We start from the raw sequence: 132942 nt of genomic DNA, 5'->3' as shown, positions 1-132942 counted from the left end.
GGCTCAGCCCCGAGGTTTACATGAAGCGCCCGGCCCAGTCGGATGAATGGAGGCTGGACCTCATCCTGAAGCACAAAGCGGTGGGTGAGCCAGCAGGGGGAGAGGGGGAGGGAGGGGAACTGGGCGGTGGGGAAGGCCGGCCGGCTGGCCGGCATCCCTTCCAGCTGCTGATACTGGCCCATCCAACCCCCTCTCTTCTCCCACCCACCCCCACCCCACTGGCCTTTTCCCAGGAGGAGGGGGTCCACATCTGCGTCCTGCTCTTCAAGGAGGTTGAGCTGGCCCTCGGCATCAACAGCGACTACAGCAAGCGGGCCCTCATGCTGCTGCACCCCAACATCAAGGTAGGAAGCCCCCTCCCACGGCTCAGAGCCAGCCAGCAGCTGGACGTTCGGGCTGTTTCTCCCCCCCCCTCCAATCCCCCAGCCCTGCAACCCTCTTGCCTGCTCCGTCTCGGATCACAGGGTTCCCCACACGCATGCACAACCCCAGCCCACCCCCGGCCTCGGTTTCCCTTTGGACCTCCTCCTCCTTCCCGCCTTGGGCGCCTCTACCTGCCAGTCACACCTTGGCTTCCCAATCAAGGCCATCTCTGAGTATGAACCCTAAAGAGAATTGGGGGAGACGGATTTTCAGATTCCAGCAAAGGAGGTTTGGAGTAAACCTTAGCAAGAGGCGCTCGCTCTTTAATGGCAAAGGGCAGCTCTGGAGAGGGACCGGCGGCTGCCTCGGAGGGAGGAGGGCTCTCCCCCGGCAGGGCTTTTGGAAGAGATGCCATGCACCCATTGGAGCAGCGGGTTTCCTGCTCCAGCCAACCGAAGGTTGGGCTCCGTGGCGGTCAGGATCCCTTCGGGCTCTGCCGTTCTTTGATCCCATGAGGCTGAACGGCAGCCTTTCCGTCCTGCGAGGAGCCCAGGCCAAGGTGACCCAGTTAGGTGGCGTTCCAGTTTTGGAAAAGCACTCCCTTCCCCACCTCCTCCTCCTCCTCTTCCTGGCAGGCAGGCAGGCAAGGCAAAGGGCACCCCAAAAGCTTCCCTCTGCTCTCTTACCTTCAATGCGCCACAGGACCCTTTTCGGGAGGGGCGAGCCTGTCCCCTCGCTGAAAGCGCCCAGAGGGCGGGCTGTAGGAGGCTGTCCTGCGGGGGGGGGGAGCCCCAAGGGTTTTGCGGCCCCTGAAAGGCTCAGCAGCTTGATCTGGCTTCCACCTCCATGCAAGGAGGCCTACTGGGCTTCGGGGGGGGGGAAGAGAACTGGGGAGGGGGGTGGTCGTGAAAGAGAAGAACGATCCACCGGGCAGCCTTGTGGGAGCCAGTTTCGAGGCAGCCTTCTGTGCCGACGTGGCTCCGCTTTTGTGTCACTGCCCAAAGCCCCTCCCTTTCTTCTCCCTTCAGGTCATGCGCCATCCTGACCACGTCTCCTCTATCGTCTTCCTCTGGGCCCACCACGAGAAGCTGGTGGTGGTGGACCAGTCGGTGGCCTTCCTGGGAGGGCTGGACCTGGCCTATGGGCGCTGGGACACCCACGCGTACCGCCTCACGGACCTGGATGGGGACGACTCCCCGGGCTTGAAGGTCAGGAACGGCCCCCCCTCCCCCTCAGCCCCCCTTCCTAGAAAAGGGGGCAAAGTGCAATTCTTTCACACACACACACACACGGTGTTTCCACCTGTGCCCCCCGCCCCCCCCACTCGCTCCTTCCTCCCTGTCCGGGGTCTCCCTTCTTTGGCAGCCTCTTATGCGGCACTTCCTGGGCTTCTGATTAGTGACCCCTTCCCTGAGGTCACCGCCGTGCTCAGCCCATAACTGGAAAGGGTGGTCGCTCGCAGGATGGAGCCCACCCTGCCCTCTGCCGGCCCCTTGTCCTCAGCGCCCGGTCCTGTCGTTTTCTCTCTTTCTCTCTCGCTCTGTCTCTCTCGCTCTTTCTGACGTTCCCTCTCTTTCTTTCTTCCTTTTCTTTCCTTCTTTGGCTTCAGCGCCCAGTGCCCTCGCTCTCCGTGCAGGGTTGCCCCTGACCATCTCTCTCTCTCAGGGAGGGGCTGCCCCTTCGGGGGTGGACGAGGCCCCTGTCGACTTGGCCACAAACCAGCGCCTCTGGCTGGGCAAGGACTACAGCAACCTCATTGCCAAGGACTGGGTGCAACTGGACAGGCCCTTTGAAGGTGAGGCCGGGCCCTTCACTGTGGGACGCACACACGCACACTCGCGAGCGGTGGCGGCTTTTCCTTTTCTCCTGGGCTGGGCCCCTTCCCAGTGGGACACGGCTGTGGTGTCAGTCCAGGCTTTAGTGCCCGGTTGGAAGGGGAACACGCCATGACGTGCACACTCACACACTCGCACAATCTCTCCCTGATGTTCTGCAACACCTTCCCCGGCGGAGGGATCTTGTGGCACACGTGTAGGCCTTGTACTCTTCCCCACCCCTGCCTTCCACACTTTTTCTTTCTTGACCTAATAAAGGTATTGATAGAAATAACGGTATCGGGGGAGCCCGGGTGGGCAGAGGGATGGATGAGGTTCCCGGAGACCTGGGCTCAATTCCTCACCTGGCCATAGAAACACCTGGGGAGGGGGTGGCCGTGGCAGAACCAGGCCTCGAATCTCTCCCCGCGGGGATTGCCATAAGTCAGATGCGGTGTGACAGGCAGACAATGACACAACGGCACTGCCGTCTCTGGCGTTGTGCCCCCCAAAAGGAGCTTCTTTTCTGAGCAGGGCTGTGCTGGGCCAGGTCCCTGCAGCTGCCTCAGCCTCCTTCTGGGCCCCCCTGAAAAAATGCCCCCCCAGCATTGTCACGACACCGCAGGAGCGGCCAGGGTGCGTTTTGTCCTCTCGGAAAGGCCCGCCACCCTCCTCCCACCCTGATCTTCCTTCTGTCCGTCCTTCTTCCTTCCTGCCCGGCTCGGCCAGATTTCCTTGACCGGCGCGAAACCCCTCGGATGCCCTGGCGGGACGTGGGGGTGGCCGTTCACGGCGCTGCCGCACGGGACGTGGCCAGACATTTCATCCAGCGATGGAACTTCACTAAGGTGAGCCCAGGGAGGGGCAAGAAAGGCGGGCTGGCTGGCCGGCAGGCGGCCCAGCAGATGGAGTCCTCCCCCCCCAAGGCTTGGGGGTTGCCCCTCCCGCCTGAAATTCACGGGCAGAAAACGGGAGCCTGTTTGCCAGAGTGCCTGGCCCACCCCTGGAGCTCCAGACCCTCAAGTTGGGAGGCAGAGAAGTTGGTGGGGTTGGGAAAAGCTCTTCCCCCCCCCCACACACACACACACCCGGAGCCCTTTGGGAGGAGAGGCGTTGGCGAGCTAGGAACAGGATCGTAAAAACAGTCCGCTGTTCTGTTCATAAGCTCTCGGTCTCCACTGCGTTTGTGGGTGTTGAGGAGGGAGGGGTGGGGGGGTGGAGAGTGGCCCGTCGCTCTCTCCTGGCCCCATGGATCGAGACCTGCCCAGTGGCGAGGAAAGGGGGTCTGGGAGGGCCCTCGAGAGCCAGCGTGGGTCCTCTCCCCCTCCTCCAGGGGCCTTTTGGGGGCCTCACCCCTCCCTCTTTCTCCTCTGCAGACGATGAAGCCTAAATACAAGGGGCCCGAGTACCCCTACCTGCTCCCCAAATCCCCCCGAGTGCCCCCCTCCCTCCCTTTCATGGTGCCTGGGGCACAGACCGCCAGTGTCCAGGTAAGGAGCCGAGATGGGGAAATGGGGCCGGGAGGCAGCCAGGAGACATGGGGGTTCCCCATGGAGGATCTGGGGTTTGGCTTGCCCAGTCGGGCTGGTGGGTGCGTGGGGTGGGAGGGAAGATGCAGCCAGCCAAAGGGGAGGGGCAGCTGACCAGCCACTGTGGGGGCAAGGAGAGCCACACACCCCCATTACACACTCAGCCGGACACCTCCACGAGCCAGGAGGGTGAGGGTCGCTCCAGACGGGCAAAGGGGAAGGGCTCTGAAATGGAGGGCTTGCTTCCACCCGACCCTTTCTGCTTGGGGTTTTTCGAAAGACGTTGAAACTTAGGGGAAACACAGATGGAGTGGGGAGCTTACATGATGAGGGGGTGTCTCCCCTCTCCTCTCCCCTCCAGTGAGCCCTGGAGGGCTGTTAGTGGGGGGGGGTCTCAGCTTCGCCCCCACGTCCACCCCTACTCTCCTGTTCCAAAGAGAAGCCCTGGCTTTACGAGGGGTCTCTCTTCTGCCCTCTCCCTCCTCCCCCCCCACCAGGTGCTGCGTTCGGTGGATCGCTGGTCGGCTGGCCTCCACGAGTGCTCCATCTACAAGGCCTACCTGAGTGTCATCAAGGACAGCCAACACTACCTGTACATCGAGGTAGGCCCCGGCTGGTTATGGGGGGGGAGGAGGGGGGCCAGAAGAGGGACCCGTCTGGGTTCAGCAGGGAAAGTCCCCTATGGGAGGGAGGGAGGGAGGGATCTGGTGATCTGCTCGGCACACACAGTGTCCTGCCTTGGAGAGGGAGGGCTGTTTGTCTAGGTGACCCCGAGAGCCTCTTCCTGTCACTACCATTCCGGGGTGTGAGGATGAGAGAGGCCTCTCTGGTCCCCCCCTGAAGATCTTGCCACAGAGCCTCCTCCCTGTAGTCCCAAGCCAAACGGATGCACCAAACATCAAGCTGGGGGGGGGGGTTGGCTGGGAGGCGGGTCGGCTCTTCCGGGAGGTTTGGCCGGGGGTGGGGGGGCGGTTGGTCAGGGGCTTGGCTCTGCTTCCGCCCTCGGCCAGTGCGGCTTCACAGGCAAGACATCTTTCCCTGCCAGAACCAGTTCTTCATCAGCTGCGCCGACGGGCGCTCGGTGCTCAACACCGTGGGAGACGCCATTGTGGACCGAGTGCTGCTTGCGCACAGGTGGGTGTGGGCGAGATCCTTAGGGTGCCCCATTCCCCTTGGCCTCCCATCTTTTCTCCAGGGCCCCCAAGGCAGCCTCCTCTGCTCCTCCCCCCTCCCCTTCGTCTTCACGACGATCTCAAGAGGTAGATCAGCTGGAGGGACAGCTCCTGCTCTGATCCGAAGTCACTCCAGATTAGCGGCAACTCTTCCGCGATGGCGCATGGGAGCCATTCCATGCAGGCTGGGGAACACTGCGTTATCTGCACACCTGAATCAGGTGCTCCGATCCCCCTGGCTCCCTCCCCGTTTTATGGGGGCACTTGGAAGATGCCCACAAAAGCAGACCCAGAGAAGGCCTTTGGCAACCCAGGCTCAATGGGCTGGATCTGTGCCGGTAGGACGTGGTGGCCATGCCTGCCAGTGTCTCACGAGGGCAGGTTTGCTAAGGAACATGGTCCTTCCTGGGTTGTGCCTCAGGCCAGAGACTCACCTCGCAGGCCTTTCGGGGGGGGGCACCCACTCTCCTTCCCGGATGTTTGCAGAGCTGTTCCTGTGCCAGAGGCCCTGGCAGCGAATGCGAGTTCCCAACCAGCCTGCTAGCGAACAATGGGTCCCATAAAGCCCTAGGTCAGAAGGTGGAATTGCTTTGCCCATGGTCAGAGGCACTCCCAACTGTCCAAGCATGCCCCAGAAGGTGTGCAGAGAATGGGAGGGCCCAGGGGAAGGGTTGGGGGAGTGTGTCAGCCCCCCCCGCCTTGGCCGTGCCCTCTAAGTCCTGGCTCCTCCTCTACAGTGAGAGGAAACCGTTCCGGGTTTACATCCTGCTCCCCCTCCTGCCTGGCTTTGAGGGCGACATCGCTCAGGGGGGCGGCAACTCCATCCAAGCCATTCTGCACTTTACCTACCGGTGAGTTTGGAAGGTGGAGCTGGGAGGGGGAAGGCGGAGGGGAGAGGGAAAATGTGTGTGAGTGTGCCATGATGCAGGGGGCTGAGAAGAAGACAGCTCGAGGAGGAGAGCAGGAACCACCCACCGACATTTGGGGTGGGAATTACTGTCCACTTGGTTGCATCGGACTGGAGTCATTTGGTGTTGTGTCCCCGGGGGAGTGTGGGTGATCACGGAGCCAAGGAAGGCTCATTGCCTTAGAGAAAGAAGAAAGGAGTCAACCACGGACGTCCGAGCCAGCGGAGCCAACTGGCAACGCCCTGAGAGCTCTTTTATTGATGTAGCATGATTTGCACCGTATGTTTTGAGAGAGACAGATAGGATGCTGGTTACCTAATCGTAACCAGAATTGGCTGAGATCACCCTTTGATCTTATGCTCCACCTCTAAGCGAAAGGGCAGAAGGAGGGGTTACCCCGCCCGCTGGCAGCTGCCGCTTCCTGCCAGGAGTGTCCATGCCTGTCCCTGGGACAGAACGCAGCAACATCCTTCAAGCAGAAGGTTTCCCACAGGGGACGAAAGAGGCTGAAGAAGGAAAACGTGTGTTTTTTTTTTAAAGTTCTGATGTGGTGTTGATGATTTCACTCTTCCCGCTCTCAGTAGCCCCTTCATTTAAAGCTGGAAGACAAGAAAGGGGGGTTTTCTCAGGGAGTAAAATGCGCTCAGGCTGCATCTGGCCCAGATCCCCCTCTGAGCCATTGAGACGTCTGGGGCGTTTTAGGTGCTTGGGTTGACCTGGAGAGGCGGAAAGGGCCTTTAATGAGGGAGGGAAGAAGGGGGGGCTTCATGGGGACCCACAAGCCTGCATTTCTCTCCTCCTTCTTTGCAGGACTCTGTGCCGAGGGGAGGCCTCCATCGTCAGCCGCCTCAGAGCTGTCAGTAAGTGTCAAGGAGCAGAGGGAAGCCATCCAGAAACCCCCCCCACACACACACACACACCCGTTGCATCATGAGCCCCACAGTGGCCTCTGGGAAGACAGAGAGAACTTGGGAGAAGTTTGGACATTTTTGGACAGTGACCGGAGGCTGTTTCCAAATTCTCTCTGTGATTTTTGTGGGGGTCCCTCTCCAAGGAGCAAGGGAAGAGGGAGAGATGCCAGGAGGCAGGGGGCGATTTCTGCCTCTGCCCTTAACCAAGAGTGCCCTGACCTCAATCATGTGTGTCTGCGTGTGCAGGGGGTGGGAGAGATGCATGTGTGCCCATTTCCCTGAGGGTTGAGGGGTAATCGCCCTCGCCACACATGCCCAGAGGTGCCTTTTCCATGTTGCTGTGCAAGTCCTGGCCTTTGTCTCCCGCTTTTCTGAACGAAGGGCCCTCGAGCCAATGGAGCCACGTCTTGCTAACACCCCACCCTTTCTCCCCTTCTCCCCACCCCACACCTAGTGGGGGAGGACTGGAAGAACTACATCTCTTTCTGCGGGCTGCGGACACACGGCGAGCTGCGCGGCAGGCTCCTGACAGAGCTGGTCTACATCCACAGCAAGCTGCTCATTGCCGACGACCGCCGCGTCCTCATCGGTGAGGAGGAGCCTCGTCTCCAAAGCCAGGCTGGGGGGCATCCCCCCCCCGTTTAGCTCATTGGGCCCCAGGTGGGCGTGGGGCAACCTTTAGGTCTTGGGTCCCAAACCAGCCCCCCAAGCTTCCTCAGGGGCCCCTCCGACCCCTTTCTTGTGACTCCACTGTGTGACGGTGTCGTAAAAGGTCCCCCTCCATCCTAAACACCTGAAATGCTGCTTAGTTGCAAGTTGTTGTGATGATGCCACTTCAAATCTGCCAAGTAGGTTAGCCCTGCCCCTTCGGCCTTCAACCCAACCCCTGGAATAGGGCAGGACTGGAACCCGGTCCTTGGTCCGGGAAGCCTTGCCCTCCCTTCCTGCTGCCACCTGCCCACCCCCTACATCCCTCCTCCCCCCCCCCAGGGACGCACACCCAGCCCCCTTGACTTGGTCCACCCCATCTTGCTTCAAGGTTCGGCCAACATCAACGACCGGAGCCTGCTGGGGAAGCGGGACAGCGAGGTGGCCGTGCTGGTGGAGGACACGGCACTGGTGGCCTCTGTCATGGACGGGAAGGAGTACCAGGCGGGGACGTTCGCCCTGAGCCTGCGCCTGGACTGCTTCCGGTGAGCAAAGGCACCGATTGGAGAAGGGGCAGGACTGGGGCGGGCCAGGCGGATGGAGCGCAAGCGGGAGCACCCACCTTCCCAGGCCCAGAAGCCCCCTGCCAGCAACTAGAGGGAAGGTCCCCTCCGCCCAGAGGGGAGGTCTGGTACGCAGCTCCTGCTCTGAACAGGCGGAGCAACGGCCTCCCTTTCCTCAGAGCACACAAATCTGTTCCTGTGCAGTGAATTTGCACAGATTCCCAGGGCTTTCTCCTCCCCCCCCCCCGTTCTTTGGTTTTTGCATCTCAAATGTGCTTTCCTGCAACTTTTACAGATCATCTTCCAGGCTAGGAGTGGGGATGCTGGGGGTGGGGCTGGACCTTAGTGAGGCTACACCGCCGCCGCCGCCCCCCCGAAGTGAAATTAGAAGGGATCACTTTTAATCAGATTTTGAGCTGTAAAGCGGGGCAGGGGGTAGTGAAGTGGGGATGCAGGACTGAAAGCCTTTTCCCTCCAGAGAGAATCCCTACCTCCTAGGGGCCTGGTTCTCCTCTTGAAACAGTTAAATGACCACCCCCCACGCACACACACACACACACACACTCCTTTAGAAACCATGCAGAGCCACAAAAGCAGCCAGGGAGGGGCGTGTGATTCCCACCTCATGGCTCCTTCCCACATGTGGCAAGGAGCCCACCCTCCACCCCTCCTTGGTTAAGGCTTCCAGGAAGGGAAGACTGGGCTTGGGGGGGGGGGCCTTTGCCACCCCCACTTGGGGAGACAGGTGCTCGGGAGCAGAACCCAGGCCCTTGCTCCATCCAGCCCAGCATCGCCAGCTCTGATGGTCAGGCAGGGACCGCTGGTGCTCCCGAGGGGTCTCCCACCCGAGGGGCTAAGCACAGCCCGGCTGAAGCCAGGAGAGACCGTGGATGTTGGGGACAAGCCTGCAGGGGAGACCCGGTGGGCCTGGGGCCTGAGCGGAGGGAGATTCAAGATTGGGGGGGAAAAGAAGTCTGACTTTGTCTGGTCGGCAGGCTGGCCTTGGCCAGGGAGGGAGACACCCAGCGCAGCCATGAACTGGGACGGCTTCGGAAAGGGGATGGGGTGAGATACCGGGGGGGGGGGGGCTGCGTGCGACTGCTGGGCTTGTGGAGACAGCCATCATGCCAGTGCAGTCCTAGAAGCTGCTCTCCCTCTCTCCCTCCATGGGGGTTGGGGGGGCTGCAGAAGGGCCCTCTCTTGCGAGGGGGGGGAGCACTTGCCCTGATGAGGGCCTTTGCTCTGAGCCACTTTGGCAGGATGAAGGGCAGGATGAAGCCCAGATGGGGCCGGTGTTTCCTCCAGGCCAGGGCTGCCAGGCACTCCAGGGGGGAAAAACACCCTTCCTTCTCCTCTCTGGCAGGTGCATTTTGGGGGCCGCCTCTGACTCCGACGCCCACATCCAAGACCCCGTCTGCGACCACTTCTTCCACGAGGTCTGGCAAGCCCGAGCATCCTCCAATGCCCACCTCTACGAGCAGGTGGGTGGCAACCGGTAGGGACTGGGAGAGTCAGGCTCCCCTTGACCCTCTCCGAAAACCCACTCACAGAAGGGGCTCAGAAGGAGGGCAGAGTTGGGAACACTGGCCTAATTGTGGAAGAGGGGCAATCCCAAAAGCCCCCCTTCGAACATGCAGGCTTCTGGACGTGTCTCGGGAGGATCAGTGGCTGGCTGCCGGAGTACAGCTTTTGGAGTTGCAGGATTCCTTGACCTGGCGTGTCAAGGAAGGAGTGTGTGTGTTTGTGTGTGTGTGTGTGTGTAAGAGAAATGAGGCCAGAGTTTGGATTGCATCTCTATGCCTTTCAGCACACTACTTATTGTGGTCCTCTTTCGGGGGGGAGCAGGAGGGAAGGACCATTTTCTAACCCCCTCTCCTTATCTTGAAACCAAAGGAGGTCAGTCCGTCTCCCCCCCCCCCAGCTTGCACCACCTCAGCACCCCTGGGGCCACTGAGCTTTATTTTAGGCACAAGGCCCTTGCGTGAGCACCCTCAGGTTTCAGGAGGAGCCCCCCAGGAAAGGGCATTTCTCTCCTTGAAAGGCACAACCATCACCTGACCGTGGGCTCCCCCTCTTTTCCCACCCCTCCCTCTCGAGGCAGGTCTTCCGCTGCCTCCCCACCGACGCTGTGCCGTCCCACCGGGCCCTGCGGGATTACGTCGCCGTGGAGAACCTGGCCTCGGCCAGCCCCAGCCTCGCTCGGGACCACCTGCTCCAGGTGCGGGGACACCTGGTCCAGTTCCCGCTGGACTTCTTGGCCGAGGAGTCCCTCCTGCCTCCGCTCAACAGCAAGGAAGGCATGATCCCTGTGGAGGTGTGGACTTGACGCAACGCACCGGGGAGCCCCAAGGAGCCAGGGCGGAGGGCGGAGGCCAACTCCCGCCGACGGGGTCTGCCTTCTGAGTGACCCGCGCGGCTTCTGCACCTTCTTGGGCCCTGCTTCACATAGACAGACACACACATGCTCCCCACCGCTTAAGCTACCCCGTCTTCGCTGCCCACCTTTGCTGCTTGCCCCATTTTCTACCATGAAGCCACTCCGCATTGAGCTGGCCCTGGCTAAAGGGATCCAGCCGGTGGTGCAGCTTCCCTGGACTCCCAGAGGGACCCTAATGATCCCTCTCCAAGGGCCAAACCACTTCCTGTGCCCCCTCCCGCATCTCTCCAGGGTGGGGCAAGTCTTCCAGCGTTCACACCACCAGCACTACACCTGCCTCAGCCTGCGACTCTCGTCCTCCAAACATTCCAGGTGGTTGGGGGTCGGTCCGCAGGGGAGGAAGGAGCCACCCCACCCCCTTGTTGACTGTGACTGTTTACACCTGCCAGCTCCCCACCCCAGTTCCCTCTCCCCGCTGCCCGTTACGGCCCTCGGCTTGTCCTGGGCTTCCGCTTGATAACAGAATGCCTGCCCTGCAGTGTTCCACATGAGCGGGCCACCGCTGCCACCCAAAGAATCAAGGGAGCTCCCTTTCCAAAGGGGCTCGAAGAGAGACCACTTAGCCAAGCGCCAGACAGGTCACAGAGTGCGGCAGAGAACAACATGGTGCTGCCTGGAACCACGGCGAGCAACCCTCTCCTGGGCAAAGGCGGCAGTTGGCCTGCGGTACCTTCTTGGGTGAATGAGTTGGGCCTCTGCCCTTCACCTGCCCTGATGGTGCTGAACCAGAGACCGGTGCTCAGAGGACCCCCCCCTCCTCCTCCGGCAGGGGCTCCTTGGGACAGCTGCTCTATTCTGCATGGCTTGGCTCCCACCGTTGTGCCACGTCTCATGTTCAGAGGTAAGGCTGGCATTCCCAGACCGGGCCTTGCCTCTCCTGGCTGCAGGAAACTGGGGAGGGAGGGTGGACTGTGGCCCACCTCCTCCTCCTCATGTCCAAGCACAATGTATAAGGGGGGGGGGAGCAGGACCTGCTTGTCAACTTGTTAAATAAACAGTCTTCCTCTTCCTCCATGCGCTGATGACTGATGATGGTCTCTTTGTCAGCCCTGAGAGCTGGGCCACTGATGAGCGGGCCCCTTCCCTTCCCTTGGCACCGGCCATGAGCACAAGGAGGGTTTCTTTGCCGCTGTCCAGAGGAGGGTCATCGATCTTGGCCCACTGAGGCCGGAGCAAAAGAACCTCCTGTGACAAACCCAGACCTACTGGGATATGTCACACAGTTACACTAAGCTGCCACCAACCATTCCCTATAATAAGTCACACAGACCAGGGATGGATTTTTAAACAATAAAAGAATAAGGTTTATTTTAAATACAAACAGGGTAAATAAAACAATCAGGTGAATAAAATAAAGTAACGTGGCTTATTCTCACACACACAAGCATACAGTTTGGTTCACCTAGAACCTTTAACTTAAAGCACAGACCCTGAACCCATCAGTTCTGGCTAACCCACAGACACCTGAACTTATCAGGTTGGTACTCTGACACACAGTAGTACCCTGTCAGACACCCAGACTCCCACAACAGCTTCTTCTTCCCCAGCTGCTGCTTCGTCCCAACCCAGTGTCTCACAGTCTGTCTCAGCATCTACTCTTCACCACACAGGCATCACATATTTATACAGTACAGCCCCTCCTCCTGATGTCCCGCCTTCCACTCCCCATAGGATGGAACTTTCCCTCCAAACCCATGACAGACAGGTAACATCAGTGCTGTTATGTAACACCTCCCCTCTTTAAAAGTTGTTTTGTAGGGGGAAAGCTAAAAGTGCTTTTCACCAAAAAACAACCTGTATAAAATACACAACAACAGTAATACCTACCAAATAATACTTACATCCAAAGTTAACCATAGCAAATATGCATTTAAACATTTTACCATATACAGTACATCAATTTACCTTTATTCATACAAACCAATTTAAAACCAGGTACATTTTAACTTTTTGTCTTCATTATATACATATAGTCCATGTTCTTTCGCCGTCTTCAGTCTTCAGGTCTTCTTGATAAGGCGTCAGCAACACAGTTCACTGACCCTCTGACCACCTTCACTTCAAAGTCATAGTCCTGTAAGTTCAAAGCCCACCTCATAAGTTTGCTATTGTGGGTTTTCATTGTCTTTAACCATTGCAATGGTGAATGGTCAGTACACAGAACAAAATGTCTTCCCCAGATGTAAGGCTTGGCCTTCTGGATCGCGTAGACTATGGCCAAACACTCCTTCTCCACGGTTGCCAAATGTCTCTCACCTTTTTGAAGTTTCCTACTCAGGTAGGACACTGGATGCTGGTCACCATTCTCATCCTCTTGGCACAGAACTGCTCCTACCCCGCTGTTAGACGCGTCGGTGTAGATGATAAACTCCCGGTCGAAGTCTGGAGCACGCAGGACAGGATAGTTGATTAACGCCTCCTTCAACCTCTGGAACGCCTCCTCACAGTCGCTGGTCCACGGGATGCGGTCATCAGCCGTCTTCCTCGTCAGATCGGTCAGCGGAGCCGCAATCTCGCTAAACCTCGGGATGAACTTTCTGTAGTAGCCCACCAACCCAAGAAATGATTTGACTTTTTTCTTGGTGTTGGGTCTGGGCCAATCACGAACAGCTTCTATTTTGGCCTCCAGGGGTTTTATCACTCCTCCCCCTACCTTGTGACCCAAGTATTTTCTTTCTGGGATACCCAGCTGCAGTTTGCTCTCTCTGCAGAGCCTAGGCCAAAGCACTTCCTCCCCTGGGTTAAAGCGCCTCTCCCTGCCTTCCTGGTCATCCCAAGCTTTCTTTCTGACCTTTTGAGCTGGCAGGGTCTCTGCTGCTAGCTCTAGGTTTCTCCTTAGGTCATTCATCAAGGTGTCTATGTAAGTCACAACGTCTTGTGGGTCACCCTGGGCGATCTGCCCCCAACCCTTCTCGATCAAATCAAGGGGCCCCTTCACCCCTTTCCCAAATAAAAGTTCAAATGGACTGAACCCGGTACTGGCTTGTGGCACTGATCGATAAGCAACCAAAAGGGATTGCAGCTTCTGGTCCCAATTGTTTGGATTCTCTGCCAAGAAAGCCCTAATCATGCGCATTAGAGTCCCATTGAACTTCTCAGTTACCCCATCACTTTCAGGATGATAGGCAGTGGCTTCCCTGAGCTTAATTCCACAGATTTGCCATAAGCGTTTCATGAGCTTTGACGTGAACGATGTGCCCAAATCTGTGATTATCTCTGAGGCAAATCCCATCCTGGACATGTACCCCACCAAAGCATCGGCCACTGTGTTAGTTTCGATGTTTGTCAAGGGTATGGCTTCAGGATACCTTGTGGCATGGTCCACAATTGTTAGAATGAACCTATTCCCCCTCTTTGTGGCCTTGGGCAAAGGTCCCACAATATCCACCCCTATGCATTTGAACGGAGTGTCAACCACAGGCAAAGGGCACAACTTTGCTTTGGTCCTGTCGCGGTTATTCCCCTGCCTTTGACACACATCACATTGTTTACAGAACTCCCTGATCTGCTTCCCTATGTCAGGCCAGTAGAAATTCTGTGTGATTCTCTGCTGTGTTTTGTTCACCCCTAAGTGTGCAGCAAACATGTCAGAGTGCCCCCTTTGTAAGATCATGGGGCGATACTTTTCAGGTACCACCAGCTGACTTCTGATCCCATCTCCCCCTTTTGAGATATTCCTCAGGGTTTCTCTATATAAAATCCCCTTTTTCTCCAGAAATCTCACTGGGGTTTCAGGTGTCAGCTGGGCGTCAGTCACCTGTTCAAAACACTTTTGGAGAGTGGCGTCTGCCTTTTGCTCCTGTCCAAATCTGCTGTCTGTGGTTAAGGTTTCCACCACAGCTTCTGAACTCCCCCCACCTGCTTCCGTCTCTGGCTCATCATTACCCCCCTGAACTGTCCCTGTGGTGGCTTGTGAGCGTGTAATCACTAGCACCCGTTTCACATGTTCAGCCAGGTCATTTCCCACGAGCACGGCTGCTGGCAGAGTCGATGAAATCGCTATCCGCCAATCTCCCCTCCAGCCTTGAAAGTTGACAGGTACCTCTGCTACTGGCAGAGAGATTATCTGCCCCTCAATCCCTGCCACCTTCATGCTCTCATTTGGGATTATAAACTCCCTAGGGATGATATCTGGATGGCATAGGGTTACTTGGGAACAAGTGTCCCGCAGCCCCCTATACTGACGGTCAAGTATTCCTACGTCCACCCCTGCTGTCTCAAACAACTGAGAATCTGTTTTTATCAGCAAGCAGCGCTTTACCTCCAGAAGAGGACCATTTTCCTCAGCCTGATCAGCATAGGTAGCTGTTCCAGACTGAGTAGCCATGGCAACCGGCTCCCTCAGTGACACTGAGCCTTGCTCTTTCTGGACACAGAACACAGCTTTTGGCTTGGTCCCACTAGAATTCTGAGGCACCATTCCTTTTAGCTGCTTCAATTTCTCACACTCTGAGATTAGATGACCCTTTCCCTGACAGAAATAACATTTTCTGGTGTATTTTGATTCTCTCTCATCTTGTTTTGGTTTTCCCTCCAAAATCTGAGGTCTTGGTTTCATGCCTGAGGGCTTCCCTTCACCATGGGCCCCTCCCCCTTGCTGGCTTTTCCCTGGTCCCTGAGAGTACTTGCTGTAGGTTTCTTTGGGTTTACCTACAGATTTCCCCTCACCCAAGGGCTTTCTTATTTGGGAGATAAAATCCGCGATTTCTGCGGCTGCTGCCACAGATTTCGGTTTCCTTTCCCTCACCTGGAATTTCAATTCCCCCTGCAGGACTGAATAGAACTGTTCCAGGGCTATCAAGTCTTTAAGCTGCTCATAGGTCTCTATTCCCTCCTGCGATAGCCATTTCTCAAGCAGCCTCACCAATTGGGCCCCCACTTGGGTAAAAGTCTGTTCTGGTTTCTTGGTGAGGGACCTGAATCTTTGTCTCAGCTGCTCTGCATTTATCCCATGTCTGGCAAACACCAGTTTTTTAAACTCTGCAAAATCTTTCATCAATTCCTCAGGCATCTCGGCATAAACCTCAGCCAGGCTACCACTGATTAAAGACCGCATGATGGTCATCTTCTCAGTTTCCCTTACTGAGAAGTCCACAAACGCTCTTTCCACTAAGGAAAAGAACACCTCAGGACAATCTCCCTTGTGGTACACAGGGAATTTCTTCAGGTCAGCCTTAGACAATTGGCCTCCCTCAGAATCCCTATTATTATTATTGTTCTGGTTCATCAGTTCCAGTTTTCTTAATTCAAACGCCATTTTCTCTCTCTCCAATGCCAATTCAAATTGTCTCTGTTTCTCCCTTTCCTCTCTTCTTTCTCTCTCTAATCTTTCCTCCATTTCCCTCACCCTCAGTTCATGCTGTTGGGCTAGGAGTATTTTTCTGAGTTCTGGGTCCTGCTCTCCTGTGCTGTCACCTTGCACTGAGCCAAATTCATCCTCAGAACCTTGGTCAATCTGGGGGTCTTTCACCTCACTCATGTCTGCTACTTGGCTTCGAGTCAAGGGCATACCCCCCCTCAGAACAGGCTGCTTTAAAAAGTCAAGCCTCAAAATAAAACGACCACTTTTTTCCTTTTACCTCAGAACCAGCTCTCCCTAGAGATTGCTGCTGTTCTTCAGCACTAAAGTTGCAACAGTATCGAGTCAGAGCCTACCCCCCTCTGCTGGGCCTCTCAGCTGGCAAGCTAGCTCGCTGTTGCTACGCAGTTTTTCCTCAGCTTTTCCCGCCAAAACTAGGCTGCCTCAGAGCACCTTAATCTAAGTCTCCCCAGTTGGCACGTTCTTCTACTAGCGCACCTCCCCGTGAGGTACACCTAGAAGATTACCTACGCGCCTCAGACTGTCCCTGACTAGACCCCCCTTGCTCTGGGCACACCTGCCAAGGCTTTGCTGGACCGCTGGACAACTGGACCAGTCGTATCCCACCGCTGCCACCAATCAATGTGACAAACCCAGACCTACTGGGATATGTCACACAGTTACACTAAGCTGCCACCAACCATTCCCTATAATAAGTCACACAGACCAGGGATGGATTTTTAAACAATAAAAGAATAAGGTTTATTTTAAATACAAACAGGGTAAATAAAACAATCAGGTGAATAAAATAAAGTAACGTGGCTTATTCTCACACACACAAGCATACAGTTTGGTTCACCTAGAACCTTTAACTTAAAGCACAGACCCTGAACCCATCAGTTCTGGCTAACCCACAGACACCTGAACTTATCAGGTTGGTACTCTGACACACAGTAGTACCCTGTCAGACACCCAGACTCCCACAACAGCTTCTTCTTCCCCAGCTGCTGCTTCGTCCCAACCCAGTGTCTCACAGTCTGTCTCAGCATCTACTCTTCACCACACAGGCATCACATATTTATACAGTACAGCCCCTCCTCCTGATGTCCCGCCTTCCACTCCCCATAGGATGGAACTTTCCCTCCAAACCCATGACAGACAGGTAACATCAGTGCTGTTATGTAACACCTCCTTTTCTTAATGCAAGGACAGCAGGATGTGCATGAAATCTTGGTTCCCGCTTCCTAAGGGAGCCTGGGAAGGGGTGTTGCTGTTTTGCGGGGTATCTTCATCTTTAGAGGGGGGGCGGCCTGGAGAGGGTTCCTCTGAGGACAACCCCACTTGAGTTAACTTTTTTCGGGTAAGGCTGGTCCTGCTCTCTGGGCAGAAAGAGCACAGAGAGGGATGGTGGGGACGGCAAGGAGGCCCGGGTGGAAGAGAAGCACTTTGGATGCGGGGGGGGGCTGGTCCCCTCCTCTTTGGGCAGCGGGCCCTGCTCAGGGTGTCCTTTTCCGCCCGGAGGCTGGCATTGCCCGGCGAAGGGCTTCCCGGGAGAAGTCGGCCCTGCTGCGGCGCTCGCCCATGCCGGGCAGAAGCGTTCCCCGATGGGGCGAGCGGGCATGCCGGCTGGGCCTTCTGGGTGCCCGGGTGCCCAGCGGGCCACGTCCAAGCCCTCTGCAAGGCAAAGCCCTGCGCAACTGCGCCCCCCCCCACACACCAACAACCCTCCCTCCCCCCCACACACACACACACCAGAGGGGAAAAGGGGTCCCTTGCAAGGGCGGAGAGGCATCTCCCACACCGCCAGCCAGCGGGGCACAGAAACGGCCGCCTCACCGGACGGAAGAGGCCAAAGCTCCCCCCCCCCCCGGCCGCCTCCCGAACAGGACACGGGGCCGCCAGGAAAGCAGGCTCCAGCTCGGGGGGGGGGACGGACGAGGCCTGACCGGGGGGGGGGCGGTTGGAGGGGCAGAAGCGCCTTTTCCCCGGCGTCGAGCGGGGCGGCCCCAAGAAAGAGGGGCGGGCGGGGGGAGGGGAGAGGCGCCCCCCCGGGGCAAAGAGGGTCTTATCCAGCTCTCCGAGGGCCCGCATGGGGGGGGGGGGTTTGGCGTGGCGGGGAAGGAGTCGCCTCGGCGGCCAGTTCGCGCCACGGTCTGGGGCGGGGGGGGCAAGGAGGTCGCCCTCCGCCTCTCCGTGGGGGGGGGCTCTTTTCCTTCCTCCCTCGATTCTATCCACCAATGCAAGGGAGCCCCCCCCCTTTCCTTCCTTCTCTTCTCCCAAGAAGCGCCCTCCCTGGGCCCTTTATCCGTCGAAGGGGGAGACGGAGCCCAACCCCCCCCACACACACACACACGGGGAACGACGACGCCCATCCCCCGCCTCAGCGCTCAGCAGAGCATGGCCTCTCTAGTCTGCGCGCCCATTTCCGCCACACTTCTGCGGCCCAGGCAGGGACCATTTCCGAAGAACGCGGATCTCCGCCTGGGAAGGCGTTTTTCATTCCGTTCCGCCACTCTTTGGTGACTACGCATGCTCAGGCGAAGGCAGGCCTAAATTTTTCCCACCTTCGCTACTCTTTCTACGCATGCGCCCGATTGACTGGCACTCACGTCCCGGCCTGTTGGCTCTTTCGTTCTAAGTCCCGCCTCCTTTCCCCCCCCGCCCCCGAGGCTCCGCCCCACGCGCACGCGTACTCGGTGTCGCTGGCCGCCAGGGATCGTGCGCTTGCGCGCGGAAGTCACCGCCCACACCGAGTCGGCGCCTGCGCAGTGGGACGGCGCTTCCATTCCCGGGCGCCCGTCAGTCAGTCAGTCAGTCCGTGCGGGCGAAGGAAGGAAGGAAGGAAGCCGGAGCGCCGCCACCCCCGCCCCCCCCCCCGCCCTCATGGGGCCGCAGCCCTGAAGAGCCCGCCAGCCGGTCAGCCAGGGAGGGAGGGAGGGGAGCCGCCGCCGCCGCCCCCCCACCTCTTCCTCAGCCGCCGCCGCCGCCGCCCCCCATCATGGCCGACCCGGCCCCCGCCCGCAGCCTCGACGACATCGACCTCTCCGCCCTCCGGGTGAGCGGGGGTCAAGGGTCAGGGGAGGGGGCCGCCGCCTCGGTCTCCTGGGCCGGGGGGGTAGGTTTCGGGGCGGGGGTCTCTTGCGGGGAAAGGGGCGCCCTTGCCGGGGGTGGAAGAAAGACTGCCCGACGCGCCCCCCCTCCCCGCCCAGCCCAGCCCTGCGGAGCCCCCTCCCCGCCCGCTGCAAGGCGAGCGCCGCCTCCTCTTCCCCTCCCCTCTCCCCCTCCCCTCCCCCCCTTTGCAACCTGCGGCAGAGGCTCGGCTCGGGGGGGGGCGTGCGGTGTTTGCTTTCCTTGGACTGCCCTTCCTCTTCCTTCTCCGCCTCCCCCTTCCCCTCCCCCCCCGAAAAGGCAGGCCCTCCCGGTGCTCCTCCTGCTGCTGCCAACAAACGCCCCCTCCCCAGTCGGGCCGGCATTGCCCAAAGCCCCCACCCCGTTTTTGGGCACCCCACCCCAACCGGAGAGTCGGAGAGGAAATGAAGACCCTCTCGTTGCCCACTAAGGGCAGTGGGGGGGGGAAGAGAGAGAGAGAGAGAGAGAGAGAGAGAGAGAGGACGAGCAAGCCGAGCAGGGAGGAGGGCAGAGTCTGCCTGTGTGGGATGTGACAGTAGAAGCCAGATTGCATAAGCGGTTGTGGGGGGTAGGCCTTCTTGTCCTGTCCTTCCCCACACATACACTGGGGTGGGGGTGAGGTGGGGGGGTGGGGTTCTCGGTGTGGAGGGCCCTCCTGGGATCCCCCTCCTGCAGAGAAGACGGGCACCAGGGCTTCCCTCCTTCCACCTGTGGGGAGCTCAGCAGCCTCTGCGGGATGACGGTGCAGCAGGGCTGCGCTGGCTGGCTGGCTGGCTGGCTGGCGCAGGGATTGCCCTCCAGCCCCTTTCCCCGGCCCTGCGGTGGGAACCTTCCTGCCCCAGAAGCTTTATCACCTGCACGCCCTGGATTTGCACCTGCCTGCTGCACCTGTACACGTCCTGGTGAGGCTCCATGGGCAGCCTCCTTGCCTGGTTCTCAGGAGGGCCCTGAGGCTCTCTGGTTCCATGGCTAGGCCCTCGGATGGATGCCTCTCGGTTTCCAAACCCCTTGGTGGCCGGGGGGGGGGAGGTCAGGAGAGAGTAGCCCCATTAGGCCCTCACACTTTCTGCTTCAGAAATGGCGGGGAGAGGCCCTCTCCTTTCTTCTTCCTCTTGCTTTCCAGAGCCTTAACGTTCTGAAAGAGAACCCCCCCCCCCCCGGTGGGCAGGGCCTTGTTTGTCTGTCCGACTTAGGAGTGTCTCCCCCCCCCCCCGCGCTTTCTGGTGTTATTGCTTACGAATGACAAAGTGAAGGGAGCGGCTATAGCTGAATGGCGGAGCATGTGCAAGGATGGTGGTTCCGGATTAAGTCCCCAGCAGCACCTCTTGGGTTGGACTGTGAAGGAATCGTGCAGAGCTGCTGCTGCTGCTGCTGCCACCAGCCAGGAGAAGTGCCCTTTGGGGAGAGGCGCCAAGGGGCACCTCAGACGTGGGCAGAGGACCCCATTTCAGTGTTCCTAAACCACAAGGTCAGGCTCAAGAGGGCCTGTTACTTGTAGCACTCACTTAGGGTTCCTCCTGCCCCCTTTTCTGTTTTATTAGGGCTGGGTTTATAGACTAAATAAAATTTGGTTCTGCTTTCTCCTTACCTTCTTCCTCTCTTTTTGGCTTATCTATACTCCTCTCAGGTGTGTTTGTTTCAGGTGGGGTGGGGAAGGAATGCAGGTTTAATTCTTGCCCAGGGACGGCTTGCTCTCTGCCACTGGGGGTGGGGTGAGTTATTTGGCAAGGGACTTCTTGTGAGATCAGAAGGGTCATGTGCCAGGGAGGGGCTGGGGAGCAGTAGGGATGGATGCACTGTTGCCTGTTGGGAGGGGGCAGAATTCTTGCCTGGAGATTTGCCTCCATGGGTAGCATGCTCACCTGTTGCTTTCACTAAGTTGCTTTCTTATCAGACTTGTTGTCTGTAATTACTTTCCTTCTCCCCCTTCCCTGCTCCAAAAATAGGGAAGGGCTGCCTGCAGGTTAGGGTGCTTCACTTCTGCCTCATCAAAAGGAGTGAAGGGAACCCTTTGGAATGCTTTCCACCTCTGCCTCTTGCAGAGAAGGCAGGAGCCTCTCTGGAGCAGAGATCACCTCAGGGTGGTTGCACAATGCTGTGTTCCAGGTGGAGAAGGGGCACCTCTCTCACTCCCACACCTCTGCTGATCTGTTTTCCCACTGCAGAAGCCTCCTCCACTTGAAGTTGTCTTGTGAGAACCCAGTTGAGGCTAAAGGTTGCAGTAGGTCGACCTCGGAACAAATGTCGGAAAGCTTTTCTTGAAAGCAGGTTAAAGAAATGACGTGCTAGAAGATCACGGGGCCAGGATGTGTCAGCTTTCCTGAAAAGACAAGAAGGAAGGTTTTCTTCTTGAAGAAGAAAGTCCCCAAACTCTGAAGCTTGTTGCTCCTTAAACCAATACAGTATAAGGTGGCATTGCACCAGTAGACTGGATCTGTCTTAAGTGCTTCCTGCTTCTTGAGCAGGTGCAACTTCCTTTCCAGATCAGGTCCTCACGAGCCAATCTCCTTCCCTGGAAACAGACCCATCATAAAACACTGTTCAAACAGCAGAGGAATCTGGAGCAGCAAGATAAACAGTAACATGTAATAGATTTCATTCAGCTTGGTATAAACAGATAAAATGCTTCAGCACCACTTCAAAGATTAGCAGGATAATGCACATTGTGGGGGGAAAAGCAACTCAGGCCATAAATGAACATCTCCTGTCCATTTGGTATCTTCAAGTGGCAGGGCCAAATGCATTCCAGAAACGTGGGCACCTCTGCAGCTAATGCCATCTTTCCCCCGTGCTCACCAGAGGAGACACCCATTTCCAAGAGATGTCTGCTCTGGCAGGTTGCGTGTCAGTGCCCCTTTGGCGATCTCAGTTGGGCACATAGGGGCATCTGGGACAGGAGCTCAGGGCGAAAGGAGTGGTTGAAAGGAGGCTGAGAGGCAGACGGGGGACCTCCAGTCCTACTTGGGGGAAGGTGACCTGTCTTGACCCGGCATCATGCTGGGAAGTTCACAACAGGTGCAGAGGGTCCTTTGCACAAGTTGGTTGCAAGTCTGCCTCGAGTTGGGCTCTGCACAGCTAGCACAGTAGCTTCATGATGATGAGGGACCTACCCCTTGTGGCGGCAGCTGCATTCTGCCCACATTGAATGTTTTCAAACCACCATCAAAGGCAGCCCCATGTAGAGTGAGTGTCATAGTAGCCTAGCCTGGATAGCAGCAGCACACAGGTAGCCATGGATGCTGTTGAAAGATGCAAAATGGGCTGTTGTGCTCCATAATCCGTCCTTTAAAACAGCGCTTCCTTGGGCGACAGGTAGGTTGTCTCTTTGCTTCTGACAAAAAGCTGCTCTGGCCTGGTTCCCAGCAGCAGTTGCACTAAGACTCCCTGCCCCATGTTGTGGAAAACAAGGAAGTTCCAGTAAACGCCTTCTGTTCACAGTGGAGTTTAGGGCTGGTCTGCTTGAGCTGGACGTGGCAGTTCTTGATGTCGACTCTGGCTGGGATCTTTTCATAGGTGCTCAAAACCAGGCTGTTTACTGAGAACATCCTCTCTTGGATGGAACACCCTTATGTTGCCCATTCGCCCTTGATTTGTTTTTTATTTGATTGGTGGTAGCATTTCTTTCTTTGTTGATATATAGAGAGAAGTCATACTTTGTTATGTGTTGTTTTGTTTCTATTGAATATAACCCACTCAGAGTAGAGGTTACTACTCATTAGTGCAGCATGTGACTTTAATAAACAAATAAATACTAATAAATAAAGTTTCTGCAAAGGGGGTGTGCTGGGGGTAGTTCTCTGGTTCTCCTGCAGAGCCTTCATCTGTCCTGCAGACCCAAAGTGCAAATCCTCTAGGCGAAGAACCGGATTTTGTGCTTGCCGCCAACCCTGCCCCATCCCAGGGGAAGACCGTGGAATGCTCCACCAACACACCCCAGAGCAAAAGTGGGTCGTGGAACCTGCTGCCCAGGGGTGGGGCTTGGAGCTGGGCAGGTGCCAGAGGAGGAGGCGCTGCCACAGCCTGGGCCAGGCCCTGAGCAAGCAGAATAGGGGGGAGGAGGAGGCAGCTCTTCACCGGGGAGAAGGGCAGACACTCCCCTTTGGAAGAGGGGGGGCTCCGCCTGTCTTGCCCGAGGGTGGAAGTGGGGGCACAACTTGGTGCCTTCCTCAGGGACCTGGACAGGGGGAGCCCAGACTGGCATCATGGGCTTGGAAAGAGGGGGCAGCGATGGAGTGGCTGGGGGTTCGGGAATTTCCCTCTGGCAGCCGAGGAACCTGGCTTGACCTTGAAAGCACTGGGCAGGAGTTCCAGGGAGAGGAGGAGGGGTACATTGGAGAGGAGGCTCCTGTGAGCATAACGCCCTGATGGGAGCAGGCCTTGAAGAACTGAAACCCCCCCCCATACACACGCACCCCCACACTCCTCTGCTGGAAACTGCCAGGCTCCCATCTCTTCCCTTGGTGTCAGAGGCAAGGAGATGCCTGCCTGCCAGCAACTTTCCTGCTCACTCCCTTTCCTGGGAAGCGCAGCGCGAGGGGGCCTCTCCCTGCTGAGTCCAAGGGGGCTGAAGGGGCGCTGCCTAGGCTTGACGCCGGGTCAAGACAGGTCACCTTCCCCCAAGTAGGACCGGAGGTCCCCCGTCTGCCTCTCAGCCTCCTTTCAGCCACTCCTTTCGCCCTGAGCTCCTGTCCCAGATGCCCCTTCTGGGCCGGGCTTTGATGCCAGCCCTGGATGTTGAAAAGCAGAGTCTTGTCTCCAGGATGGAGAGGGGAGCTTGGGGGGGGGAGGCTCCCTTTCCCTTAATGTCTGCATCCTGAGCGGCAGCAGACTGCTCTCCTCTTTTCTCAAGGGGGTACTTGGGGGGGTTCAGGACCCCCTGCAGGGCTCCTTGCCTGTAAATGTGCGCAGGTCAGCCTCCCCATCAAGGCAGAGACGTCCCCTGGAACGAGGCGTCTCCCTGAGGCTCTACTCCTGAGAGTACACGCAGCCCTGGCAGACTCTTCCAGGGTCGGGTCGGGTGCCCAGAGCAAGCTCTGCCTGCAGCATCCCGGAAGGCTCCTCCATCACGCTCCCAGGGGATGTTGCTCAGGGCAAGCCGGTGTCCCTGGGCGCTGAGGGCACCATGCTGAGAAGCGGCCGCTTTTTGCCTCTGGCCTTTGAGACCCATGGCCAGCTGGCTAGAGGAGCCGCAGTCCTTCCATCGCCCAGATGGTGGGGGGGGGGGCTGGCCCAAGCAAGGACACCTGCTGCTTTTCTGCCTGCTGAGCTTTTGCCTTTTCTGCTGTCCCTCTCGCTGTTTGCTGGACTCTTCCTTTTCCTCCCAGAGGTCTTGGTGGCCGGATTTTATTCCCCTTCCCGGCTGGACCGATGGCCGGCCTCCTTTGGGCTGGGAAGAGATTTCTCACCCAGTGGCCATTGCCTACAAGCGGAAGGGGCAGCTGGGGGGGGGGGGTTTCCCTGCCCTCTGCCTTGCAGCCTGCTTGGTTTCCTTGGTGAGGGAGCGCTTCTCGCCCACCATGTGTGCTCGCCTGGCTGGCCCGAGTGTGAATTCTGCAGTGTAAGCAAACATGGTGAGGTTTTGCAGGGGGGAGCAGTCTGAATTCAGAGGCTTCCAGGACCCTGGCTTTCTTCCAGCCCCAGAGATGCCAAGGCAGCTAAAATTCTAGGTCTCTGCCTGGTGGCGGGGGGTGGTGATGATGTTTTTTGTTTGGCTCCCAACATCAACCTTCCCCTGAGCCCCCCCCCTGCCCCCCCACGGTTGCCTTTCCCTTGCCAGGCATAAATTTTGTTTTTCTCTGGGGCCCTGGCAGAGCCGGGCTCCTGCATTCCCCTTCCTTGGCCTCCGTGTTTGAAAAAGGATCTCCACGCCGGGCAGCTCTGAGCTCCACCGTGCTCGCTTGTTACTAAGGAGAACTTGTTGACTGCAGAAGGTTGGCCTTAATTGAATTACGGCTCCCCTTTCATGCTGGCAGACGCCTGCTCTGCTCCCCTGGAATGCAGCGTCCGGGCCGGCTGGCAGACAAAGCGAGGCCGGGGGGGGGTCAGGCTCCCTGGGTTTTCTGTCCTGGCTGGACCTCATGGAGAGGAGAAGGGCCTCCCTCCCGGCCCGCCTTCTCTCGAACCGTGGTTTGTTCCACGGTGGACGTCTGCCCACAGGAGCTGGTGGCTTTTCAGAGCAGGCAGCCTCCCCACCTTCACCCCTGGGCTGTCTGCCTAGGTGCAGCCCTGCTTGCTTGCTCTTCCCCCTCCCCAGGGTGGTGGGGTTCTGGCGTAGAAAATGGTGGGGTCTACTTTGAGGAGTGTGGGCCCTTGACTTCTCTCCTGCCCTACAGACTGCCCCCAATACACATACATGCACAGAGTGTGTGTGTGTGTGTGTGTGCATTTGCACTTCACGGCCAGGGAGGAGAGCACATGGGGATGAGGTGTCATGCAGAGGGGCTTGGAAGCAGGATAGCGCAGGTGGCTGTGGGTACCGATGCCCACCTCCTTTCAGATTGTGGGAACTTCAGCAGGTGTTTGTCCTGTGGGGCTGCCCCAGGGCGATGGCGTGTCTTCGTTGGTCAGTCTTTGCTTTCTGAGGTGCCAGTGTGGAGGGTGCCAGGCAGCAGGTCGGGTGAGCTCGGTGCCTTCCCTCTCTCACAGGTGTGGAGGCCGAGCGGCCACTGGCCGGGCTTTCCCTCTCTTGCCCGAGAGCCTGCCGTGCGCTGCCTGCCTGCCTGCCTGCTCAGCACGAGGCAGCCGGGCTGTTCTCTTTGCGCAGGCCGGGCCTGCCCCAACCTGCTTTTCTGTCCTGGTAGTCTTGGGTGAGTAAGGATGTTGTAAGCAGGGAGGGAGGGAGAGAGGCCAAGAGAGGCGCCCGCTGCTGGCCTTCGCCCTTCCTCCCTGTGACCAAGGTGGGGTGTGGGCAGGAAAGGGGAGGTTTCCCCAGGGACTGCCTTTCCCCCATGCTTGACCTTGAAGGCCACTTGAGGGTCTGGACAGAAGCACGAGGAGAATTCCCACCCCTCTCCGCATCCTCTGAGCTCACCTCCCGAGAGAAAGAGCAAAGGAGATGTAAGGGATTTGCAGTGCTCCCCCTCCGCCACAGACCTTCCTTGGTCGCTCTTTGGGAAGCTGGACATCCTTGCCTCGGCCCCATTTTCTGTTACCCAGATGGACAGATAAGCCCTCATTTCCCCATAAATCCGGGGTGATGTTCTCCCCCAGACCCTCCTGGGACTGGCGAGCCCCCGTCTGGGGAAGGAAGAAGGAGACCCTTTCTGGTGGCCCTGCCCTTCCTTCCAAGGGACTTTGCCCTCCTGTGGCCCTGGAGTCTTGGTCCTTCTGTTTGCGGGGGCTGGGGGGCAGGGGTGTCATCCTGCCTGGTTGTGGGGACCTGGCACCAGGTCTTCTGTCTCTGGGCCGAGGGCTTGTTGGGCTGTTTGTTTCTTGGGGGGCAAGGGAGGGAAACACGAGACCTAGCAGGAGAGCTGGGGGGGGGCCGTGGTGCTGGTGTGTCCTCGAGCATTGCCCAGCGATGCCTATGTGGCGAATGACAGGGAGCCGAAGGAGAGCCCAGCCCGGGAGGGGACGGCAGCCCCTGCAAGGGAAGAACCTGGCCTGGCAGTGGGGAGGGCGAGGGAGCCTGGCACTCAGGCCCAAAGCTCGTCCCTTGTGCTAGGCATGGCCTTGCAGCGGGGTGCCAGCTATGGTGAGATGGGGGGCAAGGTCGGGGAGGGAAGCCGAGAGACTCTGCTCCGATGGCAGAACCTCTGGTTCTGGGATACCTGTGTGGAAAGTCATCTCCCCGTGGGTGCCCCTGCCTACCTGGCTGATGCAGGCTTGCCCTTTGGGGAAGGGGGGGAAAAGGAGCTCTCCCCCCCCAGGCACAGATCATCGGAAGTCAGGGCGAGCAGTGCCCACCCCACGAGGCATTTCTGGTGAATTTCCGTTGACTGCCTTTCCCCATGCAGTAAACGGAGGGGGGGTCCTCTAGCAAGAGAAGGACAGCGTCGTTGGGCTGCAGATTGGGGCAGAGGAGGGCACTTCATACATGCTCAGGGGATTTTGACTGGTGTCCGCACTGGGGGGGGGGGAGAGGCTCCCTTTCTGGCACCCTGTTGGCTGCTGCCAGTCCCCTTTGGAGCCCTTCCTTGCTGGTATGGCTAAGCGTTCTGGGAAAGCAAGCTTGTTGGGCAGAATTCGGGACCCGGCTGGGTTGGGGGAGGCGAGGCGAAAGGCTGGGAGCCCGTGGCTCCGAGACCTGTTGCTACGCTAGCGCGGGCCTTCTCGCCTGGCTTTTATCTTCCGCTCCCAACCCTCCCACCCAATCTGCCTTCTGTCTATTCTCCCCACCCCAGCTTTTTTAGCTGTCTGCCATTCTAGTCTCTGCAAAAAAAAAAATGTGCTGACTTCTGTGAGGACTAAAAATACGGCAATCTGGAGGGAAGGAGTCGAGGCCTTGGGAAATGCGGCTCGTCCCAGCAAAGGCTCCCCACCGGACAGGGGCCGGAGTGGGGGTGGGGTGTTGGTTTTGAGGGGGGCAGGGAGGAGGCTGCAAGGAGCCCCGGACAAGGTGTCTCTGGTCCCCACCCCCCAGTCCCCCCTTCCCCCAGAGCTGCTCCCCAGCATCCTCCCGCTGGCCCTCCAGAGTGGAAATGCTCCCATGGAGGCTTAAGCCCTTGGAAAAGGGGGGGGGCTCCTTGAGACAGGGGGGCTGTGCTTCCCTCCGTTCTGGAGGCAGAGGTGGGGAGGACCTCTCAGGAGACATGGGCTCCTGGCAGGACTCCTTCTCTTTGGGGGAGGGCTGGAGAGGGAATTGGGGGGGGGACATTCCAGCTGGGCCCTCCAGTCCCTGTCATCAAAACAGCTGGAAGAGGCTGCCCCCCCCCCAAGCAGCCTTGCCTTCAGGGAGGCTGCCATGGAGACTGAGGCAGCCTGAGTAGGATGCTGTGGGTGGGGGGGGGGTGAGAGAGAGACTCACTAGATGCTGGGCTGGAGTTGCGGTGGTGGGGGGGGGGAGCAGCCAGTTCTGTAGCTCGGCCAGCCAGGGTTCAGGTTTCTTTGAGGGGAAGGCCAAGGCCCCTCAACCATCATCCTTCCCGCCCTGAGTGACTTGCCCAAGAGGTTTAGCTGCCTCCGCTGGGGGTGGAGAAAAGGGATGATCTGGGAAGATCTTCTGGGGTAAAGGGGATGATGGATGCAAACATGCATAGTGGCGGTGATGGGGGGCACAGTGGCAAATTGTTCGCACTGGACAGCTATTTGAGGAGGGGAGGGCTCCTCCTCTGGGCAGCAGGAGGGTGTCCTGGAACTATACCTGCCCTTTGACCTCTGCGGCAGAAATGCCCACCTGTGCACCTGGCATCTCCCCGGGCATTTTTCTCCTTTGAGATGGGCATCCATCAAGACCTGCCCGATGCATTTGGTGGTTCTCCATGGGGACAGTCTTGGGACAGGGGACGGTTGCATTCCTTTCCCCACTGGTGGCTCCCCCCCGCCGCATGGTGAGAAAGGCCAGGGGAGCCTTCCTCCCAGGAACCTGCCAGGCGCGGAGGGCCGGCTCCTGAGTGGGAGCTGAAATCTGCTTAGGGGGGTTTTGTGTAACCCGATTACAAGCTGCCAACTGGCCAGTGACCTGTAATTAAAAAGCAGGCAAGAAGCTTTTCAGCGGAGCCTTGGGCCCCCGCCTCCCCCCAAGTCTGCCTCCCCTCCCTGCACAGGAAACAGAAGGGCCTCTTGGGAAGGGGAGAGGGGTCCACGCCAGCCGTGGGGCAGAGCAAAGGCACTCTGGCCCCGGCCTTGGCCAAATCAGGGGCCAGCCGCGTCTTGTGCACAGGACGGGTGGGCGACCTGGCTGGGAAGAGCCCCAGGGCCAGGGCCACCAGCCTCTGGGTCTCGTGCTCGGTGGGGCTTGGCCTGTACTCTGGGAAGGGGCCTTGAGGGCCTGCCCTAGAAAAACTCTGTGGGGCATCTAATGGGGTGCGGGGGCTCCTTAGCCTCCCTCGAGCTGGCCCTTGTGTGGGCAGGGCCTGCGGAGAAGAGAGCCGGGCTTGTGGGTGGATTGTGCCAGGCGTCCGTCCGCCCTTCCACTTTCTCTGCAGCCTGAGTCACAGCCGCCCCCTCGAGGAGGAGGAGGAGGAGGAGGAGGAGGAGAAGCGCTGCGGAGAGGGTCGCCTGGGCCTCCCGCTCGGGTGCTGCCCCTCTGCCTCTGCCCCCCCCCTCTTTTTGGGGGGAGCGGCTTGACGTGGGACCCTTTCTGTGCTTCTCAGAGCTAAGGCTCTCTCTCCCCACCACCACCACCCCATGCCTCAGGCTTTCCTCAGCTGGAGGGGGGGGGCGTTGCTCCTGCCCTGCTTAGCTTTTGCTTTTCTTTTTCTTTTTTCAGAAGGGGTTGAGTTCCCCTCCAGGGTGGCCTTTCCCCCGGTGAAGTAGGATTCTGGATGTCCTTGCGTCAAGGGGGGGAGGGAGCGTGTCCTTGATGGCTGTCGGGAGGCCTCAAATCCTGGCACCGCAGCTTTGCTGGCCTGACCAGCCTCCAAGGAGGGCGAAGGGAGGTGCAGCTCCCCCCCCCCAAAGGGTCCCTTGCCCTCAGCCCAGCCAGGTCATTCCAGAAGCCACAGGCAGGACGTGGGCCGTGTGGGCAGGGGGAGGTGGGAGGAAGGCAGTGGGCAGCAGGGCAGCTGAACACACCAGCAAGTCCCACAGATCTGAAGATCCCCCACCATCAGAGGCCTTCTCATGAGACAGGCGACCCGCAAGCAAGCTGGACCCTTGCATTCCAGGGCAGCGGCTGCAGCTGGGAACCCCTCTAGTAGTGCTGGGCTGGGCTGGGCAGACCTCTGCGAGTAAAGTTAAATGCCCGGCCATTCCAGGGCATCCGGGCTCCCTCGTTGCCCAGTGTCCCATTACTGCAGGGCACTCACTGCTGCAGGATTCCCCTGGGGCGGCTAGCTCCTCGCCTGTCCTTGGGGCATTCTCCCGGGGGCAGGGGAGGTCGGGGGCAGGCTTGACACTCCTGCTGAGAGAACCGGGGTCCTGTGGAACCTCTGCTGGGGGTGGGGGAGGTATGGCTGCTCTTCGACCCTTTTAGAAAGCCTGCTTTCTCACAAAAGGCGCCCAAGGCAGAGTTCCAGGCATTGGCACAGATCCCTCCCTTCTGACATGCAGGTACCCTGGGACCTGAACAGACCTGAACGGGAGGTCGCACTCCGGCAGGTGACGGTGCTCCTCCTTCTTCTTCTCCTCCTTCTCCTCCTCCTCCTCCTCCTCCACTGAGTTCTGTCCCAGCCATACTCCAGCCCTAAAATGGTAGCAGTGGCCATTCTTCCTCCACCAACACATGGACGGCCGGCTGCTATTTTGGATTTTTATTTCAAATATTTTTACCCTGCCTTTCTCCTTAAAAAGAACCCAAGGCGCTTTACATCATTAAAAGACGCTTTTTCAAGCTAAAACAATGAGTATTAGAAAGGTGGCTTGCATCAATAAAAGATAACCTTTAAAGCTAAAAACAATAAATATACAAAAATTTAAAAAATTTCTCTGGTTGTGGCTGGCAGAGGAGCCTGGCCCTTTTTTAAGAAAGAAGATCTGGGAAGCTCTCCATCTATTGGGCCCTGCATGCAGCTGCCCCAAGGCTGCTGACTTTTAGGGTTCAGTAGGCAAAAAAGTTTTGGCGAGGAAAGGAATTGATAAGAGCCCCCCAGTCACACCCCGTCAGTCCCTGGCTTTCTGAGAGCAGATTCCTCTCTCCCCCCCCCCCCGCTGTCCGTCTGCAGGAGGTAAGCTTTGCATCCTTTGAGCTGCAGAATGTGGGGGCCGGTGGGCTCGGAGGACAGCCTGTGACCCCCGTATTCTCTGGGGGGGGAGCAAGGAGAGGTGTGTTTGAAGGGGTTCACCTCGAATGGGTTGGGAGCTGTGCAGAAGCCTTGCGCTGTGATGACCTCCCCCCCCCCCCGCATGTGGGGCAGCTGCCGGCCTCGTCCTCCCCCTGTGTGCTTCCTACAGTGCTATTTTGGGATCCGCAGCTCCAGTTTTGCAGTGAATAGAAGTTTTTTTTTCTTCTTTTCCCCTTTTCCTCCCTGGCCCAGATTGTGCCGGGGAGGCCTCAGCCAGCCAGAGAACCTTTCCTGAACAGCTCCGTTGACCTTGTTATGTGGAAGGTTTTACCCTGGGGGGGGGTGTGGGTTGGGGGGTTTGGGCTTTGTGCCCTGGTGGGTAGCCAAGGCCTTCTTTCCCCTTGCCCCTTTCTGTCCTGCCAGCCCCTTCCTGCTGTTTTGATTTTCCAGGCAGGAAACTGAGGCAGCCCTGGCCATTTCTGCTGGCCTGTTCCTGCTCGGGCTCCCCTTGGCACCCATCCTTTCCTGGGGCAGAGCCGCAGGGCCACCTCTCCCCAATGATAGGCAGGCTCTCCCCCTGCCGCCCCACCCCCCCACTTTCCCAAGAACCCGGCCACCGGTGGGAGTAGTAGAGGCAGCCTCTGGCAGGGCTTCCCCTTGTATGGCCGGGGGCGGCTGGAGGGGGGGGGGAGCCCTGTCGCTTGTGGCTTTGAGCCATGAAGTCTTGCCCGGGTTGACTTTTCACGATGTTCTCTTCCGGGAAGCCCCCAGGCGACAGCCACACCCACATGCCCCTTGCACATGTACCCCCACGCCCCATAGAAAGTACTTGCAGGCAGGCATACTGTGCCTGCCTGGGGGGGGGCAGCGTACCCCTGGGGCTTCCTGCGGACTCCAGACCTTGACCGCCACCAGCTTTTCCAAGAGCTTTCGGAGGCTCCAACAGGCCCGTCTGTTTTCCTGCCACCGTCCCCCCCCCTCCTCCTTTCCACCACGGCTGGCGTTTCAAGAGGGCTACAGGGAGGTAGCCCCCTCTCTTGGGGTCTCTCTGGGGCCAAGGTCTCCCTTGAATCAGGATAGATCCCGCTGTGGCCGATGACAGAGGCTGCAGGCGCTCCTCCTGGGAGGCCCCACGCCCTTGCCGTGGCCCGAATACAGCAGCTATTAATACTGGGCTCAGGAGAGCTGTCCCGCCCGCAGAGGAGAGCGTGGAGGCGGAGCACAGTTGTGGCCGCCCCCACCACCCAGCGGCCCCCCCCCCAGGCCGGTCAAGGGGAGGCTGCCCCTCTTTGGAAGGCCTCCGCTGGAGAGAGGGAGAGAGCCAGGGTCCCAGGGCAAGGGCGACCTAGAGGGGTCGGCTTCTTGCCTTGGCCGTCAGCATCGCTCAGAGTGCCGCCCTTCCGGGGACTCCCTCCTTCCCTCCCTCCCTCCCTCCCTCCCCCCCCTTCGCTGTGTCTTGCCCCCCTGCAAACACACACACACACACACACACGTAGAGACCCGCTCCTGCTCTTCCCACGGCGGCTCCTCTCAGCCCCCAACAGCAGGTAGAAACGGGGGCCGGCCGAGGCCAGCGCCCTCAGGCCTGTCCTCAGGCTAACAGGTGTCCCAGGGACCCTTGGGATCCTGCAAACCCCCCCCCCCCCGTACCTGCGGCCCTCTCCCTGAGACCTAAACAGGAAAAGCCCAGGCAGGAGCTTCTGGGCCAGGAGCCGACCATCAGCCCCTCTCCTTGGCACATACCTTTTGGCGTGGGGGGGGGGCTTCCTTTCTTCCCGCCCCCACCCAGGCTCTCACAAGGGATCTGCTGTGCTTGCTTCAGGGGGTCAAAGGCAGGCCCGAAGGAGGTGTGGGTGAGGTGAGGGGCAAGGGGCTCTCCTCTCTCCTCGGCAAGCTGTGGGGCTCAGGGGGGGAGGGAACGGCCGTGAGTGTGTCGGAAGTCTGCTTGGAAGGGGTGCGTCTCCCAGTCCTTCCTTTCCCCCCCCCCCGCCGCCCCCCTGGTCTGCTGTGGGGCCAGGTGCCTCTGAGCGTGTGCAAGCTCTCTTCCCATACCAACATTCTGTACAGCAGGAACCCGAGAACCCTAGAAACACTCATGTTGGAAGAGGGTCCCCAAAGGCCATCCAGTCCAACCCCCTTTTCTGTCCAGGAATACAAATCCAAGGCTACCTGCCAGGGGGTGGTCTAAATTTCTCGTGAAGGGCTCCAGGACTGAAGCACTCGCCACTTCTCGAGATCATGGGTTCTGTCATCATAGCGCTCTAAGAGTTGAGAAGTTTTCCCTGAGAGTCAACCGAAATCTGGCCTCTTTTAACTTGAGCCCACGGTTGTGTGTCCTGCACCGTGGGAGGATCAAGAACAGATCCTGGCCCTCCTCTGTAGGGCAGCCTTTCAAGTACGCTCTGAGAGAGGGTTTGGATGCCCCCCTCACTGCCTTTCCAGGCTGGGAAAGTGGTGGGCACCAGCCACACCCCCTCCTCTTTCTGCCTGACTGGGGGCAGCCCACTTTGCCCACCACCAAGGCCTGAAATGCTGGATGGGGGAGCCTCTTCCGGCACAGAATTGGCCGGGCCTGGCTTGGTTGTCCTGCTTCTTCTGATGGCCCGTGCAGGGTTGTGGCGAGTCTCGTCACCCGTTCCCTTGGCCCGCTGATGCTTCTCCTGCTCTGGTCACAGGCCGAGGCAGGGCGCCTGACAAACAGCAAGGGAACGGCTGTGTGAGAGAGGACGTCTTCTCTGTCCCATCCCACCCACCCCAAGACTCTGGATGGTGACTCTCTCTAAGTCTTTGACTTAACTTGCTTCCTCCTCTCTCTCTCTCTCTCTCTCTCGTCTATCTCTGCAGGACCCAGCTGGCATATTTGAACTGGTCGAAGTGGTTGGCAATGGGACCTATGGGCAAGTTTACAAGGTGAGTAGGGGTTCTGGGCCCCAGACAGTTGGAAAACCGCCCACCCCAGGGAAAAGCTGGATTTGTCAGGTCTGGCTTTCGTTGCTTGTCTGTCCTCGTCCTGACGGCCAAAGTCATTCCTTTTATTTCCCGTGGCTTCCCACTTCTCTCCCAGGAGCCTCAAGGCAGCACGTATTCTTTCCCTGCTTCCCGGTTGTATCCTCACAAGAGCCCTATGAGGTGGGCCAGGCGGAGAGGGTGAGCACGGCATAAGGTCACGCAAGGGACTGCCACGGCTCAGTGGGATGAGCAGCTGGCTCTCGCCCTGTTCTCCCCTTCCACTGTTCCCTGGGTTGGCTTACACACGGTTAAAGTTGCAGCGGATCACAGGATGTTAAGTAGTCAGCAGAATGAAAAGCCCCACGCAGAGGATTAAAAAGCCCAGGCAGGGGCAGGACAGCACACACTTTGTCTGAGGCTGAAATGAGATCAAGAGGATACCTGCCCCCACTCCCTGGGGAGGGGAGATTCCCCCCCCGGCCACAACTGAGGTGCCCCTCTTTGTTCCCATTCCGGCCCCTTCTGGGTGACCCTGGAGTTGGCGCATCAAAGGGGGGGGGGAGAGGAACCCAGCTACAGCTTCGGCTTGTTCCCAGGCTGTGGGACTCCCTGCCAAGGGCAGCTCTTTGCCCCCCCATCATAAATAAGCCCCCTGTCCTTCCGCCCCCATCCTCTTGGCAAGGACCTGGCCACCACGGAAGGGTTTTTCGTAAGGGTGGGTTTGCCGCACTTTTCCCTTTTCGGTGCGCTCTTAAGTAGTGCTGTGGTCACTGGTTGTTTCAGTGTGCTGTGAACTGTTTGGCTGGGTTTTCACACTGCCGCACGTGGGATCCCGGTTGTGGCTGTTGCTTGGTCCTGATCCATGAACAAAGCATATGGAAAGCTGGCCAGAAGGGATCCGGTGGCTCTTTCTACTCAGGAGTCCACCCTGCTTTGAAGGATGTGGGGGGACGGAGCGGGTTGGGGGGGGGAAGTGGCCTCTAGCTCCTGCCGATGGGTGTTCAGGGGACGTTCCTAGCTGGCTGCATCTGGAAAGAAGCTCTGGAGGAGAGCCCCCTTTGCTCTGCTCCCCCTTTCGGGCTCCTCTGCTGTTTTCTTGAGTATCTCCATGACTGGCTGGCTCAGGGAAATGTTGCGTTTTTATCTGCAGTGTTTGTCAGTGTAAAGGGGAGGGCTTTCTCTTAAAAAGAGGCCTGGGGATATTTACAAATGACCAGAATTGGGTGCCTTTAATAGGAGGAAGGCATCTTAAAAATGGAACAAATACGTGAATGATAAAAGGCTTGAAAAACTAAAACTGCAATAAATTAGAGTGCTGAAATGGAATTAAATTTAGAAATATTATGAGGCCCTCGTTAAGAATAGCGTAAGGCTAGTTAAAAGCACAGCAGAAGCCATGTCGTATCATGCTTCCCCCCCCACCCCCCAAAAAAGCCCTTTCTCACAAGGACATGCAGTTTGTAAAAGGAGCCTTGGCTGGGCATCTTCTTGAGGGTTAGGGGCTCTCTGTTCAGTGGGGGGGTGGGCAGGAGAGGGCATGGGCCCCCCCAGGCTCAGTGACTGGGATGCTCTGGTCTCTGGCCTTCCTAATCCATGCCCTTTTGGCGGGGAGTGGGGCCGGGAGAGGCTGGCCTCCTCCTCCTCCTCCTCCTCCAAGCACCCTGTTCTCCCTACTTGGGACTTGTTGGTAGAGAGGGGGAACAGCCCTGGGCGGCCCATCGGGACCTCCCCTCGTCCCTAGGGAAGGCCAGGCCTCTCCCTCCTGACCCCTAAGGAGTGATTGGACGTCTCGGGACTCCCTCCCACGGCGCCACCCCCTCTCCCTGGCGCTGCCAGCGGCCTCCGGGGTCCTTTGCCCAGAGAGGGGCACCCCTTTCCTCCCGGCCCCCTTGCTCCCGGTTCAGCCTGGGGGCTTCTCCCTTGTTGTCCTTGAAGAAGAGCTGCCGACGCCCCAGGGCCTCAGCATCCAGACTTGGAGCCTGGCCGGACCTGCCCTCCTCCTGCCCTCCATGTGATCCAGGCTGGGTTGGGGCCCTCACCGTCTCCGGCCATTCGCCCTGCTAGCTGGGAGGGGGGGGGTCATGCCAGTGAAGTGAGTCTCCATAGTTTGCGCCTGCCTCTGAGTGCATCTCTGGCAGGCCGTTGTCTGTGCTCCTGCCTCCCCCCGGCCCCCCTCCGCCCAGTCAGAAGGGCCTTCCTCATGTGCAGGCGCAGAACCCCTTGGGGTGGAGATGGACCTGCTGCAGAAATCCACTCACCCTCCAGCCCCACAACCCTGAAGGGGGGGGAGGCTTGTAAGTACCTCTCAGACCTCCCTGCAAAGTGCTAGCAAGCTGGACCCATCCCGTTCCCCCACACACACACACAGCCAGTAGAGAATTTTGGACAGCAATTGGGGGGGCACCACTTTTCCTCTTGGCCCCCACAGAGCGGAGGTATGGCTGGCAGCCTTTTTCCTTGCCCCAGGTGTGAGGAGGAGGAGGAGGAAGGAGTCTTGGGTGCGATGTCCAGTGTGTAAGGCTAAGAGGGTGAAAGTGCTGTTGAGCATGTGCAGAGAGCCTCCCTGGCTACTGAGCGGGTGCATTTCTCTGAGCAAGGCCACCGGCTCTCCCAGGGGTCTCTCTGGGCATTCCTAGGGAAACCTGCCCCAGGTGGGTTTTTTCCTTCTTCCCATCTCCCCCCCCCCCCCGCCGCCACTTCCTAATTTCTGGAATCCATCCCTTTTTTCATCTACTAAACACCCCAGCCCTCCTTTCATGTCAGAATATCTTATGCTCTTCTCCCAGCCAGGCAGGAGGGAAGAAAGGAGGGCTTCCTTTCCACCCACCCCCAAAGGCAAGAAGGGCAGAGGGAGGGAGGAGATGGTGAGAAAATATGGGGGGGTGGCGGTCTCTCTCATTCCCCCCTTGTTTCCCCTCCCTGGCGCGCCTTTGCCTTTGAAGGAGGGTGACAGTCAGGGAAATATGTCACGCTCTGATCTTGGCGCTCGCTCGTCTGCCTTTGATGGCAAACCTGTTTTGGTTCAGGGAATAAAGCCCTCGCTCTCGCTCTTTCTTTGTGTGTTTGTGTGTGTGTGTGTGTGTGTGAGAGAGAGAGAGAGAGAGAGAAATCCATCAGTTTGTCTGGTAGCAAAGAGACCAGGCGGCCGATCCAAGCAGATTGCAAGGTGATTGTCTGCAAAGAGGTCTGGGGTGCTTAAAGGACCCTAAAGATGGCCAGAGATGACCCCCTCCCCTCCTAGGGGACGCCAGAGTTCCCTACCAAAAGGCTGGGCCTGCAGGTTCCTCCCCCTTAAGGTCTCCACCACTGGCGGCGGGGGGGGGGGGGAGCAGCTTCTGTTTCTCCACCTTGCAGCTGTTGATCCCAAATGGTGCAGGGGGAGGATTCGCTTGCCTGCACTTGCCCCCACACGAGGAAGGGTCTGGTTTCTGATCTACTGCCACGCGCAACCCCCCCTCGCTCCAAAAGGCACTGTGGGGGGGGGGAACAGCCCCTGCTTCCTCCAGGCTTTCATGTGAAACGTGAGGGCAGAACATAAGCTTGGTGGGGAGGAGAAGATCCCGAGGGGTGCAAGACTAAAATAACCCAGCCGTGGTCCTTGGCCACCAGGGCCACTTCTTGGCTGAGCAGATTATTTGGGGGGCAGGGTTAGTCCTTCCCTGCCCCCCCCCCGCCACCGTCACTTCTCTTCCTGCCGGCTCCCATATCCAGGAGGTGCAGAGCGAGGTGTACTAGATCGTTCTGTTCACACGGCAACGGAGGGCGGGAGGGGGACCTTTTCAGTGCGGGTAACGCTTGAAAGGGAGAGGGAGGCGGTTGCCAGGAGACGGCTGCCCACGCCAGGCTGCGTGGCATCGCAGACAATGCCAGCACATGGCTGAGGGCAAGGGTGGGTGTGGGGGGGGGCGAATGATGCAGAATTGCCTTGTGGCTCTCGCCACCCCCCATGGCGGCAACAGGCACGCACGCCCGTGGCCTGGAGGCTCCGGGGAGAAGCTAGCAGGCTGGGAAGGCTGCGGAAAAGGATGCCCAGGGCGCCAGCGGTTCTCCCGGAAGGCCAAAGATGTTGGTTCCTGCCCCCACCCCACAAACAGTAGCACCGAAGGTCCAGGCACAAAAGCAAGGACCCCCCCCCCTTCCTGAGAAGGAGAGGGTGGTGGCGTGGCAGACAGTCTGCTCCACCCAGAGCCCCCCCCCCGGTGGGGGTCTCCTCCCCCCCCAGAAAGCCAGGTGCGGCGAGAGGTTTTATTTCTTTGTTTGTTTGTTTGTTTTGTTTTGTTTTATTTTATTTATATCCCGCCTATCTGGTCAGGTCAGGACCACTCTAGGTAGCTAACAACATAGAGTAATACAATAAATACGTACCTCCCCATGGAGAGCCCCCATTCTGTGCCCTTCCTCTCCTCCGCCGCCGGCACGCTTTCCTTGGAGGTGCCCCATTAATTCCCCTGCAGCTACGTGGTTCTCTCTGCAGGGATTTTGCCCCCACCCACCCCAAAGGGAGGCGTAGACGAGGTCAGGTTCTCTTAGCCCAGGCGACCTTGCAAAAGGGGGGGGGGGCTGTGAGGGCCTTGCATCCGTAGGTGCTGGGAGGAGACCTGCCGGCCCTGATGGGAGTTCACTGAGCAGCCAGGCCTAGGAAGCCAGCCCCCCCCCCGAGCTCACTGGCCCGTTTCCCCTCCCCCCCCAGGATGGCTGGGCTGTGCCAAAGGAGGGGTCCAGCTGTACATACCAGGGGCCCCTGCTGTGTGTTTAGGGGGGGATGTTCCCAGATCATCCCCCCCCCAAAGGGGGGAAAATGGCAGGGAATCCAGTTCAATATTCCCCCTGGGAATCGACTCTTGTCAAGGGGGGTGGGGTCTGTGAACCTTGCCCATTTGGGAAGGCATATCCAGATTGCATTGCAGGTAGTGTGCTTTATTGGGGGGGGGGGGAGGTGTCCTAAAGCCTTTAAAATCATCTGCCCCCCCCCCACAGACCCCTGTCAAGGTGACTAAGGGGAGGGGTGGTTGGATCAAGAGAGAAGGATTCGGGGGGGGGGATGGAGGACGCTTGAGGAGTAGCCCCGTCCCCATGCCACCCCCTTGGCGCTCCTTGAAGGTGACCAGTAGTCTCTTGGCATCAGCCCTGGACTGACACCCGCCCCCCCCCCCGGAAGAAAAAGGGCCCAGCTGGAGAAAATAGAGCAGCTGCTGGGACGGCCCTCTAGCTCCCTCTGCTGGGGTGTCAGCTGCGGTGCAGGGGGCTCAGAGTGGGGCAGCTTCCCTCCCAAAGAAAAGGGGGTCTTCCTATTCATTCATTCCCTCCCCTCTCAGTGCAAAGCGAGAATCACAGAGTCAGAAGCAGGGAGGTTTCCGTCTCCTTATGCTTTACGCTCTAAAACAGAAAGGAAGCTGCGGGCAGAGAGAGCCGAGGGAGGTGGCCGGGGGGGGGGAGCCTTGAGAGCAAAACCAGGTTTCTGGGAATTTCAGGATTTTGCTGCCCGTTGATGAGGGAGGTGAAAGCCCAAGGCAGGAAAGGCGGCCTTTGAGGAGAGGTTGGAAGAAAGGGGAGAAAGGCAGTCGGTGGCAGGAATGGACCAAACCCAGACCTTGCGGTGGCAGGGGAGACAGAAACGAGCAGTGCACCCCTCCGTTTTGGGGGAGCATCCCATCCTCCTGAAAATCGGGACCCCCAGAAGTCATCCAGCCCACCTCCCTGAAAGAGGAAGGAAACCCCGAGAGCCCCCCGCCCGCCCACCACAAGGGAGAAGGCCAGATCCTGAGCTTACAGGGCGAGAGGGTGTCTGCCGCACATTGCCCCAGGCCAGGAGGGGCGATGCTGTTGGTCCCAAGCAACCGCTGGGGCTGTTGGGCTGGCAGGAGGTTGCAGGAGGGGAAGGGAGGGGAGTAAGGAGAAAAATGCCCCCAGGGAAGCGGTGTGTGTGTGTGTGTGTGAGACTGCGGGGTTCGAGCTGACGAAGGAGAAAAGGAGTGTCCCAAAAAGCATGATTTCCATAGGTCTTTGGCCCACCCCTTACGTAGGCCACGTTGACATCCCTTCTTCCTCCCTCTCCTCCCCCAGGGCCGGCATGTCAAGACGGGCCAGTTGGCTGCCATAAAAGTCATGGACGTCACAGAGGTAGGGGGCGTGGTGGGAGAGTGCGCGTGTGCGTGCGTCCGCGCATTTGAGTGACCCCGGTGTGCCCGTTTGGACACCCAGGAAGGTCCAGACGAGACAACACCCCAAAGGCCCGAGACCCCCCCCCCGGGGAAAGGTGGCTTGTCTGATGCAACAACCTCGGTCCCAGCAAAACCCGGGGTTCCCCCTCCCTCCCTCCCCCCTCCCTCCCCAGCTGTGGCAGTCACGGGGCAGCCACTGTGGGGCAGCAGTGCTCTCAGGGTTGGGGGCACCCACTCTTCTGAAGCCAATGGCGCCTCCTCCTCCTCATCCCCCTGGCAAGGACGAAGAGGAAGAGATCAAGCAGGAGATCAACATGCTGAAGAAGTACTCCCACCACCGCAACATCGCCACCTACTACGGGGCGTTCATTAAGAAGAGCCCCCCAGGGAACGACGACCAGCTCTGGGTGAGACGAGACAAAAGCAGGGGCTGCCGTTCTTGGGGCAGGAAGCCTGAAAGGCCGACCTCCACCCCAGGGATCCCTTTTTGCAGGAGGGAGGGAGACCTTCACGGTGCCCCTAGGCCAGCAACCTCCCTCAACCCCCTTTTCTAACACCCCCTCTCTTCCTTCCTTCCTCTCTCTGGCCTGCTCCCAGCTGGTGATGGAGTTCTGCGGCGCCGGCTCCGTGACAGATCTGGTGAAGAACACCAAGGGCAACGCTCTGAAGGAGGACTGCATCGCCTACATTTGCCGGGAGATCCTCAGGGTAATGGCGGGGCTCCGGTTGTGGGGTGGGAGGTGGGGGGGAGGGGCTTGTGGGTGGGTGGCTGCTTCTCTGTGGGGCACTGGGTATCATGTCCAGCTCATGGGTATTGTGGCAGGCCCTGCTCCCCCAAACACCCCCCGCCCCCCGAGTCCCAGTGGCCTGCTTGACGCAGCTGAGAACGGGTTCGTTCTGTGACCCTTCCTGTCTCCCCCCCTCCCTCCCCGCAGGGCCTGGCCCACCTCCATGCCCACAAGGTCATCCACCGGGACATCAAGGGCCAGAATGTGCTGCTCACTGAGAATGCAGAGGTGAAGCTAGGTAGGTAGGTGGGAGAGGGGGTGTCGCTCTCCCCTCCCTTCCCCCCCCCCCCGCCCATGGGCTGATCTCCCTCCCCCCCACACACACACTCAGAGGGACCCCCTTCCCTCTACCCATGAAAAACTCTTCTGGGACGGTCTCAAACCGAGACATCTTTGCCGGGCAGGTGGCAGCTGAGTGGCCTTCGGAGGGGAAAGATCCTTTCCCTCCTCCCACCCTTGCACATGCACTCGTCTGCCTCCGCCTGTCTCCCCCCCCCCCCGTTTCTGCCACTCCTGGCCACAGATGCCACTGGCGCCCCACAAAGCCCCACAGGGTATGGGGCCTGAAAGACACTGACTCTTCCCCTTTCCCACAGTTGATTTTGGGGTCAGCGCCCAGCTGGACCGCACAGTGGGACGCCGGAACACCTTCATCGGCACCCCGTACTGGATGGCTCCGGAGGTGATTGCCTGTGACGAGAATCCGGATGCCACCTATGACTACAGGGTAGGTCTCTCTCAATCTCTCTCTCTCTCTCTCTCTCACTCACTCACTCAGACTGGGCAGCCTCCCTGGGACCCTGAAGGCCTGCTGAGAGTGTGGAGGGCTCCGTCTGGCCGCGTTCTTCTCTTGGAGGCTTATGGGGGACGTTGGAGGAGCCCTGCAGGGCCCAGGGAGGCGTTGCCAGAGCAGGACCAGGGAGATTTAGGGAGGAAATGGGCAGGACAGGAGGGGCCGCTGGCAGACAGGTCAGTTGAAGGACGTGGCCTGGAGGGAGGGCAGGGGAGAGCGACACTGCCGGGGGGAGCTCTGCCTCAGCCCCTCACAATCCCTGGTTCCTCCCTGCAGAGCGATATCTGGTCCCTGGGCATCACCGCCATCGAGATGGCCGAGGGAGCCCCACGTGAGTGTCTGTGAGGAGGAAGGGGTGGCGACCCAAGGGAAGGCATGTGGCCCTGACTGGGAGAGGGATCGGGTCCAGAGGAGGCCTCTATGATGCCCCGGTCAGGGATTGCTGACTCTTCCGGGGGGTCGGTACGGGTGGTGGTCCGCTCTGCTGCACTTTCAGGGCAAGGGCCAGGAAACCCATTTGTCCGAACCTGCCCGGCAAAGGGCCTGCTATCTAGGAGGGGAGGGGGCGCTGGAGGATTCAGGCCATAGGACCAGGGGGGGGGTTGCAGGGGAGTTGCTTCCCGCCTCCCCAAGCTCTTCTCTTTGCAGCCCTGTGCGACATGCATCCCATGCGGGCGCTCTTCCTCATCCCTCGCAACCCACCCCCCAAGCTGAAGTCAAAGAAATGGTAGGTGTGCCCTGGGGGAACGAGGCAAGCCTGGCGTCGGCCGATCTTGGTGGCAGCGAAGTTTGTGTCGAGCCCTCTTTCTGTGTCCCTGCCTTTCCGAGAGCTCTGGGCATGGGGGCCACAATTCTGAGGGGGAGGGGACACACAGACAGAGACACCGGGGGGGGCGGCTGGCAGAGGCTCCTGAGCCTCTTGCAGCTGCGGTGTGCCTCGCGAGCCCCCCTTCTCCCTCCCTCCGCCCTGGTCCTTTTGGCCCTCTCTCCTAGCCTTTTTTTTCCCCCTTTGGGGAGTCCCAGCCTCCCATTGCCAGAATCCTCTGACTGGACCCGACAGTGGAGAGAGGAGAGGAGGGGGCGATGCCATCTGTACCTGGGTAGTTCTGGGCTTGTGGCTGGCGCTCCTGGGGAAGGGCTGGAGGCGTCCACAGGAGCCGGCCTGCTCTCCTGACTGGGGGGGGGGGGGTGTTCCAGACCTGGGTGGTGAGACCATGAACTGAGGCCTGTGCTCCTCCCTCCCTCCCCCCCCCCGCACCCTCTAGGTCCAAGAAGTTCATTGATTTCATTGACAACTGCCTGATCAAAGCCTACACCAGCCGCCCCCCAACAGAGCAGCTCCTCAAGTTCCCCTTCATCAGGGACCAGCCCACCGAGCGACAAGTCCGCATCCAGCTCAAGGACCACATCGACCGCACCCGGAAGAAGAGGGGGGAGAAAGGTCAGCCCAGCATCCTCCCATCTCTCTCTCTCTCTCTCTCTCTCTCTCTTCTTTTTGGGGGGGGGGGCGGGGGGTTCCAGGGCTGGCCCCTCCCTGATATGTCCCGCGTGTTGCCTCATTGCAGACGAGACCGAGTATGAGTACAGTGGCAGTGAGGAAGAGGATGATGGGCGTGGTGAAGAAGGGGAGCCCAGGTATGGGGAGCAGAAGCGGACCTATTGATGGTCCCTGGAGGGGATTTCCACTACCCAAGCAGAATGGGGGTAGATAGGCTGCCCCCTAGCGGCTGCCCCCCCTCCCTGTGGGAGCCACACAGGTAGCCTCTTGCGCGCCTTCCCCCTTTCTCCAAGGGTGGCCTGCAGCCTTGCCCAAGGGGGTCTCCCGTGGAATGAATTTGGCTGACGTGCCACCTTGGCCACAGTGGGGCTCTGTGGGGAGAGGGAGGTCTAGGGGTTTGGACCCCCACCAAGCAGGGTGCTGAGCCTTCCCTCCCTCCCTCGCTCCCTCCCACCAGTTCTATCATGAATGTCCCCGGCGAGTCCACGCTCCGGAGGGAGTTCCTTCGGCTGCAGCAGGAGAACAAGAGCAACTCCGAGGCCCTGAAGCAGCAACAGCAGCAACTGGCGGCTCAGCACCGCGACTCCGAGGCCCACATCAAGCACCTGCTGCATCAGCGCCAGCGGCGCATCGAGGAGCAGAAAGAGGAGAGAAGGCGCGTCGAAGAGGTGACCCCGGTGGTTGGGGCGGAGAGGAGATGCTAGAGAGCGGCCCCGGCAGCTCCCCCAGCCGCTGCTTTGCTGTCCCCCTGCCCTGCACACAAATTGGGGGGGGGGAGTGCGCCCACAGCCACAGGCCTTGGAATGGGCCAGCGCGAGGGCATGGCGAGCCCCCACGTCCAGGCAGGCACGGGCCTTGAGGTCACTCCTTCAGATTCAGGGCTGCCTGTTTACTCTTGATGAGTGCGCGCATGCATGCGTACCAGGGCCCGCCTCAATCCCGAACTCCCCCCAACCTTCTCTGTGTCTCATTCCCCCCCCCCCCGGCTCCAGCAACAGCGAAGAGAGCGAGAGCAGCGGAAGCTGCAGGAGAAGGAGCAGCAGCGGCGCCTGGAGGACATGCAGGTGATGCGCCGGGAGGAGGAGCGCCGGCAAGCCGAGAGGGAGCAGGTAGAGATGGCGCCCCCTCTGGGGAGGGGGAGGGAGGCGCAAGAGGAGGGCCTTCAGGGCTGCGCACGGGCAGGGCCTCTGCTGGGCTTGTGGGGCTAGGATGAAGAGGCGCGATGGCTCCTGGGGGGGGGGGTCCTGCCCCTTGGCTTCCTTGTCCCACTCCTGCCCCCCCCCCGGGGAAGATCCCTGGAAGTGTGAGGAGGGGTGAATTCTGCGGCTCTCCCAGGCGAGGACCTCTCTGCTCTTTGGGTGGCGGTTCTTCCTGGGTGCTGCTCTTCTCCTTCACCTGCTGGTCTCTCTCTCTCTGTCCCCCTCTCTCTCTCTCTGTCCCTCTCTCTCTCTCTCTCTTTTTCTGTCCTCCCCTCTTGTTCTTGCTCCCTCCCTTCCAGGAGTACATCAGGCACAAGTTAGAGGAGGAGCAGAGGCAGCTGGAAATTTTGCAGCAGCAGCTGCTCCAGGAACAAGCCCTCCTGTTGGTAACTAGAAAAGGGGGGCCCGTTTCCTCCAACCTGGCTCTCCCCTCCACCTGGCCAGCCTGAAACCAGTGGCCTTCTCCCTGGCCAGGCTCGCCTGGCGTTTTGGGGGCTTCCCTTGGGCCTGAAGTCATGGGTGGGGAAGAGCACAGCTGGCCAGAGGCTGCCGATGACCTCCAGGGCCCCCTCTCTCCTCCTCCAGGAGTACAAGCGGAAGCAGCTGGAGGAGCAGCGTCAGTCCGAGCGGCTCCAGCGGCAACTCCAGCAGGAACACGCCTACCTGAAGTCTCTCCAGCAGCAGCAGCAGCTTCATAAGCAGCAGCAGCAGCAGCAGCAGCAGCAGCCGGAGAAGAAGCCCCTCTACCATTACAACCGTAGCGCCAACCCCACCGAGAAGCCCACCTGGGCCCGTGAGGTGGGTGCTGAGGTGCCAAGAGCAAAGGACCGGGGAGGGGGGAAGAACAGGACTGGAGGAGAGGAGAGAGGGGCGGGATAGGTGGTTCTTTAGCAGTGAGACGCGGGGAGCGTTCAGCTAAGCGGCGCGCTTGAGGAAGGGCGCATTTCCTGCCACGGGCCTCCTTTCTCGCAGGTGGAAGAGCGGACCCGCATGAACAAGCAGAATTCCGCCTCGCCCGTGGGGAAGACCAAGCTGGGTGGCAGCGGGGCGGATTCTGCTCCACCGCCCCGTGCCGAGTCAGTGTCGCTCAACTCCTCCCCGGCCTCCCAGACCCCGCCCATGCAGCGCCCCGTGGAACCCCAGGAGGGGCCGCACAAGGTGAGTGCCCGGTCCACCCCCCCCCCACCCCCGGGACTGCTCTTCTGCTCACGGCGGACAGGACCCGCGCCCGCCTGCCAGCCCTTCCAGCCTCTCATTTCCATCTGCTGCTGCTGCCGCCTGCTTCTCCCATCGGCTACCCCTTGACTTTTTCGCCCCAGGAGGGTGGGCAGAGCTGGCTTGCAGGATCAGGGCCTCAGGACAGGCAGGGAGGCATCGGAGGGTCCGCAGGAGAGGAAGCCGCCAAGGGGTCGGGGGGCGGCATCCAGCAGACTTCAAGACAGGGCTGGCAAGGCTTCAGGGTAGAAGGGGACAGGGGGGTCGCCAGTGGGTGGGGGGCAGCCCCCAAGGACCCGGGGGGAGGGTTGGCCACCCACTCCGGCCCTTCCCATCAATCACAGGTGCAGGAGGGCAGCAGGGAGCAGCCCCCCCCCTTGCCAGTGGGAGCAGGGCCTGGCCCCTTTCTGCGCCTCACCCGGTGACCCCTCTGCCCACCCTCTCCGTCCGCAGAGCCACGTCGCCCACCGCGTCCCGCTCAAACCATACGCCGCCCCTGTCCCTCGCTCCCAGTCGCTGCAGGACCAGCCCGGCAAGAACATGGCTGCTTTCCCTGTCCATGACTCCTCCTCTTCCTCCTCCGCCCCCTCCCCGCCCCGGGCGGGCATGATCCGGCAGAACTCCGACCCCACCTCCGAGGGGCCTGCCCCGCCGCCATCCCGACCCAGCGCGGAGCAGCGGGGGCCCTGGGTCAAAATGGATCCCGAGCCCCCACCCAAGGTAACCGCAGGAGCCGGAGGGAGGGAGGGAGGAAGAAGACTGGCGGAGGGTCCGGCCACTGAGTTGCAGGTCTTTGGGCAGGAAACCCGCCCCCCCCCCGCAGGTTCTCTCCGCCAGGACACACCGCCTCCTGGGTAGGGGGCAACCGCCCTCCCCAAAGCCGAAATCCAGGTTGCAAGGGAGGGAGAACCCAGGGATGCTCTTGCCGCCGCTCCCCTCCCCTCTCTGCTCCCCCCCCCCTTCCCACTCCTTGGTCGGCACATCCTTAAGCCTAACAGGCATCCCCCGTCCGGGCTCCAGAGGGGCTTGCCAGGCGGAGACCTCTTTTTCCCAGGGCTTCTGCGAGGGCCTGTGGCCGGGGGCCCTATGAATCCCTCCCCCAGGATAAACAAGGGTGTGCCGTCTCTCCTGGGTTCTGGCCGGGTGCTGCCCCTGCCCGCCTGATCAGAGGTGTGCCCGGGCAAGCCACCCACTGGGTCCTGCAGGAGCTTTCCCCGAGTTGCCTCGGTGGCCAAGGGAGCAGCTCCTGCAAGGGACAGGCTCTGAGCAGCTTCTTTCTCTCTTTCTCTTTCCTCTTCCAGGTTCCCCAGCGGACGTCTTCCATCGCAACCGCGCTTAACACCAGCGGGGCAGCCAGCGGCAGCGGAGGCGGCATCAGACCTGCCCATGCGGTCCGTGCCAGGTAAGCGGCGCCTGCCTCCGTGGCAGGGTCCAGGTGCGGAGGACCCTCTCTTACCTTGCGGGTCGGCCTCCTTGGAAACGGGGCCGTGGCGAGAGTTCTTCCAAGTGAGAGCGGCTCAGCCTTCCTGCGGGGTTTTTCGGGAGAAAAGCTTTGTGCGCTGGACCCCGGAGTCCAGTCCTCGGTGGCTGCTGGTTGGGAGGACCCCCTCCTGGTCAGTGGCCTTGCAGGAGGGGCAGCCTGCCCCATTCAAAGGGGACACCAGCCCCATGGACAGAACGGTTCCCCTTCCCAGGTGGAGGGGTGGGGGAAGGCCCTTCCGGTGGGGACCCCTTCTTTTACACAAGGGTCCCACACGCCCTCCCCTGAACCACACCGAGGAGGCCTTCTGCGGGGGCTTTCCTTTTCCGCTCAAGCCAGTGAAACGGACAGGCTGTCGCGCTGCGGGGCCACGGTGGGTCCTCGCCCCACCTGAGTGGAAGCTTTGTGGGCCCCACAAGCTGGGAGACTCTGCCCTGGGGACCTGCCAAGGGGCTTTCTTCCCTTGCCCTTCCTGGAAGCCTCCCCCCCCCCCCCCAGACACAGTTGTGGGGTGTGTGTGTGTGGAAGGCTCCTCCTCAGCCGTTGGAGTCAAGTTTGAAAGGACCCCCAGAACATGCCAGAGAAGATCCAGGGCTGCTTACAAGGAGATCAGAGTTGCTGAGGGGCTTTCCCAGGCGCTCAGCTGGGCAGGGGACAGTGTGGCGTCTGAGTGTCAGAGGTCACACCCCATGGAGTCAAGCCGGCAGTTGGCACTTGTCCCACCACCTCAGGTGGAGTTGGGTGTAACGCGTTGGGACTACAGTCGGTCGGCAGCAGGGGGTGTGGAGCACTCCCCCCCTGCCCCACCCCCCGTTCGTCTTCGGCCATCATTAGCTCTGGGATGTCTTGCTAAAGTCAAGGAGCCGCCTCTGCCTCCCGCTGCCTTCAGGTTCCCAAAAGGTCCTGTGGCTGGCATGCCCTGGCATCCCTCTCTCAACCAGGGAGGCCTTGGGGGCAGCTTTAGGTGCCCAGGACAGAGGGCAGGAGATCAAGAGGGAAGGCAGGCCGCTCCTCTCCATGCCAGGCACAACGGAGGCGCTCGGGGTGCTTCTGGGGTTCAGCAGGAGAGCAGCAGCAGAAAGAGAGGGAGCAGAGGTGCCCAGCAGGAAGAACCCTATGGCGTGTGGGCTGGGGGGGCGACAGCATCTCGCTGGCCTCACCTCTGTACTGCATGGCGGGGCTGGGAGGCCTCCATCTTCTCCCCTTCGCCTGCTCCTCCCCCCCCCCCCCCAGTCCCTGTCCTCGACTAAGCCTGGCCTGATTCCCAGATCTGTCCCAGTTACGTTGCGGCCTGATCCACCACAGCCCCTTGCCACCCCTTGACGTGCTTCTGCTCCCTTCCACAGACCTCGTAGCAAGTCTGCGTGGCATATCCACATGCAGAGCCGGCTGGAGCAGGGGCCCAACTGGGGGGACCCCTTGCCAGCCCCTCCTCCTCCTCCCCAGCCTGCGGGCCGGACCCCGTCCCGGGACCCACCGGCCACCGTGCCAAACGCCAGTAGGTAATGGAGCCACAGCGCCACGAGGGTCCTCGTCGCTCGGAGGCTGTGGTGGCGGTGGTGTGCTGGCCAGCTGGTTGTTTTCTCGCTGCAGGGGGTTCCTCTTGCTCTCTCCGGTGATGGGTCCTGTGCTATTGCTGCTGGTGCTACCTGGGGAGGCTTCTGGGGCAGAAAGAGCCCAGGGGAGGGGGGGAGGGGCGGGGAAGAGGGCACCTGCCAGGTGAGCTGGGTGGGGAGCCCCCAAGTGAGACCAGCGGCTGGCCTTGTCCCCCCCCCTCACAGTAACCCTGACCTGCGGAGGAGCGACCCTGGCTGGGAGCGGGCCGACAGTTTGCTGCACTCCGGGGGAGGCAACGTGCCCCAGGCGGGATCGCTGGAGCGCAACCGCATCGGAGGTGATTCGCGGCCCTGGGAGCTTGCCAGAGGGAGGAGGGGGTTCCCAGTTCCTCATGCCCAACCTTCCCTGGGAGGGGGGGCAGGAGCCGGTGCCGTGGGGAGGGGGAGCTGTGCCATGAGGCAGGGGGCAGGAGCCTGGTGCTCGGGGGACCCAGGCTGATGGAGGGCACCGAGGGGGTGGCCTAGCGGGTGGGGGGCTAGTAGCCCCTGCCCTGCCCTGCCCCGCCCCGCCCCGCCCCGCCCCGCCCCGCCCCAGTTGCCCCGTCCTCTACGAATGCCTTTCATCCCCTTGGGAAGGGGATCCCTGCTTCCTCCCGGTCAGAGAGAGCCTTGGGGACGGCCTGCCCTCCAGGGGGCCAAGGCAAAGGACGGGATTGCTGCCCCTCCCCAGGGGTGCTCCCCCCACCCCCACCTCCATTCGTGGCCAGCGCTCAGTCTGGACCTCGGAGGGTTCCCCTCCGGCCCCGGGACTCAGCCCTGCCTTCTGGCCGCTGGCCTCCTCCTCCCAGGTCCCCTGAAACTGGACCGTTCTCCAATCCTGCCGCAAGGGAACAAGCCCAAAGCCGACGACCATCGCTCCCGGCCTGGCCGGCCTGCCGTGAGTACCCGGAGGGAGAGGCAGGGGGCGCCCTCCCACCTTGCACCTGGGGCCCTGGGAGGGCACGGCGGGGCTGCTGGCCTGGGGGTTTCATGGAAGAGACATTGGGGGGGGGGGGAGCTGGTCAGGAGGGGAGAAGAGGTTGGGGGGGAAGCCCCTCTGGCTGGGGGCGCCGGGCAGGCCGCTGCCTTCGCTGTGCCCGGCTCCTCCCTGGCCGGCCGGCGGTGGCCATGCAGGATGGGACTCTTTCGCTCCCAGTTCCTTTCGGGGGGGGGGGACAGAATCAATCTTGGTCTCAGCTGGCTGGGGAGGATCTGGTTGGGCTTCCTTGAAGGAGAAGGGAAAATCTCCTTCTCTCCACCCCCCCCTCTGTGGGGGCTGGGGACTCTTTATGAAAACCCCAAACTCGGGGGGGGGGGAACCTTCTCAGGTTGAGGTGGAGGGGCCGCCCGTGGTTTGGGCAGCAGGGAGAAGTCAGGGCCAAGAGACTGGGTGGCCACGACTTACCTTCTCCTCTTTCTCTTCTCCTCTTTACTTCTTTCCTTCCTTTCCTTCCTTCCCTCCTTCCTTCCGCACGGCTCAGAGCTATAAGCGGGCAATCGGAGAGGTTAGTGCTTCCCCCGCCTGCAAGGCCCCTCACTCTCCCCTCCCGACACCCACTTTCTCTTCCTGCTTTGGGCTCGGTCCCTGGGCGTCTCCTCTTTGCATCCCCCGACCAGAGTCAGTGCATCGTCTCCCCCCCTCCTTCCTGGTTGCCCAAGTCCTCTGCACTCACCCCCCTCCTTGGCTTCACCCACCTCCTTTGGATCTTATCCTTCTTGGTGGGGAGGGGAGAAACAGGGGTGGGCTCAGGTTCTAGTGCTGGGGGTGGCTGGTGTTGGAGGGGCCGGCATGGGAGGACAGCCCCGATGGCTACCCTAGCAGGGGGGGAGGGGGTCCTGCCCTGAAACAACAGGGCGTGTGAGAAAGGAAGCAGGTGCCAGCCATGCCCCTCTGAAGGCACCTTGCCCCCCTGAGCTGCCCCCCACAGCCCCCTCCAGAGAGAGACGCCCCATGCAGGAGTAGGTTTGGGTGAGTGGATTTGGGTATCATTCTTGGCACAGGCCGAGGTGAGGGGCGAAAGGTCCAGAGGCCGGCCCAGCTTCAGGAAGGTCAGAAGCTTGCTAAGGCCCAGGCCTGCCTGCCTGCCTGCCTGCCTGCCTGCCTGCCTGCGGTGTTGGGGGGCAGTTGAGGGGTGGGGGACTGGGCCAGGCCCTCCGCTCTGTGTGTGCCCCTTCCCCAGAGTGGGCCCGCTGCTCCGCGCCATCCTTGGCAGCAGGTTCTGGCCCCTGGGCTGGCTTGGTGGTGGGCTGGCCTGCTCTCTTCGCCACTCCTGGTGTTAATGTGGAGGGAGTCCCGCGACCCCCACCCACCCCACCCCACCCCTCTTGCGCTCTCCCTCCTTAGAATTTTGTGCTGCTGAAGGAGCGCCCGGAGGAGGCAGCCCCCAAGCCCCTCAAGAAGGCCCTGGACTACTCCTCTTCCAGCGAGGACCTGGACTCCAGCGAGGAGGAAGAGGAGGAGGAGGAGGAGGAGGAAGAGCGCTCTGAGCCTGGCACTGACCCTCCGGGAGCCAGGTGAGGGGTGGGCAGGGGCGTTCGGGAGCTTAGTGCCTTGGGCAGTCAGCCCGCTTTCCTTCCCCACGGATTCATTCCCCCCCCCCAGCAGCAGGAGTGGCAGCCTGAGGGACATTCTGTGTGTGTGTGTGTGTCAAGGGCCGGGCAGTCTTGGGACAGGCAAGCGTAACATGGCCAGCTTCCCTGCGGACCCTCCCTCTGCCCGTGGGGTCCGGCTCCTTCCCGTCAGCCTGGCCTGGGGGCCTGTGAGGTCTTTGTGCGGACGGCATTTGGGTCCCTTTATGGGTTACGCAGACTTGGTGATGTCGTTCCCAGCCAGGGCCAGCCAGTTTCTGAGCCGCCCTCTGGATGAGGGGAGCCCTGGTGCTGGCACCTGCTTTGGCGGGCTGCCCTGTTCCCTGTGGGGGTGGGGGTGGGGGTGGGGGGGATGGCCTTCACAGTCCCCTTCCCCAGGTGGGAGCGGGAGACCGTTTGTTCCTCGATGTCCCTTCTGGAGTGGCCAGCGGTTGCCAGCTGGGGATCTCAGCCCGAGTAGAGGTAGCCAGGCGGTCCCTTCCTGCCTTGAATGGAATCTCTACCATTGGATCTTCTTGCGACGCTTTGGCCCTCCACCCCCTCCCCCCCTCCCCACATCTGCTGGCTCGTAGTTGACAGCGGTTGCGAGGGGCGCCAAGGGCGGGAGGCCTTGCGTTCTGCGTGGAGTCTGCGGGGCAGGTGTTGTTTATGCTGGTGTAAGCCGCCTAGAGTAGTCTTAATTGATTAGATAGGCAGGATATGAAATGAAATGAAATGAAATGAAATGAAATGAAATGAAATAAATAAATAAATAAATAAATAAATAAATAAATAAATAAATACTCGGCTGCAGCCTGTCCTCGAGGTGGCTCTGTACCTGGACCCAGCACCTGGGCCTCTGTCGTGTGTGTGTGTGTGTGTGTGTGTGTGTGTGTTTGTATGGCATGCACAGCTAGGTGGTGGTGGTGCCGGGGAGAGCCACCCTGACAGTCACCTGTTCCTCCTTCCAGAGATGGCGATACTGACTCGGTGAGCACAATGGTGGTGCATGACGTGGAGGACCTGGCGGGTGGCGGCAGTGGCGGCTCGGAGAGTTCCTACGGCGAGGGCACCATGCTGGTGCAGCGGGTGAGCAAGCCTCCCTCCCTGCCGGGCCAGGGGCACCCCATCCCGGTCTCTTCCCCTGAGGGGTTGGAGGGCCCCGGGGTGTCTTCAGTCCCTCGGTGAGGGACCGGAGCAGGAGACCGAAGCCCCTTGATCCGTTGGATTAGCGGTGGCCGGCCCCCACCTGCCCTGGCGCTCTCCACTCCCAGCACTATCACTGAAAAGAGAGGAGAAAGGGGTTCAGTCCCCCAAGGGGAAAAATAATCGCTCTGCCAGAAGCCTCCAGGCCTGCCGTTCCCCAGGGTGAGGCTGCCGCCCAACACACAGCAGCCGTTCAGGCCCAGAGGGACCCTGCAGTCACACACACCCAGTTCCAAAGCAGGATTAGAGGGGCTGCCAGGCTCTCCTTAAGGGCCATGCCTCATTTTTATAAGCCTCTTCCATTGTGAATGTTACTCTGATCCACTGGAGAGGAAGAACGGGAGGTTCTGCCTTCCGAAGCTTCCAGAAGTAGGTTTTTGCCTTGGTCTCAGAGAAGGCCGGAGGGTGACTGCGTCCTTTCCAGAGCAAACTGTGCTGCTGGGGGGGGGGGGGTGTGTGGCTTGTTTGGAGCCAGGGGGCAGCCTCGGAGTTGGCCCAACTGCCTGTAGCACCTGATGGTGGATTCCCCCCCCCTTTCCTCCTCCAGACCCCCGAGGAGGAGCGAGGCCTCCTGCACAGTGACAGCAACGGCTACACCAACCTGCCAGACGTGGTCCAGCCCAGCCACTCGCCCACGGAGGCCAAAAGCAGCAACGGCTCTTCCTCACCTGCCAAAGAGGCTGCCACGGATGTAAGCCCAGAGGAAGTTCCTAAAGCCTGGGGTGGGGGGCCAGGAGGGGAGGAGCGCTGCCAGGCTCTGGCGGTGGACCCGTCTGGGGGCGGCCGAGGGTCCCCTGACACGGCCCCCGCTTTCTCTCCTCTTTCTCCCCTCCCGCTGCAGTACCAGTCGCGAGGGCTGGTCAAGGCACCCGGAAAGAGCTCCTTCACCATGTTCGTGGACCTCGGCCTCTACCAGAGCTCTCCAGGCAGTGGAGACACCATCCCCATCACGGGTGAGGGGGCCCCGCTGGGCTCTGGGGAAGCCCTTGCCGGAGAGCAGGGAGGACCCTGTGGAGTGGTGTGGAGGGGCCGGGGGGGGAGCGTGGCAGGGGCCTTCCTGCCTGCCAGAGAGGGTTTCGAGGGCCTTTCAGAAACAACAACAACAACAACAGGAATCCGGAGCGCCCACCGCCCAGCCTCCTCTCTGTGTCCAGACCAGAATCCCGCTCCCCCTTGGAGAGGCAAGGCTCCAGGGGGACCCTGGTCACCAGGCCTCCGGTCCTGGCTTCTTCTGGAAGGGCCGGCAGCCTCAGGGCTCCGCGGTGACCTCTCCCTTTTCCTCCCTCCCCAGCCTTTGACCCGGGGCGTCTGGAGCAGCTGCAGCTGGAAGCCCGGAAGGGCTCCGTGGTCAACGTCAACCCCACAAACACACGGCCCCACAGCGACACCCCCGAGATCCGCAAGTACAAGAAGCGCTTCAACTCGGAGATTCTGTGCGCCGCCCTCTGGGGTGAGAGCGGGCCACGGGCTGAGCAGGGCAGGCTGAGGCTGCTTCCCCCCTTGGGGAAGAAGAGGGCCCCTCTCTGAGTGTGTGTGGGGGGCACACACACCCCCTTGCTTGCCTCCCCCACCCCACCTCACCCCTCCATGTCTCCACTTTGGTGCCCACAGGAGTCAACCTGCTGGTGGGAACAGAGAACGGGCTGATGCTGCTGGACCGAAGCGGTCAGGGCAAGGTCTACAGCCTCATCAACCGCCGCCGCTTCCAGCAGATGGACGTCCTGGAGGGGCTCAACCTGCTGACCACCATCTCTGGTGAGCGGGTGCCTTGCCTGTGTGGCACGTGGTAGCCCAGCTGGTCCGTTTCCTGCCGAGACACTTCCAGCGGCCTCGTGGCACAGCTCCGTCCACGGAGGGCAGAGCATATTGGGGAGAGGAGCCTGGCCGGACCCATGAGCCACAGACCCCCTGAGACCCCAGGGCCCCTGAGGTGTGGGCTTCCACCGACCCACCCCCTTTCTCGCCTCTTTCTCAGGGCTCCAGATCCCTCCCTCCCACCCTCCCCAGCCGGCCACGGCCCTCCTCCTCGCTCACCCCACTTCCCTCTCCCGCAGGAAAGAGGAACAAGCTTCGGGTCTACTACCTCTCGTGGCTAAGGAACAAGATTTTGCACAACGACCCGGAAGTGGAGAAGAAACAGGGCTGGACCACGGTGGGGGACATGGAAGGCTGCGTTCACTACCGCGTAGGTAAGCAGGAGGAGGCCTGGGCTGGAGCAGGCCAGGCTCCGAAGCAGCCCCACCCACCCCACCCCGGTACCACCTCCGGAAAAATAAAGCATCCCGCTTGAAGGGGGAGGGGGGCCTTTAATTTTTATTTCCTGGCTCCCCAGCGGACTGGCTGACATTGTGGGGGGGTGGTGGCAAACATGGCCTTCTTTGCCTGGCAGCTCCCTGCGGCCCCGAGCCAGCAATGCAGCCAGCAATGCCAACAGTGTGAAACGCTGGGCATTTCCAGCTTGACCATGGCTGGAGGGCCACGTCTTGCCTGAGCTCCATCATCCCCGCTGGCTGCAGGAGGAGCAGCCCCCACGGGGCCTCTTTCATGGGGCCCGTCACTCTCTGGGGAGAGGCTGCCCTGGCCCTCACCGCCTCTCCTTTCCCGTCTTTCCTGCAGTGAAGTATGAGCGGATCAAATTTCTGGTCATTGCGCTCAAGAACTCGGTGGAGGTTTACGCCTGGGCCCCCAAGCCCTACCACAAGTTCATGGCCTTCAAGGTACAGGGTTAAGGGCAGGGGGGCTTCCCCGATGGTGGAGATGGTGGAGAGAGAGCCACGTGGGAACCCGGCCCGGCGGGGAGGGAAGCGAGCGTTGCCTCCACAGCCCATCCCACCTGCGCCTAGCGGTGGAGTTTGGCTTGGCTGAAGGAGAAGCCCTGACCTATGAAAGTCGGCTGGAGGGCTGCAGGAGTGGCAGGGGGGCAGGCAGTGGTGGACGGGGGGGGGGAGTGCCTCTCTGGCCAATCCTCGTGGTGAGACTCTTTCTGGGAGATTCCCCAGAGGCGTCTTGGCCCCCGAGGTGGCTCAAGTCTTGTGCAAGCCCTCCTCTCCACTCAGCCGGGCTCTCGAGGCCTCCGACGACAGAGCATCCCTCCTGGCTCATGCCTTCTCCCCCCCCCCCCGCCGCCCACCCACCCACCCACCCATCCCCGTCTCCTTTCAGTCTTTTGCTGACCTGCCTCACCGGCCGCTGCTGGTGGAGCTGACGGTGGAGGAGGGCCAGCGACTCAAAGTGATCTATGGCTCATGCGCTGGTTTCCATGCCATCGATGTGGACTCAGGAAACAACTACGACATCTACATCCCAGTCCATGTAAGCGGGGGGGGGGGCGCATACATGGGTGAAGAACGCCTGCTGTTGCTCATCCTGCTTCGGTTCCACAGGAGGGGGGGCGTGCGGGCCTGCCTTCTCACAGGGATGAAATCCGATTAGGTGTTGCTATTCGTTGCTACTGCTGCTTCCCCTTTTTAAGGCAGTGAGCATCGGGCTTTTTATGTGAGCCGAAAGGGCCCTCTTCTATCTTCTTTCTCCAAACTGGGACAGCCCAGGCCGTCCTGGAGGTGAAAACAGCACCCCCCCCCCCTTGCTGACACTGAAAGTATCCCTTGAGCACCTGAATGACATCCTGGGATACCCGGGGGGGGAGGGAGAGGGGAGAGAGACAAGATGCTGTTCCCAAAAACATCACCCCAAACCTGTTGTTCTCCCTGTGGGTTTAGGGGGCCGGAGCCCCTTGGGACACCCCCCCACCCCAAAATAGTCCTTTTTTTAAAAATGGCCCCAGTTGGCAGGAGGGAGCTTTTTCCGATTGTGGTGGATCTTGGTTGAGGCACGGGTGGGCGGGTGAGACGGGGCAGAGAGGACGAGGCCCTGACCACTTCCCCCCCGCCCCCTCCCTTTTGCCCCTGTTGTTGATGGCAGATCCAGTCCCAGATCACCCCCCACGCCATCATCTTCCTGCCCAACACGGAGGGGATGGAGATGCTGCTCTGCTACGAGGACGAGGGGGTCTACGTCAACACCTATGGGCGCATCATCAAGGACGTGGTGCTGCAGTGGGGGGAGATGCCCACCTCCGTCGGTGAGCCTGCGCCAGGGGCCCGATGGGTGGGTGGGTGGGTGCGTGGGGCGGCCCACCCTGGAGGTTGAGGAAGTCCCCCCCTGGGGGGCCGGGCTGGGCGTGGCAGAGGGGGCCTCCCCTCTTCCCTCACCGCCACCCTGGCCTCTCCCCGCAGCGTACATTTGCTCCAACCAGATCATGGGCTGGGGCGAGAAAGCCATTGAAATCCGCTCGGTGGAGACGGGCCACCTGGACGGCGTCTTCATGCACAAACGGGCCCAGCGGCTCAAGTTCTTGTGTGAGCGCAACGACAAGGTGAGGGCCGGGACGAGAAGGTGGCCATGGGAGTGGGGAACTGCCTGGAGAGGGTGGAAGGCACCAGGGCACCCCCCCCTCCTTTGGGCCCCAGGATCAGCCCCCCCCCCCCCCCGCAGAAGACAGAGGAGGTCCAGGGACCACCGAGGGCGACTGGGTGAGTGAGAGCGATGAGGAGTCAGGACAAGAAGCCCAGAAAGGAGACCAAGAGGGAAAGGGGTTCCCAGGGCTGGAACTGGGTCCGGGGTGGGGGGCTGGGCTGCCTCCCCCACCTCACCCCACCCCACCCCAGCCCCCCTTGACCCTTCCTGGGCTGGACAGTGCCTTGCTCATCGCTCCGTGCCGGCCGTGGAGGCAAGGCATGGCCCCAAGGCCCCCGCCCACCACGACACCCTTTCTCCCTCCCCAGGTGTTCTTTGCCTCCGTGCGTTCAGGAGGCAGCAGTCAGGTCTACTTCATGACGTTGAACAGAAACTGCATCATGAACTGGTGAGAGGGGGCCTCCTCCGAGCCCCCCCCCCGCTGACACATCCCAGGAAGAAGAACAGGAGCAGCCTCTGCGTGGGGGGGGGGGTGAGGGAGGGTTCCCTGCCTTGGGGAGGGCCGGGCAAGGGACAAGCCAGTGAAACCAGTCCCTTGGCAGTTCGCTCCCAGCCCCCGTCTCTCATCCTCCCCCCCCCCCCCGGCTGCTGTTTCTTGAGCGGGGGTGGGGGGATGGAAGTCTTCTGCTTCCTGTTTATGCTTTTGGCCCTGTTTCTTACAGGGAGACTTGGGGAGCTGCATGGGGGGGCGCTTTAGGCTAAAGGGGGGCACAGTCCAGGATGGGCTGTCCCCCTGTGGCCACCTCCAGAGTCCAGAACTGACATTCCCATGGCCTCCCGTCTGGGTGGGGCTGTCCTGCTGGAAGTGGGGGAGGAGGAACCCTACTGACGTGGCATCCCGACCCACCCACCCCCATTCCAAGGGGTTGCCCCATTTCAGAGGGGGCAGGAAGAGGAGGGTCACCCATGCCACATCATGTAAATAGGCAGAAGAGGGGGCCGGTCCCATTGCGTCTCCACCCCACCCCTGGATCAGAAGAGGAAGGGAGGAAGGATCCCCCCCCCTCCCAGCAGTCAAGGTGGGGCATGGTGTTGCAGTGGCCCCGGGTGGCCGAGAAGGGGCGGTAGGAGGAGGATCTGCCTTCTGCATTGTGCGGGGGGGGGGGGGGCTACAGAGCCCAATCCCCTTAGGGCACCCTTTGCAAGGTCCTTCCTCGCTGCAACCCCTGCCCTCGCACAGGCACACACACACCCCGCAGCGCCTGCTGGCGGTCACCCCTTGTGTGCCCTTGTGGCCGGGTGATCCCTGACCCCCAGCAGACAGTCCCCATGAATGGCTCAGCCCAGCCTTCCTCCTTCCCACCAACCCCCCCCCCCACGCACACACCCCTTGCCCCTATCAGTGTGACACATCTGGTGGCTACAAACAGGAGTGTCCCCCTCACACTTTTCCAGCGCCTCCCCTTCCTCCACCCCATGCCGCTTCCCTCAAACCATGGGACATACGTGGATGTATATCAGATTTCTCTCCCACCCACCCCCAAGGGGGGAGCTGTGTATATTTTGCTTTAATTATCATTCTTTTTGTAATGGCGTTTTAAGTAACTGACTAACGAAGCACTTTAATGGCCCAGCTCATCCCGGTGGTGGTGGGTTTGGGAGTGACCCAAGCTTAGCATTGTGTGTGTCCCCCCCCGCCTCCCCCCCCAACCTCCTGCTGGGGTTCTGCTTGGCTCAACAGGGCTGGGGGGCGGCAGGCCCTTGTTGGTGGGGTTGTATTGCGCGCCACCCAACGGTGTGGGGAAGACTTGCACTGTCATGCTGGGTGGAGGGGGGCAGTGGGACTGGGCTGGGGCCCATCCGGGGGCGACGCCACCCCCTCCCCCCCCCGGGCGACTTGGTTTCTCGTGTATTTTTCGCTTGCATTTGTCCATAACCGTCTCCCCAGCGGAAGAAGACGGGAGCGGCCCCCCCTCCAGAGGTCAGCGGTGGCCTTGGCATCTCATCTGTTAATAAAAGAACCAAACTCTGTGACTTCTTTGCCTGGGACTGGTGTCTCCATGCACGAGGGGGGAGGCCATGCACCCCTCAGCAGTGCAGCCGGTGGGGGCCCCTGAAGGCTCCGGCTCCCCTCACTGACTTTGGGGGGGGGGGTCATTGCCCCAGGGGGAAGCCACTAGCGGGACAGAATCCTAGAAAAGTGAAGTTGGAAGGGGGCTTTGCAAGACCATCCAGTCCAACCACCTGCTCGGTGCAGACGGCCAAGTCAAAGGATCTCTGCCTGGTGGTTGTCTTAAGTTTTCCTTGAAGGGATCCCGTGCTGGGGCCCTCGGCACCTTCCCTCGAGGTCACGGGTTCCCCTGTGGTCCTACTCCTCTCACAGTGAGGAAGTTTTTCCTGAGATTCCCCCGAATGGGAGAAGGGCCTCCTCCCTTTTGCAGGCCCCGCTGGGGTGTTCGGGGCTCTTGAGACGAGAGAGACTGCCCTCCTCCTGAGCCGCCACTGAGGCCCCCAGTCTTGTGGGGTGGCCCATCACCCCATCAGGCTGTGCCCTGGTTCTGCCAGCGAGGAGAGCCAAGGAAGCAAGGCTTGGAGGTGGGATGTTGCGGGGGGGGGGGCCTGAGAGAGGAGGGGGGACCCTTTGCACTGGCAGGCCCAGTGGTGGGTGCCTTCTGGCTGGAACTGTGGGCAAGCCCCCAGGCAGGGAGGGGGCTGCAGGAGGGGCTGCAGCTGAGAAGCAAGGAACTGAGAAGATGGGAGAGTGGGACGGACACACACACACACACACACATATACAGTATATATATATAGAAATAGATATCGATATAGATAGATATATATAGATATATGCGCTCTCTCTCTCTCTCTCTCTCTGCTACTGAGGGAAGGGCAAGGAGCTGTTCTGTCTTAGCGAGACGGGGGGGGGGGTTAGAGAACCCAGTGTCCCACCTTCCAGATTGGCAACCCCTTGCATGTTTAAAGATCATTCGCTGCCACGCTCCCAAGCGTGAGTAAATTAATTGAAGCCTATGGCTAGAACCCCCAACACTGACTTTATACAGTATTATTAACCAGAGTGCAAATTCCCCCCAAGGAGAACAGGCAGGTTTTTTTTTTTTTTTCCGAACAAAGGTCGGCTGGTTTTATTGAACGGGACGGGTGTTTCCATGGCAATCAAAGGAGCAAAACCACACCAGAGACCGCCGGAGAGGTGTGTGGACTTTATCCGTTGTCGGCTGAAACCTCGGTCTTTCCAGCCGCCTGAGCTGGAGGTGGCGATTCCCAGCCGAAGAGATGGGAAGGAAGGGGAGACCGCGTCGCCCACCCGCACCCCTGCACGGAGGCAGAGCAAAGCTCCCCGGAGAAACGTCCTGGCTCCCCTGGTGACACGGGGGGGGGGGGGGCATCCGACCAGCCGCGGCCCAGCAAAAAAGGGTCAGCTTCAGAGCACCGCAGCCCTGTGGGTTTTGGTCAGCTTAGGCAGGGCTGGTGGGGCACCGAAGGCGGCGGCCGCTCCCCCCACGCCGAGGCCTCCTGGGTTCCTTCCAGCTGGTCTCTTTTAAACAGAGCAAATATTGTTCTTTTTCTGTCCACGGATTTTAATCCTCGGCTTATCTCTCCCCGCCCCCCCCCCCCACTGTGCCAGCTCTATGCGTGGCGGCGGCGGCGGCGGCATGCCCCTGGTTTGGGGCTGGCAGGGGGTGTGTGGAGAAGGCAGCAGAACACCCTGGAAGGCAGGAGGGGGTGATGCCCAGCATGGACGGACGGACGGACGGGGGGGGGGGGCGGAACTGTCCCTTTCCTTTCAAAGGGAACCGGGGGCCACGCCATGCCCTGCTTCGGGGTTCAGAGCCCAGGCCCAGGAGAGACCGGGTGAGCGTCTCTCGGGGGGGGGGGGCTGCCTCCTTCCTGGAAAAGGAGAGCCACCGGCACCCCAGCCCGTGCCCACCAGAAGGCGCCTCCCGGTGCCGCGTGCGCAGGGCAAGGCAAGGCCGTCTCTCGGTGCCCCCCCCCCCCGCTGCCCTGGCTAAGGGGCGCCCCGTCCCCCGTCAAGCCCGGAACACGCTGGGAAGGGGGCAGCCTTGCTCCCTGCCTGACGCGAGTCGCTTTTCCCACGCGCTTCCGTGTTCGCAATATCTCCGCGCGCGCACACGCCAGCCCGCCCGCCCGCCCGCTTTCCAAGGCTTCTTTCCGGCTTCTCTCGTGCCCTGATGCCAGCCGTGCCCCCCCTGCCCCCCCCCCACATCTCAAGGAGTGAAGGGTCCCCCTCCCCTCCGCCCGCTGCTGCTGCTGCTGCTGCTTCTCTTGGCCGTCCTTTCTACAAGGAGGCGGCGGCGGCGGCGTATTTGACCCGCACGGCCCCCTTGGCGTCCCTCCCGCGGTCCAGGCTGTACACGGAGGGCCTCCGCGGGCCGCCTCTCCGGGGCTTCGGCTTCCCCGGGCCCGGCAGGCTGACGAGGAGCCAGCTGGTCTGGCGGAAAGGAGCCACGCGGAAGGTCTTGCAGACCCGGTAGAGGGGCGCGGCAGCCCCCGGGCGCGGCGTCTCGGCCCTCCCGAGCCACGGGGCTGCGGGCGCCGCCGCCTCTTCCTCCGGCCGCCGGGAGGTCCCTGGCAGGCCCCCGACCCCGCACAGGACCGCCAGCGTGGCCAGGAGCACCAGGGCCAGGCAGGCGGCGTAGAGCGCCAGGCGCAGCGGGCAGCAGCGCCCGGCCAGCCCGCCCGCCCAGCGCCTCGGGGCCCCGCGGTGGCGGCCTCTCGCCCTTTGGACCTGGGCGGGCAGGGCAGGGCACCGGCAACCGGCGGGCAGCTCCGGAGAGACGGGCAGCCGGGCAGGAGGGCGGGTGGAAGCCGGAGGGGAAGGGCTGGAGGGGGCGGGCTCCGTCGCGGCGGGCCGAGCGGGGGCTGTCGGGCGCGCGGGCGGGCGGGGTGTGGCCGTGGGCGCAGGGAGAGGCTGTGTGGTTTCAGGCGGGGTGCTGGGCACGGAAGGGGTGCTGGGCACCTGAGCCAAAGTTGTGGCCTGTGTATCGGATACACGTGGAGGAGGAGGAGGAGGAGGGGTGGTGGTGGTGCTGGAGGAGGTGGAGGAGGAGGAGGAGGCGGAGGAGAAGGCAGCCTCTGTGGAGCCCCGTGGGGTTGGGGTGGCCACGCTGGGGCCAAGTGTGGCAGAGGAGGTCGGGGGCGGGAGGGCAGCCGTGGAGGGAAGGCTGCCCGTCGTGCCTGGAGCCGTGGCTGCCGCCGGGCTCCGAGGGTGTGCGGGGAGGAGCGCCGTGGTCCGGAGGGCAGCGGCGGCCGGGGGCGTCGGCGTCGGGTCCGCGGGGGCGTCCTCGTCGGAGCCCTCGCTTTCCCCGTCTCCCAGGCCCCCGCAGTCCATCTGGAAGTCGATGAGGGGCTGCCCCTCGGCCGCGGCCGGAGTGCGGCACCTCACGCTCCTCGGGTTGTTCTCGGTGATCTCCTTCTCGGGGCCCGGCGTGCGGGTGTAGACGGTGTCGTAATCGAGGATCCAGTCCCGCAGATAGGCGACCCGGCAGTCGCAGCGCCAGGGGTTCTCCTCCAGGTAGACGAAGGCGAAGGGGGTCTCCTCCGGGAAGAAGCCGTCGGGCAAGCTCTGGAGCCGATTCCGCTCCAGCCGCAAGATCTCCAGCAGCCGCAGCTCGGCCAGCAGATCCCGGGGGAGCGACTCCAGGTCGTTGTCGGACAAGTCCAGGTCGCGGAGGCGGGCCAGGCCGGCGAAGGCTCCCGGCGGCAGCTGGCGGAGGCGGTTCCCCTGGAGCTCCAGGTCCCGCAGCGCTTTCAGGGCCCGGAAGCCCCCCTCGGGCAGCTCCGAGAGGGCGTTGTGCCCCAGGGCCAGGCGCCAGAGCCGGGGCAGCCCTGGGAAGGCGGGCAGGCGGGCCAGGGCGTTGCGGGAGAGCACCAGCTGCTGAAGCTCGGGCAGGGCTCCGCTGGCCGCCTCCAGGGTGGCCAGGCTGTTGTTGGAGAGGTCCAGGTCGCTCAGCAGGCTCAGGTGCTGGAAGGAGGCCAGGGAGACCCGGGCCAGGCGGTTGGACGCCAGGAGCAAGATGCCCGTGTCCTTGGGCAGCCCGGCGGGCACCCCGCTCAGCCCTTTTGCCACGCAGCTCACCTGGAGCAGGTCTTTGGTCTTGTTCATCTCCAGGTCACAGACCTCGGGCGGGTCCCCGGCGGTGGCTGCCATGGCCAGCAGGGTCAGCAGGAGGAGGAGCAGCGCCGGGGGGCAGGGGGGGCGGCATCTCTGCAGGAGAAGGCGGGCAGGGAGACTTTCAGGCAGGCGGGCCCCCTCGGGCTGCCCCCCACCCTGTTGGCGGGCTAAGCCTCGGGGCCCCGCGTTCGAGACAAGACTCCTGTCTCTGAGCACGCACAGAGTGTTCCTCCTTCTCCTCCCTCGGAGACAGCCAAGGCCCCTCCGCCCACCCCACACGGGAGGGCCAGGAGGCTGGGGCGGCCGCGCGGGCCGGACTTGGTCTGCTCAGCCCCTGACGGCACCGACATCGGAGAGGCCAGCGAACGCCCGCCCGGCCGGCCCGGGGGTTCTCGGGGGGGGGGGCGACGGACCCCAGAAGAGCCTGGAGCCGGCGGGCGGCGGGAGCGGAGGAGGAGGAGGAGGAGGAACAGAGGAAGGCGAGCGCGGAAGGGACGCGCGATAAAGTGGCGGAGGGAACCTCAGCGGGAAGCCGCGGGAGAAGAGCCGCCCACGTTCCGGAGAGGGAGGGGGCACCGGGAGAGGAGAGGGACGGGGTCCCCGGCTGAGGCTTCGGCCAGGAGGGTTGCACCCCCGGCGTCACCCGAGAGGAAAGGAACCTCGGCCCCTTCCCCGAGGGAAGAGTCCTCCTCGCTGCCACCCTCTGCCTCCGGAGGGGACTCCCCGGCTTCCTCGGAGGCAGACCGGGAGGCCCGCAGACCCCCAAGGGAGGGTCCCCAAGAGCCCGGCCCCGGCTCTCTTTTTCTGCATCTCCTGTCTGCCTGCAAAACCCGGCCTCCACGTGTACACGTGCGCGCACACGAAGCCCCCCCCCCGGTCCTCTCTCTCTCCTTCTCCCCGCTTTGCGTCTTCACATCCGAGTCCCCTCTGGACAACCGCTGGTTGTTTCCTGACCCTTTCGGACTGGGATCTCCCCTCCCTTGGGGCTTTTTCCTCCCCTTTCGGGGGCGCTGCTGATGCGCCCTCTCCCCCCCCCCCTTTTGGCTGCTGAGGGAGGACTTCCCCCCCCCTCCCAGCAGGCTGGGGTGCTTTTTTTCTCTCTCTCTCTCTGAAGGGCTTCTGATTTTTGGTGGGGGATGGGGGCAAGGGGACGGAGGGAAAGGGAAGCTTGCTCTGCGGAGCGGTCGTGTTCCCCCCTCCGGTAGCAGTCCCCGCCTGAGGTGGTGGTCCCGCTCCGCCCCGCGCCCCCGGCCTTACCGTGCCCGTCAGCCCCTGGCCTCTGCGCTCCCAGCTCCCCTGCCCTGGACGGCGCCGCCTCCAAGGGAGCCCAGCAGCAGAGTCCGCCTCTGTCTGTCTGTCTGTCGCTCTTCCTCCCTCTCTGAGCAGCGGAAGCCCCCGTGGTTTCCTGGACATCATCCTCCCTCTTGGCCTGCCCTCCAGGAGATGCTCTCCTGCCCTCCTGCCCGCCTGCCTTCCCTTCCCTTCCCTTCCCTTCCTCCGACGGAGCCACCGCAGCCCCACTCCTGTCGGGTGAAGGCAAAGGTGGAGCCCACAGCCCAGCTGCTCGCCTGGGTCATGTCACCCATGGAGGGGAACATGGGACCTCTAGTTAACATGGGTCAGGGAATTGCCCCCCCCCCAAAATTTGGCCTCTTGCTTGTCCATGTCCAGTGCCTGGCCCAACCCGGATGAGGCCCTGGCATCCCTGTGTGGGGTAGGGCCGTATCCTGTGGGCAAAGCCCTGTCCTTCCCCTTGTCCTGGCCAAGCAAAGGGCCTGGCGCCTGCTCCTTGCCCTGCCTTGTCAGCTGGAGGGAGAGCCTCCATGTGGCAGGGGGCATTGCGGGCTGTTTATTATTAGAAGCAGGAAAAGGGATCAGGTTTTATCTGGGCAGCCCAGATGGAACGGGGGGGGGGGAGAGAGAGAGAGTTGGGGGGAATAGGCGGGCAGAGGTTGAAAGAAAGGACTGCCTTTCCCTTATCTGCCCAGCCACCCCTCGGGTGTCGGGAGTCGGGTGGCCGTCGGTCCTCTTGCAGGGAGGCCAAGTCTTCTTTTCAGTGCACCACCCACCCACCCCCCAGCCATGGAAAGGGCCCTGATCCAGTCCCAGCATGACCACAGGGCCCAGGGCCTCAAGAACGGGAGAGATCAGGGACCTGGAAGTTGCCCGTCATACACAGTGAGCAGGGTCAGTAGCAGGCGCATGGGTTAGCTAGTCACAAGTTTCTCCATTGGGGTGCGAAGAATTTCAACTTGAGAGCGTCACATAGAACCATTCTGTTTTGCAGCCATAGATGGGAACCTACACATGACGTGGCATTATGCAGGGCCTGGGACTCTCCCGGCACAGCATCTGCACCAAATGAGCAGCTCACGTTTCCACCCCACGGTGCCCCCCCCAATGCGTTCAGGGTTGTCCCCTGTCCTGTCGGTCCATGACTGGGCCCATGACAGCCCTTTCCTGTGGGACCCATGACCACATTCACCCATCCAAGCCCTCTTTCTTCTGCGCCAAGAGATGGGGACATAAAGAACGAAACCCACCTGAAGCCCTCGGGCACCTCAAACGGGACGCCTGCATTTCCATGGAATGGAGAACTGAATCCCAGCCGGGACTGGGCTTGTTTGGGTGCAGGATGCCAACAAAGATGAAGTATTTTTTGGGGGGGGGGGGAACGGTGGCATGTTTCAGCAAACTCCCCTCCCCCCAAAAAAGAACAATAACCACGGGGTGCTTGAAAGTGAGTCTGACACAGTTTGTGACTTGGCCAGGGGGTGCCCCCGCCCATGCCAGCACCAGAGAGAGAGAGAGAGAGTATCCTGCATTCTGCAGGGGGGGGGGAAATCAAATGCACAAATACAGGATGGGTGACGGATGGCTTTGCTGAGCTAAATGTGAAACCAGTATCCATTGTCCTGCTTTATTGTTTGTTTGTTTGTTTGAATGTTTATAGCTTGCCCTCCAGCCTAGGATCTCAGGGTGGTTTACAAAGCTTTCTAAAACAATTTTAAAACATAACAATTTAAAATCAAGCAACATGAAATGAAAACATGTAATACATAAAAACCACTGCCCTAAAGCCTGCACAGGCCATGATTCTCGGTTCAGCAGAGCCATGGGCCGGAAAATGAGGTGTGGGAGGGATGGCCAGGCGAGCGTGGTTCTGCCTCCCGCCACTCGATGGCCCTCCACATGGAGGTTCAGCCCCCGCTCAGGCCCCAGAGCCAAGAAAGAGCGCCCACCCCCACCCCATTGCCAAAGCACCTCTGAGGGCAAGGTGGGCCCATCACTGGGTGGCCCCAAGCTTAGCGGGTAGTGCACAGGAGTGACCAGGAAGAGCCGGGAGGGGCGACTCTGGTTTGCTGCTCTGCCCGAGGTCCCCGGGGTCAGCTGCTGCCCCAACCTCACAGGGTTGTCGTGAGGATAAACGTCACGTTCAAGTCATGCGACATTTAAACTGGTGGCTATGTTCACACGCTCTTAATGGAAATCAATTTACTGTATTTCTGGTGATTTAAACCAGTTTTGGTGTCTACGCCGCTGACATTGACTTTATTTCCCTTCTGTGTTTGGAGCATGCGGTTCTTAAAAGTTTTTATTTTATTTTTTAAAGTAACTAATACATTGACAAATTGGAAGTGCCACCTGCGGTTATCCTGTCAGTTGCTAGAAACAACGGGGAGGGGAAAAACCAGAGAAGTGACACCCACCAGTTAATGTGGTTAAAAAAAATGAGAATGGGGAGGGAGGGAGGGGGCCTGCTCTGCCACCTCCTTCATCTGCTGAACGGAGAGAGCAGTCAGTGGTTGTAATGCCAAACATACTGATGAAGTGATGGAGCAAGAAACATTTTAAGAAAGAATCAGAAAAAAATACCATTAAAAGGAAAAACAGCAGTGCCCCACCACGCAAAATCCACCCAGCACAAGTGAAAACGACACCAAGTGTTCTCATCTGCAAAAGGGCCTTGAGTTCATGTTAGAAGTGAGGCATTTTTAAAAGCCCCCACCAACCCGTGGAAAGCAACCTTAATCGTTTAGTCGTGTCCGGCTCTTCGTGACCCCACAGACCAGAGCACACCAGGCCCTCCTGTCTTCCACGGCCTCCGGAGTTGGGTCAAATTCATGCTGGTCGCTTCAATGACCCTGTCCAGCCACCTCGTCCTCTGTCGTCCCCTTCTTCTCTTGCCCTCACACTTTCCCAACATCAGGGTCTTTTCCAAGGAGTCTTCTCTTCTCATGAGATGGCCAAAGGACTGGAGCCTCAGCTTCAGGATCTGTCCTTCCAATGAGCACTCGGGGTTGATTTCCTTCAAAATGGATCGGTTTGTTCTCCTTGCAGTCCAGGGGACTCTCAAGAGTCTCCTCCAGCACCACAATTCAAAAGCATCAGTTCTTCGGCGGTCTGCTTTCTTTATGGTCCAGCTCTCACTTCCATACATCACTACAGGAAAAACCATAGCTTTGACTATTCGGACTTTTGTTGGCAAGATGATGTCTCTACTTTTTAAGATGCTGTCTAGGTTTGTCATCGCTTTCCTCTTTTAATTTTGTGGCTGCTATCTCCCTCTGCAGTGAACATGGAGCCCAAGAAAGTAAAATCTGTCAGGCCTTAGGTGGCCCCTATAAATCGATTTCGCCCTCTCTTGTGTGGGGTGAACTAAGATCCAGCCTAAATGGATTTGCCTGCTGATGTGACCGCAGCCTGCCTCAAAGTGTGTCTCAAAGCCGTTTCCCAGCAGAAGGCTCTTCCCTTCTGGGTTCGGAAAATACCTTCTGGCCCCTTCCAGGATCTAGCTCCCCCCCCCCCGAAGGCTCCCCCCCCCGCTCCAGCCACTGGTGGTCTCCCCGTGGTTGCCTTCCCTGGCCTAGAGACCATTTTCATCCCTCACTGAAGGCTTTGGAGGCATCTGGATAATCTCTCAACAGGTGCAGGATGTGACTCCAGCTGAAAGCCGATCCCTCTGGCATCCACGTTCAGTTCCGGGGAGCTGTCCTGTGATTCCTCCCCCTCCCCCCAGCGAAGGACAAAAGCAACCTCAGAATCGCCTCCGTGCGCCTCCCCTTCCTCAGTCCCTCGCCTTTGCAGCCACGGCAGCCATGGGGAGCCCTTTCTGGCTGGGGCTTTTTCTCAGCTGGGGGGCCCTTGGTAAGAGAAGGGCCTGGCTGAGGCGGGTTGGGGGCCAAGGCCTCGGGGAGCTGGTGGGGAAGAAGCCTCGGCCATTCAAGTGTCAAATCTGGGGGGGACCCCGGAAGAGTCCTTCCCCTCCTGGGTGCGTCTCCCCTCCAAAAAATCTCCCCCTCCCCCCCCAAAAAACAGGGCTCCTGGAGGCCAGCGAGGAGCTCCGCCTCTTCAACATGCTTTTTGCCAACTACGACAAGAGGGTGCGGCCGGTGCGCAACACAGAGGAGACCTTGGTGGTATCCATCAAGCTGACCCTTACCAACCTCATCTCCCTGGTAAGTGGGGGCTGCGCGCGCACACGCACGCATGCACACACACACACATGCAACTCACAGGCTGCTTTTTCTCCCTTGCACGCAGTTGCTCTTGGGCAAGGCTGGCAAGCAGCAGAAGCATCTTTGGATCAGGGCCGGTTTTTCACCTTTTATTTGGGCTCTAAATCGTCACTGGTGCTGCTTTTCTCTTGAGGTCTCCATTAATGCCTTTTCCATGAATGAACGGCATTCCAGAGTGAAAAACTGACCTTATCTCTCCCCTCTTCCCACCTGGATAGGACCAACCTTTGGTGGAACACTTCTGATCCTGAACATGCTTCTCAGGGGGGCGGCTTTGAGCAGCAGACAATCAGCCTAGGTGGAGTGGAAAGATAGATAACCCCTGTAGCGGAGGGGGGGGGGGGAGACCTGTTTCGTTAAGACCGTGGATTGGATTCCACTTCCATGCTGTGTCATGTCTGGGCAGCAAGGATCCTCCCTCTCCTTCCATCTTGGGCGAGGGTTTCGGCATCCTCCCATGTCACATATCATGCCTTCAGGTCTTGTTCGCCATGTGCTTCCAGGGACGCATGGCTACCTTGGGGACCCAATGGTTCTCCATATGAAAAACAGGGCCGGCCCGTTGGAATCTTCTACGTCCAACAATGTTATGCAGTTCGCACGAGCTGCTCCTTTGGAGCCCCTCCGTGTTCGGAATGGCATCGAAATATCCAGTCTTGAAGTTTCAGTGGAGACCCCTCTGCTGGAAGAGGTCAAGCCTCTCAGGACACTCGCTGACGCCTTCCCAGTCTCACAGGCACAAACGGCTGTCGGGATTATGCCAAGAGATGGGATTGAAGAGGCGAGATTCAATGGCAACGCCTTATTTGAAAGTGGGGATGATCTGCCAGCAGAGGATGGAGTTATTTTATCCAGTAAACCTGAAGCCTTAACACCGTTCTTAATTACTTGCTTGGTGTGCTTGTTTTTCTTTTTAATAGAAGGGCTTTTTGTTTTTAAAAAGTCTTTCGCCTTAAACGGTTTGGTAAAGACAGCTGTTCTCTGTCTGCCATGGACGTCTGTTAGGCCTGTGCCCTGTTGTTAGGCAAATGGATTTGGGTATCAGGGCAATTCCAGACCAGGGCAGGAAGCCTCTGTTTCCGGGAACACCATTCAGCATCCCTAGAGTAAGAAAGACAGCCAGCCATGCTGGGCTAAACGGCTGGCCCAAAAGGAGGCAGGAAGCGACAGGCCAACCCACCCGATCCAGACCACCATCTGCCCACCGGTGCGTCAGCTCTCGGCGCTGCTGGGCTGGTCCTTCTGTGCAGCCGGGGGGGGGGGGCAAAACTTGGATCCTGCAGACACCTTTGGGTAGTGTGGGTGGGATATAAGTTAAATAAATAAATAACAAATATTCGCCAAGGCTTTCACGGCCGGGATCTAATGGTTGTTCTGGATTTTTCGGGCTCTTTGGCCGTGTTCTGAAGGCTGTTCTTCCTAACATTTTGCCAGTCTGATGGCGAAACGTTAAGAAGAACAACCTTCAGAACAAAGAGCCAAAGAGCCCGAAAAACTCAGAACAACCAATAAATAAAATAAATAAAAGCAAAAGGCTGGCCTGATGGTCCCGGTCACCCTTCCGGAAACCTTTGGCAAGGCCTGTTTTTTGTTTGGGAGGTTTGATGGAGACCCAGAAACACACCCATCATGTCCCAGCCCTGGGGGTGGAGAAGAACATTTCCCCAATGTTATGAGGAGGGTCAGGCCCAGTGTAGGCGGTCGAGGTCCACTTAGAAAAGGGGGTGGACCGGGGCCCGGCTGTTCTGCACAGCCCAAATAGCAATATGTTCCAATGTTTCAAAAACTCCACAAAAGGTCAAAACAAAATGAAACAGAATCACAAAAAAGCACCAGTTTTTAAAACAAAGGACTTATTGGTTGTGGTAGGTGTTTTGGGTTGTTTGGCCCTGTTCTGGAGGTTTTTCTTCCTAATGTTTTGCCAGTTACTACCACAGAGACAGGTGAAACAGGAAGAAAAAAAACTCAAGAAAAAGGGCCAAATAGCCCGAAAAACCTACAAGAACCATCGGATCCCAGCTGTGAAAGCCTTTGAGAATACAAAGAACTTATTGTTATATATTTACCTCTGTATAGGTGGTGCCTAGTAAGAGTACAAGATTCCCAGTGAGATGTAGTGGACAGAGTGACAGATGAGGGCTCTGAAGAGCAGGGTTCAAATCCCCTCTTGGCTGTGGAAACTCCTTTTGGGGGAGTGAAAGGGTAAAACCACTCCTTTAATATCTCACTCACCTTGAAAGCCCTATTAAGGTCATAAATCGGTTCTGACTTGATGACACAGAACACACTCTCTCTCTCTCTCTCTCTCTCTCTCTCTCTCTCTCTCTCTCTCACACACACACACACACACACACACACACACACACACACACACACACACACACACACACACACACACACACACACACACACACACACACACACACACACACAGAGAGAGTAGTGTTTACATGAGAGAGAAGTTAAGGATACAAGATGGGTGCAGCAAGCTACAGGCCCATATTTTAAGTGTGTATGGAGGAATTGCTTCTGCGTTATCTTGGGTCCACCTTCAGCCATATTTCTTTTTCCAAACCAACAAATTTCCTCCCCTTTTTCATTGGGGAATTTCTGCCTAGGGGCCCCACAGCATCTGAGGCCCCACAGCCGTAGCTTGTTTAGCCTGTGGGCAACTCCTGCGCTGCTGGTCACTGATGGGGCTGATCTGCTCGATTCCTCCTTGCTTGTTCTTGAGTTACTGCAGGGAAGAGAAAACCAAGTAACCTCCCCCCCCCCCCCCGTCTTCTCTTTGCAGAACGAGAAGGAAGAGACTCTGACCACCAATGTCTGGATTACTCAAGTGAGTGTCAGCCCTGAGGCTGCCTGGCCTTCCTCCTCCTCCTCCTCCTCCTCCTCCTCCTCCTCCTCCTCCTCCTGCACCAGCCCCGACCTTGACCCTCCACCCCATCCCACCACGTTCCTCCAGCAGGCTGCCTTTCTGCCCCTAAGCATAGGGGCTCTGAGGAGGGGCAGGAGGGCTGATCTCTCTTCCCCCCCCCCAGGTGGGTGGGCTGGTTGTTGCATCCCGTCTCTCCCCCCCCCGCTCCAATCCTGACCAGTCCTCTCCCTTCCTCCCCAACCGTCCCAGGAATGGATGGATTTCCGCCTGAACTACAGCAGTGAAGATTTTGGAGGGATCAGGGCCCTTCGAGTCTCTGCGGACTTGGTGTGGCTGCCGGACATTGTCCTGGAGAACAAGTGAGTGTGGGGTGGGTGGGGAGGGAGGGGCCGCCAGGGGCAGGCTAGGGGGCCAGGTGCCTGCCCAGAAGAGGGGGAGCACGGGGGCCCCACTTTTGTCCTCCCAGGGCTCAAAGCCCACCCCCCCCGTTTCTTCCTCACCCTCCTCTCATGCTCCCCGCAGCATCGATGGGAACTTCGAAGTGGCCTATGCCGCCAACGTCCTGATTTACCCTGGGGGGTACATGTACTGGCTGCCCCCAGCCATCTACCGCAGCACCTGCTCCATCGAGGTCACCTACTTCCCCTTCGACTGGCAGAACTGCTCCCTCGTCTTCCGGTGAGCAAGGAAAAGGACGCCGAGCGCGGCCGCCTACGAGAGGACCGAGGCGGGAACAGGCCAGCCTCTCATGTCCAGAAACACCATGGACAAAGGGTGCTAGGGAGTGGGGGAGGGGATGGTGCTTCTGATGATGGTGGTGGTGGTGATGATGATGATGATGCTCCTTGAAGGACAAAGAAGCCCCAGGAGGGCACACTGGGCTTTGGAGTCATTCTCCGGTAAAAAGAATACCTTGATAAAGGAGGCACAGGAGGGGGGGTGGCGGCGGCTGGGAAGGACCCAACTCCCCCCCCCGGCCTGGGTTCAGAAAGGGGGGGGTCTTCACCTGTTTGAGCAACAAGAAAAACCCCAACATAAACAACAGTGCTGGGGCGCTTTACACTTCCATATACTGTATCAGTGTGTGCGTGCCAGGCGACCACCTGCTTCTTCAGAGTTGGTGGGGAAGAAAATGCCAACCCAACTCACACGCAGCACCTCCAGAAATGGGCTTGGAGGTGGTCTTTGTGCATAGATCTCTCTCTCTCTCTCTCTCTCTCTCTCTCTCTCTCTCTGTATGTTTCTTTTGCCCAGGTCCCAAAACTACAATGCCAGGGAAGTGGAGCTCTTTTATGGCCCGGATGACCTCACAAGGGAGCCCACGAAAAATATCGTTATTGACCGGGCGGCTTTCACAGGTAAGGGGGGGGGGGCCTTGGCCTGCGAGGAGGGGGAGCTGCCTGGCCAGCTGACAGGCTATGGGGTCCCCCTCCCTGGACTTTCTCTCCAAACCATTTTTTTTGAGTCCGCCCAAACATCCCCAGAAGACCAGGGACCCAAAGCGGAGCCCCGGTGCATTCAGTGGGCTCCGCCACGCCCTCGCGGCCACGCCCCCCACGTGGCGCCTGAGGCCCACAGCTGTGGTCTCCCTCTCTCTCTCTCCTGACCAGAGAATGGCGAGTGGGCCATCCACCACCGCCCGGCCCGCCTGAGCCTGGCTCCCGTGGCCGGGCTGGAGGCGCCCGGCTTCTCCGAGATGCACTACTTCCTCATCATCCAGCGGAAGCCCCTGTTCTACATCATCAACATCATCGCACCCTGCGTGCTCATCTCCTCCCTGGTGGTGCTCGTCTACTTCCTCCCGGCAGAGTGTGAGCCCCCTTCCCTCCCTCTCTGGGGCAGGCAGGAAAGAGGTCCCGAGGCCGCTAGAAGGATCCCCAGTGGGGCAACCTCAGCCACGTGCGCCTCTCCGGTGGGCTTGGGCCACCTAGCCGTGCCTCGCAGGACTCGGATGCAGGAGAAAGAAACACTGGGCACACGTCCGTCCGTCCGCAGCCAGCCTGCACATGGGCCTACAAGGAGAAAGGAGGGGGGCTGTGTAGGGGGGAATGTGTCGCCTGCACAATTCACTTGCAAATTGCCCAGAGAGTGCTTTAAGCGCCATGGGGGGGGTATACTCCCCGCACACTTTGTGGTGTGCCGAGGACTCTGGGTCCAGGGGTGGTGGGCAAGCCTGGTGGAGAGAAGGGGCTGTGAGGGGGGTGGGGGTGGGGGCAACGGCTCACTCGTCCCTCCTCCGCCCTGTTTCTCTTGGGGCAGCAGGAGGACAGAAGTGCACCGTCAGCATCTCGGTCCTGCTGGCGCAGACGGTCTTCTTGTTCCTGATTGCCCAGCAGGTGCCGGAGACCTCTCTCAGCGTCCCCCTCATCGGCAAGTGAGTTCCCGTTCCTGGCTATGGGGCCTGAGCAGAACTGGGGCACCCAAGGGGGCGGGTGGGAGGGGGCGTGGGTGAGCAGCAGCAGGGGGCTTGTGTGCTCCGAGAGGGTCTGGAAGGAGTGAAACGTGGGCTGCCACCACCGCTGAGCCAAAGTGCCACGGCAGCCGTGGGGCGGCCCAGCAGGTAGGACGGAGTGCCAGCCCACACCCAGCTTCCCTGGGAGGAACCCGGGGGGGGGGGGAGGGTCGCCTGGGAGCCCCGCTCCTCTGACTTGCCCTTCCTGGCGGCAGGTACTTGCTCTTTGTGATGGTGGTGGCCACCCTGATCGTCATGAACTGCGTCATTGTCCTGAACATGTCTCTGCGCAGCCCGAGCACCCACGTCATGTCGGAGCGCCTCAAACACGTGAGAGGGAGGGGGGGTGCTAATTGGGAGCCCAGCGGTTTCCTTCCCTTCTTCAAGGAAGCAAATGAAGTGGGCTACACTGAGCACAGACAGACGTTTGCACCATTTCTGGCTGTGCGTTGTTTTTAAAGGTGGAAGGATGCTGGCGGGGCCAGCCAGAATCTTGCTCTGGCAACCCTGTTCTGTCTCTCGCTCCTCCACTCCCTCAGTTTTGCAAGAGAGCAAATGTTAGCAAAAATCCAGTCCCTAAGCAGAAGGGGAAGTTTCTGTAGCCAAAAATTGCGATAGCGGCGCCTGACATCAAATAGGATTCCGGCGGGCTACCCTGGTCAGGGCCGGTGAGAAAATGAAAGTCAGAAAAGGAGTGACCTTCTGACCTTCGGGGGGGGGGGACTAACTGTCCCCAAAGGGGAGCCCTCAATGTCTCCTGCCAGAGGAGCCACGCCATCCACAAAGGCCTTCAAACCATTTTTCCATTTGCAGTTTTTGCTCTGCAGTACAGTATCTAAATTCCAGATAATCCCTGCTTTTGGGGGGTTTTTTAAAGCTTATTTGTATCTTGACTCTGAGGGTGGCGGCTTGTTGCCTTTCAATGACCAATAGATTGGCTGTCCTCACATGAGGAACAAATAGTTTGCTGACTGGAGGAGGGTGGGAAAGGCGTGCAAAGAGACCACATGGGGCCTGCAAAGCGGCATTGGGCCTGTGGGTCCAGCTGCTAGAATCCAGCCGGGCAGGCGAGCAGAACCCAGCTTGGAGGGAGGCCCACTCGAGTCTTGCTTTTTACACTTATAAAGCTACGCAAGATGACCTCTTCCAAAGGCCAATATAACGCCACTCATTCTGCCTTGCATATTGGTGATTTATTATTAATTTATTGATTACATTAATTGAAATCTATAAAGCCTAAACAGCCAGGCAGTGTGGGTCATTTCGAAAATCACAAGAAGTGCAGATGAAGGAGAGAGACCTGGGCACCCTGGGTCTCCCAGACTCCTTGCCTGCCTCAACGGGACACTCGCTCTCCCTCACTTTTCCCACCGGCAGCTGTTCCTGGAGGTCCTTCCTCGGTACCTGGGCTCCAGTTTGGAGCCGGCAGGCGATGATGACTCCTGGGACGGACCCCGGCCTCGCCGGCGCAGCTCCTTCAAGCTGATGCTGAAGGCGGAAGAATACATCCTGAAGAAGCCTCGGAGCGAGCTGCTCTTCGAGCACCAGGGCCCCCGGCACGGACTCCGGAGGATGCCCGGCTTCTCTGCAGCTTGTAAGAATGGCCTGGGGGGGGGGTCGGGGGGTGCAGGGGGCCTGGGGGGGAAGGAGGGAGGGAGCCAGGCTTTTACTTTTTTGTTTTATTAATTAACTAGAGAAAAACAATAAGAACAATACTATAATAAAGTGTGCATACATACATGCCGTGCACCAATTTATCTTGGATAAAAATACTGCAAATGGAAAGTTGGACAAGGGAGTGGACCAGAAAAGGAGGAGAAATTAGAAGACTGTCTAAACTTAAGGAGATTATAGAGCAAAGACAAGATCAAGAGGAAGGAAGGAAATAAAAGAAAGGGCAGAGTCAGTGTGATTTATAAGATTTAAATAAATGTTGGATATGAAAAAGCTATGATGAAAAAGCCATGGCAAGAGGATATGGATGAAGAGGTTAAAAGAGAGGACTGGAACAAAATACGGTCACAAAGAATAATGAAGAATATGTCTATAAAAGGAAATTGTTATAAGGTCTCATGGAGATGGTATCTTACCCCAGTAAGATTCAATATTACAAATAAAAATGTACCATCTCAATGCTGGAGATGTGAAAAGGGAGTTATTTACATATGTGGTGGAGTTGCGAAATAAGAAAGAGAACGGGCACTGGTTTTCAAAGAAATCAGAGAAACTACTGGATATAATATTCAAATATCACCAACTATTGCTCTTTTAAATATAATTGAGGATGACCATCTTAAAAAAGAACAGAAAGTTAATCATTACAATGGTCACAGCAGCAAGATTAATATTTGCAAAAAATTGGAAAAATGACAGTCAGCCTTGAAGATTGGTATAAAGGAATGTGGAGTTTAGCGATAAATGATAAGCTAACATGGGAAATAAAAGTAAGGAGGGGGATGACAAAATATAATGATTTAAAAGAGAGGTGGAATCCATATTTGAATTATGTTTTTGTAAAAGGGAGAGGTCAAAAGCCAGCAGAAGAATCAATGGATCTTTGGAGTGGAATGGGGCGAAAAGAGATGAAAATGAAATAATTTCTTATCTGGTCCGCAGGGTGATGGTAGCATTGGGGGGGGGGGATTTTTGTATTAGTGCACAGCATGTATGTATGGACACTTTTCCTGAGGGAGGGAGAGTTCTGCTGAATGCCGGGGGTGGCAATCTGGAAGCAAAGGGGTGCTACAGGCAGACCCAACAGAGTGGATGGGGCCCCCGGGCGGGTTTCCCACAGTTTCTGGGGCGTGAACAGGTCCCTCGCTCACATACAAGGTCCTCACAAACCCTTCCCGTGGCGGGGGTCAGCCTTTCTGCCAGAGAACCGGCAACCGGCCGGCCGCTCTCCTCCTCGCCTAAGGATGGCGCGGCCAGGAGGTCCCCCCCTCCTGGTCTCTGAAGGATGTTTCCAATCTTGGAGGGCTAAGGCCGGAAGGGACACACACACCCTGCCGCCCTCCCAGGGCCATCGGGTCCAGGCCCTGCCAAAGCAGGAAGCCCCTTCCTGAAGCCTCCTAGACAGTGTGTATGTGTGGGGGGGTGAGAATTTCCTCTTATTTCTGTTTAAGCACCTCCGGCTTTGAGGGACCCCCTGCTCCGTGAGGCAGCCCCTTCCTTTGCTCTCAAGAAGGCCTTCCTAATGCTGAGGCAAAATCTCCTTTTCCCCTTGCAATCCATCTTCCCCTCTGGAGTGACCCCAAAAGAAGCTCTCCCATCGCCCTCCCTCTTCTCTTCTCCATCCTGCCTGGCAGGGCCTGGTCTCGGGACCCTTGTCCGTCTCCATCCTCCTCCTCCTCCTCCTCCTCCTCCTCTGGGCACATCACAATGTCTCAGTCTCTTTCCAAAACTGTGACGCCCGTAGCAGCGCCAAGAATCCCATATTTAAGGTCCCACCGCAGAACGCAGCAGTGCGGTGGCTCCTCTGGATTGGGACACCATCTTCTGTTGATGCAGCCAAGAAGTATCACATTAGACTATTTTGCTGCCGTTTCATGTGGTTGACTCCTGTTTCGCTTGGGGGTCTAGTAAAATCCAGAGCTCCTTTTCTTGTGTACGACGGCTCCGGGCCTGCCCCCTACCACCCTCTATTAGTGCCTCCATTCCCCCCCCCGATGAAGCATGCGGTGTTGGTTTGGCCCTGTCCCCCCCCCCCCCCGGTATGCCAGGTAGGGCCTTTCCGAACCGTCTTCCGAGGTGCGGAGAGACGCTGTCGTCAGAAGCTTTTTGGCCCACGAACAAAGGAAGGACCGTGGGGGGTGTCTGCGTGGAGGCAGAGCTGCCTCGGGACTTGGGGGGGGGTTCTGGCTTTCCTCCTGCCCATCCCTCTCCCTTCCCTCCAGATGAGCTGGACGTGGGGATGACCAACACTTTGTACAAGAACCTGGCCAGCCTGGCCCCGGAGATCAAGGCGTGTGTGGACGCCTGCAACTTCATCGCCGAGAGCACCAAGGGCCAGAACGCGGAGAGCACGGTAAGGCAGCTGCCAGCCTAAGACCGGGGGGGGGGGGGTAGGTGGGTAGGTGCCTCCTCATGAGGGTGGGCAGGAAAGCCCCCCCGTCCTCTGCGTTTTTTCCCTCCCCTTCGGCCCTTATCCGTCCCACTTCCTCCGCTTCCCACAGGAGACAGAGAACTGGGTGCTGATCGGAAAGGTGATCGACCAGCTGTGTTTCTGGGCAGCCATCCTGCTCTTCGCCCTCGGGACCCTCGCCATCTTCTCCATAGGCCACTTCAACACTGTGCCCAGCCACCCCTTTCCGGGTGAGGAAGGACAAGAGGGACCGTGAGGGTGGCCGGCCTCTTCCTGCCCTGGCTGGCTGGTCCGCCCTGGGACCCTTGCAGGAGCAGCCCCAGCACTGAGCCCGCTTCCTCGAGGGCCATGGAAGGGCCGCCAGCAGCCGACCCACCCGTGTCGTGTAAAATCCACAAAATGCTTTCTGTACGCGTCGGCTGCCCTAACGTGTCCAAATAAACAGCGTGTCCTGAAGCGGCCCTTCCCACGCCTTGAGTGTCCTAGGGCGACCCTCTGCCCCTTCCATCGCACGTTGGGAGCCGGAGGAAGAGGAGCGGGCCAGCTCCGGCGGGAAGCCTGCCTGGTGGCCCAGGCCGCCCTCTTGAACTGTGGTTGCAGGAAAGGCTTTGCTTTGGGCATAGGGTGGCCCTGTGAGGAGGCGGGGCGGGGGTGGCCTGCTCCAGGCAGCCCTGGGGGGGGCTCTTTCCTCCCTCCCTCCCTCTTGCACATTTCTCCCCTCCCCTCCACACCACACCCAACCCTCCCTCTTCAGGCTCTGGGATCCTGCCCCCTCCTCTCCTCTGGCCATTTCTTGAAGGGAATGGCTAGCTGGCCTGGACCCACCCGGCGCCTGACCCAGCGAGACCTCTTGACCTCTGCCTTCTGGACCATGGCTCCATCGCCTGCTCTGCCAGCAAAAGCAGAAGCCAAGGAAGATGGCTGGAGGTTGGGTGCCCCCCCCCGCCTCTGCCTCCTGGAGCCTCCTGGGGGGGGGGCTGGATTAGAGTCCGTGGCCCTGGAGGGGCGACTGGCCAGCCTGGGAGCTCTGGCAATTCTCCAGCTAGGCGAAAGGAAGCTTCGGGGCCTGGCGGGTGGCTGTGGGATTCCCCGGCCGGGGAGCCCTGGGGCCTGCCATGGCCAATGGGGGTTCTCCCCCAGGACTGGGTCACTCTGAACACCCCAGGCAAGGCCCGGGGAAGGTGGGCAGCTGACAGGTTAGGAAGTGGGCAGGGGCAGGAGGTAGGAAGTTTCACAAGCAGCCACACGTAGTTCATGCACGGCGAGAATGAGGGCAAAGGAGCGGGGGGGGGGGGAGAGGTTGGGGCCTGGAGTCCTGGCATTTGGTGTCCACAGACAGAAGAGGGGGCAGTTCTTCCAAGAGAGAAACCAAGCCCCATGGCTTAAGTCCCATTATTCTTTTAAGGGAGGGGGGGCTACTCCAGGCACCTCTGGTGGTTGGAGGCTGCTGGCTTTTCCCCTCGGTCCACCAGGCTCCCTTTCCTGCTTTTGCCCTGGGCAAAAGAGTTTGTGGCAGCCTCCAGAACAAGCCTCCTGATGGCAGCCTTTGACCGAGCATCCCAAAGAGTCGAAAATCGGAATTTGGGGACAATCCTCGTCCCCTAAAAGACATTGTGGGAAAACACAGACACACACAGTCCTTACTAAGTGATGTTTCACAAGGAGAAAGCCAAGGAGGAGTTCAACGAATGTTGAGCCTTTTAGCACAGCGGCTTCATTTTGTGCAGCAGGCAAGAACTCCAAGCCCACCCCCCCCCCAGCTAAACAACCCCCAAAGGTGCAAGCTGTCCTCTGGGAACTGGGGCATCTCTGATGATGTGTCCAGCCTTGTCCGGCACCTTCACCTGCTTCAAGGGATTCCCTGTTTGCAAGACGGAACCGTTTTGTTTCCATTTCTTTTCTCATGGTTCCCTGCACAGAACTTGCCTTCTTACAGCAGCCGTGCATGTGCTTGAGTTTCCCACAGAGACCCCTCTCCTGTTCCATCACTGCCAGCTCAGATCCCCCTGCATGTTGTGCGTGTGTAATGTGAGACATCTCTCTTCTTGCCCCACAATGCCTCCTGTTCGAGCCCTTGCTCGCTCTCATCTCCCGTTTCAACAGCTGCTCCATCCGGACCTGTTTGGAAAAACCCTTCCGGGGCTCCTTGCCCTCAGTTCCCCTTCTCAACACCCAACACAATGAACACCCACCCACCCCTCTGCCCACCACAACTTCAGTTCATGCATGAATACGTTTTAAAAAAACCACAGACACATGAAAACCCCACCATTTCCCAAGCTAAAGAACTGAACATCCTTTAAAACAATAAAAGCGCCTTGCATTTTGAATGGTTATGAGGAGGGGGCTGAACGCTCTAGAGCCAGAGGGCCTGGCATGAACCTGCCTTGCTGAGGGACCCTCCATTGGAGGACCTCTAGCCTTTTTAGGAGTCGTCGGGAGGCCTCCCACCTGGATCTCCATCAGCCTCAGGTTGATTGCTTTCTCATTGTGCCAGACGGGAGTAGCCCGGTGCCTGTCCATGGTGCCCACCTGCTCCTTGTGGCATCCAGGACCTTCCCAGCTTCTCCCCCCCCCCCCCGCTCCCACCCTTGGGACAATGCCTTGGAGGGGAGCCCAGGGTGAACCATCTCCTCCTTGGGCCCCGAGGGGGAAAAGTTTCCGTGCACCAGCCAAGGAAGGAAGCCACGTTTCTTTCCCACTGCTGCCCGGCTCCCGTGGGACACGGCCGAATCCACCAGGCCCAGGGCAGGGAGGTCCCCTTGCCCAGATGGACCAGCAAGAGCCCCCACAAAGGTCGAGGCTGCCAACCCAGAAAGGTCTCTGCCCTCTCCTGGGGGCCAGAGGGCTGAGCCCCTACAACTGCCCTCTCCCCATGTGGGTCTGGCGGGCCTGGGGGTTCATGCAGAGCACTGTGTGCTTAGTCTGTCAAAGCCCGGTGTGTATTCAGCCCCACCGGTTCTGAATTTAGAGCTGCCACTGAGCATAAGCTTCCACAGCCTGGCGAGGTGGCCGGCCGGCCGGCTGCAGAGTCTCCGTGAAGGCCTGTGCCAGTCTTTCAGGGGCCACAAGACTCTCTCCCAACAAGGAAAATAAAACAGAAAATAAACAGCTGCAGCCTTCCCAAAAATATATTCCAGGTGGGAAAACTGTGAGGAATTAAAACATATAAAGAAGACTTTGCTGCCCATTCCGATCTGATCCCCGGAGTCCAAGGGCAGAGGCCCACTGACTGGAGCAGGAGGGAGGGGCCCAGGAATGCATGCCAGTCTGGCTCTTCTCTCCCCCCCCCCCCCAGCACACACATGGCAGGAAAAGGAGGAGCCAGTGTGTGTCTGTGTGGGATGAACGGGAGAGCGATCATGATCAACTCTTGCCCTTCCAGAACACCAGAGGGAGAGGGCAGCCCCGGCTCCCTCCCGGCCTCCAGCCAGGACAAGCAGACGTCAGCGCTGAAAAAGGGACAGGGTCGGGGTGGAGGGGCCAGGAAAGCCTCCCTCATGGCAGGGGTTCCTCCTGCAGCCCCTCCTCCCCACGCAACAGAAGGATCTTAAGAGCAGGCGAGTGGATTAAGACCATGATTCATTTTACTCGGGTGAAAACAAAGAAGGGGGAAGGAGAGGCACCGTTGATGCCCAGTGGGGCTCCTCAGGGTGGCAGTTCAGTTCGGAAAAAGTTACAGGGCAGAATTCGCTTCGCCTCCACAATAAATAACAACCCATCTCTTGCCCTCCCCCCTGCCCTGGCTCTCAACACTCTGGGGGCAGGAAGAGCCTTCCTCATGATGAGGAAGACAGGCGGGCCCATGGGGAGAGGGAAATGAGACACCCCTCCCTCCCTCCCTCCCTCCCCCCCCCCCAGAAAGCAGTTTTGGGAAGGAGCAGCCCTTCCCTTGCGCTTTGCACACGACAGGCCTCAGGAGGGGGTGGGGTGCCCTTGGCACTTGAGAAATGGGAGGAGGGGGTGCCGGGAAGCCGGGGGGGGTGTCCCTCTTCCCCCCACTCAGGCACTGAGGAAGAACTTCCGGTAGAACTTGTTCATCTGCTCCAGGAAGATGAAAGTCAGGACCGTGTGGGGGCCGAGGCGGGCGTAGTAGGGCGTGAAGCCTTTCCACAGGCTGAAGAAACCCTCGTAACGGATCACTTTCACCAGCACATCCTGCAAATCGGGGAGCGGGTGGTGGGTGGGGAGAAATGCAAACAAATGCCAGTCGGTGCTCACCTGAAACAGTTGGCAGGAAACAAAAGCAGAACCAAAAGCCACCAGGAGAAAGGGAAGGAAGATCGCTAAGGCTTCTCTTCTGTCTCGGCTCAAGGAGGTGGGCCGTGAGTTCACGGAAAATCCAGGTGGAAGAAACTCCAGTGGAAGAATGTCAAGGAGAGCCGTGAACCAGTGGATAATATTATCCCCTTTGTTAAAGGTTTCTATGCAGAGGCTGGGGGGGGCACCCGTCGGGGCCCCTTCAGCTATGGCCCCTGCCTTGGTGGGATTAGCCTAGACGGCCTCAAAGTCGGCATCTTCCAACAGCCTCACTCTGAGCTCCTCCCAGCTCTGCATCCTCCTTCCCCCATCGCTGAACCCTGAAGCAAGGGGCTGCAACCCCCAGAAGCACATGCCAGATCAACCCTGCTCATGGTTAAGACAACATGATTTACACACACACAAACACACACACAGAGAAACTTCCAAGCCTCTGATCTCTACAAAAGTTCACCCAGCAGCTGCCTGGACTGTGGTACCCCTTTTGGTAGTGACAAAGTCCCGACCCAGCAGGGGCCAAGGGACCAAATCCAGAGAACACGGCCCTCAGCTCCAAAAGCAGGAGGCCAGGCAATAGCAAGACAGCCCATGTTTTAATGTCCTTGAATTACTTCCAAGGATACTAAAACGAACTGGCAGAAATAATTTCAGAACCATTGGCAATAATCTCTGAGAATTTTTGAAGAACAGGAGAAGTCCCCACAAACTGGAGGAGAGCAAATGTTGTCCCTGTCTTTAAAAAAAATAAAAAAATAAAAAGGGGGGGAGAGGACCCAAATAATGATCGCTCAGTCAGCCTGACATCAATTCCCTGAAAAATTCTAGAGCAGATCATTAAACAATACAGTTTGTTATTACTTAGAAAGCAAGGCTGTCATCGCTAAAAGTCAACACGGGTTTCCCAAAAACAAGTCATGCCAGACTAATCTGATCTCTTTTTTTGATAGAGTTACAGGCTTGATAGATGAAGGGAACGCTGTGAATGTAGCTTATCTTGATTTCAGGAAGGCCTTTGACCAACTTCCCCATGATATTCTTGCAAGGAAGCTAGCAAAATCTGGGCTAGACGGTGCTCCCGGAAGCAGCTTCCCCCACCAGGAGTCCTCCCTCATTGCACCGGCCTCTGCCTGCTGAGAATCTCCACGCGTCCGCACAGGCATTTGCCACTTGGAACGGTTTGTCACTTTCCCACAAAGCCAAACTGAAAGCCTCCAGCTGCTTCTCTCTTTGCACGGTCAGCCCGGAGAACTACAGAGAGCAGAGATGGGCTGGCTTCTCCACTCAAAGCCGCAGCCCCCGCCCCCCAACGAACCATGTACACTCACCAGCCCATTGCGGTACTCCGGCTTCCCATCAATCATCCGCATGTTCTGGATCCTGCAGAAACATGGGAGTGGCAACAAGCTCTCTGTTAGCGAGTGGCCAGAGCTGCTCAGAGGCTGCTTCTCCAGACCGCCTCCGGAAGATGCTCACCATCCCCCCTCCCTCTGGAGTCAGGCTCTGGCGGAGCAGAAAAGAGGGTCTGCCTTCTGTCCCCAGCCGAATGCCATGGCTCCTGCCACCTGACCCAGGAGAGGGCAACTGGTGGACTCTGGAGGTTGCCAAAACACGGCCCCTGGCACCCCACACTCCACAGAATGGCATGGAAGGCATTTCAGAAGCCCTGGGCTTCATGAGCTGTGCACAAGGACTGGGGCGGGGGAGAGCGGCTCTTTCCCACATGCCCCCTCCCACCTCCAGACTCAAGACGACTCCCTGGTTGTACAGATGTCCCTCTTGGGGAGAGAAACGAGGCCCTCACCTGGTCTTGGCAATGTCCACCGGCATGGAGGCCGCGGTCGTCACCAACCCGCTGATCATGCTGGCACAGAAGTGGCAGAGGATGTTGTCCCGGAAATACCCTGAGGAGGAGGATGCAGGAAAGGGGAGCTGAGGCAGGAGACCCCGCTGCCTCTCTGACTTGCTACCTGCCACCATGACCACGGCCACGGCGACAATCGAGCTGCTAGACCGAACAGCAGAAACCCCGCCGCCACGCCAGGGGCCTCAACGCAAGGCACAGCTAACCAAGCTCTGAAGCCAGAGAGTGGACCAAGAGTCTAGGGCAGGCAAAGGGAGGCGCTTCCTCCCAGGCCAAAATGCAACCCCCCCCCCGCGCACCATGCCCACTGCCAAAGGAGAATGAAGGGCGCCTCTCGCTTCAGCCATGGGTCAATGTTCTTGAAATCCAGAAAGCGAGAACCACATGCAGTACAAGCAGCATGAAACTGGCCGAGAAAGACAGGACGGGACTGGCCAGCCACGCAAGCGGGGAGACCCACCTCGGTGGTGCCCGAGGAGCGCAGGAACCTCCTGGTCCCTTCCGCCCCCCCCCCCGGGAACAAGCGCCACCCAGAGCAGCCACTTACCAGAGTCCAGGAGGAACTGCTTGGATTGGGAGTAAGAGGCCAGCTGGGCTGCGTTGACAACCACTGCGCGCGCCATGGTGGGGACGCAGCCCTGGGGCAGAGAACGGCAGAGGGTGTCGGTTGAGGGCGGCCAAAGGGGGCTGGCCTACAAGGCTACAAGGGGGCAGGAGGGGGCGCAGCGGCCTTGCTGCCCAGAGAACCGGTCTGGCTCCCTGCAAAAGGCGTGCGTGGACACTTGGGGGGGGGCAGCTGCTCAGCCCGGCAGGGCGGGAGAGGAAGGCAGGGGCAGGAATCATGCTGGGAAGCCCCCAGGCAGACCCTGACTCTCTGAGAGCAGGTGGAAGGTGGAGGGGGCGGAGGAACCCGGAGGAAGGCTTGGGCCCTTCACAGGCGGCCCCTCTGCCCCGTGAAGGCCTGGCTGCCGCCGAGAGGATCTCTCCGAGAGGATGGGCAGCCGGTCTCCCCCCCCTACCCCCAACTCCCAATCCCAGAGAGCAGAATTAAGGCTGCTCTCAAAGGAAGGCGAATCATCCCCCCAGGTCTAGCCCGGAGCCTCGCCTTGTGGGGCACGCAAGGCCCGGCTGACGGCCTCTAAGCCGAAAGGCTGGGGCCCTCAAGGTTTCCTTGGGGAGGGCCCCTGGCCTCCCAACCGAGGCTAGGGTCCTGAGGGTCCCTGGACACCCTGAATCCCCACCACACCCCCACAGAACATACCCTCCAGAGTGTGGGCACCCCCTCCTCGCGGGTTATCCGCACAAGCGCGTTGAACACGTTCGCATAACCTCTCCTCTGGTCAGGAGGCAACCTGGAGCCGAGACAAGAGAGAAAGGGGGAAGGTTGGAAGCGACTCGCGAGGGAGAGAGGGAAGCAAGCAACAGACCGCCTGGGATTTGAGAACCAGAACCGGACGGAATTTGCCACCCCTGCTCCTCTTGGCTTCCTCCCCCAATACGGAGGCAGTGTTTGGCCAGGATGTAAGCCCCCCCGCCCCTCCCCCTAGCGAGAGGCACCACGATCCACCTGCCATCTGCGGTCATCCGGATGAGTGCCACCTCAGCAGGGGTGCCCACGAACGCTCCGATGGCGCCTGCCGTCATCCCAATCCCTGCTTTGACAAAGAAGTTGGGGGGCCTGCCGTCCGCCCCCGTGAGCTTCTCAAAGAGAATGGTGTAGATGCCCAGGCGGGTGGTGGTGTAGGTGGCCTGGCGCAGGAGGCCAGCGGACAGCCTGCCAAGGAAGAGGCCAAACGGTCAGCCGTGCCCCACACACAGCAGCCAATCATCCCCTCCCCCCCTCTGCCACCCACACTTGCGCAGGCCTCCCCCTCCTCCCGGCCCTGACTCACCCACTGACCACCAGGGCCAGGAAAAGCCCCACAAAGCCCTTGGCCCTTTTTGCCTTGCACAATCTGGAAACCACTGGGGTGATATTAACATGTTCATGTTAAGAGGGATTTAAAAAAAATCCTGATCAGCTGATCTTTAAAATATTTAGCATCTTAGCTGATTTGTTGGCTAGCTAGGAAGTAGGGAGAAATGTGGACGGGCTGGCCTCTGAACACCAGAGTTTAAACTTGCTGCTGAGAAGAATTTAACATTAGAGTGGCTACTTAATTTTAGTAGATTATTTGCAAAGCCAGGCCTAGACCCCCCCCCCTGCTCTGGAAGCTGTGCTGCAAGTGCGGGTGGGGGGGTGCCTTGACCCAGGCGCTACTCACGAAGAAGACTTTGCCCACATGACAGTTTGCCCTGGAATACTTTGCCCTTTCTGGCTGGACAATCCTGCAACTCAGGGACATATGGGGGGGGGGAGGGAGAAGACAACTTCCTTCTCAACCCCCCCCCCTTGATGACTGGGCCTCTACACCCCCTCCAGGCCCTGCTCTCCTTCCACACACACCCACACGCCCCGGCCCCTACCAACCCAGTGTAGATGCCTCGGACCCCCTCCTTCTTGAGGATGCTGGCCACGGCGTGGAAGCTGGTCTTGTACTCTTTCGTCTTGGCGCCCTCCCCGCTCAGCTGCATCCGGTTCTTCACCAGGTCCAGGGGCTGCACAAACACTGTGGCTCCCATGCTGGGGGTGTGTGTGTGAAGAGGGGGGGTGAGAGGGAGAGGCAAGCACAAAGGGTTAGGCATGAGACACAGACACCCCCCCTCCAAGAAAGGAAATTCCTCCAAACCGCAGCCCTGTTTCTGCTGCTCCCTGGCACGGCCGGCAGGGCAGGTTGCTCTCTGGGGGGTGGGGGTGTCCCCCTTCCCCCTCCACTCCCTCCCCAACGAGAGGCAAGAGGAGCCTGGTGAACTGCAATTGGGGGGGGGGGGATTCAGAAGCCTGGCGGGGCATCACCGGTAAGGCCAGCAGTGGCTGGAGAGCCCCAGAGCTGCTGTGTTATCCCACAAGGTTAAGCGGGGGGGGGCTGGTGTGCGTGTGAAAACGACACCCTAAGCAAGCCACGGCTGGGGTGGGAGGGGGGGCACGGAACCCGCAGAAGAGCCCTCCCCCCCGGGACTCCCGCAGCCTTTGGAGCAGGGAAGGGGGGGGCTCCGAGCACAGCAGCACGCGGGCTGCCCGCCCCCCCCCCGGGCAAAGCCTCTTCTTGCTCCCGCAGCTGCGGCTCCAGCCAAGCCAAGCGATTCCCGCGGGGCCAAGGTGGGGGGGGGGAGAGAGAGGCGAGGCTGACCTCGGGCAGCAGCAAAGCCGGGGCGGCGGCAAGGGTCTCGAAGGGAGCTCCTCCCCCGCCGCCGCCGCCAGGGGGCGCTCCAGGGACGGCTGGGAAGGGCGCCCCCCTCCCCCCCTGCCAAGGCGGCCGGTGGGGGGGGTGGGGGGGAGCCCCCCGCCCCCTCCGCTCTTACCCGGCCAGGCCCCCAAAGAGGAACTTGACGGACTTGGGGGAGGTCTTGGGCTTCTCGGGCCCCGCGGCGACCCCCGCCCCCGCCTCTCCTCCTCCTCCTCCTCCGGCGGCGGCCATGGCGGCTTCGCAGGTGCCGCTCGTCCCCCGCTCGCGGGCGCCGGGACCAAGGTGACTCCCGACCGGCCGCCGGGGGCGGAGCGGGGCGGAGGAGAGCCAATGGGCGCCCGCGAAGGAGGCCGCGGAGGCGGGGTCTCCGGGCGGAAGGAGCGCGGCGTGCGAGGGGAAAGGGCACGCGCGCAGGCGGGGGGGCGGGGCCTCACGGCGGCCTCCTCCAATCGGAATCGGAAGGTGCGTGTGCGCCAGCACGTAAACTGAAGCAACGACAGGCACGGCCGGGGGTTGTTTGGAACTACATTTCCCAGAACACCCTATTCCCTGCGCGGGCTCCGGCCGGCCGACCTGGTTGTTGGGTCCCTTTCGGAGAAAGTGTTCCAGGAAAAGTAACTTTTCGGAGTTCTGAATACGGATGTGTACACACGCACACACACGCACGCACACACACATCTTCCCCCAAGGGGGGGGTCTCCTCAGGAGGGCCCCCCCCGCAAGGCGTTGGGAGCGGCCGGGGAGGGGGGCGAGGGCCGAAGGGTCAGGCCACGGGAGGGGGAATACTGCGCCCTTGCGCTCCCCTGCTCTCGCCCCTCCCTCCCCTTTGCCGGGGGGGGCCCTCGAGCGACCACCACCCCCCTCCGGCGAGGAAGGGCCGCGACGATGAATCGTTTCTCCCCCTCCCCTGAAACCCCTGGACTGGAAGGAGGGGGGGCAGAACGGAGCTGCGGGACTCCCCGCCACAAGATGGAGCGCAGGCTCCTTTCCCCTCCCCGACCTCTTTTGCGAGGGGGGGGGACGCTTTGCGCCACCGGCTTTCTCTTTTTTGGGGGGGGGGGCGGAGGCTGCGTTGGCCCGAATTGGCCGAAAGGACGCCTCGGAGCCCGGCGGGGGGGGGACACAAGGAGGTGGGGGCCTCCCCCGGTTGATGCACCACTGATTGGGGCCAGAGTTTTAGCCCCCCCTCCTCTCAAAGGGATCATTGGGCTGATTCTGGGGGGGGCGGCCGGGGCGGGGGGACGGGGACCGGTTGCCCCCCTCCCCCTCCCCCTCCCCCTCCAGCCGTGGCGGGGCCCGGCTGCCGGAGCAGCTGCACTCGGGGGGGGCAGGGACAGGAGGAAGGAAGAGGAGGAGGAGGAAGGAGGAGGCAGGCGGGGCGGGGGGGGGGCGGGGGGAGCAGCCGGTCCCTCCCCCCTCCCCCCCCCACTCACCCCCCCCACTCCGCCTCTCGCGAGATCTCCAGCCATGTTGCCCCGAAGGGGCTTGTAAACAGACGGCGGCCAGCGGTGACCGCCCCCCCTTCCCGCCCCCGCCGAGCGCCCGGACTGGGCCGCCCCCCCGCCGCCCCCACCCCCATGAGCCTGGCCTGAGCCGCCCCCTCGGGCGCCCCGCCCGGTGGCCGAGAGAGAGCCGATCCCCGCCCGCCCGCCCGCCCTCCCCACCGAGAAGGTGAGCCACGGGGGGGGGCGGACGCCTGGGTCCGCCGGGGAGGGGGGAGGGTACGGGCGGGGGGGTGAGTTGGGGGAGGGAGGGAGGGAGCTGAAGCCCCCGGGGGGGGAGAAGGGTGGGGCCGGCGGGGTCACGGCGATGCCCTCCCCCCCCTCCCTCCTTCCGCAGCCCGGGGGTGGGGGTGGGGGTGGGGGTGCTTGCCAGCCGGGCGAGCCTGGGGAGGGGGAGACCGCGCGCCCCCTCGCCCCCCCCGCGGTGCCGGGCGAGGGGGGGGAGCCGACTTGACCCCACGCCCCACAGGCCGCCCTGGGAGTTGGGGCCGGACGGGCGGGGGGGCCCTCCTGGGGGCCCTCCTGTCCTTTGGGGTGGGGGGGGCTTGCTCAGCGCCAGGCAAGGCACCTCCTCCACGTCCTGGCTGGTTTTCTCACGGGGGTGGGGCGGTGGGGGGGTCTGCTTCTCACCGGGGGGGGCGGTCGCTGACTCTTCCCCTCGTTTTGCCACGAGGTGAGCAGGCACAGGCCCTTCGGGGGTGGGGGGCCCGGTCCCTCCTTGGCCTAGAAAGGGGGAGGGGGCTTCCTCCTGCTTACCCCACCGAGGCTCTAGCCTAGAAACGAGAAAGGACCCTTGGCTCCCCCCACACACACCGCCTGCCCCCCCCCCCGCATCTTTGCTTCCTTTCAGGTTGCTAGTCCCTAAGGGGGAACCCCAGGAGCTCTTCCCAGGCCAGCCTTCCCTGGAGGCCCCACGAGTGCAACCTTTGTCGCCCCCCCATCCCACCCCCCCCCCGTGGCCAACCCAGTGGGGGCATCAGCCCCCTCCCCCCTGTTGTGCCTTGCTAGTGAAATAATCCACTCGCTCTCTTCTCGTTAGCAAAGTAACTTTTGAGCTTTCCGTGCCTTGCTGCTTTTGCGCAGTGGGCGAGATTTTGCGTGGAAAATAGGGGGCCTGCCTCCTTCTGATGCCAGGGGGGGGCTCTGCGTGTGTTGCCCCCCCCCCGTGTCTGTGCGCAAGAGGCAAAGGAAAGGGGGCAATCCCAGCAGCAGGAAACTTTCTGCCTGGGGAGGGGCTGAAGGAGAAGGGCTGAGGCTTGGCTTTTTTTGCAGGGGGTGTGTGTGGAAATGTCTCATTGAGTGACAAAGGCTGCCCAACCAGTTTGTGAATTTGAAATTGGCGACCCCCCCTTCTCCTGGGGGAGAAACGGAGGGGGGGGTCAGGAAAGGCAACCCTTTTGCTGGTTTACTCTGCTGTGAGTTCTGGCTGGCCCCCACGGGGCCCCTTTTCATCCCAACCTCCTGTTTTTTTCTGCCCCTGTGCCCCCAACCCCCCCCCCAGGCAGTCCTTTCACTCACTGGCCACTTGAAGGTGGGTGGAGGGAATGCGCTGGAGAGGGTCGGAAATAAAGGCCCCTCTGTTTGTTGGTCCCCCCCCCCCCGCTGCCTCCGCCCTTTTCTTCCTTTTGGGGAGGTTAGCTGACCTGCAGATTGCAAGGCCTTTGGGGCAGGGATCTGCTGGCTTGAGGTTGGAAGAAGGAACTGTCGTGCTTGACGCCCTTTGGCCTTTGCACCCACACCAGGGAGGGGGCCTTTCTGCTCTTTGGAGGGGGGGGGAATGTTCATCCCGGGCCAGGACACATATTGCACACACCGTGTGCATGCATGGCATTTGCGTGGCCACAGACTGGAAAGGAATGGATCAGGAGATTTTGGGAAGGGAGCATGTGCACGGGGAGCCTTGCTTCTGCCTGGGGGGCCTTCTCCCCCAGCCTCTCCCCCCCTCTCCCTCCCCCCCCCACCCCCATCTGCCTTCTAGCTCCACCAGCTTCTCCCTTGAGATCCACCAACACAGCCTTGCTTCCCGGCCCCGCCTGCCGAGGACTTTGGTCTGCCCTTATCCAGGGGTGGGGTGGGGTGGGGTGGGGGGCTGGGGAAGCCGGGCAGGGGCAGCCAGTGGCCTCTTCAGCATCTCCCGAATCCTGATGTCTTCGCTCAGGAGCCCAGGAGAGAGACGTCCAGACAGTCCAAAAACCACTCACTTAACCGCTCGCCCGCCCCACCCCCAGGAGGGCCAGAAAAATTGGAAAACTTACTTTGTGGACTTTCAGCACCACCCACTGGAGAATCCGGGCCACTGTTCCCTGAAGGAGTAACTTTTCCACACCTTGGGATGGAGGACGCATGATGTGGGATTGGACATGTTCAAAGCTGGGAAGACCAGGCTGGCTGCAGACCCTTGGGCTTGTCGTTTACCCCACAGTTTGTTGTTTGGCTTGCTTGCCTGAGCTCACTACGGTGCCCTACTTTGTAAGCATTTCTTAGTTTAGCAGAACAATGTGGAGGGCCATAGTCCTTCCACCCCACCCGTCTGTGCTGGGCAAATGAGCCAAAGCTGACCAGTGGGTGGTGGGGGCTCCTGGGGCTTCCTCTGAGGCCCCTCTGGGTGGTCTCCTTCCATAGCCATCAAAAGGGCAAAGAGGGACTGACTGGGGAGGGGGGCAGGCTGTGCTACTCACTGGAATGCCCAAGAACCCGGGGGTCTCTCAAGCCAGAAACTGGTGTGTGCGTGCGTGCGGGGGGGGGGCGGAAGCTGGGGTCCTTTGGGGTCCTCTGCCTCCGGGCCCACATGCACCTTCTGGCTACTTCTGGATTGCCTCTGGAGCCCCAGAGCATCTGCCTCCTTCCCGCACTCCGGCCGGCAGAGCCTGCGAGGAAGGGGTGTGGTGGTTCTTCCCGGTGGGACACTGGCTCCGTCCCGGGACAGCGCCTCGCCCGGCCCCTCCAGATGGGCTTCCCTTCTCCTCCTCCACCTCCTGCCCGAATGGGTCGTGAGAGCAGTGTGCATTGCTGGTCCTAGCTTGCTTGGCGGATCCGGGCGCTGCTTTCCACGTTGCCAAGCGGAGGAGGAGGAGGAGGAGGAGGAGGAGGCCTGCCTGGGGAGGCTTCTGGGGCTGTCACCCCCTCCCTCCCTCCCTCCCTCCCAAAGAGAACGCTCCTCGGATCAGCAGCAAAGGCTCCTCTGTGTCCATGCGTTGCAGCGGGGGGGGGGAGGGGGGCGGGATAGAGAAAGGGAGCCGGGGGGGGGGAGAGGGTGGTTCAGGGGGGCGGGCGGCTTCCCTCGGCCAGGGGTCTTCACGCTGTGCCGTGGGCTGGCTTTGCCTTCCTCTTTTCTTTCCCATCTCGTGGGCCCCAGAGGCCCTGCGGGGAGCCAGGCAACAGCCGTGATTTCCACCCACCCAGGAGCTGATTTTTTCTCTCCTTCCTGTTTAGGAGCCCTGCAGGAAAGCCCCGTGCCGCTGCAGGGGACGCTAAGCGGGTGCCCAGCGAGGCTCCATGGGGGTGCCTCTGCCCTGGGCAGGAGAAGGCCGGCTGCCAGCTTCCTTTTCCCAGAGGCCCTGCCACCTTCCACGTGGGCCCCGGAGGGAGACGTCTCGTGGTGAAGGCTCACGAGTTGCCCACCTGGGGTTGGCAGAAGCCCCCGGGTTTGTTTCTCCTTTGGGGAAAGACCAGCCGGCTTGGGCACCCCTGGGGAGGGACGGTGGCTGCTAAGGGAGTGAAGGGAGCTGCTGAGGCTGGGCTGGAGCTCCGTGGGCAAGCAAACCCACCAGCATCAGAGGCAGCGCGCGCCCCCTCCCTTGCCAGCCAGGCCCTCTGGGTGGCTGCTTCCCCCCCCCGCCTAATGTGACCTTTTGAAAGACCTCCACGTTGGTAGCCGTCACAACATCTTGTGGCGGTGAATCCCACCGGACCACTGCACAGCCTATGACCAAGTCCTTCCTTGTCATTCTCTTGAGCCTGTCCTCAGAAGCACAAACAGGGATGGGGGGGACACTTAGAGCCACTGGAGACCCCCATCAGAGCCCTCCAAGGACACCGGAGTCGGCAGCCCGCCCTCCTGGCGGCTCAAGTAGGGGAGGCCGAGGGCTGCTGAGTTTCGGGCCTCCAGCGCCCCAGGTAGTTGTCCGTGTGGGGCCAGGGACTCCTCCAGTGTGAGCAGGGGAGGGGGGCATTGGGAGTGCACCCTGTCCTAGTGTGGGGGGCATCCGTTCTCACCCACCGTTTCCCTGCCGATCCCCCCCTCCTCCCCATCTCCAGGGGTGCCCCGTGTCAGGAGTAGAAACTGGGCCGTTTTAAAAAGGGGGGGGCACTCCTGAAGGTCAAGGAAAGGCCCTCCACCCCAACTCACGCTCTGCATGCCTGGGTTCCCCCCACTCTGGCGGTAGGGGGAGGTTGGTGGGAGAGGCTCCTCTTCGTCTGGAGCTGAAAGGGGTTGCGGAGGGGCGGGGAGGCATGAGATTCCTAGTTTTGGGGGGGGGGAACCGAGAGATCCAGAGCCTCGCCAGCAGGACGAGCAGCCCTTCTTACACCCCCTCATAGCGGCACCGTGTGGGGAGGGGGGGGAGACTCAGGGCGGAGGAAGGGTCCAGGGGGGCAGGAGAGGAAACCCTTGCTTTATTCCGAAACCTTGGCCACCCCTACCGGTTCCCTCAGCAACACTGGGCAGTGGGGGTGTTGCTCCTCCCATTTTAGAGGCTGAGGAACTGAAGCTGGGCCTGTGTGGGGCAGAGCGTGGGTCTTGAGACCCCCCCCCCCCCCGAGGAAGGCTCGCTCATGGCCTGGCTGGGACAGCTAACTTCAGAAGCCCTCAGCCCTCCGGGAAGCGGGGCTTCTCAGGAACCGTTCTCCTTACGTGGAGAGATTGGACAGAAGACACGCACAGGCATCTCTGAGCATGTGCAGAGTTCTCTTCCTTGTCCAGAGGTGGCTGGAGCTGAGCTGACCTTGCCGGCGTGGCTGAGCCCCAGGGCCTGGCTGGTCAGAAAGTGGCCCCCTGGCTCTGAGCCCTCTGCAGAAGGCAGGCTTCTGGCCGGCCGGCCGGCCGCCCAGGGCATCATATGACTGCCTTGTGCTGCGTCGCAGAGACATACAATGGGGTGTGGGTGGGTGTTTGTGTGTGTGTGTGTGAGAGAGAGAGAGAGAGAGAGAAAGGCGCTGTGTGTGTGTGTTTTCCCCACTGAGATCCAGCTGCAGAAGAGGATTGGGGCCGTATTGCCTCCTCCTCCTCCTCGGTGCAGGCAGAGGGGATTCTTCTGTCTCTCCACTTCCCCTTGATTTGCAGTTACTCGTAGGGACAAGCCAGCCCCATGTTTCTGGCACCTGTGGGGCAACGAGTAACCAGACCACAGAATGCCACCAAAATAGGAGCCGGCGGGGCAGGTAAAGCTGGAGAATGTTTAAATCTCCACCAAAAAAAAGTTTTGTTATCTCCTGGCAGTGCACCATGGGAAGGGGGTGGGAGCCAGCCGGCCCCCCGAGGAAGAAAGGCTGCCGTTGAGGGGGGGCCCTTTCTCTCTTCCTTTTTCCCACCTTGGTTGGCACCCAGAGAGGATTTCGGGGAGGGGGGGTGTTGGGTGGAGGTAGCGTTGGAGGGTGGGTCTTGAACAACGAGAGATGATGCTTTGAGTTACGCCCGGCCCCTGCAAGACCAGCGGGAAGTGGCCCCCGCCAGGCCTCCACCCACCCACCCACCCACGGCCTCCTGTCCTCATTCTGGGCCAGTTGCAATGCCCAGAGACTCTTCTGAGGTACCCCCCCCCCCACACCCCTTGAAGGCATTCCAGCCAGGGAGGGCTTGGCCGCCAGGCCCCTTCAAGGAGAGAAGTCGGAGGCTCAGCCCCCCCCCGCGGGGCCCAGCAGCCCCTCCAGCCAAGAAGCCGATTCTCCCCCTTTCGAAAATAGGCTCCATGCTGTTCCCTGAGCAGGCCTGGTCAGAAGCTTCTCCCTGGGTTGTGTGGTGCTTCTCCTCCTCACCGCCTTCCTTGCTTTCAGAGGCTGCGTTTTCCTTTTAGGTAGGGAACCCCATGAGATTTCCAGGCGCATTTCCCCCCCCCCCAAACCGGCCTCTTTCTCCAGGGACTAAAGTGCCAGTGGGCCCATTTTCCAAAACTGTGCATTTTTCATGATTTGCGTTTTTTGAGTTGCACAGGTGGCTTCAGTTCCCCAAATGCCCCTCAGGTCTTGCATGCGGGCAGCACCCTGAGGCGCTGGGGGGCTTTAGCCCCATAGCAAGGGGGTGGTGGTGGTGGTGGTGGGGGAGCTGGGAGATCTGTCTCCCAGCCAGGAGCCTCTCTGCCATGTCAGGATTAGGTCTCAGCACGTGAGCCCCGGTCCAGCTCCTTCTCGTGTGTGTGGGGGGTGGCCTGCTTGCCCGCTTGCATGCTCTGAGTTTGAACCCCCCCACTGCTGCCCCCCCTTTGAAGTCTGGGGAGGGCAGGTCCCACGACCCAGGATGCAGAAAGGCCCCTCATGTCCCTCAACTGAGAAGAGTCCCACTGGGGAGGGGAAAGATGGGGCAGCCACCCCACAGAGCCCTTAAGGCTGAGCCGGGACCCCTTCCCTCACACCCCATGGCACCGGAAGGCTCGGACCTTGGGTGGACCACTCTGCCCCCTCGGAGGCGGCCATGCATGGTTGCAGGCAGGATGGCCTGAGGAGAGAAGAGGGGAGAGCCACGTCCAGAGAGCCGGGCCGAAGGCCGTTTCCAAATGACCAGGAGAAGGTGCCTCTGGCCGCACGGGTAAGAGCTAGCCTTGGAAGAGCCAATCCTGGGCTCAGCCTTGCTGGCGTGGCCCCCATCCTCGTGGCCGTTCGGAGACTCTCTCCGGGAGATGGGGCTCAGAGGCACCGCTGGACCGCTTTGGCCGGCCTGGTCCTTCCCAGTCCTTGTGGTTTGCTCTCCAGGGATCTGGACTCTGGCTTTGCAACGGTGCCTCCCTGGGCAGAAGGTGGGGCACCCTGTGCTCATAGGCGGCTCTCTCGTGTGTGTGTGTGTGTGTGTGTGTGTGTGTGTGTGTGTGTGTGTGTGTGTGTGTGTGTGTGTGTGTGTGTGTGTGTGTGTGTGTGTGTGTGTGTGTGTGTGTGTGTGTGTGTGTGTGTGTGTGTGTGTGTGTGTCTCTCTTCCTGAACCCACCCTGGCCGGAGGGGAGCAGGCTCTCAGGGCCTGGACAGGTCAACCTGGGCCCAGGGGAGGCCTGAAGGATCGTCTCTGCCCATGGAGCAGGGAGCCTTTAGGGAGAACACGCGCGGGAGGACCTGCGGGCACAGGGCTCCTTGGGGCCAGCCGCCGCCCCTCCCCTTCCACCTCATGAGGGGGAGGGGAGGGACTCTGTACATGGTCAGGAAGCTCCTTTGCCTGACCCAGGACCGAGCCCTGCTTGGAAGGGGCTGTCGCTCCGTGGCCTTCCCTGACTCTCCTCTTGTTGTTGTTGTGCTCTCGTGTTTCTGATACAGGAGGTGCCAGCCTCACGCTCTGCTCTTCGCCATGACGCACGCCATGCACCCACCTCTCTTGGCAGGCCTCCTTCTGCCGGTGTGCCTGCTCCTGGAGTTCCCGGCCACAACGGGCTACATCCATGCGGTGAGTCTGTGGTGCCCTGCCCTCCACTGCCCGCCCCCCCATGTGGCCCTTCAGGCTGATTCAACCCCTTCTTGCCCCTGAGGTTGCGTGAGGGGTGGCTTTGTCTGCCAGAGAAGAGGCATTTAGGGCCTTTTAATTCTGCACGGCCTTCATCCTGGCCCTGATCTCGCCCTTTGCTCCAGGCCGTGGCACGTGGCCGGCGTACAAAACCGGGTCTCGGAAAAGTTCCCTTTCAGGACTTCAGGAAAAATCTTTTTAAAAAAAAACAAAAGAAAAGAGGAGACCATAACATGGCGGCACCATAAAGGCTCACTGTTATATTTTGATATGAGCTTCCGTGGATCCAGTCCATGACAGCTGAGATTAAAATGCAGTGGTCTTTTTAGGTGCCCACGTTGCTTTGTTTCTTTGGATTTTGCCTGGTGTGCTTGCACAGGCAAACTCAGCCACCGCTTCTAAAACTCCTTCCTAGGACAGCGGCTCCCAGACTCTCTGGGTGGCTTGTGCCTTCTGGGACTTGTAGTCCACAGGAGGCGGCTTTACCGCTCTGGACTGCATCCCTCCTTGGCCCCTGGAGATGGAGAAGGTGGGGCCCCGTAGCGTGCCAACATGAGCCACCAGGGGGCGCCCTGAGCCATGAAGGCCTCTGGGTGAAACTCCCCAGGAGGGAGATCCAGTCCCGGGGCCTTCGTCACGCACAACCGGGGTCTGGATCAGGAACACCGGCTGGCTGCAAGGCCGTCTTTTCAGGACGGATTTGCAGTCATAGGAGATTCCTGTTGGGTTTGGCATGGAAACAGGAGTCTATGCATGCAGGCCTTTCGGGGGGGGGAGGGATGTGGGGTGTTCCCCCTTCCTCCCCTCTCCCTCCCGCAAAGCGGCATGGAGAGAGCCGGGAGCTGCTTGCTCCCCTGCTTTTGGGAAAGGGTGAGCGGGTGGGATGCGTTTTTCAGCGTAGCAGCAAGCGAAGGGGGACGGGGGCCCCCATGCAGGGTCTGCCCTGCAGGGAAGCATCTCTCAGGGGTCAAGGTGGCTTTAGCCCTCACGAACCAGGGCAAAAACTGTGCAACGGGTGGGTGGGGTGGGTTCTGAGGAGGCTGCTTGCCCCCTCCCTCTTCTCCCCCCCCCCCAACTCCCATCCCCACTCTGTCCTGAACTGAAGGTTAAGCAGCCGGGCTAGGATGCTGTGGACATGCCTGGCCTTTCCTAGAAGCGCCTCCAAGGCGTTCCAGGCCCTCCTCCAGGCCAGCCACAGGGTGGCCACAGTACCTGCCTCTTGGCCTCTCCACTGGCTGGGTTCTTCCGACTCTTTGTGACCCCATGCATGGACCAGAACACGCCAGGTCCTCCTGTCTTCCACTGCCTCCTGGAGTTGGGTCACCCCTGCCACGTTCGACCGTGGGATTCCACAGTTTTTGGGCAGCCTTCCTTGGTGACCAGATTGCTAGATATTTTTTGGCTGCCAGGATATTCTCCCCCTCCCTCCCTTTCCCATTTTCTGCATAACCTGGGTGGTCAAATGCTGCGCTCCCCTCCTCCTGTCTCCACCGGAGAGGGACAAGGCCGAGCAGGCATCGGGGCTGTTGGTCTGGAACGGCCGCCCAGCTGATTTCGCTCCTCCACCTTCCTGCCCTGTGTCTTGTTCTCCTCTCCTCAGATGTCGGACCGCAATACCAGCATGGACTTCTCTGACCTGCCAGCCATGTTTGGGGGCCCGCTGCCACGCAACGGACTCATGGTGGGTGTCTTGAGACGTGGTCGGGGACCTGCCCGCCCTCTGCGGTGGAGGCCTTTGCCCCGGAGCCCCTGATGGCCCCCCCCCCGGTTCCTCCCGCCCCCACTTTGGGGATGAAACTTCCCAGAGCCTTGAGCCCATCCTGAGGGAGGTGGGGGATGATGGGGCTTGTGGTCCTTGCTTGTGGCTCCTCCTGCCTTCCCTGTCTTGGCAGCCGGGTCAGCCTCTGTCCCCCCCTCCCCGACCCTCTTTCACCTCCAGGGCCTCCTGGTGGAAGCCAAGCCGGCCAACGCTTGCCAGCCCATCGAGCCCCCTCCCTCCAATAGCAGCGTCTTTATCGCCCTTATCCAGCGCTATGAGTGCAACTTCGACATCAAGGTGTGTGTGTGTGGAGGGACGATGGGGATAGGGGTTGGGGGAGGGGACCCCTTTTGTGGCTGGAGGAGCAGCCTTTCTCTCATCTCAGATGGCTGCCCCCTCCTGTTGGGGGTCTGATCCCACGCCCCCCCCTCTCCATGCAGTCTGGGAGGACAACCCGGAGCATCTCCGGCCAAGGGAGGGGCACGCACACACCCCACTTCAGTGTGGAGAGAGCTTTGGGGAAGGTTTGGGGTTGGGGATGCAGTGGTGGTGGTGGTGGGGGGGTCCGTCTTCTGTACCCCTCTCCCCCAGCCCGTCTTCCCCTCGCCCTCCCTCCAGGTGTACCACGCTCAGCAGGCTGGGTTTCTGGCCGTGGTGGTCCACAACGTGGGCTCAGACACCCTGCTCAACATGGTTTGGGACGACAGTAAGTGCAACGGGAGCAGCTTCTGTCTTGGCTGTGTGTGTGTGTGTGTGTGTGTGTGTGTGTGTGTGTGTGTGTGTGTGTGTGTGTTTCCCTGCTCCGTCTCCTTCCCCCATGACCTGCTGGGGTCTCCTCACGGGAGTCTTACCGCTAACTGGGGGGGGGGCCTTTCTTTCTTCCCCTCCTTCTCCAGAAGAACTGCACAAACACATCTCCATCCCGTCCGTGTTCACCGGGGAGACGGCAGCCACGTACCTGCGCAAGCTCTTCACTTACGAGGCAGGGTAGGAACGGAGGGGGAGGGCGGGAGGTCTCTTACAAGCCCCCAAAGGCCGGGGGTCCCCAAGCTGCCTACGTAACCCACCCCCAGAACGCCAGTGAGACCAGTCCCTTCGAAGGTTCACGTCCTGCTTTTATGCTTAGAAGACGGAACGCCAACCCAAAGCGAAAGATCAGTCGGAACAATAAAACGGTGGCCATGTTTCCAGATGTGGCCGTGAGCAGGCGGCCCAGCAGGTGGCAGGCGGCCACGTTTGGAAACAACAGGTTGAGCTTTAAAGAGCTGCAGGAACGCGAGTCCCGGCTGCTTCTCTTCCCCCCCCCCCAGCGACACCGTTCCACCCATGACGGGGGGGGGGCTGTTTCAGAGCACGAGCGGACGTTCGCCTCTCCTGCCCAGCCTTCCTGGGAACAAACTCGGTTTCCTGAGGGCTTCCCTGGGGTTTGGGACCGGCGTCAGAGGGGAGGGGTGGCCCGATGCCCAGACTCTGGACGGGCCCCCCGCACAGCCGCCGGCCAACAGCTGGCCAGGTTTCCTTGGTGTCTGGCTGAGAGTCTCCCGAAGCTGTGCCTCCCCCTCCTGCCATGAGAAATTCCTGGATCCCTCCCTCTCCCCCTTTTCCTCAGTGAGCACTTTGGCAAGTCTTGCCAGAAAAAAACAAAAGGGGGGCTTCAGGTTTCATTGCTGTGCTCTTGCGGTGGGACTTTTTTGACAGGTGTGGCGGTGGCCGGGTGGGTGGGTGGGGGTCAGGCTGGGTGAAAAGTCCCTACACCAAAAAGAGGGCTTAGTGGTGGGAAAGCGGGGGACCGGCCCCACCTGCTCCAGGAAGCGAGGAGATCTGCTGCTGCTGCTTGATCTCTTGATCTCTTGATCTCTCTCTCTCTCCTCCCCCCCCCCCCCGTTTCTCTCCCTCCTCCGCAGGGGGCACATCATCTTGATCCCGGAGTACATCTTTCCACTGGGCTATTACCTCATCCCTTTCACGGGAGTGGTGGGCATCGTCATAGCAGTCATGTGCACCATTCTGGTGAGTGGGGGGTGGGGGGGGGACCTCTGCCTTGCCAAGCTGAAAGAGGGTTATCGGGGGTGCCCGGGAGGCAGAAAAGAGGCTCTGTGCTTCGAGGGGGGGCTTCTGTCCCTCGAAGCTGGGCTGCGGCCAGTCGGCGAAAGGAGAGAGCCGGGGCCAGCCTCTGCAGAGTGGGGCTTGCCGTGGTGGGCAGTGGGCGACCGTGGTTTCTTGTACTGTACGTGGCACATGGTGGCAGATGCTGCTGAACATCTGGTCAGAGAGCCTAAGCGAAAGGAAGGGAGCGTGCCCGTGCGTGCGCCAGGGTGCGAAGGAGAAGCAGGGAGCCCCGGGGGCTCTTCCACAAAAGGGGGGCCCACCTCCTGTCTTTCCCTCTCCCGGCTGAGCAGATCGTGCGCTGCGTCCAGCATCGGAAGCGGATGAGGAGGAACCGCCTGTCCAAAGAGCAGCTGAAGAAGATCCCGGTTCACAAGTACAAGAAAGGTACCTGGGCTCAGGCCGCAGGACGGGAGGGGAGGGCCTGCCCGAGGCCGGCAGAAAAAGGGCACCTGGCTGGGGTGGGGTGGGGGGGTCCCAGGCCCCCTCCTCTCTCTCTCTCTCTCTCTCCCCCCCCCCCATTGGGAAGGGGAAAGGGTGGTTTGCAGAATTTCTGCCGCTGTTGCACAGAAGCGCTTCCTCGTGCACCGCGCAACGCTTTCCCACATCCTCCGCCCGCTCAGTGGCAGCGGCTTCTCTGGTTTCCTGTGACCTCGCCTTTTTCTGTAAGAAAGACCGGATGCTCCAGGCGAGAAAGGGGGGCCGCTCTTTCACGCTCCCCGGCTCCCCTCCTTGACTGGTGGCATTCCTGGCTGCGCGCGTGGCGTGGCGTGGCGTGTCCTGCACGTCTCGCTCGCTCTCCCGGCCTGCTCCCCGCTGCCTCCTTTCTGGCTGGGGTTTCTGGACCCCCCCACCCTTTCCCCTCCACCCTCACCCCATGGGATACAGGTTACGTGTCCCGTGGCTCGGACACGGCGGGGGGGGCTCTGCTCCTCCTCCTCCTCCTCGGGTCCCCACCCTGCCCTTGCCTCCATCCAGGATAGAGCGCCTTGTCCTTCCCTTCAAAGCCTTCCCTGAAAACCCTCACCCCACCCCCGGGATCCCTTTCAGGACAAGACCTTCCCTGTTACTGTCCCTGCTGCTGCTGCTGATGATGATGATGATGATGATGATGATGATGACACACCACCACCACCCCCCCCCACACACACACACCCCTGTGGGAAAGGAGGGGGGCTGTCCAAAGCAACTCCTGACAAGCTTTCCTGGTCAGGACCCCCCCCCCTTTTCCTCCCCAGGGTTTGCCCTTCCCAGGGAGCTTTCTCCACATCGACCGAGGGGCCCGTGATGGTCGTGGCCAATCGTTGACTCTGCCGGCCTGTCGTACTACAGCTCCCATCATGCCCATGCTGGCTGGGGATGTTGGGATAGGTCAGAGGAATCTGGAGGGGTTATTGCCCCCTTGTATCTGTTGATGGCCCCTCTGGGCCAACTTCCTTCGCTGAGGGGGAGCGGGCGAGGTGCCCAGTGGGGCCCTGCAGTGCCCCCTTCCCCCAGCAAGGGGGGAGGGCTGTCCTGCCCCACCACCGCCTGGCTCCCTCCCTCCCTCCCTCCCTCGCTTTGGCAGGGTCATGGGCGGGGGGGGGCAGGAAGGCAGCTTCACAGCAACTGGTTATTTTCCATGCATGCATGCAGGTGTGCCTGCACACACACACACACACACACACACACACACACACACACACACAGCCCCATGGAGAAAGCAGGGGAGGGCGGGGGCTCCTTCTCCCTTGAGGGCGGAGGGGAGCCCCTGCAGCCCCCCTAACCGGTGGGCAACCGGTCTCCCTGCCCGCCCCAGGGGGGAAGGGCTGTCTTGGGAAGCGGCCCGTCTCCAGAGGCTGCTGGGGGGGGGGGGGTTGGGTTGGGATGACGTGGGAGGCCCAGACCCCCAAAGGAGAGCCCCCCATCTGCTTTTTCTCCTTGATTCCCTCCCCCCCCCATTATTTCCTTGGAGTTGCTGCAGGGCTTCATTTCCGGATGGGGGGGAGGGGGGAGCAAAGTCTTGGCTAGAATGGGGGTGGGGGTGGGGGTGGGGGGTCTCTCTCTCTCTCTGGGGTCCTTTTGACTCAGGGAAGAAACTAAGGTGGGGCAGCCCACCTTTGCCCCCAGGCAGCAAAATTTCACCACCACCAGAAATCTAGAGGTGACCCTGGGGAGGAGAGGATTTGCAGCAACCCCCCCCCCAACCACCACCCTTGTTCGTTTCCCTTTTCTCTTGAACAAATAGAAAGTACCGTTTCTTTTTTGGGGGGAGGGGGAAGGCGTGGCCCTTTCTCCTTCACTTTTTCTGGGGGGTGGCATAGGTGCTCCTTTTGCAAAAGAGGAGATCTGCCCTCAGGTTATGCCAACCCATAAACAAGGGCCCAGAGAGTGGGGGGGGGGCATGGTCAGGAGAAGAAGGGGGGGCAGGAGGGCAGACTGGTTTTCCCTCCCTTCCTCCTTCCCTTCCCCCCCCCAAAAAGGGCAGCTCCCCTAAAGCAAACGAAGAGGTGCCATAAACCTTCTAAAGCATTTTTTTCCAGAGCTTAGCGTAACCTCGTGTGTAGGAGTCACTAAAAATAACGCAACAACACAAGAAGGCCATAAAAATAACATTTCTCTCTCTACCCCCCCCCCCGCCTTCATCCTTGGCTAACCACAGCCGGCCTCTGGATCCCTCCCAGCCGTTGCTGATTCAAAAGGGGTGGGTGGATCAGGCCGCCGTGGGGTTGTGGGGGGGCGGGGAAGGAGACCGTGCAGGGTTCAGGCAGGGCTCCTCCACTGGGGCAGCTACTGTGGACCCCTAACTCTAACCCCCCCCCACTTCCGATGCCAGGCGCCTTTTGCCTCTTGGGCCTGGCTGTTCCCCAAACAACAGCCCCATTGCGGGGGGGGGGGGGTGTTGCGTCAGCAGAGGGTTTGTGGGAGGCCCCAAGGCTACCCTGCCCAGCTCTTCTTTGTCCTGGTGGGGGCCTTCGGTGGGTGGGGGGGGGCAGAGGGCTGGGTCCCCTTTCTCCTGCCTTTAGTAGAAGCACGCTGTTTCACCCCTGAGCTGCTGGGGCCGACCTCCCTTTGGCCTCCTGCCCCTTTTCTCTCTTCCCCTCCACACTTTCCAAAAGTTTTCTGTGCATGAGGTCTAGCGGCTTGTCCTGTTTCAAAAGCAGCTTCTCCTTCTCTGGCAGAGGAGAGCAAGTAGGGGGAAGGACAGGCATGGGGCAGGGTGGTGAGGGGCGCTGTGTGCCTCTCCTGGGGGGGGGAGGTTCAGGGGTGGATCCCCCTGGCTTGCCCCCCACCCCCCAAGGCCAGCCTCCTGTGCCCCAGCCCCCAGGCAGGGGCTCTCCCTTTCTGAGCCCATCATGTGCACGCGTGCATGTGCTCGCCCGCTGCCGGTGCTGCTGCTGCTGCTGGCCTGCCTGGGGCTGACTAAGACCGGGAAGGAAGTGGCCGGGCCGAGAGCCGCTCGTTGCCTTATAAGGCTCGGCCGGGGCCTGTTTTGCAAAAGCGACTTCCTTGCGAGGGCGCCCGCCCGCCGCCGTGCGCCTCGTCGGCCCCTCTCTGACCGCTTCCCTTCCCAGCCGCGCTGCTGCTGCCTCTCTGCACAGGAGCCCCCCCCCTGGTCCCGTCCCGTCCCGTCTGGGGGCTTCCTGTTTTTGCAGAGACTGGGGAGAGGCCGCGCTGTCGAGGAGGCGGAAGCCGCGACGAGCGAGCGAGGGCACCATCGTACAGCTCCCCACCGCACACGTACGTCTGTGTGCCTTTGTATGTACGCGTACGTACACAGGGACACACACACACACACACACTTTCTCACACTCTGCCCCAGGATGTGCGCAAAGGTGTGAAGGAGCCTTGGCAAGAGGCCTAGGCCCCACCCAGAATCAGCCACATCTGAGGCCTCTGCAGCCGCGCACACACGCGCACACGCTTGGCCCTCTCGGGATGAGGCTGAGGGGGGAGGGAGGGAGGGGACCACCATCCCCCCCCCCCCCACTGGGAAACCCTCTGAGGCCCCTCAGGTTCCCCACTTCCAGCCAAGAGTGGAGACATTTTTGCAAAGAACTTTGGCGGGCTCTGTGCACTTCCTCCGGGAGGAGCGCGCCCACGCTCCGACCACGGGCGCATGCACAAGCAGGGCCAGCGATGGTTTCGGGTGGGTGCCTCCTCCTGGGTCTGGGTCATCCCATCTGGGGGGGCCGCCCCCCCCTTTGCTCCTTGGCACCCTCCGCTCGGTGGTTCTTCCCCCTCTCTTGTGCAGAACTCCACCTCTGTGGCATGACCTCTGTCCCTGGGGGGGGGGGAGATTTTGCAGAGTGGCCTTTCCTTTGTGGGGGGGCAAGGGGGGGAGACCAGCCAGGGCTCCCATCCCTCCCTGCCCCCACCCCAGCCATGCGCACCCCTCCCACTGCCACGGCTCAGTTCCTTCGTGTCTGTTCTCCCCCACCCCAGAGCTGGCCTCACACCGGCCTGCCAGCTGCTGCTCTGGCAGCAAGCCCCTCTCCTCCAAAGTAGACCCTCTCTCTTGGCCTTGGAGGACCCCATGCGCCCCCCCACAGCAGCAGCAGCAACAGTGGGAGTGGGAGGTGAAGGCCCGGCAGGCCCCCCTGCGGGTGGGGGCAGTTTAGGGGGCTGACAGAGCATTGGAGGAGGTGCTGGGTGTGTGTGTGTGTATTTTTTTTGGGGGGGGGAAATACAGGAAGTGGTTCATGTTTCTTTGCCTCACCAGGGGATGAGTTTGACGTCTGTGCCATTTGCCTGGAGGAGTACGAAGACGGGGACTGCCTGCGGATCCTGCCCTGTTCTCATGGTGAGGAGGGAGGGGTGGCCGTGCACGCGCGCCAGGTGCAATGCCTGCCTGCCTGCCCTCCTACTTTGCAGCCTGGTTCTGTTCCTTGGGGGGCTCCTGGTCTCAGGAGGAGGGTCTTGGGTCCATAGAAGTGGGCACTGGGGGGGGGCAAGCCGAGGACAAGGAGACCACGCCTGTTTATGAGCCATGTTGATCCCCACTCTGAGAGGAGGGGAGGTGCTGGGGGGGCCTAGCCGCTAGTCTTCCCCCGCTGGCCCCCGTTGACACTCTGTGGAAGGGGCTTCCCAGCTTTCCCGTGGCTTCCCCCCCCCCATCTTCTCCGAGGCTTGTTGACTCACAGGCAAGGGAGAGCCTGGTGCCACGTCTTTCTCCAGCCTGTCCACGTGGCCCCCGGCGGCTCCTCTGAGGCGCAACGGGGTCCCCTCTCCCGAGAGGCCAGAGGTTCCCACCCTGGATCTAAGGGGTCCCTTGTTCTTTTTCTTCTTCCCCGCACCCCCTACCCCCACCCCGGCCACCGGGCAGCCTATCACTGCAAGTGCGTGGACCCCTGGCTGACGCAGACCAAGAAGACGTGCCCGGTGTGCAAGCAGCGGGTGTTCCGCTCGCCCGAGGACTCGGACTCGGAAGGCGAGGAAGGGGCGGAGGGGCGCAGCCCCACCCCACGGGGCGAGGCGGAAGGGCCGGAGCAGCGCCGTCGGAGGCCACAGACGCTGGAAGACGACGAGGAAGAGGTGGAGGAGGAGGAAGAGGAGCGCGACTCGGAGCGAACCCCCTTACTGCGATCCTCCCCGGCAGTGGCGCTGGGGGGGACCCTCCTTCGGCAGCATGGCGCACTCCCCCCCTTCCAGCCCCCCCAGCCTCTTGGCTGAGGGGGACCCGGCCGAAAGCTCGCAAGGCGCGCTGCGGGTGTAGTCCCTGCCCCGTCGGCTGTCCCTCGGGCCCTGCCTGGTCCCGGTAGTGGAGAGGGGCCGGGGGGGGGGGTCAGGGAGGCAGAGAATGCCGGGGGGGGGGCTCGGCTTTTACCACGGAGCTTCCAGAACATTTTAACTTTTCAGGGCAGGGGGAAGGGAGGGGGCAGCCCAAGGGGGGCAGGTGGTCACGGCACGGAAAGGGAGACACAACACTTGTGTGTGAGCGTTTCTCTGCCCCCCCCCCCCCGGAAAATGGAAGGGATATGAAAGAGGGAATGTGTGCTGGGTGACTCTTCCCCCCCACACACACACACAAAAAAGGCAGGCAGCCTCCTTGTTACAAGATAGGCCTTCCTTGCTAGGCTGAAAAAGCAAAGGGTGTCCCCCCGAAGGGCAGCCTGGCCCAACAGCCTTTCCCCAGGGACCCCTCCCCTCCCCTGCCTCGCCCCCCCCCCCCACACACACACACACACCCGGAAGCTGCATCCCCTTCTCTCCTGCTGGGAGGAGTGTGTGCGGAGGGTTCCCTGCCTGTTGGACACGGAGGGGGTCCCCCTCCCCACCTGCCCAACTGGTGGGTGTAAACACTTGCAGAGGGTGGGGGGGTAGGGTCTACGTGGGAGCAAGCTAGGCCTCAGGTGGAGGTGGAAAGGGGACTTGCAATGGAGGAGGATGTTCTGGCCATGGTGGGGGCGGGGGGGGGGGCGGCGTGGAGTCAAAACCCAGCTTTGCAACCAGGCTGAGGGCTCTTTGGCTGCCCCTCCGGGCGGGTGGAACCGGTTTCCTTGTCTCTCTTGTCCAGCGAACCCTTGGCCCAGCCCCAGACCCTGCCCTGTGGGGCCCTTTCTGACACTCCCGCTTGGTGTGTGTGTGTGTGTGGGGGGGGTTTGTTTGTTTGTTTCTTTTGCAATCTCTCCTCACCCACTTAATTTCTAACAGGCTCCTCAGTCCTTGCACAGTGTGCTGGGCCGAGCAGGAATTTGCTCTCCCCCCCCCCCCCCCGCAAAACAACAACCCTTTCCCTTTGGAGCATGCTGGCTGGTGGAGGAGCCAAAAAGCTGCTGCCGGGGGTGGGGTGGGGGTTCTCCGCCCTGCCCTGCCCTGCCCTGCCCTGCCCTGCCGGTGGGACCAACCAACCAAGGCCGGCTACTCTCCTGCCTCTCCCATCTGCGTTGCTGCTGCTTCACCCTTTACTGAGCACCTTGGGGAATTTTTACTGTAAATGACTTTTATTTTTAACCATAGAGATTATTGTCAAGAAGCTATTGCGGGGGGGGGGGGGGCTGGGACTTCAGACCCCTTGTGCTCTTCCCCCCCCCAGTGCCCTTGCAGGTGGTGGGGGTGCTTTGGCAGAGGGAGGCAAAAAAAGGAAACTGACCGCGGAGGCCACTCACTGTAGCCCATTTGGGCAACCATTAAAAGAGGGGAGATGGTTTAAAGTAGTCCTAATTATTTTGTCCTGGCGGAAAGGAGGGGTGGGGGGTGGGCGGATGTAACGGTCAAGAGGATCCCTCTCATCCCATGGGTGCAAGATCAAATGGCAAGGAGGGTTTTTGGTGGGTGGGTGTGGAAATGGCTGTGAAGACCCCCACCCACCCACCCCACCCCTTGCACCATATGCCACTTTCCTAACAATTCCAGGCACATCTTCTCCATCCCCGGCTAGCAGGGCCTGGGGCTGTCAGCAAACTGGGCAGTCAAGATGGGAGACTCCCCCCCCCCCCCCCGGTCAGAAGACCTACCACCATTGACTCAGAAGACCCGACAGACAGACTTCCATGCCTTTAAAGTCCAATTTTAAACCTCTAAAAAGGTTCTCCCTGCGTTGCCAACAGACTTTCCTTGGAGTCGGGGGGGGGGGGCAGGGGAAGTGTGCAAAAAAAAAAAGGCGGAAACCCCTCCAGGCCTGGTCGTCCAAAGCAACCCACCCCCCACCCACCCCCGTGGTTGCTGGCGGTCAAGAACAGCATGGGCAGGCCCAGTCAAGGGCTCGCTCTTGGCCAGCGAGGGAGGGACGGAGCGACCGCCTTTTCCCGAACCCGAAGGCAGGCCTTCTTGTTGGACCCAGAAAGGGCAGCTCCCCCAAACCGCTCCAGAGCAGCCCCTAAAGCAAAGCAGGCCGGCCCTGGCCCAGCCTAGCAACCGCTTCCTTGGAGCCAAAACAGAGCCTGACTCAGTGGTGTTTGCTGCCTGGGCTGGGCTGCTGGACTTTGTGCCTCGCACAGCGCCCTGGCAAAGATGGCCTGGCCTGCAGGAACCCCACCCAAGCAACACCACGGCAGCCCTTCAGAGCGGTACGCAGGGCACTCCGCTGACGTGGAAGGATGGGCTGCTCTTTCTCACTTGGGGAAAACCAATCCGTGTCCTCCCCCCCCCCCACTGCAAGGTAGCAGACCAAACTTTCACAGCCACTTCCTCAGTGTGGGAGTGTCTCCTGCATCAGAAGCCTCCTGCCTGTTTGCCGTGGGGTAGTGGTCTTGTTCTTGTGTGTCTCCGTCCCACTGGCGGGGGGGGGGGCTCAGAAATGCCCCACCGGCTTCTATGCCCAGCTGTGTCATGGCCATACACACACCCCTGAGCGCCTGTCAAGGCTCCACATCTGCACCAGCCCCACCTCCCGCACCTCTTCAGTGTTGTTTGCCCTGGGCTGGTCCCCTTCACTGATCCTTCGCCAGCACCACCCAAAGATGACCTGGTCTCTCGCACGAGCACAAAAGAGGCCGAAGGACAATGGCTTCTCTGCCAGAACACGGCCATTGTTTGCATGAACAAGCCCGCCTTGTCCCTCCTGCTTGCCGGTTGCTTCACTCTTGTTTTCTCAACTCCAAACAAGGGCCGGGCTCCGATCCTGTGTGTCCAGGCAGGAACCTTTATCTCGGCTCCCCTCCCTTCCCTCTCCCCCCCCCCCCCAACCTCTGGAACCTACATTTCTCTCTTCCACACACATACACACACTTCAGTATTCAATTTCTTTTATTTTTTTTCTTGTTCCAATATAGTTTTCTTAACCAAAAAAACTACACCTTGTAACAACCAGAAAATTTGGCAGCAATAAGGATTTGTGATAGAAAAACAAAATGGCAAAAAGAAAAAGGAGGAACAGAATTAGGAAAAAAAAACTGTAGAAACCAGGGAAGGCTGTGAGCAGGGAGGGGGAGTTGGCGGGGAGTTGGAATATGTGGCGATCCGGCGCCGGGGTCGGTCCCACGATGGTCAGGCCGGGGCCCCCGGGCAGCCGCCGCCACCTCGGACATCCTTACACCATTCCATCAGTAGTACCGCAGGTGGGGCGAGGCGGGCTCGTCAATACTGCGACCGCCGCAGGTGGTTGGCCATCTCGTAGCACTTCTTGTTGACGCAGCCCCCGTGGACCCCTTCTTTGCCCATCACCAGCACTATCGCTGTGGAAGAAGACCGGAAGAAGAACGCGGCGGCGTGAGGGCGACTGCCATGAAAGCCCACCTGGAAAACCTCCGCCCACCCGCCCGCCCCCGCCTGCCCACCCTCCAAGGGTGCCCTCAGAGTTGGCCAAGGGCCCACCTGGTGGCCCTCGCCAAAGGTCCAGGGCGGGCAGAAGACGTTTTATTGGCCGGGGAGCACGGAGCTGGGGGCCCCCGTGTCCCGCGGGCGGCAGAATGGGCAGAGGGCCACCAGGAAGGGCACCAAGAGCCTGCCCTGAGCTCTGCTTTAGGGAAGTGCAGGGGAAGAGTGGCCGGGCGGGGCAAGGCAGAAGCCGCCCAAACCTGGTAGCCACCTCGGTTGTGTTGCATATGCTCTGTGGCTCACCAGAAGTGATCCTATGGTGAAATGTGTGCTGATCAGTGAGGCAACCCATTCTTCCCGTAATAACCCTTTGGTCGCTGGGCTGGGTTTGAATTCCCCAGCTCCCACTCGGGAGCAAGAAAAAAACAAACGAGAGCACAGCACCCCTGCGGCTGCTGATCCTGGCCTCCCACCCGAATCCTGGCCAGCTCCCATCCCCCCCCACCCCACCCTCCCTCCCTCCAGTTCCTGCCTCTTGGGCTCCCATTTAGGAAGATTTATAGCCTTCTCCAGCTGCTGCTGCTGGAGGAGGCGGCCTGGGACAGTGGCCTCCTTATCTCCAGAGGATCTGGATGAGGCCACACTGCCCCCACCCAGAGTGGACGGAGGCTCTCTGCCCACAGCTGTTGAGGGAGGGAGGGAGGGAGGGAGGGAAGGGGGGGTTAACGAAGGAATGCAGCCCCAGCCGACAGCTGCAAGGAATCAGGGCTGCTGGGGGTCGGCGGCATCTCCTGCGCCTTTCCTCTCTCTCTCCCTCTGCCCTCCGCCTCCCCCCCCCCCGCCACTCACTCTTGTTGGTCATGGCAGCCGTGATGTTGAAGGTGGGGCCCCCACCGCTGCTCTTCGTCCTCAGATCCATGGTGCTCTCCCCGTCCGTGTGGAGGCTGTCCCGGATGACGGAGCACTTCAGCCCGCCCAGCGTCAGGCCATTCACAAACAGGTTGCTCCGGTCCTTCCCCACCAGGATGTTCACTTCCGCTGGCTGTGGGGACAGAGCGACCGGGGAGTAAGGAAAGGCCATCCTGTCCCCCCCCCCCCGACATGCACAGCCGAGAGCCCCAGTGCCACTCCCCGCCCCCCCGCAGACGAAACCTCCAGCAATGCCTCTCTCAGCCCCTCCACCCCACCAAATCAGACCGCATTAGTGCTGCTTCTATGGTTTTGGGGAGGGTGGGGGGCTCCCTCCATTTGGGGGCCACGGGCCCTTCAGCCTCACCTCACTGGCCTTCCCTGTTGAGGGGCAAGTGTGTTGTGCAAGACTTAGGACTTTCTGGGGTGGGGGGGTGGAGGAGAGGCTCCCCCAAGAGAGCTGCCCCACCTGTTTGCCGCCAGAAGAGGACCACCTGTTGCCCAGCCAAACAAACCCTCTTCTGTCTCCTGGCCTGGCCAGGACGTTATAAAGGGGGTGTGTGAGAGAGTGTGTGTCTGTATGTGTGTGTGTGAGTCCACAATTTTGTCAGGAGAGGAGAAAATCACCAAGGCCCTCCCAACAAAACCCTCTGGAGCAGCACCCTGTGATGGAGTAGAGCCCCCCCCCTCCAAAGTACACAGGGAGAAGCTGCACCCAAAAGCCCGTTGTTGGGCAGACCCTCCAGCCAGGCCCCTTCCAGCACAACCCGGCCGGCCATGCCAGAGAGAGCGACACCGCGTCCAAACTCCGAGAGGAGATCCTGGGAGCATTTTTCCACCCTAAAAGGAAGGAAGGAAGAGGGAGGACCCCCCCCCTGCTCAGGAGGAGGGAGCAGCAGCAGCCCTGCCCGCCCGCCCGCCCGCAAGGAAGCCTCCTAACATGGCTTGCTTCATGTTCTATTTACCACAGAAACTGAGCAAGACCTCGCAGGCGAGCGAGCGCTCTGGTGGAAAAAAAAGAAGGGGGGGGCAGCGGAGAGGAAGTGGAGACACAAGAGAGGCCTACCAAGTTTGGGGCAGAGGAAGTGTGTTAGCAGCGGCTTTCTTCCTCCCATAACTTTCTTCCTCCCAGCGTGGGGGGGGGGGGGGGGGGAGGAACACCCACCAGAGTTAAACATGTGCAGATGAATGGGAGATGACTCAGGCCAGAGAAGAGAGGAGCTCCCCCCCCCGCCAGTGCAGTACAACCTAAACTGTGGAACTCCCTGTCACAAGACACAGAGATGGCTGCCAACTTAGGAGGAGGACAGGAACGGCCGCTCTCCTCTTGGGCTAGAGGCCGAGGGCCCCTCACGGCCCATGGCCAGGAACAGGAGCCCCCGCACCCCAGCCCTGGGCTCTCGGCCTGCTTCCAGGCGTCCCTCTGTGGGAACTCCCTCGGCGGCCGCCGGGTGGGCACCGGGACGGCTTGGGATGACCCCAACCCACAGGTCTCTCTGGGCGTCTTGAGGCTGAGCCCCCCCCCCTTGCCGCCCCCGCCTTTCTCAGGTGAGGCCGATTCATGACCTCAAGCAATATCCCCACTTGCCTGGCCAGGAACTGAAAGGGCACCGACCCCACCCCAAAAGCAGAGGGCAAAATGGGCTTCTGGGTGTTTGTGTATGTGTTCTTTTCCTCCTTCTTGCAGCCCCCCCCCAAGGCAAGGCTGTGCTTCTCTTCCCCCCCCCCCAACAAGGCACCTCCAGGTCTTGCTAGCAGGGGCTCCACCCCATCTCTAAGTGCAACCCTAAGCCCTTAGCTTATGCCCGGGCACCCCGTGGGCCATGTCAAGCCAACTCCCCCCCTCCAAAAAAAGACAACTTCCCCCAAAGGGGGCTGACTTTCCTGGTGCCGGCCAAGTTGGGAGTAGGGAGAGAAAGGCCAGCCCGGCTGGCAATCCCTCGCCCGCCGGCGGGCCCACTTGCAGCCAGTCCACACTCCAACTGCTGATGAAAAGCTGGAAGAAGGAGGGGGGTGGAGGGGAGGAAGTTGACTGGGGGGGGGCAGTCTTCTTTGTGGGGGGGGAAGAGGGAGACAAACCCTCACTTCCGGCCTCAATACCAAGATGACACTCTGCCTCCACCCCCACCCCTCCAGGGCATGCTTGCTCCCTCTTGGTCACCCTCTGGGCTGCCCCCCCCGCCCGCCTCAGCCCCCCAAGCAGGGACCCCACTCGGGAAAAGGGGGGGGTCTCCGTGCCTGTCCAGGGAGCCCCCTCGCCACTCCTCCCGAGCAGGCTGGTTGCACAATAGGAAGAAACCTGAGATGCTGGCGAAGTCTCCGCTCTTCCCCCCCCCGCACTCCCCCCCCCGGCCAAGACGGACTCTCTCTCTCTCTCGGGGGGGCCCCCTCACCCTTCGACCCCCCCCCGCCCTCTGTGCAAACCTATTTCCGCATTTCTGCTGAAGACCGGGAGTAGTCTCGGGGTTATGGAGGGCGGTGGGGCTGCCCCCCCCCGGGACCTACACTTCACTCGCGGGGGATGGGAGGGTGGGGGGGTGGAGGGTTAGGGCTTGAGGAGGAGGAGGAGGAGCAGGGGGCGCCCCCACCCCCACCGCAGCTCCCCTGGGAGGGGGGGCGCGGGACCAGGGGCGGAAAAGGGGCCCAGCAGCTTCGGAAAGGGGGGGGGGCAAACGGGAGCCGGGATAGAGGCCCAGGGCGGCGACCCCCCCCCCACACACACCCTCCGAACAGGGGAGAGAGGGGGAGGGAGGCTCCGGAAACTGCCGGGGGGGGGGGAAGAAAGGAACTTTTCCCCAAAGTTCGCCCCTCCCCCACCCTGGAAGGAAGGTGCCGCTTCTTCTTCTCCCCCCCCTTTAGACCCACCCCACCCCACCCACCCCGCGGCCCGCTCGCCGGTGGCCCAGCCGCCCGCCTTCCCGGCCGGATGGCGCGCCGATTAGCCCGGCGGGGAGGCGTCCAGGCCTGGGGACGTGGCACTCGGGCGGCGGGCGAGCGAAGGCCGGGACAGGCCAGGCCCCGCGCCGCCAGCCCGGGAGCGCAGGGGGCTCCGTGCCCGCTCCCCGCCGCGCCCCCCCTTCCCGGCCCTTCCCTGGCTGGCCCGCCCGTCCCCCCCCCCGCCCGCACATCCTGTCTGGCACCACAAAGAGGCCCCCGGCGAGCCCCCCCCCCGCCCGGAAGGAAGGCAGGCAGGCAGGCCGCGGAGGGGGGGCGCTGGCCCCGGGAGAAAGCCCGGCGGGAGCCCTTCTCCTCCGCCCTCCCTCCCCGTTTCCTCTTCTTCTTCTCCGCCCCCCCCCCAACGGCCGGGCCCTCGAGGCGGGAAGGAGGCGCGTGCGAGGAAGAAGGGCGGGGAGGCTCCCTCTTCCCCCCCCCCCCCCCCAAGGCCGCCCGGCTCCGGCTCCCAAGGAGGAAGTGGCCGGGCAGCACAAAGGAGCCCCGCGGGCGGGCGGGCGGGCGGGCAGGAGAGGCGGGCGGGAAACTTTGCGGGGGCGAAAGGTCCCCCCCCCGGGGCGAGCGGGAGGGGGGGGAAAGAGAGGAAGAAACGGACCCGGCGCGCCCCCTCTCTTCGCGCCCCGCCCGCCCGGCCTCCCTCCCTTCTGGCCCAGGCTCAGGACCCCCCTTTGCCCTGCCCTTCCCTCCCCCCCGCCGCCGCCCCCCCCCAGTCCGCCCGCCTCCCGCGGGCTCACCGTGATGTTGGCGAAGGTCTTTCCCGGGGCCGCGGCCCAGACGGAGGGCACGTCCTTGTAGCCGACGATGGCCGCGTCCTGGCACGTGTCGTCGGCCATCAGGCTGTCGATGTAGCAGTTCCAGCCGCTCATGGCCGCAGCAGAGGCAGCAGCAGCAGGAGGAGCAGCAAGAAGCACGACCGAAGGCAGGCAGGAAGAGCAGCGGCCCCGAAACCCCACTCGATCCCTCCCTCGCTCGCTCACGCACACGCGCGCGCCCGCCCGCCTGCCCGGGAGGGGAAGAGAGAGGAAGGAAGGCAGGAAGGCAGGAAGGAGGCGGCGGAGGGAGGCCGTGCGCAAAGGCGGAGGGAAGGCACACGGGGTGGGTTCGGGGAGGGGGCCTGTCGGGTCGCCGCTCGGCGGAGAAGGAAGGCCTTCCTCGGGAGCGGGAGGAGGAGGAAGGAGGAGGTGTTGCTGCTGCTGCTGCCTCTGCCTCTGCTGGGGCGGCGGCGGGAGCGGATGCTGCCTCTGCTGCCTCTTCTGCCTCTGCTGGGCGCGCCAGGAGCGACTCGCGGGCCGGGCCGGGGAGCCGGAGCAGAAGAAGGGGGGCGGGCACCGGAGGAGAGGCGGGGCCCCCTCGGAGGGCGGGGCCGCAGGGGGCGGGGCTCTCCGCCGGGCACGCGCCCGCTCCTGCCCTCCCCTCCCCTCGTGGCCCCGCGCGGCCAGGTCGGCCAGGCCCGCTAGGGGGCGCGCGCGCGAGAGAGAGGGGGGGGGGGAAGACCGGCGGATGGGCGGCCGGAGGAGGGAGTCGGGGGGGGGGTCAGACCTACCCCACCCCAGTCCGCCTCCCGCGAGCGAAGGGCGGCGCCCCCGGGGAGGGAGGCAGGCAAGCGGGAAGGAGGGAGGGAGGGAGGGAGGGAAGGGGGCTGGCCGGCCCCGCGGCCCCCCTGCGGAAGACGGGCTCCTTGCCTGCCTGCCTGCCTGCCTGCCTGCCTGGTGGATCGACACCCCCCTTCCGCCCCCTTGGCAGACCCGGGGCGGGCGCCGCCCTCTTCCTTGCCCTCTGCCACAAATCAGCTTTCCCACTGAAACCGGGGGATGCGGGGGGGGCAGGCAACTAGTGCCCGGCCTTTGTTTCAGCCCGGGGCCTCGGACGGGGAGCCCAGGCGGGACCCGGCCAGAGGAAGCCTTTTTTCCCTCCGTCCCCCCCCCCCGCTTTCTCTTCCTGAATCAGGCCTGGAGCCCGACTGGCAGCCCCGGGGGGGGGGTTGAGGGTCTCCCCCGTGCGGCACCCACCCGTCCTCCACGGGGGCTTTGCTCGCTGCCCCGCCTGCCCCGAGGGGAGGCCCGCTGAGTTCTGATGGGCTTCCTCCGAAGTCAGTGGGCCAAGCATCTCGAAGGAGCTGCTAGTCCCAGGGGACCGGGGGGGGGGGGGGAAGCTTTGAGCCCCAGGTACCTGCCCAGGCTGGAGGAGGGCCGAGGGAGGGGGGGCTCCGTGGAAGGGAGCTTGGCTTCCCCTTTAGCATCGCCACTCATCTCTTTCTCTCTCTCTCTCTCTTTTTTGGCTTGGGTGGTCTTAATAGAGAGCCCTGGCTGGAAGTCAGTGTAGACAAGCTCTGCACAGTTTAGAATGATGGACCTATATGAAATGTAGACAAAATTAAAAGAATTTAAAAATGTTAAGATAGACTATTTATGACCAGAAGCCCTGCACGGTAAACTCACAATTAAAATCATATGATAAGAACACGCTAAAAATACTATACAAAACTATACAGTACATCAAAAAGCAATTAAACACTAGTCAAGTTTTTTTAAAAAAAACTTGGAAAAAATGAAAACATTTTAAAAATATATCTACATTTCAGAAACAGAATGTTCCCGAGACCCCGGGCTGCTTAAAGGCCTGCTGGAAGAGGAAGGTCTGTGCCAGGCTAAGGAAGGGCAGGAGGGGTGGGGCAAGCCGGCTCCTTGGGGCAGCACATTCCAAAGCCAGGGAGCAGGGTGCCCAGCGGGCAGCTGGAGAGCCGCCAGGCCCCCGTGTGGCTGGCCAGCTGGGTGCTTTTGCTGCAGCGGCTCCCCAGGCCCGGTGGCAGGGCTTGGAAGCTGGAACTTCCCAGCAGGGCTGTGCACTTCCGAGGAATCAAAGGCTGTACATATTCCCTGTCACGTGGCAAGTCCTATGACGGATGTGTGACAACATTTATCCCATGATTTAGGCTATCTGAGCTATGCCACTAAGAATAAGCAACAGGATTCTGACCAGTGTTCCAGATAGCACCAAGGATTTATATGAAGACATGAGATTAGCAGTTTCAATTTTTTTATCCTTTTCTTCACTGTTCCTGCCTTTCACATGGTGCCAGGTTGATTTATTGATTTATTTGATTTGTATACCGCCCATGTGGCAGCCAAGGCAGTTCTGTTCCTGTGGAGCGGCTACCCAGCAGGAGCCCATGCCATCAGTTGACCCCGCTATGGACCCTCTAGGGGGGAGGAGTCCTTTTCCCAGCCCCATCGGCATCTCTGTAATCCCTTTTCCAACTGCACCATAGCCACATGCACATATGAGTGTGCGTGCACAAACACACAGACTGCCCATTCTGCTAGTCTGGAGAGAGAGAGAGAGACTGTGGGAGCCCTTGGCTACCCTGTGGTCATTCCCCCCCCCAAAAAATTTTTTTGGCATCCTCAGCCAATACGGCTGAAATGGGAGCTGCTGCCACCCAGCCAGCGGCCCCCTTCCCACCCTGACCTTTAACCCCTGCTAGAGGCAAAAGCCGGCTCCTCCTGTTCCCTGTGGCAGAGCCACCGAGAGCATGTGGCAAAGCTGCCATTCCATCCTGTGCAGCGGAGGGGGGAGCGGGGTTTGGACAAAAAAGGGTGGAATGAGTGGTGGGCAATCATTCATTGTGGATCAATTGGTTTAAAGTATTTATACCCCACTTCCTTTTCAAGAGGACCCAAAGCGGCTTACCACATTAAGACCATATCCTGATGATGATATTATGCCGTGTGGAGAGGCCCTGTGTTCTTTCCAAAGGGCAAGGGGCAAAGGACACCCTTGGATCACCCCTAGATGGGGACTAGCTGTCTCCCCCCCACAGCCGCCCCCCTGCTCTCTCAGCCTGGAAAAGGACAGATGCCGTGGCACCTCTTCTCCACCGGGCATAGCCTCGGCCACGTCCCTCAGGTTTGGATCTTCTGAGTCCAGAGGAGAGGGGCTTTGCCTTCCTTCTGGAAGAAGGAAGTTTTGCCGTCCTGGAAGGAGCAAGCTGTCCCTCTCAGCACCCTTTTCCATATGGGCCCAAAGAAACGACTTTGTCTGGCCCCAGATGCCGGGGCCTCCCCCATAGGCCAGGGGCGATGGCCTCTCCTCCCGAGGAGGCCCTAAAAGGCACAGCTCTGCCTCCGAAGGCCTTTCGGCGTCTGCCGCCTGAGCCACTGAGCCCATGGGGAGGTTGATGGGATTAGCAGCCTTTGATGCCTCCTTGATTGAGGCGAGTCCCGCCCCAGCTAATCCAGTTAAACACTGTGAGAGATCCTCCTCCCGCCCTCCCGCCCTCGGCCCAGGACCCCTCTGTGCAGTCCTGCGTGCTCAGTGGCGGTTACCCAATTATTGCCGCCTTCTCCAACATCCACAAGAAAAACAGCCAGACTCAAAAATGACTTCCTGTCTTCCAGGACCGACCTCCCGTTCTCCTCTGCTCTGCATCCATGCCTCCCTTCTATCCCAGCTTTTCTAGATGGTGGGGTCAGAAGTTTAAAAAAAAGTTACCTTTCTACAACTTTATGACCTGCGTTTCAAAGGCAAGCTTTCTAGGTCCCTAAGACACTTCATCAGGCTGGACATTGGGGAGTGGGGAGAAACACCCACACCCACCCCTCCACTGCTCTCGCCAAATGGAACCTGCAGCCTTTAAGAATCAGCCTTTAAGGTAGCACCTCTCCACTCGGGGAGACTTCATTTGTTCTTCTCCATCTCTCAGTCAAGAAAGAGCTGCTAATTAAGCGGCATCTTTCCTGTTGCCTTCTCTCAGGACTTAAGAGCTTCAGTCTGACTTGGAAGAAAGGTACAGGGAAACCTCAGGAAAGTTGCCGCTTAAACTGAGGTTGCACCCTAGGCAAAGAACAGCAGCAGCTCAAGTCTTCGGTTAGGTGCAGAAAAGGTGTCATAAGAACATAAGCAGAGTCCTGCTAGATCAGGCCAAGGGTGGCCCCTCTAGTCCAGCTTCCCGGATCTCACCTCTGGGAGCACACAAGACCTGTCTCCTGATAGCCCTCCCGTGCCTCTGGCATTTTGCTCTGGTCCTAAAGGCTGCCACAGGAAACAATTCAGGGGGTCTTCAGCCATCCATCAAATAAGAAGCAGATGCCATGTGCAAATTTCACTCCCCCGCCCCCCCCCAAAAAAACACACACCACAGTCGGTGGTCATGTGACACCTAGCGTGAGGGAGAGCCCTCCAAGACTCGAAGACTAGACTGGCATTTAAGGGGTTTAATCAAGATATTCTTTGAAAACCGATCATGCCAAACCCAAAAGGAGTGTGGAAATGGACCAAAACTCACCCAGCAGGCCAGGGGTGGGGTGGGGTGGGGAGCTGCTCCTCTGGTCCGGAGGGCGAGGGGAACACAAAGCAGAGAACGAACGTTGTAAGTCAGACCGAAGTAACAAGCTGTTGGGCTTTTACAGACCCATCTTTCATCCAGGACAGAACAAGATATCAGCTGTTGAAAGGTGGCAGGATAACCTGTTTCGGTCTTCTCCTTCCTTCCGCCTTTGCCTTAAAATGCACTGCAGCGTAGATCAGGGTGTGTGGCTGCAGTAGCTGTGGAAGCTCATAAATTTGCCTTTTCATTATCATCATAGAACTGCAAAGCTGGAAGGGACCCTACGGATCATCCAGCCCAGCCTCTATCAAGGAGGCCGGGGGCAGGGGGGAATCTAACTCCTAGCCTCTGCCCCCCCCCCAGCCAGTAGTGGTGATGTTAAAATTATTTATTGATTATTTACATCGATCTATTTTACAGTATTTCTATATACCTTTCATTTTAAAAAAAATCAAAATAGTTTACAATAAAAACAAATACAAGGAAGTCAATAAAGGTAATAAATAATCAAACTCTAAAATCCATTAATGCAACTCATTTAAAAAAGGCTAAGTCAGAAAAGTGCATAATCAAACAAACAAGTCCTTACTTGTTGGCAAAAATATAAAACACTGAGAGCCCACCAGAAAAATAAGTGGGTCCTAAGATCACATTAAGGCAGTCAACGTCTGGGGAAGCCCCTTCCCTGCCCAGAGGAAAGCTTGCAAGCTTAGCCCCCTCCCTCCCCCCTGCCTGTAGACCAACAGTTGCCTGACTTGATGGGGGGGGGATTCTGTGCCACACCCCCTTGATCACAACCTCCTGACTGGTGGGGAGGGGGCCGATTGCCAGGACTGAACCTGGAAGGCATGTGAGGGGGTTATGGGGGGAGCAAGATGCCGGCTGTCCAGCCACATGGGTTCCCTGCAAAGGTAGTGTTTATGCTGCTTCTACTGCAAGCAAGGGTTCAAAGGGGAGGGGAACTGGGCAAGGAGGGTTGGGAACCAGGAGCCCCCCCCCCATTCTGGGGCAAGGCTAAGACAGCACACCTGCCTTCAGCTGAACTGAACCATGAGGTTCACCTACTCCGGTTGATGCAGAGACTTTAAACTGGTCCAGAATTCAACAGCCGGATTAATAAATGGGGTGAAGAAATTCCAGCAATATCCCCCACTCTGGCCACCCTTCATTGGTTACTGGTTCGTTTCCGCATGGACTTCAAGGTTATGATGATAACATTCAAAGCCCTAAATGGTTTAGGACCTCGGTACCTATTGGAATGCCTGCTCTCGGCCAGATCTGTCCGTAATACAGTACCCGTTCTTCACAGGGAGGGGGGTTGAGGGCCTTGACCCCGAAGGACAGAACCGGAGGGAAAGAACAAGAAACCGGGCCTTCTCCGTGGTTGGCCCCCACCTATGGAACAACCTGCCTATTGGGATCCCCACCTGGCACCCTTGCTGGATGGGTTCAAACGAGCATTGAAGATTTGGCTCTTCCACCAGGCTTTCCTGGAGCGCTAGGATCTCGCCCTCCCTTTTTACCATCCTTTTTGCCATCCTCTCCATCACCCTTTTTTACCACCTTTTTATTGCCATCTGTTTTAATTTATCCCATTTGTCATATGTTATTTAATTTTTATTGTCTTTTTAATTTTATTCTTTATATTGTTGTTAGCCGCCCAGAGTGGCCTGGTTGCCAGATGGTGCGGGATATAAATTCAAATAAATGAATGAATGAATGAATGAATGAATGAATGAATAAATAAATAAATAAATAAATAAATAAATAAATAAATAAATAAATAAATAAATAAATAAAAATACTCTTAGTAGAGTTAAAACCCAGAGGAATTGTTTCCTCTCTCCCCCCCCCCCCAGCCTTCCCGCAACCGGGCAACCGGGGATGGGTGGGTGGGCACCATTATTGATGTCACAATGCCAGGGGCCTCAGTGGCTGAAGGGGCTGGAGGGTGGCCCAGTGGCTCCCTGGACACCAAGAGGAGACACCAGTGCTCTGACCCTCAGCGGCAACCACAGGTGAGGGCGAGGAAAAGAAGGGGGGAATGGGGGGAATAGAACGGGTCCCTTGGCCGGAACGTGGTGGTGGTGGGGTGAGCTCCACAAAGGAGCGACCAAAGCAAAGCAAGAGGTTTGAAGTCAGGCCGGGGGCGCCGGTCGCTCCAGGAGGTTCGTGCCAGAGTGCGACAGCCTTTGACTTACACAGCAGCCTTCAGCGGGAGCCTTGGAAAGCGGCCCAACAGGGTTTAAGGCAGAGTCCTTGCTCTGGATGGTCAACCCCCCCCCCCAGAGCTCGGGGGGGGGTCAGGACGCAAGACCAGGAGACCTGGGTTAAAATCCCAGTCCTACCCCGGACCCCCCCCCTTTGCAGGGATGGCCAGAGCCAACGGCCCCTTGACCATCTCAAGGGACATCTTGTGAGGGCAGCCATAAGTCAGAAGGAGCTCCCCAGCACAGAAGGACCCCCCTTGGGTCAGGAGGGGACTCAGACGCACCGGCCCTTGCCCCCGCTGTCCCCCCCAGTGCAAAAAAAAGGGGGGGAAGAAAACCAATCTGCCTCTTGCTGAGTCGTTGCCAGGGTTCAAGAAAGGTGTGAGGCCAGTGTGTGCAAACCCATGAGGGTAGGTGTGGACTGGGGGGGGTTCTTACAGAGCCGGGCCCCCGCCTGTGCCACACACTGCCCCCCAGATGCCATATTTCACCCTAAATGTGGTCGTCACCTCCTGGGTGTAAGTGTGGGTTCGCGATCCTGGCTCCAAATGGGGGGGGGCTGTCCCCTCAGCCACTCCCTTGTGGGGAAATGCTGGGGTTTTGGTGGGGGAGGGCTGAGCTCTAGAAAATGGCAGCCAAGAAGGGAGGGTCTGTTTTGGTGGGGAGGGGGCTTGGGGCAATAAAGGATGGAGAGGGGGTTAAAGGGGGGGGAGAGACTAGGCCCACGAGGGGGGCTGATTTGGGGCCGTCGGGCCCTGGAGAACTCTGGGTAATGGAGCGAGTCACTATGGCAACGGGGCCTGGGGGTTTGTGGGGGACAGGCCTGCCTTGCTGGAGGTAACCGGCAGCTGCCCCAGTAGATTGTGGGTATAGAATTGGGGGGGGATCTAGAGACTATGTACCCCATGGAGGGGGGCTAGTGGTTAAGAAACGGGGTGCTTGTCTTTTTGCACCTCCCCTTCCCTCCCAGTCCAGCTCCAGGGGCAGAAGGCGCCTTTGCCCCATTGCTCTGGCGAATCTGGGGCAAAGCCTGGCAAGGACAGACCCACGTCCATGCCCCTTGCTTGATTCACAAGATGTCGGAACAGACAGAAAATCTTTCGTTACATCCGGGGGGGGGGGGAATCCAAACCATTGAGCTGGAGCTAGTAAAGACGCTGTCTGTCTCTGTGGATCGGGGTGGGGGACACACACACACACACACACACACTCACTCTCTCTCTCTCTCTCTCTCTCTCTCTCTCTCCCTCTCTCTCTCTCTCTCTCTCTCTCTCTCTCTCTCTCTCTCTCTCTTCTACCTTCAAAGTATATAGTTAGGCAAATACAGTGGGAAGAGCAAAGGTCAACAAAGCAGGTCTGTTTAAAAGGACCAGATAAATAAAAAAAAGAGTGGGTTTTTTTTACAGTACCTAGGCGATAACAAGATTGGCACCAGGGCAGCTTCCCCTTTGCCTGCCTTATCCAGCATCCCAAAAGGGGGATGATCCTTCCTTCCTTCCTTCCTTCCTTCCTTCCTTCCTTCCTTCCTTCCTTCCTTCCTTCCTTCCTTCCTTCCTTCCTTCCTTCCTTCCTTCCCTTGCTTTCCTTCCTTCCCTTGCTTTCCTTCCTTCCTTCCTTCCTTCCTTCCTTCCCTTGCTTTCCTTCCTTCCTTCCTTCCTTCCTTCCTTCCTTCCTTCCTTTTTCCACTCTCTTTTCCTTCCTTCCTTCCTTCCTTCCTTCCTTCCTTCCTTCCTTCCTTCCTTCCTTCCTTCCTTCCTTCCTTCCTTCCTTCCTTCCTTCCTTCCTTCCTTCCTTCCTTCCTTCCTTCCTTCATCAGTCCTTTCTTCCTTCTATCCATCATCGGTCCTTCCTTCCTTCCTTCCTTCCTTCCTTCCTTCCTTCCTTCCTTCCTTCCTTCCTTCCTTCCTTCCTTCCTTCCTTCCTTCCTTCCTTCCTTCCTTCCTTCCTTCCTTCCTTCCTTCCTTCCTTCATCAGTCCCTTCTTCCTTCTATCCACCATCAGTCCTTCCTTCCTTCCTTCCTTCCTTCCCTCCTTCCCTCCCTCCCTCCTTCCTTCCTTCCTTCCTTCCTTCCTTCCTTCCTTCCTTCCTTCCTTCCTTCCTTCCTTCCTTCCTTCCTTCCTTCCTTCCTTCCTTCCTTCCTTCCTTCCTTCCTTCCTTTGTTTCATGTAAAGGTAAAGGTTCCCCTTGACATTTTTAGTCCAGTCGCGTCCGACCCGAGGGGGTGGTGCTCATCGTGTTTTCAAGCCGTAGAGCCGGCGTTTTGTCCGAAGACATCCCCTTAAGCTTAAGGCATGCCCTCCTCTGGGCGATTTACGAGTTTAAACTGAAAAATCCCACAGACCCTACATAACAATACCTAGGACCATGTGGTGATTTAGAAAAAAGAAAAAAGAAAAAGAGAGGGAGAGGGAGAACAAGAAAATAAAAATATTGGCAGCATCTGGGGGGACTAACTCCTCCTGTTTCCAGCGTTTCCTGAACCTCAGGAGGGAAAAGGTGCCTGCTGCTCTCTTCCCCCCTCCCCCAGTAACCTGTCCCACGTGTCTTCCTCTTTGGGGTCTCCCTCCGTGCGGCCACTTTAGGCTGTCTGTGCAAGATGGTTCTGGTCTTCTTCTAACTCTGAAGCCTCTTGCATGTCATGGCAGGATCCTGCAAATGGAAAACGGATAGAAATCAGGACTCTCCACCAGATGGCGCCACGTGCTCGGCCTGAAAGGTGTTGCCACCCTTCCCCCCCCCCACCTGCCAACCCCATAAGCAGGCACTGCCTTCCCCAATGAAACCCCATGCCAGGAGTCATGGGCAAAAGGGCAAGACGGGAAACTACAGCCCCGTGACCTTTGCCTGGCGCAGCCTCCCCCCCCCCCTCGGAGGCCATCCCAAGGGGAGAGAAAGGCCTCCCCCTCCCCTGCATGGACAGCTGGGGAAGGCCCGCGGCACTCTTCTTCTCAGACATCCCTGGGGGGGGGGGGATGGAAGCTTCTCTCTTCTGCAGCCCTTCTTTGCAAGACTGCATTTGGCCTCCCAACGCGCCTCAGGTCTCCTTTGCATCCATGCATCATTCCCTGCAGCTCCTCTTAGGAGGGATCCGCTTCACCTTTGATTTCTGCCAGAAGCACCAGAGGCTGAACCTTAAGCTCGTGTTCCAAACCTCGAGTCTTCCCATTCCAACCCCCAGAACCTTTATCAGACTGCCTCCCTACCCCCACCCGCCCTGGAGGCCGGCTCAAGGATCCTGGGTGCCTTGGGGGGAGGCAGGGGGCTCCTCCACAGCCCCCCCCCAGAGGTGGGACCCCCCATTCCAGGCCTGTGAAAGGTGAGCAGGAGCTAAGGTTACCGGCTCGTCCTTTAAGCGGCGGCTTGGAATGGTCCCTTTGACATTTAGCGCGCTCTAAATTTAGGCCAAGACATTAGAGGAGGGACCTGCTCCTTCTGGGGGTGGGGGTGTCTGGGAGGCGCTGGGCAGTGGAGAACGGTGGCCAGAGGACAGGATCCTGCCAGGGAGCACCTCGTGGGTAAAGGGGAGTGGGGGGGCCGCAGCATTCCGTGGCCCTTCCAGCCCTGCAAAAGGCCCGGCAGGGAGGGTGGTTCAGCCACACCGAGGGGAAGCCCAGGACGGTCGGAGCTTGGCCATGAACGCCGCTCATACCCTGGATCTCCCCCCCCCCAATCAACCCACCTGCTTCCATTTCCACTCCAGAAGAGTGGCAAGTGTGAGGGGCAAATCCTGACAACTGAAGTAGCCTACCTCCACCTCCACAGACACATCCCGTGTCATTCAGTCGGAGGCCACGTTTTGGAGGTCCATCCGATGAGAGAACCTTTTTTTCACCTGCTGCTCCAAATGCTTGCATGCCTTTGCCCCCATGAGAGGCAGGCACTCACCGTCACCGGCATCATAGCTTTCACAGGCAACGAGAGGAATAAAGAGAGGAGGTCAGGGTCACCCGCAGAGGAGAGGCTCCTTCCGCACACAGAGGCTGGGTTGAGCTCTTTCTGCAGGTTCTTTTCTCGCCCCAAAACACCCGTTGCAGGGGAGGGGAGGGGAGAGGACCCCCCCTTCTGCGCCCAGCCTCCCTCCCTCTCTCCTTCCTTCCCACTGGGAGGCAGGATGCTGAGCGCCACCTTCTCCCTCGGGCTCTGACCCAGCCAGGCACCCAAACGCGGTGGTGCAAGGTTCTGCAGAGCAGCCCTTCCCTGCTCAAGCCAGGCTTGCCCCTTGGCACACAGCGGGGCACAGGCCTGGGTCACGAACCACGTCACGCTCCAGCTGGGCAGGCGGGCAGGCACTGGGCAGAGCAGGGGGGGCATCCGAGACCCGTGTCTGGCGTCAGGTTGAAGTCCTTCTTTCCAGAGGCGCTTTCGGGCCTGGCCTGGCCTCCCCCAGGACAGCTGCAACAGCAGAGGCTGTCTGGGACGGCAGGCAGGGGGTCCTTCTTTCTCAGCCCCCCCCCGGTAAAGCCCCAGAGGAAGTCCTTCTGCAAGGGGAGGGGGAGGTGACTCAGGGCAGAGTGGCCAGTCTCCACAGACCATCACTGTCTTACCCCCCCCCTTTCTCAGCATGTTGGCAAAGATGGGGGGGGGAGAGAAAATGGTTTTTATTCTGGGGGAACTCAACTTGAAATACAATTGTTAGTCAGTCAATGAAGTGCAACATTATCTTGTCCCCCACCCACCCAACTGCCCTTTGCCTACATGTCTCCTTTCAGCCCTACCTGCAGGGACAGAGTCACAAAGCACAGCCAGGTAAATTTGGGGGGGGGGAGACACGGGGGGGGCAGGATCCCTTCCTCCTTCCTTGACTCCCTGGGAGGGGAATGGACAAGGCTGGGCTGTTGAGCAGCCATGGGGGAGGGGGAAGGTGTGTGCCACCTGTCTGCCCCCCTTGGTCCCATCCCGTTCTTCCCTCCGGCCTGCCCGGCCCCCTCGCCGGCTTGCCCTCCCACCGGCCTGCTTGGGAGGAGGGCCCCGAATGGGACAGAGGGTAGGCGGGACTGTCACCAGATCTCCCCAGTATAAAGGCCAGGCGTCAGAGACCAGCCTGGGCACTGCCGGCATCTCCCTGCTGCAGCCACTGACCCCCCCACATCATCCCCACAGCAACCAGCGAGTGAGTGAGTGAGCGAGTGAGTCTTCCCTGGGGAGAGGGAGCACAGGGGGTCACTCCCAGGTGTGGCAGGGGGTGGGGGGTAGGTAGCCCAGGACGTGCGGGGAGGTATTCTTCTGCTGGAGCACTTCCCCAGGCAACCCCAGGCTTGAAATACATTGGCAGCTGCAGACAGGGAGGGCGGGGGGGGGGGCTTCTGGACTAGGCTTCCCAGCCGCCCACCTCAAAGGGAGACCCCCATAGGTGATCGGCCAGTTTGGAGCAAAACCCCTGCTTTGCTTTCCCTTTTGAACGATCCCCTCCACTTGACCGGGTGGGTAGGAGCCTTTGGCCGCCAGAGGCTTATTTTGCAGTTCCGAAGGGTATTGCAAGTGTTCAGAAATGTGAGGGGGCAGAGATGGGTCTGAGGTTGCAAGGTGGGGGTGCCGGCAAGGGACCCTCCCGATGCCCCCCCCCCGAGACAGCCACTGCAGCATCCTGAGTGCCTTGCATTAGAGGGGTGACCTTTTCCTGCCTGGATTGGGAAGGGGACACACAGAGTCTGTGTGTGTGTGTGTGTGTGTGTGTGTTTGTGAATGAGAGGGAAGGCTATTTATAGTCCTGGCAGCTGCCCCTTCCCTTCCCCCTCGCAGCATGCAAGACAAAGCCCCCCCCCGCCACCAGCTGGCAAAGAGGGTCTGGGAAGGGGAGGGTGCATGTGATGGCCCCGTGGTAACTCCCTTGGAAAAGGCAGGGGGGTGACTTGGGAAGGGACCCCAGGAGGAGGGTTCCGGGCCGGGAGCCGTGCCTGCTGCTGGCTCAGCCCGACTTCCTCTCCCCCACCCCCCACCCCCCGGAGCCCCATGGATCACCTGCCTCCTTCCTTCCCCACAGCCATGTCAATCCAGAAGATCCACGCCCGTGAGATCCTCGACTCTCGAGGCAACCCGACGGTGGAGGTTGATCTGCACACGGCCAAGGGTGAGTGGCACCGGGGGGTGGGGTGGGGTGGGGTGGGGGGCAAGCTGGATCTTCGTCTGGGTGAAGGAAGGGGTGCTAGGGGCCTGCCTGCCTCTGCAGGGGGGCGAGCGGGCGGGGGAGGGCAAGGGCTGACCGGACGTTTTCCTCTCCCCACCAGGCCGCTTTCGGGCTGCTGTTCCCAGCGGTGCCTCAACCGGCATCTATGAGGCCCTGGAACTCCGGGATGGAGACAAAGCCAGATACCTGGGCAAAGGTGAGCGGGGAGGCGGAGGGGACAGGAGGCCAGAAGGGCCATTCCCCCCCCCCATTGGAGAGGAGCCAGGGAGGCGGAAGGGCTTGGGGGGGGGGAGAGGGAAAGAGGGTGGTGAGTTTTGCAGTTGGGTGGGGGTGGCCCACAGGCAGGGTCTTCTAGGGAAGGCTGCCCGCCTGGGTCCAGCCGGAAGGGCGGGCTTCCCCACCTCCGGCGGCTCATGAACACACAGGTGCCATCCTGGGTTGGAAGGGGTGCCCTGCAAGGCTTCGAATGGCTCCTGTTTTCTGGCCCCTGGGCACCGTGTGTCCCTTGCCAGAGGCAGTCCTGCCTGGCCAACCGGGGTGGCTCAAACAGATTTCTGGAGGTGACCAGCGGCCTCTTGATCAAGGAGGGAGGACAGACGCTGACCAGGGGCTGTTCTGCTCAGGTCCCGCACGGCAGGTCTTGCCCACGTTGGACCCCGTCCCTCCTCCTTGGGACACCCAACGGCTCAACAGCCTGAGTTGGGAGATTATTCCACTAGCCTGAGAGGCGTCCCCATACCTGCTCCTGCTTGGGGGGTGGGGGTGGGAATCTCCTCTTTGGCCACATTCTGCCCCCTCCTGCAGTTCTCAAGCACCTCTCCCTCCCTCCCTCCCTCCCTCCCTCCCTTTGTTCCCTTCACCATCTGAGCGTCTGCCTCTCCTGCAGGGGTGTTGAAAGCCGTGGAGCACATCAACAAGACCATCGCCCCCGCCCTGATTGAGAAGGTGAGCAGGAGCTGCCAGCACGCACGTGCCCCCCTGAGAGGCGCTCGGCCCCTAAGACGAGAGGAGCCCGGCAGGGGGCCCAAGGCCACCCCCTATGAAGCCCTCGCTCGGCCCCTGGAGCACCGGATGAGGAGGCCACCCTCCCAGCCACTGAGCCCCGGGCTTTCTGCTGCTCTTGACTCACCACTGCTCTCCAAGTGGGCCTGTTGCAAGCAAGCAAGCAAGCAAAAAAGGGTCTTCCCCTCTCTGGGCAAAGGGGTGGGGGTGGGGGTGGCAGGTCCCGCAACCCTCCAGAAGGAGCCCTTCTCTCCAGAGGCCATGGGCAAAGCAAGACCAGCTGGAAGCCCAGACCCCCGGGGTTTTCCATGGGGGAAGGGAGGGAAGGGAGAAGATGGGTGGGTTAAGAAAATCCTTCATCCGCTTCATGACCCGAAAAGCCCCCCCCGCCCCCCCCGGCTGGTGGCCAGGAGTGCCAGGTACCCTTCCTTGTGTGGGTGGGTGGGTGGGGGGCCCCTCTGAGCAGCGGCCTTTTGCCAACCCCTCTTTTTGTCAGCCTCCCCTGAGACTGGTTTTGGGTTCCCTTGGTGCTGAATCCTAAGAACCAAATTTAAAGCTCAGCCTGTTTACGGGCTTTCTGCTAAATCGAGCCCTCGAGCTGAGGGTCCATTTTCTCCAGGTTCATAATGTCTGTGTGGCGGATCAGCCTAGGCAGACGCGTCCCCCTTCTCTCTCCTCTCCACTAGAAATTGAGCGTTGTTGAACAAGAGAAGATCGACAAGATGATGATTGACTTGGATGGCACTGAAAACAAATGTAGGTGCAACGTGGAATGGCAGGGGTGGGGCGTGCGGGCATTCGTGTGTGTGCGCATGAACCTCCACCGGCTGTCCTCGTCTGCCCCTGGATCACCAGGGGCCCCTCCTGCCATCCCCCCTCCTCTTCTTTCCTCACTTGTGCTCCCCCCTCCCTCCCTCCCTCCCTCCCTGCAGCCAAGTTTGGGGCCAATGCCATCCTGGGGGTCTCCCTGGCCGTCTGCAAGGCTGGCGCAGCCGAGAAGGGAGTCCCCCTCTATCGCCACATCGCGGACCTGGCTGGGAACAAGGAACTCATCCTGCCTGTCCCCGTGAGTGACCGGGCACCAGAGGACGGAGGGCCATCAGGGACACCCACTGCGGGGAGCCAGGGAGGGGAACCGAGGCCCTCCAGTGTGAGGGGCTTTGCAACGTTGGAGCTGGGTGGTCGCTTCTTCCGGGGTGGGGGCTGCTTTGGCTGGGGGAAAGGGCGATGGGGAGCCCCTTGGGGCTCCAAGGTAAAACGGGGCCCCACAAAGGAGGGGGCCGGAGGAAAAGAGCCCTGCCTCGGTTTCCCCCGTGGGGCCGCTGGGTCCTGGCCGTCCCCGGGGGAGCTTCCCTTCTCCCCCACGTGGCAGGAGGGCACCGGGAGACGGGGAGGCTTTTTCTTAAGAGAGACCCATGGGAGCTGTAAGGCAGGGAAGAGAGGGGTAGAGTTGGGGGGGGCGCGTCCCAGATCTTAACCGTCCCCCCCACACCCCTCCCCCACTTTCTAGGCTTTCAATGTGATCAACGGGGGCTCCCATGCTGGCAACAAGCTGGCAATGCAGGAGTTTATGATCCTGCCCGTGGGGGCCAGCAACTTCAAAGAAGCCATGAGGATCGGGGCCGAGGTCTACCACAACCTGAAAGGCGTCATCAAGAGCAAGTACGGGAAGGATGCCACCAACGTGGGCGATGAAGGTGGATTCGCCCCAAACATCCTGGAGAACAACGAAGGTACAGGAGAAGAGGAGGAGGAGGAGCAGCTCCCCCCCCTCCCAGCTCACCCACCAACCCACCTGCCTGCAGGGAGCCAGAAGCCACCCAGCCTCCAGAGGCTACTTTTAGCCATGGGGGGGGAGTGGGGCTTGTGTTTCATGGCCCCCCTCCCTCCAGTTAGGCTCACCTTGCCCTTTAAATGTTGGGGCCAGAATTAGCTCAGAGGCTGTAATTGGAACCCCCAGAAAGGCCAAAGGCAAGGCAGACAGGCCTCGGAGGGGCTGCCTGGCTGCCGTAAATGCAGGAGCCCCGGGTTGCAGGGAAAGCCCGCGGGCAGCCGCTTGGCACAGGAAAGGGAAAGGCCTGGGTGGGCTTCACCTGTGTAAAGTGGGCCGACCAGTGCCAGGCTGTTGGGAACATGAGAGAAATCAGGAAGGCTGTTTGCTGTCCCCACCCCCACCCCGTTCGTCTTTAGAACAGAGGATGTTGAGCAGCGGCTGCCTCCAGAAAGCAGAGGCTGGAGAGATGCTTTTGCCCTCAGCCAGTTTCTCCGGAAGAAACATGGGCTTCTGCCATCACAGTCACCCCACCCTGCCCAACCCAGAAAGGTCCACGAAAGGAGACCCAGATCTTCTCTGGACCCACTGGAGCTTCTTGGATAGGTGGTTCACGTGCCCAGTTTCCTAATCTCCCCTCCCTCACCCTTTCTGGCCTGGCCTTTACTTCCACTAGCCTTGGAGCTGCTGAAGAGTGCCATCGAGAAAGCCGGCTACCCGGACAAAGTGGTCATTGGTATGGATGTGGCCGCCTCCGAATTCTTCCGCAAAGGCAAATACGACCTGGATTTCAAGTCCCCCGATGACCCGAACCGCTACATCACCGGCGAGAAGCTGGGCGAACTGTACCAGAGTTTCATCAAGAATTACCCGGGTGAGAAAGAGGGAGGCTTGGCTGTTCCCCTGAATCATATGACGGAGCGGGAGACAATCCCCTGCACGCGCCAGTTGACCCTTGAAGAGCCAGAAGGGCTTGGCTGGAGTTGGCTGTCCTGGCTCTTCCCCTTGCCCCCTTCTGGAAAGGCACAGGTCGGCGGGGAGGGCAACGTTGGCCCTCTGTGTATGTTCAGGAACACCCCTGCAATCCCTCACCTTCCCAGGGTTGGGTCCCCAGCCTTCCCCCACCGCAGCATAAGGGGCTCTCTGCTCCTCTAAGCCCAACTGAGCTGAAGGGACGCCGCCCCACGAGGCAGCTCTGCCTTTATGCTCACTCCCCGTCTTGCCCTGCAGTCGTCTCCATCGAGGACCCCTTCGACCAGGATGACTGGGAGACCTGGAAGAGCTTCCTGACTAAGGTCCAGATCCAGATCGTGGGGGACGACTTGACCGTCACCAACCCCAAGCGCATCCAGAAGGCCGTGGAGCAGAAGGCCTGCAACTGCCTCCTGCTGAAGGTCAACCAGATTGGCTCCGTCACAGAGTCCATCCAGGCGTGAGTCCTTCCCGGGGGCGAGGGCCGGTGGACGGACAGACGGCCTGCTTGCGAGCTGGGCAAGCAGAAGCCTTTAGGGAGGCTGAAGGTCCCTCTTGTTCTAGGACCCTTGGTGTGTGTGTGGGGGGCAGGCAGACTAGCTGGCCTCCCGAGCGCCCCCACCGATTCCTTCTTCTATTCCTTTCCAGTTGCAAACTAGCCCAGAGCAACGGCTGGGGTGTGATGGTGAGCCACCGTTCCGGGGAGACAGAGGACACCTTCATTGCTGACTTGGTGGTGGGGCTGTGCACAGGGCAGGTGAGAGAGAGAGAGAGAGAGAGAGAGAGAGACTGGCACTCACCTGGAGGTCTTGGGGGCCCCTCGGACTCTCTGTCCCCTCCTCTAACGTGCCTTGACAATGTTTGGGTGCCTTTTTGCAGATCAAAACTGGAGCCCCCTGCCGGTCAGAGCGCTTGGCCAAGTACAACCAGCTGATGAGGTGAGCGGACAAGAGAGTCCCCCCCTCCTGGGAAAAGGTGGCCAAAGAACTTGGGAGGGTCACTCTCTAGTTCTGCCCTTCTTAATTTTACCAGTTCAGCTAAAATCAAGTTCCCCATCTTCCCATCTGCAGGATTGAGGAAGAGCTCGGGGACAAGGCCCATTTCGCCGGGCGCAAGTTCCGGCACCCCTTGGCCAAGTAAGCGAAGACGCCGACCCACAGTGGCCGCCCCGCCTCGGGAGAGCCCGTGCCAACTTCCACCTCCCTGAGACGCTGCACTTGTTGCCTCGCATGCAAAAGATTGGCAGGAACCTTCACCAGAGCGGCCCAGATTCCATCGTGGTTCCTGCATTCCGGCTCTTGCATGAACATGCACACAACACCCCCTCTGAAGAGCCTGCCCCAAAACCTACCTCGGGGCACTGAATAAAAAGGCAGCAAAAGGTGCCAGACCGTGTCACTTGTGTGTCGTTGCTTTGCGGGGAGGGCGGGGAGTAGAGGGGGGAGCCTGTCGTGCCTTTCCAAGCCTTTGGCTGCCTTCCCTCGGAAGCTTTGAAAGGGCAGCATCTGTTCCCAGGGACTCTTTCTCTTTTGCGTGCACTGTCCACAGCCGGGGCAGTTCTGGAGGGATTGGTCACACTGGGTGAGGCTGGGAAGGCTTCCCTTGAGGGCAATCAGGAAGTCGGGGGGGGGGGTTCCTCCCTTGTTCCTCCCTCCCCTGCAAAGCCTTCGGGTTTGCCGAACCCATTCTACAGCGAGAGGCAGAGACCAAAGGGGGTCGGCGTGCACAGCCAGCAATTCCCCCTCAGAAAAGCCAGGAGACCGGGTCATCCTGTCCGGCCTCCCATTTCTTGCAGGGCCCTGCCTGAAGGCTGCCAGCAGGCCAGGAAGGCCACAACTGAGTTTGCAGCCATAATGGCTAGTAGCCCATGGCAGACTTTGCCCCTCTGCCTTTAAGGTCACCTACTAGCCCTGACTGCACTGAACACCATGAACTGCAGGCTGCTTGCCGAAACACGTTCCCCACCCAGACGGCAACCTCTCCTCCAAAACCGCTGTCCTTCTCCCTCAACCCCCCTTTCCTTCCTCTGAACACAAGAGTGAAGGTCACCCTAGCTGCTCCTGCCGAAAGGATCGCGCAGCCTTCCTCCCTGGTGCTTAATGGAACACAGCGAAGCACTTTGCTTCCCCCCCAACACAGTGGCCCCCCTGCCAACAAAGCTCTAAAATTTGCCAGCAGGATTTGTAAGATTCCACAGGGACAGAAATCGCATGGTGGCGCGGCTGGCACTGCCCCACAGCCAAGCCACAGAAGGCAATCCTGTTTACACACATAATAAAAGCGGGGCAGCCCTGCCAGGGAAGGGCACAGGAAGAAGAGCGGCTGCGCTCACTCCCTCACCCGACAACTATCCCCGAGGTGGGTCACTCTGGCTGAGGACGAAAGGCTTCTGCCCATAAAGCCAACCCAGCCTGGGGGGGGGGGGCGCAAGGACCAGGGTGGATGCCTTATGACCATTAGGGAAGACTGTGGAAGGGGGACAGTGACACCTACTGCAAGAAAGGGGGCAGTACAGCTCTACTGGCAACGGAGAGCCC

General features: G+C 60.3%; 7 protein-coding genes and 2 long non-coding RNA genes across 23 annotated transcripts in view; 5 read left to right on the top strand and 4 right to left on the bottom strand.

Annotated features, from left to right (window-relative positions):
• Positions 1-11359, top strand: part of PLD2 (phospholipase D2) — a 23456-nt gene extending 12097 nt beyond the window's left edge. Inside the window, exons 11-24 of one of the 2 annotated variants that reach the window (XM_078378284.1) lie at positions 2-80; positions 234-344; positions 1392-1571; positions 2029-2158; positions 2907-3025; positions 3554-3667; positions 4204-4308; positions 4752-4840; positions 5616-5729; positions 6597-6646; positions 7152-7286; positions 7737-7890; positions 9272-9403; positions 10010-11359. In XM_078378284.1, the coding sequence (XP_078234410.1) occupies positions 2-80; positions 234-344; positions 1392-1571; positions 2029-2158; positions 2907-3025; positions 3554-3667; positions 4204-4308; positions 4752-4840; positions 5616-5729; positions 6597-6646; positions 7152-7286; positions 7737-7890; positions 9272-9403; positions 10010-10211 (1714 nt within the window). In that variant the 3' untranslated portion in view covers positions 10212-11359. The remainder of the gene's footprint in view (position 1; positions 81-233; positions 345-1391; positions 1572-2028; positions 2159-2906; positions 3026-3553; positions 3668-4203; positions 4309-4751; positions 4841-5615; positions 5730-6596; positions 6647-7151; positions 7287-7736; positions 7891-9271; positions 9404-10009) is intronic. The other variant, XM_078378283.1, reaches the window with a different exon arrangement.
• A 7062-nt stretch (positions 11360-18421) lies between these two features.
• MINK1 (misshapen like kinase 1) lies at positions 18422-58497 on the top strand. 11 transcript variants are annotated; one of them, XM_072977307.2, is made up of 34 exons: positions 18422-18699; positions 33440-33505; positions 39608-39664; positions 39987-40112; positions 40303-40413; positions 40641-40731; positions 41090-41220; positions 41563-41617; positions 41935-42013; positions 42552-42727; positions 42852-42921; positions 43242-43452; positions 43777-43893; positions 44283-44369; positions 44569-44781; positions 44956-45141; positions 45712-45918; positions 46500-46600; positions 48025-48180; positions 48460-48572; positions 49083-49171; positions 49755-49778; positions 50618-50787; positions 51813-51930; positions 52595-52738; positions 52889-53000; positions 53339-53497; positions 53659-53802; positions 54102-54236; positions 54664-54764; positions 55210-55359; positions 55969-56128; positions 56283-56422; positions 56832-58497. In XM_072977307.2, the coding sequence occupies exons 1-34, from the start codon at positions 18643-18645 to the stop codon at positions 56913-56915; spliced, it is 4140 nt and encodes a 1379-aa protein (XP_072833408.2). In that variant the 5' UTR covers positions 18422-18642; the 3' UTR covers positions 56916-58497. The 11 variants fall into 11 exon arrangements, with proteins under 11 accessions (XP_072833408.2, XP_072833410.2, XP_072833406.2 ...); XM_072977305.2 differs by having other exon boundaries at positions 18423-18699; positions 45652-45918; XM_072977309.2 differs by lacking the exon at positions 44283-44369.
• Positions 58498-59414: 917 nt separating this feature from the next.
• On the top strand, positions 59415-78006 carry CHRNE (cholinergic receptor nicotinic epsilon subunit). 2 transcript variants are annotated; one of them, XM_072977317.2, is made up of 13 exons: positions 59760-59898; positions 67546-67765; positions 67937-68076; positions 70931-70975; positions 71264-71373; positions 71537-71692; positions 72269-72372; positions 72625-72825; positions 73274-73388; positions 73682-73796; positions 74844-75060; positions 77363-77493; positions 77642-78006. In XM_072977317.2, the coding sequence occupies exons 2-13, from the start codon at positions 67717-67719 to the stop codon at positions 77804-77806; spliced, it is 1548 nt and encodes a 515-aa protein (XP_072833418.2). In that variant the 5' UTR covers positions 59760-59898; positions 67546-67716; the 3' UTR covers positions 77807-78006. The 2 variants fall into 2 exon arrangements, with proteins under 2 accessions (XP_072833419.2, XP_072833418.2); XM_072977318.2 differs by lacking the exon at positions 67546-67765 and having other exon boundaries at positions 59415-59898.
• Positions 78007-81115: 3109 nt separating this feature from the next.
• SLC25A11 (solute carrier family 25 member 11) lies at positions 81116-87268 on the bottom strand. The gene is made up of 8 exons (XM_072977304.2): positions 87074-87268; positions 86142-86294; positions 85239-85445; positions 84933-85023; positions 84219-84309; positions 83612-83711; positions 83136-83187; positions 81116-81708 (listed from the first exon to the last, which is right to left on the bottom strand). Exons 1-8 carry the CDS (start codon positions 87187-87189, stop codon positions 81553-81555), a joined length of 966 nt encoding a protein of 321 aa, XP_072833405.2. The 5' UTR covers positions 87190-87268; the 3' UTR covers positions 81116-81552.
• Positions 87269-88451: 1183 nt separating this feature from the next.
• Positions 88452-107094, top strand: RNF167 (ring finger protein 167). Its single transcript, XM_072977301.2, is given in 11 exon segments — positions 88452-88629; positions 95913-96039; positions 97697-97777; positions 98036-98152; positions 98474-98561; positions 98752-98842; positions 99760-99865; positions 100255-100348; positions 104664-104744; positions 105267-105547; positions 105549-107094. Coding segments are annotated over 10 exon segments (1143 nt in total). The 5' UTR covers positions 88452-88629; positions 95913-95943; the 3' UTR covers positions 105657-107094.
• A 1516-nt stretch (positions 107095-108610) lies between these two features.
• Positions 108611-114280, bottom strand: PFN1 (profilin 1). Its single transcript, XM_020799853.3, has 3 exons — positions 113734-114280; positions 109988-110180; positions 108611-109056 (listed from the first exon to the last, which is right to left on the bottom strand). The coding sequence occupies exons 1-3, from the start codon at positions 113863-113865 to the stop codon at positions 108959-108961; spliced, it is 423 nt and encodes a 140-aa protein (XP_020655512.1). The 5' UTR covers positions 113866-114280; the 3' UTR covers positions 108611-108958.
• On the bottom strand, positions 110436-112913 carry LOC144583714 (uncharacterized). The gene is made up of 2 exons (XR_013537634.1): positions 112472-112913; positions 110436-112043 (listed from the first exon to the last, which is right to left on the bottom strand). It is a non-coding gene; the product is annotated as an uncharacterized LOC144583714 (long non-coding RNA).
• Positions 114281-121727: 7447 nt separating the features above from the next.
• Positions 121728-124397, bottom strand: LOC140701411 (uncharacterized). The gene is made up of 2 exons (XR_012080346.2): positions 124285-124397; positions 121728-123185 (listed from the first exon to the last, which is right to left on the bottom strand). It is a non-coding gene; the product is annotated as an uncharacterized LOC140701411 (long non-coding RNA).
• Positions 124398-125560: 1163 nt separating this feature from the next.
• ENO3 (enolase 3) lies at positions 125561-131790 on the top strand. Of its 3 annotated transcripts, none has more exons than XM_072977297.2 (12): positions 125561-125650; positions 126517-126603; positions 126761-126856; positions 127547-127605; positions 128349-128418; positions 128595-128728; positions 129173-129395; positions 130110-130307; positions 130664-130865; positions 131054-131162; positions 131285-131343; positions 131476-131790. In XM_072977297.2, exons 2-12 carry the CDS (start codon positions 126519-126521, stop codon positions 131543-131545), a joined length of 1305 nt encoding a protein of 434 aa, XP_072833398.1. In that variant the 5' UTR covers positions 125561-125650; positions 126517-126518; the 3' UTR covers positions 131546-131790. The 3 variants fall into 3 exon arrangements, with proteins under 3 accessions (XP_072833398.1, XP_072833399.1, XP_072833400.1); XM_072977298.2 differs by having other exon boundaries at positions 125563-125646; XM_072977299.2 differs by having other exon boundaries at positions 125579-125662.
• Positions 131791-132942: the final 1152 nt, after the last annotated feature.

Source organism: Pogona vitticeps, chromosome 6 (genome assembly GCF_051106095.1).
Source record: "Pogona vitticeps strain Pit_001003342236 chromosome 6, PviZW2.1, whole genome shotgun sequence".
Lineage (NCBI taxonomy): Eukaryota > Metazoa > Chordata > Lepidosauria > Squamata > Agamidae > Pogona > Pogona vitticeps.
This window is presented reverse-complemented; position numbering and strand designations above follow the sequence as displayed.

Excerpts from the sequence above, each read along its gene's own strand:
- PFN1 (XM_020799853.3), bottom strand. The coding sequence starts at position 113,865 with ATGAGCGGCTGGAACTGCTACATCGACAGCCTGATGGCCGACGACACG. Across the intron at positions 110,181-113,733 it reads AGACCTTCGCCAACATCACG|CCAGCGGAAGTGAACATCCT; the intron begins GTGAGCCCGCGG and ends CTGTCCCCACAG. Across the intron at positions 109,057-109,987 it reads GGCTGCCATGACCAACAAGA|CGATAGTGCTGGTGATGGGC; the intron begins GTGAGTGGCGGG and ends CTTCTTCCACAG.
- CHRNE (XM_072977318.2), top strand. The coding sequence starts at position 59,631 with ATGGCAATCAAAGGAGCAAAACCACACCAGAGACCGCCGGAGAGGTGT. Across the intron at positions 68,077-70,930 it reads TTACCAACCTCATCTCCCTG|AACGAGAAGGAAGAGACTCT; the intron begins GTAAGTGGGGGC and ends TTCTCTTTGCAG. Across the intron at positions 72,826-73,273 it reads CTACTTCCTCCCGGCAGAGT|CAGGAGGACAGAAGTGCACC; the intron begins GTGAGCCCCCTT and ends CTCTTGGGGCAG.
- SLC25A11 (XM_072977304.2), bottom strand. The coding sequence starts at position 87,189 with ATGGCCGCCGCCGGAGGAGGAGGAGGAGGAGAGGCGGGGGCGGGGGTC. Across the intron at positions 85,446-86,141 it reads GTCCGAGGCATCTACACTGG|GCTGTCCGCTGGCCTCCTGC; the intron begins GTTGGTAGGGGC and ends CTTCCTTGGCAG. Across the intron at positions 84,310-84,932 it reads GGGTGCCCACACTCTGGAGG|GGCTGCGTCCCCACCATGGC; the intron begins GTATGTTCTGTG and ends TCTCTGCCCCAG.
- ENO3 (XM_072977297.2), top strand. The coding sequence starts at position 126,519 with ATGTCAATCCAGAAGATCCACGCCCGTGAGATCCTCGACTCTCGAGGC. Across the intron at positions 128,419-128,594 it reads GGATGGCACTGAAAACAAAT|CCAAGTTTGGGGCCAATGCC; the intron begins GTAGGTGCAACG and ends CCCTCCCTGCAG. Across the intron at positions 130,866-131,053 it reads GTCACAGAGTCCATCCAGGC|TTGCAAACTAGCCCAGAGCA; the intron begins GTGAGTCCTTCC and ends ATTCCTTTCCAG.
- MINK1 (XM_072977305.2), top strand. The coding sequence starts at position 18,643 with ATGGCCGACCCGGCCCCCGCCCGCAGCCTCGACGACATCGACCTCTCC. Across the intron at positions 40,732-41,089 it reads GAATGCAGAGGTGAAGCTAG|TTGATTTTGGGGTCAGCGCC; the intron begins GTAGGTAGGTGG and ends CCTTTCCCACAG. Across the intron at positions 56,423-56,831 it reads TGTGTGAGCGCAACGACAAG|GTGTTCTTTGCCTCCGTGCG; the intron begins GTGAGGGCCGGG and ends CTCCCTCCCCAG.